Source organism: Melanotaenia boesemani, chromosome 20, assembly GCF_017639745.1.
Source record: "Melanotaenia boesemani isolate fMelBoe1 chromosome 20, fMelBoe1.pri, whole genome shotgun sequence".
Classification (NCBI taxonomy): domain Eukaryota; kingdom Metazoa; phylum Chordata; class Actinopteri; order Atheriniformes; family Melanotaeniidae; genus Melanotaenia; species Melanotaenia boesemani.
The window spans coordinates 12,052,298-12,193,597 of NC_055701.1; the positions used below are offsets into that span (position 1 = coordinate 12,052,298).

The 141,300-nt window shown below is 39.1% G+C and overlaps 11 protein-coding genes and 1 pseudogene across 21 annotated transcripts; 4 read left to right on the forward strand and 8 right to left on the reverse strand.

Annotated features, from left to right (window-relative positions):
* Positions 1-7,113: 7,113 nt before the first annotated feature.
* Positions 7,114-20,791, reverse strand: LOC121631730 (intraflagellar transport protein 43 homolog A). The gene is made up of 9 exons (XM_041972777.1): positions 20,654-20,791; positions 18,811-18,912; positions 16,199-16,269; positions 14,046-14,081; positions 13,356-13,402; positions 8,852-8,924; positions 8,030-8,105; positions 7,841-7,903; positions 7,114-7,585 (listed from the first exon to the last, which is right to left on the reverse strand). The coding sequence occupies exons 1-9, from the start codon at positions 20,741-20,743 to the stop codon at positions 7,478-7,480; spliced, it is 666 nt and encodes a 221-aa protein (XP_041828711.1). The 5' UTR covers positions 20,744-20,791; the 3' UTR covers positions 7,114-7,477.
* Positions 20,792-21,477: 686 nt separating this feature from the next.
* Positions 21,478-31,595, forward strand: tgfb3 (transforming growth factor, beta 3). The gene is made up of 7 exons (XM_041972586.1): positions 21,478-22,217; positions 26,393-26,556; positions 27,820-27,949; positions 28,110-28,217; positions 29,657-29,801; positions 30,385-30,538; positions 30,634-31,595. Exons 1-7 carry the CDS (start codon positions 21,872-21,874, stop codon positions 30,790-30,792), a joined length of 1,206 nt encoding a protein of 401 aa, XP_041828520.1. The 5' UTR covers positions 21,478-21,871; the 3' UTR covers positions 30,793-31,595.
* Positions 31,596-48,007: 16,412 nt separating this feature from the next.
* Positions 48,008-58,810, reverse strand: LOC121631588 (annotated as a pseudogene).
* A 17,131-nt stretch (positions 58,811-75,941) lies between these two features.
* On the forward strand, positions 75,942-77,900 carry erg28 (ergosterol biosynthesis 28 homolog). Of its 2 annotated transcripts, none has more exons than XM_041971878.1 (5): positions 75,942-76,091; positions 76,342-76,496; positions 76,764-76,854; positions 76,940-77,058; positions 77,170-77,900. In XM_041971878.1, the coding sequence occupies exons 2-5, from the start codon at positions 76,364-76,366 to the stop codon at positions 77,256-77,258; spliced, it is 432 nt and encodes a 143-aa protein (XP_041827812.1). In that variant the 5' UTR covers positions 75,942-76,091; positions 76,342-76,363; the 3' UTR covers positions 77,259-77,900. The 2 variants fall into 2 exon arrangements, with proteins under 2 accessions (XP_041827812.1, XP_041827813.1); XM_041971879.1 differs by having other exon boundaries at positions 75,945-76,091; positions 76,330-76,496.
* Positions 77,901-78,614: 714 nt separating this feature from the next.
* Positions 78,615-99,392, reverse strand: flvcr2a (FLVCR heme transporter 2a). Of its 2 annotated transcripts, XM_041971876.1 has the most exons (11): positions 98,524-99,392; positions 89,096-89,237; positions 86,374-86,514; positions 85,603-85,670; positions 85,195-85,298; positions 83,375-83,485; positions 82,213-82,318; positions 82,011-82,122; positions 81,446-81,510; positions 80,270-80,389; positions 78,615-79,761 (listed from the first exon to the last, which is right to left on the reverse strand). In XM_041971876.1, the coding sequence occupies exons 1-10, from the start codon at positions 99,085-99,087 to the stop codon at positions 80,315-80,317; spliced, it is 1,488 nt and encodes a 495-aa protein (XP_041827810.1). In that variant the 5' UTR covers positions 99,088-99,392; the 3' UTR covers positions 78,615-79,761; positions 80,270-80,314. The 2 variants fall into 2 exon arrangements, with proteins under 2 accessions (XP_041827810.1, XP_041827811.1); XM_041971877.1 differs by lacking the exon at positions 80,270-80,389 and having other exon boundaries at positions 98,524-99,391.
* A 748-nt stretch (positions 99,393-100,140) lies between these two features.
* Positions 100,141-104,014, reverse strand: jdp2a (Jun dimerization protein 2a). Of its 3 annotated transcripts, none has more exons than XM_041971071.1 (4): positions 103,299-103,753; positions 101,875-102,092; positions 101,301-101,405; positions 100,141-101,194 (listed from the first exon to the last, which is right to left on the reverse strand). In XM_041971071.1, exons 1-4 carry the CDS (start codon positions 103,321-103,323, stop codon positions 101,009-101,011), a joined length of 534 nt encoding a protein of 177 aa, XP_041827005.1. In that variant the 5' UTR covers positions 103,324-103,753; the 3' UTR covers positions 100,141-101,008. The 3 variants fall into 3 exon arrangements, with proteins under 3 accessions (XP_041827005.1, XP_041827006.1, XP_041827004.1); XM_041971072.1 differs by lacking the exon at positions 103,299-103,753 and adding an exon at positions 102,467-103,267 and having other exon boundaries at positions 100,143-101,194; XM_041971070.1 differs by lacking the exon at positions 103,299-103,753 and adding an exon at positions 103,829-104,014 and having other exon boundaries at positions 100,146-101,194.
* A 292-nt stretch (positions 104,015-104,306) lies between these two features.
* Positions 104,307-106,979, reverse strand: fosaa (v-fos FBJ murine osteosarcoma viral oncogene homolog Aa). The gene is made up of 3 exons (XM_041972052.1): positions 106,130-106,979; positions 105,713-105,820; positions 104,307-105,618 (listed from the first exon to the last, which is right to left on the reverse strand). Exons 1-3 carry the CDS (start codon positions 106,271-106,273, stop codon positions 104,950-104,952), a joined length of 921 nt encoding a protein of 306 aa, XP_041827986.1. The 5' UTR covers positions 106,274-106,979; the 3' UTR covers positions 104,307-104,949.
* On the reverse strand, positions 106,274-117,211 carry mlh3 (mutL homolog 3 (E. coli)). 5 transcript variants are annotated; one of them, XR_006008713.1, is made up of 14 exons: positions 114,432-117,211; positions 114,158-114,259; positions 113,972-114,051; positions 113,717-113,821; positions 113,541-113,625; positions 113,374-113,442; positions 113,188-113,296; positions 111,908-112,067; positions 111,787-111,810; positions 111,600-111,678; positions 111,355-111,506; positions 111,178-111,249; positions 107,944-108,217; positions 106,279-106,357 (listed from the first exon to the last, which is right to left on the reverse strand). XR_006008713.1 is itself a non-coding variant. In XM_041972049.1 (13 exons), exons 1-12 carry the CDS (start codon positions 116,866-116,868, stop codon positions 111,178-111,180), a joined length of 3,474 nt encoding a protein of 1,157 aa, XP_041827983.1. In that variant the 5' UTR covers positions 116,869-117,211; the 3' UTR covers positions 106,274-106,357. The 5 variants fall into 5 exon arrangements, 3 of the variants coding, with proteins under 3 accessions (XP_041827983.1, XP_041827984.1, XP_041827985.1); XR_006008714.1 differs by lacking the exon at positions 106,279-106,357 and adding an exon at positions 106,989-107,068; XM_041972049.1 differs by lacking the exon at positions 107,944-108,217 and having other exon boundaries at positions 106,274-106,357.
* Positions 117,212-118,530: 1,319 nt separating this feature from the next.
* Positions 118,531-119,886, reverse strand: acyp1 (acylphosphatase 1, erythrocyte (common) type). The gene is made up of 3 exons (XM_041972931.1): positions 119,743-119,886; positions 119,467-119,554; positions 118,531-118,925 (listed from the first exon to the last, which is right to left on the reverse strand). Exons 2-3 carry the CDS (start codon positions 119,545-119,547, stop codon positions 118,710-118,712), a joined length of 297 nt encoding a protein of 98 aa, XP_041828865.1. The 5' UTR covers positions 119,548-119,554; positions 119,743-119,886; the 3' UTR covers positions 118,531-118,709.
* On the reverse strand, positions 118,803-131,345 carry LOC121631833 (serine/threonine-protein kinase Nek9). Of its 3 annotated transcripts, XM_041972927.1 has the most exons (24): positions 130,587-131,345; positions 129,424-129,601; positions 129,278-129,333; positions 129,127-129,197; positions 128,937-129,042; positions 128,573-128,704; positions 128,354-128,464; positions 128,180-128,244; positions 128,045-128,095; positions 127,763-127,955; positions 127,530-127,674; positions 127,239-127,439; positions 126,883-126,929; positions 126,621-126,782; positions 126,414-126,522; positions 126,165-126,326; positions 125,862-126,029; positions 125,696-125,755; positions 125,414-125,604; positions 125,158-125,310; positions 124,908-125,012; positions 124,766-124,819; positions 124,474-124,660; positions 118,803-118,925 (listed from the first exon to the last, which is right to left on the reverse strand). In XM_041972927.1, exons 1-24 carry the CDS (start codon positions 130,770-130,772, stop codon positions 118,921-118,923), a joined length of 2,898 nt encoding a protein of 965 aa, XP_041828861.1. In that variant the 5' UTR covers positions 130,773-131,345; the 3' UTR covers positions 118,803-118,920. The 3 variants fall into 3 exon arrangements, with proteins under 3 accessions (XP_041828861.1, XP_041828862.1, XP_041828860.1); XM_041972928.1 differs by lacking the exon at positions 118,803-118,925 and having other exon boundaries at positions 124,296-124,660; positions 125,702-125,755; positions 130,587-131,344; XM_041972926.1 differs by lacking the exon at positions 118,803-118,925 and having other exon boundaries at positions 124,296-124,660; positions 130,587-131,344.
* Positions 131,346-132,240: 895 nt separating this feature from the next.
* On the forward strand, positions 132,241-136,505 carry LOC121631835 (CD209 antigen-like protein E). The gene is made up of 6 exons (XM_041972930.1): positions 132,241-132,343; positions 132,443-132,562; positions 132,755-133,018; positions 133,101-133,264; positions 135,320-135,459; positions 135,862-136,505. The coding sequence occupies exons 2-6, from the start codon at positions 132,454-132,456 to the stop codon at positions 136,016-136,018; spliced, it is 834 nt and encodes a 277-aa protein (XP_041828864.1). The 5' UTR covers positions 132,241-132,343; positions 132,443-132,453; the 3' UTR covers positions 136,019-136,505.
* A 1,682-nt stretch (positions 136,506-138,187) lies between these two features.
* LOC121631834 (asialoglycoprotein receptor 1-like) lies at positions 138,188-141,297 on the forward strand. The gene is made up of 6 exons (XM_041972929.1): positions 138,188-139,238; positions 139,760-139,855; positions 140,201-140,467; positions 140,559-140,725; positions 140,843-140,979; positions 141,065-141,297. The coding sequence occupies exons 1-6, from the start codon at positions 139,094-139,096 to the stop codon at positions 141,216-141,218; spliced, it is 966 nt and encodes a 321-aa protein (XP_041828863.1). The 5' UTR covers positions 138,188-139,093; the 3' UTR covers positions 141,219-141,297.
* The last annotated feature ends 3 nt before the right edge of the window (positions 141,298-141,300 follow it).

Below are 141,300 nucleotides of genomic sequence, written 5' to 3' on the forward strand. Positions count from 1 at the left end.
GGGATAAAACAAAGCTCAGAAAAACATAAGTACAGACGAAGACTTGTTAAACAGCTGCTTTTAATTTAAGCATATAAATACTCCATTGCATTTAATATTGCAGCATGGACATCAGGTACACAGATGTGTAAATGTATTAATTATTAGATAAATGAAAAATGTACATACCTTGTCAAATAAATGGCCTGTGAGAACCTGAAATAAAGACTTGATTTGAATACATCTAAAGCTTGTAATTTACATATAAACATGTTTAGTCATTATCAAACCATTTAACTCAGATTTATTCAATTAAACAATAGGCACGTTATTATTCCCAGTCCTACTGATAAATTCTCTTTGGATTGGTATTCTTTGGAAAGATGGAAAAACATGGTGAGGGGGAATTATGAATTACTTCTATAATTCGTTTCACAGGACTGATGCAAAATTACAATCCCGGGTTTAAAATATAATTTATAAATTCCTAAAAGAAATAAAACTGTAATGCTAACCTCGAATAAAATCAGGCCAGCTGTTGAGAATGTAAGAATTGCACCAACAAGGATAACCGATGAAGTTTTTAGAAATACTGTAGTAGGTTTTGCTGAATTAGTTTTAGAATTCATTTTTAAAAATGGTGCATAAAATGTATAAAAAAAATGTTGCTGAAATAGTTGGCCAATGTATGTTTTTGAAGAAGCGCCATATTCTTTTTAATCTTACCTGTAAGACAGACTCGTGTATTACACTCTTGTTTCTGCTTTCTATCTGTTTGTGTTACCGACACAACCAAAAGAAACACCTGACACCAATTAGCCGTCGGCGAGCTCTCGCGCTGCATTACAGATAAACACTGCCCCCTAGTGACGACACGAGATCACAACGACTCAAATTAAGCTGTACCTGCATGTGTGGTACACACGGGGTAATAATAATAATAATAATAATAATAATAATAATAATAATAATAATAATAATAATAATAATAATAATAATAATAATAATAATGATGATGATGATGATAACAAAGAATTCAAAGCACTTAATGACATGTAGTTTAAAGAACAAATATTAATATTTCTTTTATAAAGATTATTTTGTTTTTAAACTAATATTTAGTTTTCAATACAGTATTATAAAACTGGAAAGATGTTTACATTAAAAAAATTTTCATGTTTTTGTTTTATATAATTGTTCATACAACCGCATAACAAACTCTTCTTTAGGTTCTTATAACTTGTGCTTTCTTCATATATAGATTAAAATGCATATGTCACATATTCTGTATGCCTAGGTGTAGAAAGCTGGGCCCACACACATACACATACACCACAAGGGCAGGCCTGATTACAGCTCCTTCACTGTCCTCATCAGCACAGACCACAGTCAGACATTAAAGACCCCAAATACACACATACACATGCATGCCATAATCCCCCCCTATCCACTGCACACATACTTTCACACACACTGCACTTAAGAACACATGGACATGCAAACAAACACATGCACGCACAGTGTGTGACAGACTCCTGAACCAGCCTCAGAGCTCAGGCAGGTCCCTGCCATTATCCCGTCCTCTACCCTAAACACGCAGTTTTAATTTCAAAGCTCTGATTAGCTGATGATTGCATGACAGCCGCCGACCAGGTTCCCTTTTCACCCGGCTCCCAGACTGCAACTCAATCATGCCCAATTAGTGGGTCCCCAAACACTCTCTCTTATTAGAGGACTCATAATCGACTCATTGTGTCCTGATTTGGCAAATAAATCACTCTGGAGGCTGCTAACTCCCCCACCTCCACCACCCCTCTTTATTTCTCCCCCCACCTCTCTCACTCTTTCACTGCCCACTCCCCTTCTTTTCCTTGTCCAGGGGTTCAGTGACAACGTTTTCAGGCGTGCTTTTCATTGGAGCTGACAGTTTGAGCAACGCCGGACTCCATTTTTTTATTCCCCCTGAAGAATGAAGAATAATTTAGCAGCTAAGGCAAGGCAGGCAGCATGCGGGTGTCCTTGTCCTACAAGGTTAAGAATCCATTCCATCTGAGCAAGAAAGGAGTGAATTAAAATAAATGATGGCCAGATATTTATTGCGAGTTTGTAGATGAAGCCAAGTCACTCCAGTGGACCAGTGGGGCCTGGGCTGCCAGTGGCTCAGTGTAGCTGGGTGACCTCCCTACTTCTTTCTGCCTAACTAGGGAATAACACTCAATGTCACATTACTCCTGTCCTGTGTTTGAAATATTTATTTATATTCCCATTTATAATTATATCTATAAAAGCATGTGTTGGGGACATCTGGGCAAATAAGATTGCAGGATATATATGAAATTATCTGGTTGGGGGGCACGCTAAAAATAATTATTTGAGTGAATGAGGGGAATTCTTGAGAAAACTGAGCTTTGGAGACATGGTGAAGGAGATTCTGATGAGATGGGACAGCAAACATGGAGACACAAATGTCCTTCAGTCTGGAGCCAGTAAACTCAAGGCCGCTCTGATGAACACCACATCTATCATATGGATGAAGTAAAGGTAAACTAATGAGGTGTTTACTGTCATGTTGCATTTTGATCTCTTTGTGGAAAACTTTGCTATTAATGAAGTAAATTACTGTATGGTATACAAAGATGAAGATAATCTCTTAAAAAAGAAATAGGCTTGTATTAAAACGAGAGCAGGAAGTACACTAAGAATTCTTGTTGTATGCACTTCCTCAGGACACAACATGAGAGCTTTACAGGCTCAGCCGGATCCCAGAGACTTGAGGAGCAGTAGGAGGCCTGTGATGCTGCATGCAAGCAGGAAACCAGTGGACTCTGATTTAGTGGACTCAAGTCAGAATCTGAGAGTAGGTTTAGTAGTGTCCCACTGTGATGTGAACACCCTCCCCAAAGCTCAAATAACCCCAGATCCCATAAGGAACCTCAGCAGGCTGTTTTCATTTACCCAAAACAGCCAAGCTTTTTCACCTGCCCTGTCTCCCCCTCCTCTTATCTACCAAGGGATGTGTTTGGTGTGTATGTGAGTGTGTGTTGAGTGGTCATTAGTCTCTGTTTACAGGGGAAAAATCCTGGCCAGCTGGCAAGTGACGTGTGATGTGTAGCACTGTGGTCGACCACTGTGAGACCCCTGTGGCAGAGTCGTAGAGGCCCAGTAACCCCGTTCCCCAGGCGGGCCGCAGAGACCGTGGTGAGCCCTCGGCAGATGGAGCCTCCAGCGCCTCTCGTCTTTTTCCACAAGCTAAGAAGAGGTGGAGCAAACGCTGGAGGTGGGACTGGCCCTGGCTCCCATCACAGATGCCAGGAGAAGGCTGAAACCCTGACGAGGCCCTGCTGGGAGGGTGCTGGGCCGGAACAGGTGCAATCTCAGCCCCTCTATCCCCTCTGTCAGCACCTCAGTGGTGGAGCCCGCACTCTCTTCCTGTCCTCGCTACTTCTCATTCACACACTCAAGAGGTGTTGTGGGACTTCATCCAGCCCCTCCCTCCAGCCAGCAACAAATCCAGACACCAAAAATTACACCCAGACACAGTTCAACAATAAAAGGGACTAATAAATGTTACTCCTCCTGCCTTCTGTCCTCCTTTCCAAAGGAACAAAATTACAAAGTACCAAGTTCATGGCAGAGTTGACCCTCAAAGGGCAAACTACAGAGTAGTGTTGACTCAGGCATTTTCCTCTGCTGGCCATGATAAGCTCCTCAGCTGACCTCACCAGCCCTGGGGCCAACACAACCACTCTCTCATCAGCCCTTGTTTTATCGGCAGCAGCTACAAGACAAAGAAGTTCTGCAGTGTACCTGGCTGCATCTTGTGTGATGGAAAGAGTTTATGACTGGGGATGGGGTGGTGGTGGTAAGGACCAACAGGCCACCTTGACCTGTCCCTGCTCAGAGAACCTTGGTGAAGCTTTTCTGTTGCCCCCAGCCCCCAAAGCAACCTGGCCACTCCAACCGCCACTGAGTTATTATCATAATTTCACGGAGAGGCATTGCAGGGCCTCCAGACCAGAGAGGCATCCGTGTTTTACAGAATGTTTTGTGTTTTATTGCCTTTAAGTCACTCATAGGCCAGCGGAGAGGGACTACAATGATAAGAAAACCAGTCATGTGAAAAATGAAGGACCTTGCCTACAAGACGGAGAGGTGAAGAAGGGAAATAATAAAATACATGACAAATGTGGAGCTTGGCTGTATTTCATGTTCAAACCCTTCTCACTTCCCAACACACAGCTGCACTAAAAACATCCAAGGGAAAGCAGGAAGTAATACTAATGGATGCAGCTGATCTCACTGTTACTAAAAGAACTGAAGCTTTTTTTTTTTTTTTTTTTTTTTTTCCATATCTCGCAGTTTCTACTCTCAGTTCCCTTCCCAGGTCTTTGACAACATGACAGCCGTAAGATGCCCAGGGGCATTCCAAGCTGCCACCATCCCAGCCATTTCATGTCCAAGCCCACCTGGGGTAAACAAAAAAAAAAAGGACTTGGAGCGATAGAATATTAACTAAAGAAGAGATGGGGGAAAAATAACCTAAATTACTTTCAGCCCATCAAACTTTAGGTCTTAAAAAATACCACTTTACTGTCTCCTTTGTGGAGTTAATACCCCTCCTCTCCCACAAACCCCTGCGGGCTTTTAAAGGTGAAGTATAACTAATGAAAAATAAAACATCTGTTTAATCTAGCAATTTCAAAGGCAAATCCCCTTTTGATCAAAAAATGATATTGATCTGACTGGCTTAGTGGTGTGTCGAGAATTTCTCCTTTAAACTTGAAATATCATGGAGTCTTTGTTGCAAATCAATACTGTGGCTTCTTTTTGAGGTTTGTTTCAAAGAGTTCCATTTGAATATGGCTGCATTTGCATGTATTATTTCAAGCATTAGAATTCAAATTGACCTTGCAAATATTTATGGTATAACTTAATGAGTTAAAAAAAAAATGCATTTATCCTGGTTTAAAAAGGGGACATGTCTGTGGGCTTATGCCTTTTTAAACTGCTTGTCATTCTCTTGTGGCTGATTCAGGGCAACTCGCTGATATAGTGCTGGCCAGGTCACTGACAGGGAACCTGTGACAGGCACGTGGCCTCTGGTGAAATGAAAATGAACTAGGCCTAATATTCCTTGAGCTTTAGCATGTCTGTCCTCACCCGTCACTCTGTATCTGAGGGGCCCGGGCATCAGGCCTCAGCTATCTCTACATCTCCCCATTTTCTTTAATTACACCTCAGCATATTGCTTTTGGACCATATGGAAGGGAGATATTGAGAACAGATAAGATGTATAAACTTCTGTCAACACCACAGCATATTAGGTAGACCTGGTAGCATATTTTCTCTAGCCTATGCTTCCAATTAGCACCCGATATCAAAATACATTAAGACAAGCCTGCCACGGGGAGCAGGAAAAAGCATCGCATAAATGAGGCCTTTGTTAGATTTCTATGAAAATGGCATTACTTCTCTGTTTTTCTTTGCCACAAAATTATGAGGTCAAGTCTACCAAGAGGTCTATATATATATATAAAAGATAAATTACTTATTTACTGCTATGAAGATCACTGTCTCAGCTGATCCTTAATGGTATTAGTGTTTAACATAAAGTCTTTACATAGTACTACTTCATTAACAACCAGTAAAAGTTCACTTTCAAAAACTTGTTTCTGCAAGTAAAGTTTATGCATTAGCAATGGACCCATTATTTTAATCAACAAAAGCCAAAGTGAGGCTTGTATAATTGGATCTGATATCCAGAGTTGACATGGCCTTAAACTCAGCTCACCTCCCAGTGACACTATGCTCGTCTGAGAGCTACCACCACAACCTCAGAGCTGTCTCAGAACACAATCATCTCCCTCGCAAGAAACAATATTTATGTTGTGGCTGTTTTGATGTGATTGAATTCACTGCACCCAGACAGTGAGAGGTCATTGTTTGCCTCGCTGCAGCATCAGGATGTACTGTAGACGTTAAGAGACATGGATAGAATAAAGGAGGAAAGGAGAGCAGCAGGATGAGGTCACTTTGAGAATCTGGATGCAAGCACATGGCAAACAGCGTCTCTGGATCTCTACCTCACTCTAATCCCCTCTCTGATCTACCAACGAATGGGCCAATCATTTGAGGCCTGCTGCAACCCATGATCACTGGGCCCTAATCTGAGCCCTCAGCCCATCCACAGTCCACCTCAGACAGCACCGGCTGGCTGCCAGCAGAGGAGTGGCAGGCTTAGCTTTCTCTAGAGAGACAGCTAGAGGTTGTCTCTACATGGTTGGGCACTTCGCAGCTCGGCGGGGGCAGGAGGAAGGGGCAACATAGCAGCTGCTCAGGGCATATGGGCAGAATTCATTAAGTCTGGCTAAACAAGCCAATTGTGGAGGCGGCAAAAAGGGAAGAAAAAACTTGTGCATTTGTATGTCTGATAGAGGAAGTGAGTACACGCACTGAATTTGAGTGTCAGGCTCAAATATTGTGCCCCACACACAAATTCTGAACACAAATACCTTTGTGATGGCTTCATCCTGAGGTATTACACTTGATGAAGTTGATGCATGGTGTACTGAATGAAAAAATCTGGATCCATTTGTGATGGGCAGTAATTGAGCTGTTAGATGTGTACATTGTGTGTCCTTGAGGACTTTGCTGAGCATCTCCAAATGTCATGAGACTGATCTCTGCCTCAGAAATAAACCTAATCACAATCTGTAAATGTTACAGCTGTTTCTCTAATAAAGCTGGCCGGACTTTGGAGGCCTCCATTTATATTCACATACATGAACCAAAGACAAAACTGCATGCTGATACATGAGTTCAGGTTGTGGAACCTTGACATCATTTATATATTACACCAAATATGACTGCAGTCGATAAAAACAAATCACATTTTAGAAGAAAGAAATGTATGCTTTACTTTTTGCTCGGCCTTCAAATTTGTTCATCACTTTAAGGAGTGAAGTTGTCTTCTTCCCGACTTACATTCGTTCCTCTTAATTCAGTAAAAGGTATAATGTATGCTAATCCCCCAGGTGTCAATAAGAACTCTGTTCAATGCATTTGAGATAATAGTGAAGGGGTTGCTCCTATCGAAGAGCTGCAAGATAAAGTCAATGGCACAGTCAATAACAATAAGGTTGAAGGCTTTAATGAGGAATGTTAATTTGAACACAATCAACTGGATTTCAGCTTAGCTGATTATCAACCTTGGACTTGTATGTGGGTGTTGATAATGTTGCCAGTGCAAGGAGGAAATTTGTATCTGAAACTGACATTTTCAGAGGGGTTTTTCAGATAAATGCTTTCTGGCTCTTTTGGTTAAAAACTAACAAACCAAAACACAAAAAATTTACAAAAGTAAACAAAGACATGGTAAGACAAAACTGCACTGTTTCCTGCACAGAGAACTTTGTTTAAAAAGTTCAAGAAATGCTGTACATGCCATTATTAAAATAAATTTTAGTAACAAATTTTAATTACAGTTACGAAAAACAAGTCACTGTCCCTTCTGTCCTAGCTCCTCATTTTCTCCTTGATCCCATTCCATCAGCAGCTCTGAGGACACTTCCGTAAACAGATGATCCCAATCCCAGGTCACATCATCCTGCAGAGCAAAAAAAGGGATGATCAGAGGAAGAAAAGAAGAATTAGAAAAGCAAACGGAGACATATCAAGGAGAAGAGCTCCAGGAACAGGGGATGGGGGAAGGGAAGCAGAGGGTGTTAATGTACACATCATAAATCTTGATTACCTGAGAGGCAAGAGTGGCAACCTCCCCCTGGTGTTCTAAGAACAGCTGGACAGGTCTTTATTGGGAACTCACAAGCTATATTTACTAAAAAAAAAAAAACTCACTCACCTCTTTCACCTCCTGCTCTGGTGCTAAAACCTTGGTGAGGAGTTTTAAGTCAATCTCTCCGTCCTGAAGAAGGAATGCAGATAAATTCACTTAGCTTGCACAAACTGAGGTGATGTTGGTCACAAAACTAAATGGACCACCTTGAAGAAAAGTGATATATATGTATAAAAATAAATACCCTTGACTTACAAGAGTTTGGAATGCAGAATAATGCTTCAGATCATTGTCCAGATCTCCATAGGTCATTACTCGGTTCACCTGGATGCTAAGAGAGTGACAAGAAGTCAGAACAGTTAAGAAAAACAGGTTTTTGATCAATGAAAATAGTGCAGCATGTTAAAAATAACATGCTACAGAAAGGAATCGTGCTTTCATATTACATGCAAAGTAAATCTGAGAAGTGGCTTTGGATAAGTTTGAAGTTTGTGCACAATCAAGCTACAAGACTTCAAGCAAAGACCACAGAGAGCAGGAGATGGTTGCCAAGTGTTAAACGCTTCAAATTGAAACCCAGCTGCTTATCTGTGGGTTGGAATTAAGTGGGGGGGCTCTCAAAGTGGCCGGGGCCTAGCAGTGCATGCCAGTCCTACTTACTGCACATTACACGCTACATTGCCCCTGCAATGAGTTCAATGTGGATATTATCTCGCACAGAGAGCAAGCCCCAGCCTAATAACCTCCACCACTGTCATAGCTGTGCTACATAGTCGACACATGTCGCCATGTCTCTCACTGCCCTGTAAATCAAAGGGTCCGGTTAGTAGGAACCCTGGTAACATAGTTCCATAAATCATACCAAACTGTTATTTCTCCATTTTAGGCCACATAAAGAAGGACACTATGTAATGGCAGAAACAAGCACCATCACAATCAGCAGAGTAGACTGCTCATCCAGAGTCCTGTGCATGGTCAGAGGTTACCTGTCCCTCATCTGTCTGAGACACACACTTCATGTGTGTTTGAATCCAGGGTTTTAAGACCAAGCTATTACAGCTTTAAGCAGTTCACTACCTCGGTGGAACAGCCACTTGCATAGTGAGATCTTCCTCCTGCACTTCTTCCAGATCTGGAATCACTGGAATATCTAAAAACAAAAAATACAAAGAACTTCTGATAACATTGGAAGAGGTGTACAGTATTAGGAGAACAAAAATATAAATATGTTATTTCCCCCCAACACATAAAAGTATTGATTAAAACACAATTCATTCTCTGTGCATGGCTGCTGAAGATGCATTTGTGAGTGTGTGTGATCATATCTGTGTGGCACTTCCTTCCTTCCCTCTTGCTGCCTACATACTTGGAAGAGCTGCCCTGTCACAATAGCCATGCGGCCATGAATATTCAAGAGGCAAAGCGGCAGCTCATCCTGCTGTGAGGGGGGTGCTGGCCAGGGGCTCCCCAGAAAGCACCCCCTGCTACCTTAGCATTTGGGCCCTGTCAGCGCCACCCACCCCCAGGACCTGCAGTGGCCGGTAGGCCGACCTCCATGTCCACTCTGCCACTCCGACTGGGGCGGCATCCAGCCATGTGCAAGAGTATTTGCTTGCGGGCCCATCTGTGTGGGGTCGGAAGTCACAGTGCGGCCTGGCAGGGGCTGCGGTGCCAGGAGCCGCCAGCCCGCTGCTCAAACAGTGGGAACCCACTTTAATTGGCAAAACGCAACAGGACAGAGGATGGCTCCACTCCCAAGAAGGACAGGGCAGACTTTCACAGCATTTTTCAGATTGACATGTGAAGGCATTGAAATAAGAGAGGGATAATAAAGGACTGGTTGGTATAGTTGATCATAAATAAAGTAGAGTAGACAGACTGACAGACATAACAAGACCTGAATGAATTTTTCTAAAACTGCATAGTGACATTCATTGTCAAAAACATTATTGTAGAGATAAAAAAAAAAAAAAAAAAAAAAACATCATATGCAAGTTTTATTCAGTAAGTAACACTATGAATGGTACAGGCTTTTGAGGTGTCCTTGCTTCAGGTCTGAGTGTCTCTCCTGAGGAACATTTTCTGGTAGGGAAGCAGGTTACACATCCTTATTAGCTCTACAGTGGAGTGTTGACAGTAACAGAGAAGGAAGAGCAGATGCACGTGAGAGAAGAACCAACAGATAGAAGAGAGAAAAAGAGAGAACTGAACTGCATGGTTGTCAGTAATCTCTAACCACAGTACTGCACCCTGAGGGGAAAGTCAATAGAGGAGCTAAATAGAGGTGAGGAGATGGAAGTCTGAATCTGATGTGAGGAAATATCTTGGCATCTATGTCACCATTCCATCAAAATAACCCCTGAAAATAAACTCAGTTTGAAAAAGCATCGATCTTGGGCGGAACGAAGAGGATTTTTTTTTTTTTTTCCAGACATATCTCTGATAATAATAAGAATTTTTACAACAACCAGGTCAAAACAAAACCTGTCAAGTTTAGCTTAAAAATCAAAGCCCCACCTTCTGCTGATAACTTATTTCTTCCTCTTTTTTAATTAAACCAAATTAAAAATGCTACACTCGTTTTGCTGCTGACAAGATTCATCTGTGTTTCTGATATCCAAATAAATGCGGGCGCGGGTATTTCATATTCATGAGGCCCCGGTGACACTTTGTCCTCTCATTTACAAAGCACAGCGTTCAGCAGAATCCGTCCCCCCTGGACTCCCAATCAAATTTAATGGTCTTAGTGCAATGACATCAAAAAGCTTTGCCATCCAGCTCTGCAAACAGCTTCCTAGGTTGTCTAACTGTCCACACATTCCCTTTTTCACTTCAACCGTTAATGCACTATTAACGCACTGTATGAGAGTTCAGTGTGAAGCACAGAGGCATATGCTGTCTATATGCAAAGTCTATTATTAAGTGAAAAGAGGAACAACAGTTTTAAATGGGTTTCAAATTCAACCTATTACAGGAGGTCAAGCAGGCCATAAAAGCAGCCGCAAACAAGCTAGTGTTTTCTCCCAACGCAAAGGGCAACTCCATCAGGAGAAGCTGTCTCTCCTCAGGGAGGCACACATTACCCACACTGCGCTCAGATGGACATGTATCAAGGTGGCTTTTGTCTGGCAGCGAGTAGGCCACGCGTATCCTTATTACACAGCCGCGTCCAGCTTCCTCGCTGAAGCATGTAAATATCAAAAGAGGATAATTTGCTGTGAATGTAGACATACTCCCGGCGGGTGCATGCCAGTTAGTGACTTTGAAGAACATGACGTCTCCCTTACATCGCAGGGGTCCAGTCAAACGATTACCCAGGCACAAATCCCTTTGAAAAGCTCACAGGACAATATTCAACACATCACAGTCTAAGAGCAAGGCATGAAAAAGATGAGTGTGTTTGTGATACTGGTGCTATTTTAGGTGACCAGAAGGAAGCTGAGAGGGCAGCCGATAGGGAGCCAGGAGCAGGGGACTGGGCAAGCCTTCTCTCTGTGCTTGTAGCCAGTGGACATAAGGGATAAGGGTAGGGGACATAATCAAGATTGCAGAGGCTATCTCACTAACCCTCAGCACTGTAATTTCCAATGCCTCTGCCTCCAGCTCTGTATTAAGAGGTCTCCCTTCACAGAGTAATAATCTTCCCAGAGGCATTAACTGCAAGTGAAACAAACCTCTGTTCTCTTCATTCAACTGGCCATTTTCAGCCAGTGTGTTGACAATGTGTGTAAGTGGATATATAAAATAAAACAGCGACAGAGTTAGAAAACATTTACACCACCTTTAATCCTACAGTTTATGTCTGTAAGTCAGTCCTGTTTAATAATACATCCTTATGGCAAATTTTTGTTTTGGAATTTATTTAAACTTTTACATTAAAATCTTCAGTTTACACAAAAAAATGACCTGATACACTTTCAATATATAGGATTTAAGAAAGTTTGGGAACAACAGTTTAATTTGTTATTTTTGTTCAATAGTGCTATGGCACTAGTGCTTACTGAAGAATCCATAGCGACTGAACAGTGTCTTTATCTTGGTTATCTGGCCTGATGCCTCAGGCAGCTTTGGACCATAAAACAGAAGAATTACAGTATATTCAACAACACCTTCATTGACAACACCCCTTCATTGTCTTTTGTGTGCAGGCCAAAAGCTCATAGGTCACCCAGTCAAAGCCACAGTGTTACCACTACATCTGCATCAACAGAAACACTCTGACACTGTATGAATGTACTTGTAAATGTTTGTGACAAACTATGTCTCTCTTGGTGGTCTGTAGATTGCCTCAATCCAGCCACAATGCTCTCTGTCAGGTCCAGATTAGATGTTCAGTGCTTTAAGGTTATCCTTAATTTTAAGAGTGTGGGTTTTCTCAAATATAAATGATAATATACCAAATATGTAAAATCTAAGTATTTTAATCAAATATTTAGCTTTTACTGGAGAAAAGCAATTAAAACGATGGTTTCAGATTGTAGGGGAAAAAGTATCACAAAATATTTAGCTGCAGGTTTTTTAGAAAACATAACTTAAATGTTTTTTGTAGCCAAAGAGTGTTATTGAAATTGTCTGCTGGTAGCATCCATCATTCTTTTATTGCCATTTAACGTTATTTAAAGTTTAAAGGAATATTTTTTAAATGGAAGATGTCCGCTTTCTTTAATGGGATTTAGGTTAAATCAGTCTATTTTGTCTTTCCAAATAATATAACTCTATTTCTGTTAGATGTTCGTTTCAGGATGACGCCCCACTGAATTACTCAAGACTTTTAACTTAAATCCTAGTTTCTTTCTACTTAATTTTCTCTAAAATGCTTTGTTAAGATTCTGATTCCATCATTTCTTAGATAAAAATGAACACTTTCATGAAAACAGTTCCACTGCAAAACAAAATGTCTACCTGGTTTCATTGTAGGGTGGCCCTTCCTTATGGACCATGTTTCAAAGACAAATAAACAAGCTCAATCCCTGCCTTCCAAGAGGGCCATTCCTTTCTGCTCATAGAACATTGTCTAGAAACACAGCGGTTTATCTTTGAAAGTTTTTTTCTTTGTGAGCCTTTCTTTAAGTGATGGTGCCTTTGTTTTCGTTTATGGAGCCCCACTTTGTTCAGTGTACGGCATATGTTCCAGCTTTAAACCACCACTCAAGATTGCTCCAGCTTAGACTGGAGCTCTTTAGATGTCTTGTGTGCCATTTTTTTTCCCATAATCAGCACCATCACTTATACCAACCTTAACGTAATCAGTTTAACATCTGTTTATGGAAACATACAAAAACAATTTACTAATAATTTTGACCAGCACTGTATTAAATGCACATTTTCATTAGGTATATTTATCAAAAGGGCCAGGCTTATATGTGGTCACCCACTCACTGGTCAAAGATGGTCTTCTAAAGCATGAATCCATACAGAACCAAGACAGAAATATGGTTTGAGCATCAGTGAAAAGCAATGATCTGACTGCCTGCTTATCTGCTCTACTTTCAGAGGATAAATGTGCAGGGGGAGACACTGGAGGGCTTCTCTTTGCCCGTGAGGAGAAACAAAGAGTAGAAGACTGCAAGGGTGCTCTTACCTCCTTCATCATCTGATCCTTGGGGAGTTTGTGGTCGTAGGCGACGGCTGTAGAAACAGGAGGTGTGAGAGTATGAATTTCAAAACTCATCCCGACAGTGAGGTCATTGTTAGGAGTCAGAGAATTGACTCCTAGATTTTTCTTTTGATGATTTGCTTGTTTTGTGGGGATTATTTTTTAAATATTTTTTTCCAGGGTGAGTTAAACTTTCCAACAGCAGTCTCATAACCATTGCTAGGAGAAGCTGTTGAGCTGTAAGAGTAAGCTTCCTGTCGGCCTTAGACAAGATCACCTCTACAAATGCTTCAAAAACAAACCCAGCTGGAGCCATACTTCGAATAAGTATCGCTGAGACAACTGTGATACAAATATAACATAAGGGATTTTTCTGCTCTCTGTCTCACTACAGCCATTCAGGCACCAAGCTCCAGCTGTGATGATGAGCAAAACATGCACGCCTATCGACTCTACCTGCCTCTCCGAATGGTAATGTCTATTCAAGGAACAGAATGGTGTGTGGGAGGGTGAGAAACTAGCTTTGGTGGGACAATCTGAAAGCGCAGCACCTTTTCCAGAACATTGGGAACAAAAGAAATAAATGAAAAAAAATATTTTGCATTTGTTTTAATTCATACCCACAAAAATTCATCAGATACAATAAAACAGTGTGACATGTCTGAGTTAACTTACTCTTCCAGGTCCTCAGCTGCAGGTCTTCTTGATGATCTGTACATCAGTGGAAAGAACTTTTACAAAAATTATACAAACATATAAAGAATAGTTTACTGTTTTCTGCTTCATAAGAATTGTAATCTCAAAATTCCCTCACAGAAACACCATCAACTATATATAATTATAGGAATTCTGAAAAAATAGGGTTTATAGAGTTAATGATAGTTTTGTCTTCTCGTCTGTTTTCCATTTTTCAGCCTTGTGTCCAGCTGGTTTATGCAGCTATTTTCAGACTTCTCTTATACTCGCTGATACTCCACCTTGAGCAGAGAATGCCAGACCCAAATATATACTTTTTCAGACAAGTGACAAAAACAACTAAACTAAATAACTTCTTTTTATTTTTTTAAATGGTAGATTAGAAATTTGTGTTAGTTTAAAGTTGAAATCTTTTTAGAATGAGCAAAAGAATTCTGCTAGTTCTCCTGGTTGAGTAGTGCCCCCTCCTGGTGATTTATTCAGTGTTGCAAAGTCATTTTCAATGATGCGATATTAAGAATTTGACATTACTTGAACTAAAGAGCACAGGCAGAAGGTATAAACAGACTCACATGAAGCCTAATACAGAATATACATTTAACTCAAATAAAATATAAATAAGGTCTTAACACAATGTTCCAGTGTTGGAACGATGCTGACTACAAACATGGAAATAATAAATCTAGGCACTTGAACTACAATTCTAGTCCATACTTTTACACTATAAAAATATTCCTTCAGTCCAAAGGGGATTTTAAATTATATTTTCCCTTGATAAAAACTTTAAGTAAATATGATTTCCTCTTTGAACTGTTTAAATATAACTTTTAAATTTAGTCTGACAAACTAATCAGGGCAATCTCAAAAGAAAATGACAGATTGATATTTAATGTCATGAGCTATCCCGTTCTTATAAAAACACGCGTATGCCTGCTTGAGTGTCTTTTGCATTTGTTTGTTAAGTTGTTCAGAACCACATCCATGAATGAACCTGTGTCCAACCAGGCAGGCACAGATGAGCCGAAGGAGTCTACCTGCCTGTCCTTGAACTGTGTCCTGTCTTGGGGGCGGGGGTGGCGACACTTAAGACACATTACAGGCCCCTTGATTAAGACTCATGTAAGGCAAAGCCATAGACATGGTAAAACTGTCTGGAAAAAGTTGTTAGGGATAAAATATATTGTGACAACCTGGTTTCAAAGGTTCATCAATAAACTGACAGATCATTTAGTGTCAATTAGAAGTGATAGATCGACAAATCCCGGGATTTCTGCGCTGGGATTAGTGGGAGGAGGGCAGTGGTGATTGAGCATGAGGGGTGACATTGAAAGAAAAAGTCCTTGCCAGTTCCAGGGGGGACCATTACTTACTTTGTTTCAGAGAGGATCAATGCACGTGCAAACCCCTTTTACACCTCCTGTATTTCAATCACTTTAAGACTGGGAATCAAGCAGGGTTACGCAAAAGCAGAGATGCAACACGCTGACCTTCTGTGCTAGAAAGGAAAGATCTACTGAGTTTGCCATTTTCCCTGCTTGAACTAACAGTGTAGTAAACTACATAAATAAGCCCAACTTACTCTGTTCACTTCAATGCATTCTCTGTGCTCTCATCTCCTGTGAGACTATGGAAAAAGAGAACAGTGGCAGAAGGAAGAACAAACTGCTCTCCACTATATTAAAATGTCTCTTGTTCACTCTTGTACAGTGTTAAGATTTACATTTGTTAGTTGTAGATCAAAGCTTCTGGCAAACACCTTCCATCTGTTCCAAATATTTCATGAATTCTCCATGTTATGCTCCCTGTGTAAAGAGCAGCCTGCAGTAGTAAGGGGTGATTGAGTGGCTTGAACCCCTGTGATGAAGTGGCTAGCTGACTAACAGTGCCCTCCTGTGGCTGATGCATTAACCATGTCAATTACCGCCTTGCTCACAGATGAAGACGAATGGAGAGTTGCCTGCTCAGACAGGCTCCCTCTAACCTTGTTGATTCACAGCCCGAGTGCCAAATATGCACTGATAAATAAGCTCATTCAACAGCATGAGAGTTCATTAATAACACATAACACAAGCTTGCAGTCTCCGCTTTCAATGTTGCCACAGGCAGTGGGGAAAAAAGGTGACGATACGTACTTGGCAGAACCAGACCCCGAGCTTTCCTCAGCCCAGCCACCCTGCCGCCTAGCCGGTTTAGGAGGAGGGTCCTGGAGGAAGAAAGAATTTTAATAGAAAACGTATCTACTCACTAACACAGATGATAGATAAAAAACTATTTGGAAAGTATTTTACATAGATACTGGGCTTCAATCTTAGTTTAAAAAAAAGCATGATTAAGCTGTAAATGTCATCATCATTGTTGGGGTTTGTGTCATCAATTAATTTTGTGCTTTATACCAGCAAAGATGACACAAAACAGACACAAAGGAACAGTCTTAATAAGTTTCTAAAGTGCTGTTTTAGAAGAGGACCCTCTTGTCCACAGAAGAAAATCAAGACCCCAAAAGGAAAAAGGGAAGGCCGAAAAAAAAAAAAAAAAAAAACTTTAATTCACTTGCAAAAGGTATGTTGGTCATTTGAACCAAATGTATTTTCCATTTTTGGTCTCTGATTTAGGTTGCAAGCTTCTCAAAAGCTCCTGTATAATAAACAACATGCCAAGAATGTGCAGCAAAGAGTCACCTACAGACATCTATAGATTAAAGTATTATCTATCTGTGGCAGGAGAGCATATGGAGCCAAGTGTGGGAACGAAGTCTGACCCTAAAATAGATTCAGAGGGGGGAAAAGAAAACACCCACTGCTTCAGCTTCTTTGATTCTGAAAATAGTAGTGCATATTTTGATCCCGAGACTGGGACCCTGAGACCGGCACTTGAATGAATGAATTCCTCAGCATGCTTAAGGGTGGAGACAAGACAAATGAATTAGAAAAAGGAGTCACAACATTTCTCATTACTAAATTGGGTCTGCAGAGGACAGAGTGTTCATGACGAATTTCTTTCATTTATGATGAAAGAGGAAATAATCTTTCATGGCTTGTTCCTTTATAGAAGCCATTTATAAATTTGAATGTCACCATTAAGCAGGGCAAAGGGAGGGGGGAGCCCACTCTGCTCTATTGTATATTACCATTAATCGAGAGAGCTCAGGCTGAAGGAGTTCCTTCAACTTTGTGTAATTAACAACTGTGTCTTTAATAAGAGCAAAAATTACAATGAAAACTGAGGCTTTCTAAACGAGATTACAGATTTCTTCAAGTGGTGTTGAATATTTCTGTTTTTAGAATTTAGTGTTTCTGACAATGAATAATTTTCATTAGAGACAGAATAAGGTTGTGTCCTTGCAACTAAATAAATTTATCCTCTGGCATTTATATCATTCAACAAAAATGGAGAGGACCATAAGTGTCCTGAGAAACAAAACAAGTCTCTGCCTGCAATTCTTCATGACCAAATATGAACCTCACAGATGTAGTAAAATAGTTAGGGCTGTTAACGCAATTAGCTTAGCCTTCATAGTTTCTAAATTAGGATTCTCCGATGGTCTCTAGGGCAAGGCATTTGTGGTGGCCAAACCTTATGAGCCCATAAAAGCTTCCAAGTCAAAATGTCAAGAATTTGACCAATCAGTAGGGTATTTAAAGAAAAATGGGACAGGGTTCATAAACAAAGTCTGCCGATAAAAAAAAGAAAGAAAAGAAGAAAAAAGAAAAAAAAAAGCCCAATGACAAAAATGTATTGCATGTGCACAGCAGGTCAGAAAGGGCGCGAGAATACTGGTTCATACATTAGGGAAGTTGGCCTAATTTGGGAAGATTAGCCTAAAGCAAGAGCATTGCTGGAATATTTGACTTTGAGTACGTTGGCTGGTTCATAGTTTGACAAAAAAAAAGCAGATGTGACCCATTCCATAAATGCCAATGATAGCCAAGTATTTCAACATATTACACTTATATATATATATATGTATATATATATATATATATATATATATATATATATATATATATATATATATATATATATATATAATATGAGAAAGAGAGCGAGATGGGTGTGTGTGTGTGTGTGTGTGTGTGTGTGGCGTGTGTGTGTGTGTTTGTTTCAAGGGGTAGTCGTTACAAAGAAGATAAAAATGGGGATTCTGCTGCTGATCAAAACTTATTTATGTAAAATTAGGCAGTATTAAAGAGACTTTAATCAAATCAACAATGAAGTCATGGGGACAGTTTACAAGTATACAATTAAGGTGTTTTGCAATCTAAACTTTAAAAGAGTTGTAGGGTTTGTAAGTGATGTTTCAAATACCTAATGAAAGCACATAAAACCCAACACACACATGCATATAAGCCAATAATGAAAATAGCAGCTATTATGAATTTTAAGAACACTATGTATTTTATAATCCACTGAAGTAAAAAGATGGCAAGTCAATTCTCTCATCACCTGAACAATTAAGCACTCCATGTCTCAAGTGTATCAGCTGTGTGTGTTGGATGTCAAAAACTAACCAGCTAAAGTGAATAAAACTAGTTTGATAACTTATTATACTAAATATCTACAACAACAGTATAATATTAAAACTGTATTTGAAGCATTAGCAGCACAAGCCATGCAAAGTCATGCAACCCACCTCATCATCCTGTAATTGATGTTTGAGACAAAACCAAAATGCACATTTATGACACCTATTGTTAAGTGAAATTATAACAGGCAGTAGACTATCTGTTATCTCAAGATTACATACTTCACCCAATGAAGCAGAAGTGGAGGTCTTCCTTGTGTGTCGAGAATCTTCAAACGAAGACTGGTCTGCTGGAAGGCGAGCTCTTCGGCCAGATTTGGCAATCTGAGAAATGCAATTTTAAAGAATCTATTCATATATCTTTTTAGACGTAGTTACTAAAATATTTGTGGTTTTGTTTTAAATGCTTCTAATGACACAGTTGTTTACATGAGTTTGATGCCAACAGCACATTTCAGATAAGTTTAAACATGAGCAACAAGACTGGAAATGTTGTGTGCTGCTAAAAAAAAAAATCTAACAAAAACCTAGTAGAACATCTGACAACTCATTAAATCAAGGGTCAAGGAAGAAAAAGCTTGTGTCCATAAGAAGTAAAGCTTGGGGAAAATTAACCATTCTGAAAGATAGCACAGATACATATTTTAAACAGTTTAAAAATACTATTATTCCATAAGAAAATAAAGAAGAATTTGTGTATTTAACATAGGTGATAATATGATTAGACATTCAGTTTACAAATAAATCTCTGTGCACATGGAACAAGTCTGAAAACAGAATTCCCTGTAGTGAAATCAGTCTACCAGGAAACAAGTTTCCTAGTCTTGAATATACAACAACTTCCTTGTTGTATATTCTTGGTTTTAATCTCTGTCCAGCGTTATAAATAAAATGTATTTGATTGGTTGGTTGGTTGGTTAGTTGGTTGGTTGGTTAGTCGGTGCATCTATGTAAAAGTAACAATTCTGTCATGGAAATTTGTGTTGCATTCACAAATCCAATAGCTTATTTAAACCAGATACAAACATTAATGACTTCTTGAAACTCTTGAATGACTAAAAATGTATTCCAACTTTTTTGGGGGAAAATAGTTTGCAATAATGTTGCATTCCAGTACTTTCAGTCTTGTTTTTCAAATATTTTATCTGATTAAAAAGTCTTCAAACAATTAACACTGCAAACAATGAGAATTTCCATTTATCTCTTTTCTTAAACAAGGGCAAATGTAGACCTGAGGCATCCTATAAAGTAGAGATCCTTAAGTTATTTCCTTGATGACAACCATGGATAAAAATTGAATGGATGTACAAGGTGTTGTCTAAAAATTATGTTTTGGTTTTTTTATGCTTAGGATATATGTTTTTAGATTTTGTTGTATAGCTGATTTTATTTACTTTCTGATATGGTTTCAAAAGTTAGCAGTCCCATGCTCCCAAAATGCCAGCATGAGAATGAAATGTCCAATTAAAATACAATTAAAAAAAATGTAAGCATATAGACACAAACTTCTCTCTGGACACGGCCTCAATTTTAATAATTACACAGGCTCTGCTCGGTAAAAACCTCACTCCCTCAGCATAGATTAAATATTTATTTTCTGACTACATAAAGTTTTGGTTTCAGTCTGTTTTTATTTTTTATTTTTTTAAGAATAGCATTATATCCAGGGCAATTTCTGATTTAGTTACGTAATCAAAGTACCCTCTAGTCAAAGAGTGGGTTAGAAAACTCGGAAAACGTCAATAAACTACGTTAGGAAATTAGCGTAGCATAGCTAACCACTAAGCTAATGTCAACTGGACATTTAAACAACCTGATCTGCTGTCGTGACTGAAACATGACAAACGATAACGTACATTTGTTGGTCATTGGTGTGTTAAATACCTACGTCAAAAATTGAATGGCTAAATATGGGTTTTGCTGTCATTTGACAGCTAAATAACTACCACTAGCTTTGCTGGACCGTTAGAATGTAAGCTCAATTCCTCTCACAACACTGAAAACTAATACCGTTTCTACTTCTGTTTTCTTACTGCGGAATGTACAGTTTGTACAATTAACTTACATTTTTTGCCGCTCCACCTTCTTCAAGCTGAAAGTTTTCGTCCATTTCTTTCCTCATTGCTACACCTCTGTCTGCTTCTTCCGGAACCATAAGCGTTACACAGCAACGCTTTCCATGGTAACACCAATCAGCACGAGAGGGCCTGTCCCAATCGGAACAGATCTCCAACAGCTTAAACTAGACAGTTCCATTCTTTTACCGCTAGATGTCAGTGTCGTGTGTGTTTTCATACACAGTGAAGGCATTAAACGGTAGCAGTGTGCGGCGGATCAAAGCAACTGGCCGAGCTCCCCGATTCGCTGTCAAAACCCCGTTTGTTAAATTTAGACCTGTGTATGCATTTTCTTGTTTCCAGTCTTAAACTTATTTTGCTTTTGTATGTTGTGAATATTGTTAAAAAACTTTACCATAGCCATTTTGTACTCACTGAACACCCCCCCCCGTCTGATTCTTAATTAGACTAATAATAGAAATGTATGAGCAAATAATAAAGCGTTATGTAGTTCGATTATATTGATAAAATTCAAACGGCGTTTTCCCAATCTCTGCTGAGAGGACAAAAAACAAACAAATTCCCTTGACAAATCATATCGAGTTTTCTTCTTCTCGTTGTTGCGAAACTGCTTTGCCAATATTATGCGTATTTAATGAAAAAAAAAAGATTTGACATCAGCTCATTGTCTTTATCAGCACAATTCAAGACGGGACAGAGCTCACTATCCTAGCTCGGGATATAAATTGCCGCCCCTCCCTCACAAACGTCACAGCTTTTGAGTATAAAGCGATGGTGAAAGTGGAGAGCTCCTGAATGTGTTTGAGGCTGGACGCAAGGGGGAAACAGGCGCACTGAATCCACAAGAACAAGTGGATGAAAAGAGCCCAGTGATATGGAGAAAATGAATCGCGCTACAGAGATCGGCCCTATCTGAAAAGCAGAAAGAGAGAGAGATGCATGAATGAGACAAGGGGTAATGAAGAGTGTAATTAAGAATTTTGATGAAGAGTTGAGATTATTTTCCAAAATGGCACGGATTTGCGCCTATGCAAATGCGCATTTTGCAAAGATGACATAGCACTTGAGAAAATGGGATTCCTCCAGGAACAGAACTTACTCACGACCTGAATGAAAAGATAAAAGGGATTTTATTAAAATCGGAATTATATTTTCTTCTTCTTTTACTTGACAAGCATCGGTTGCGAGTGATCGCAGAGTGAAACATGAATCTGGGCAAAGCACTTCTGTTTTTCCTTCTCTCAAACTGCGTGACAGTGACTTTCTCTTTATCCACTTGCACCACCGTGGACATCGAACACATAAGGAAAAAAAGAGTGGAGGCAGTTCGTGGACAGATTCTCAGTAAACTCAGAATGACTAGTCCGCCTCAGACAACAGGTCCAAGCCATGTACCGTCTGATATATTGGCCTTTTATAACAGCACCAGGGAGCTCATTGAGGAGCTGGGAAGAGACCGGCACCAGAGTTGCGGACAAGATAACACAGAGACTGAGTACTACGCCAAAGAGATTCACAAATTCGACATGATCACTGGTCTATCGGAAAACAGTGAGTATTTGTTTCATAGTACTAATATGTATGTTCATTTTTACAACTTCCCTCTTGTTGATGCAGGTAATTAAAATCACAGTGTTGTCATAATGGGCTATTTATTTTCCTCGTCAATCAGCAAAGAGGCCAGGCATGACCCTAAATCTCTCTTCTTTTTTTCTTTTCTTCTTTTTCTTTTTAACCCTGTCTTTCAAATTAAGTAAAAAAAACTAAAAGACATTTGATTATTAGCTATTACAACATGTTTAAAAGTAGAAACCAAGTTCACTAGTGTCTGTAGCTTTTACGCACAGACGCGCCAGCGAGCACCAGAGCGTCGCGCAGAGGAGAGGGCAAAGTAAACATTCTAATTGGAATGAGCACCATTCCACATACATACCTCACACTAAAGCCATGGGAACTCCAGACTAAGTCTGACACATTCCTAAGCGAGGAAAATTCTCAGGCTGTTGAGTTTAGTATTTATTGCCAACTCTAATACCTCATTTCTATTTTCTGGCCGCGTGTCCCCCAGTATTTTTCATCCACTGTTGTCCACCTCTATTTCCCCCACTATTTCCTTCGAGTAGCTGCGTGTTATGATCTAAGTCCCTTGTTCATTCATATTGGTATTTCCTGTATAAACTATGGCCCATTGATTGTTCCATAAATCAGAAGCAGAAGCTCACTGCGGCAGATTCTCCAGAGAGGGTCCGTTTTAAAATCGGGCAGTTGGATTTTTGCCTGTTCACGGTAAGAAGTCGGAGGGTGTATGATCATACCATTTTCAAATCAACAGGTGTTTATGCTGTGCTGTGACAGAGCAGAGCTTCAGTATAAGCACTGAATCAAATCCATTTCACGGGTCCCATAAAGTGCTCCTGACATTCAAAAATACACAGCTCGGGGTTTATCCACTGGTCAGAGGTAGCAAGAGCTCCCAAAACAAATAAGGTCTAAGGAGTGGGATCAGTGATGGCCAGGTGCCCAGGACACATCATACTGTAGGCCATAGGTGATAATAGAAGGTATGAACCTGACTTACTACTGGCAACACTGGCTGCCCAGTGGTTTATAATCTGAGGAAAATATTCCTCAGATTAAAATAGTGCCAAAATACATTAATTAAAATCATTCTTTCCCTTTCCATTATGTAATTTCAAGGAGAGCTGCATGTCTCATTATGTAGGAACATAATGTCCGTCACCTTGATAATTTTGCAGTGTAGTTCATTTTCATTCCTGCTGGATATAATGAGTTTTACATGCACTGCTTTTGGAAGGTGGGAGTGTTTGGGAATGTGGTCAAGTTTGGCTTTTTTTTCAAGCACAAGTTAAGAAGTTAAACAGAAACTTTTCTCTCATACTTTAATGCACCACTTGCTCCAGACTACCTCGCTCAACACGACTACAAATGGAAATCAATGCATTTGCCATTTATGAGTCGGCGAAGCAGAATCTGGAGATGGCAGCAGTTTAATGCTGCTGTCAGAAGACCGGTGTGTGAAAGGAGACAGCCATCTTTCAGCTGAGGGATGACCTGTGGCAGGATACTGATTTGACCCTGCCTTGCAAATTGAATCATGCAGTTTCAGTGAAATTTCAAGCCAATCATTGACTCAGTGTTGGGTCAGTAAAAAATGAGGACCACGCTGAGGACAGCAGGGTATCTGATATATGGAATAGTGAAGATGATGTCATCTGAACAAACAGAGACAGCTATCTTTGGCCTCCTCCCAGAGAAATAGCATCTCTCCAGCTAGCTCCCACACATTTACCATTTTTGCTTCCTCATGTTTAATCAAGTGGGAAAAAGTTGTTTTTCCGCATAAAGCAGGTCTGCCACATTATCTCACATGTAGCACTCAGTTTCCACAGTCTGAATGAAGAAATTAAAGTATCCTTTTTCATTATAAAAAGCTGGATTTCTGTACATTAAAACCTGGATTTCTTTGTGAGTGGAAAGCAAACCTCACCACTGGAGCATTATACAAACAAATCTAAATACCAGATGCTGAAATTTAAGTGGATACAAGAGCTTAAGCTAGAACTAATACATTTCCAAAGAAACTGCTGCTATGCTTTATGAGATCTAGACACCACAACAGCTGGCTAGCACCTGCTGACTTGTGCTTCCTATTTCCTTTGTTTACCTCCCAAAAGCTCTGGAGAGACTGACATCACCAAGTATCTTCCGGGCAAAAGGTCAAAGAGAGGTGATTCCTGGGAGCCTTTATCAAGGAGCTTCTGTATCATGAGTAGATGCTGCTGAGCGTGTCAAGGTGTGAGGTGTGGTCCATAGCGTCTGGGCGAGGCCCTCAATGTGAAGCTTTGCAGCAGACCTATTCAAATATCTGATCACAATCAACTTGTCTGTGCAGATTTTTGGGGCTACAAGCCTATTTTAAAACTAAATGCATCACTCAAATTGGTTAAGTTATAATAAAAAATTAAATCAACTTATATTTATGACTTTAGACACACTTTACAAGTGTGTTAATTAGAATTTGATCTTTTAAAATCCTAAATAAACAAATTCGCTACTTAAAATGTGATCCAAGAGCAGTTACTCAAGAAAATAATGAGGGATAACAGTAGGTTTAACTTGTTTACTTACACAGTGTTTAAAATATAAAGAGTGCTCACACTGGCTTTCATTTCTGAGTGGATTTACCAGAAGAAATTAGACCCAGAAAAAGCTTATTGATATAAATCTGCACGGCCTCAAACAGTTTCCAGCCTCAGCTTGTGTCAGCATTCAAACGCCCAGTCTGAGGAGCAATAATCTAAAAATGGATGGGGTCAAAAAATTAGTGAATGTATCTCATTTTAATTATACAAGCAATCCCCTCGACTCACCAACATGGAACAAATTACCTATGAGACCCTTGGCAAAAATAAGTCGTAATGTAAAATCCACCTAAAACCAATGCAATGGGAAAAATGAGGTCATCCAAAAGGAAACCAAAGACTTGATTAGAATTTCAAATCTCCCCTCGAAGTGGGGCTTTCCACCTTCTGTGGGGGAGGCAGAAGAGGAGAAATGGGGGAGACAGCGCAGCAAATGAGAGGAGGAAAAGGCTACTGAAGTTTCCTTCTTATAGATTGTGTGAAAACACTGGACAGATATCTGGCTGGGGATGAACGCTGAAAAGGTCACTTATAAATAGGGAAAGTTGAAAAAACTGTGTGGAAACACCAGATAATGACTGGGAGGACATTGAAATAGAATTATGGGTCAAATAAAGTACAGATACTTGGAGATGTGTGAGTTCCTTTCGCATGACACGGAAACAACTTCTGAGTTTCCATTTGTCCCAAAATTGTTCGAGGTGCAAATCGACTAGAGGTGCAATGCGTCTTTCAACCACCAGCACCTGAGGCTTAGCAATAAAGCTTAAGCTTTAGGTAATAAATTAACCAAGGCTTGGCTGTAAATGACTGTTTCCACTTGGCCTATAAAAAGTTTGCTATGTGCTTGTTTTGCTCAACGCTGCATGTGCTTTGCCTGTTAAAATAATAAACTGCTTCATGTTATGATGATATAAAAGTGACAGGCTTCAATTTAGCAGGAAGCTATTCAGATAGAATCACAGTGGCCATTCATTTAGCTATCATATACACACGCATCATATTAAGGTGTACAGCAAGTTATTGCTTGTCAAGCAGACTTTCAGTGGCATTACTGTCATAATGGATTCCCCTTTCTTAGTGGTTGCTCAGGTATTGTATGCTCCATCACATGAGCCCACATGTTCCTGGCTTAACCACTGAGTTCCTGGGAACACTTGGCTTCTATCTGAGCCCTTAGAGCACCTGTTGAGCTCAAGTGCTGGTGGGAAAAAAAAGGAGCGTGCTGCTGTCCCGCTGTAGCCTGCTCTATTACCACATGGGCCATTTGGTTTTCATTTCATGACTTCAACTTGTCGCTAACTCGTACCACTCAAAACATAAGCAGATGGTTTGTTATAATGACTCCCAAGAATGGACTAGAAATAGTTCAAAATATAGCCCTTTCATTTTTCTGCAAAGACTGTTTAAGCTTGGGGAGAATAGACTATGATAACATGTTAATACTGACATAACAGCTCAAGTATAGATACAACACTAAGAGCTCCAGTCTGATCTTCTTTAAAGGAGGTAAGGCATTTTTTTGAAGGACCTGATGAGTCATTGTTTCCACTTTACCTGCAGATGACCTCTACTACTGCCCTAAGAGTATCACCTCCAAGGTATTCCGCTTCAATGTGTCGTCAGTGGAGAAGAACGCCACCAACTTGTTCCGGGCTGAGTTTCGAGCTCTTCGGATCCCCAACCCCAACGCCAAGAAAAACGAGCAGAGGATTGAGCTCTACCAGGTGTGTGAACTGACCGTTCATTTCCACTGTTAGTTGAGCGCGGGGGGTTTATGTGCTCTGTTTCTCTCCAAAGACCTGCGTAGGTCAGTAAGAAAGATGAAAACATTTATATTAGGGTGTCCAACTCTCTCTCCTCTTTTCATATGCTGATCATTATTCCATGTGCTTATGGTCCAATGGATTCTACATCAGGATGAATTTAAGAGCTTGTGCAGCCATTTTTAAGAAACCTCACTTTACCATTCGGCAGTTTCTTCTTTCTCAGCTGTCAATCTCAAAGGAGTTGTCCATACATGTTAGCTCAAAAGACTTTTTATATCTTCCTCTGTGTTTGTGTGTTAATGATCATTTCTGAAGTGTGTTAAGGCTTACATCTGGTTGATGTCTGTTGGTAGGGTGGCAAGAATGTTTTCTGTTTTTTTTTTTTTTTTTTTTTTTGCTTCTTCATTAACCTCCTGTGAGAGACTAGGAGTAATGATCAGGTTCCAACATTTCCTGCCAGGGAGACAAGCGTCTCCGGACTACTGCTTCTGAGGCAAGGCTCTGGCCAGAGCTGAATACAGACTGTCAGGCCCTAAAGATTGTTTCCAGGGGCCTGGGAGGAGATAGAGGCAGGGTCACCCACCGGTGGGAGTAAATGGAGCCGTTCACTCGCCCCCACACTTTTCAGGCTGGAGCTGATTGGCAGACGGCTGATGCTGGCAGCCCTGTGGCCCCTCGTTCCCACAGGAAGACAGATTAGAGGCTGACAATGTTCAGGAACCTGGTTATCCATAGCACTGTTGAGGGGCTCATACCAACCACCCAAACACACATTTTCTCACTCCAAATAAACACCTTTGTCCAGGGAGGTGCTGGTGCAGATATAAATGTCTGAAATCAACTCTGGTATTTTCCTCCTTTGTCAGTTATGTGCATTTGGGAGCTTAATATGAATGCCCTGAGAGGATTTTTCCTTTTTCTTTTTTTCTAAAAACGGTGTGACACTGAATCTGAGAGGCAAAGTTGGAATGGATGATCTGAAAGACGGCCAGTTTCTCATTGGCAAGAGGGTAACACGCAGGCATTAACTTGCAAAATGGGGATATCAACACAGGGAGTCACTTTTTCCATGAAGAGTAGACATTTGGCCCAAGGCATCCTGGAGAGTCTGGCTCAGACAGACAGCCTTGGTTCTGTGTGTAAAAGTGTGCATGCATGTGTGTGTGTGCATGTAAAAATAAAGTTTATGCAGCTGGGTCACATTTTCATCTTTCCTCACAGATCCTCCAGAAAGACGACCCCAAAGCCAAACAGCGCTACATCGGTGGGAAGAACGTCCTGACCAAGGGGACGTCTGAGTGGGTTTCCTTTGATGTGACAGAGACAGTGAGGGAGTGGCTGATGTACAGAAGTGAGTGGGACACCTCAGAGTTTTCTCACTTCACACCTTATTACATATTGTGCCAAACGAAAAAGGAAAAAATGGACTGGCTCATTTAAAGATGAAGGATAATGGCCTTAGGAAAAAAATGTCATCTCCTTACATCTTTATGTGCTTGATCTTCCTTCAGAGACCAATCTTGGCCTGGAGATCAGCGTGCACTGTCCGTGCCACACTTTTAAGCCGAATGGTGAGATCATAGAGCATGCCAACGAGGTGCTTGATGTCAAGTTCAAAGGTGAGACTACATTCATTACTTAAGAGATGCAAAGGTTCTTTCATGTGGAGTTAAATCTGTAAACTTGGTTGGTTTTCCAAGAAGTTTTTATGACATTGCTCTTCAGTTGAATTTAATAATAATAATTAAAAAAACTAAAAAAAAAAAAAAAAACCCAGAAAGAACAACAGTAATTGTTAAACATATTTAGCTACAACACAACAAATTGGACAAAATGGCTAGACTACAAACTAACAGGTGGATGTAGTTCAGGAGATCCTTCTTCTCAGAGCAATCATGACTCCCTTTGGTGTGGCCTTAGTGCTTCTTAACTTTATCAATGTTTTAAATGGAGTAGAAAAAATTTGAGTCATTGAAGAAAAGCCAAACACCACAAAAAGCTAAATATCCTTCAACAAAAGCATCTGAGTCTCCATCTAGTTTGGGCCTCTGTGTCCCCTTGTCTTCATGGTCAGACTGTAGTCGCTAAGTCTGTACTTGGTCAGGATTTGTTTCTGCTTTTGATCTCTTAGTCGTTCAGCAAAGAGACACCCTGCCAGTTCTTTTTCACAATCAAGAGTCAAATGATTCAGTTTGTTTGACTTGTGTTTGATATGTCTAACAAAGAAGATAAGCATCTCAGCTATGTTGAAAAATCTGGTTTATTCCAAGTAGTTCTATTGCGGCTTTTCAGATTTTTTGGATGATTTGTGTTAGCCAGTCTCAAGAATGGTAAATTTAAGAGGCCATTTTAAGTTTCTACCACATGTTTAAGAAATTCCAAAATGTCATTATGAATTTTTCTCATTAGTTATCATCTAAATATACAAATATATACCATATACATTTTTTAATGTATAATTTTCTTAATCAGGATATTTTGAGGTCCTGATTATAAGACATTGTTCATGGTGTGTTTTATGACAGTGTTTCTCAGAGTGAGTGAGAGCTCTCTAATGATATCATGCATTCACTTGGTTGAGAAAAGTTACCTTCAGTTAGTCATCAGCAAGTTGTTTAAGCATCGGTATTCATTGAGATGTTTTTGTGAAGATGATGGGTTTTTCTTTTCTTAGAGGAAGAGAGAGACAGAGCATGGGAATACAATTGATCTGGTATCTCACTTAGCACTGGGGCCCCCAGGCCCCCGGTCCTGGGAACCGTCCGCACTGGCCTGGCCACAAGGAATGTGCTGCGACGGCGCTCAGACATTTGGCCCCAAATTAAAGAGGGCCGTACACATCCACCAGCATCTCTCCTGAGATATCAACTGCTTTAGCTATCAGGGATAGATTGGATGAGCAGACACAGGCCCAAGGGGGAGAGTTGAGGGAAAGGGGGAGTTAAAGGGAGTGAAGATGAAGAGTGAGCCAGAAATAAGTGAAACTGTGCCTGCAGATTATTCTTATGTAAAAGTCATGATAGTCGGGTTTTAAAAATCTTTTAACCTTGTCCTGCAGGTATGGAAGCAGACTATGATGTGAAAAAACTAAAGGAGCAGCAGTGTCCTCACCTGATCCTCATGATGCTCCCTTCCCACAGGCTGGATGCCCACTCCTTCTCCCGTAGGCGCAAGCGGGCACTTGACACCAATTATTGCTTTAAGTAAGGCCCGTTTCCTCACTATGGCATACATAATGCACTGCTTTGACTGTTGCTCATTGTCCTAAACTTATTGAAATCTATCTGACTGTAGTGACAATTTTAGAACCATGAGGATTGAACCAGCACCAAGTTTGGACACAGAGAACATTGCAGATAAGAGACTGTTATGTCAGATAGTTGACTGGGGAAAAAAACAGCAAAAAGACATGGAAATATTAGCTGCCACATCTAGAAAATATGACAGGGAAGTACACATGGACATAGAATACATAGAATAAGCTTGTTAATCACACAGTCAAGCATGACAGAAGTATTAGCTGATACAAGTCAGGATCTGCCCCACTACCAGCAAGCACTACCTCTTTCACACTGGCTTCTTAGCTCTCAGTTTCCTTCATCAGTCTGACAGGCAGTACCAAAGACACCTGGGCAGACTCCAAGAGGGAAAATAAGGGCACACCTAAGAGTGGAATTTCTTAGCTTCTCTCTCATCTCTGAGGCCATAGGAAGGACATGTATATAACTCTTAAAAAATTGTGTTTCTGTAAATCATGTATGACCCTGCCTCTCCTCTTTTTGGCAGCAATTATGAGGAGAACTGCTGTGTGAGACCACTATATATTAATTTCCGGAAGGATTTGGGCTGGAGATGGATCCATCAGCCTGAAGGGTACTACGCTAACTTCTGCTCTGGTCCTTGCCCTTACCTTCGCAGCGCAGACACCACCCACAGCTCGGTGAGACAAAGTGCCACAAAACTTTTAATCCAGAATGTGCCTAGAAATTGTTGTTGCTGATCCTCATTATGTTTTATTTCTTCTTTCCTCCATAGATGCTGAGCCTTTACAACACATTGAATCCTGAAGCATCTGCCTCACCCTGCTGTGTTCCTCAGGACTTGGAGCCCCTCACCATCCTATACTACGTGGGTCGTTCTCCAAAGGTCGAGCAGCTTTCGAACATGGTCGTCAAGTCTTGCAAGTGCAGCTAAACTTTTGTGCTTCAGACCCCAATGAGAGACATGGGATGAGGCGGCTTGCAGCACTACTTGGAGGCTGGTGGAATTAAAGTGGGCAGGGTACATTTTCTCCTCTATGAGAAATCATTGGCAGCATTCACCAAGAATTATCAGACACCATTTCACCAGCAGCGCTCTCAAACCCATCAGACCTCTCATTGACCCTAAGCATTGCCTTTTTCACATCAGTATTTCTTGTTTGCTTCTTTCTTCTAAATATTCAAACATTTTGATTACCAACATGACTATTGGTAATCAAAGCCTGTTTTCACTGAAAGAGGAAAAGAACAATAATTGCCTGTCTATGACCAATGCTTTTTCAAGGACATAAAATCATTGCAACCAAGATGAAACTGAGAATGCAGACAAAACTCAGCATGTATCAAAGAGAGTAGGATCAAAATTAAGCAAATACATATTCTGCCCCAACACACAGGACACATCTGATTGTCCGAGCTGGAAGCTGATGCTGTGCACGCCACAGATCCCTACACTGTTTGTTTAGGATTTAATGCTGTTGAATAAAAAAATTACCTTAGGAAGAAGAAAACATGCTGGAAAACAACTGTTATTTCCTCTTAGTATTTCCATGGTTATGTTTACCTCTGTGATGCAGCAGGATGGTGATTCCAGGGATTGTTTTAATTTTAAAGTGAAGCCTTTCTGTTGTATGAGATGATGTATGTCACTAAGTGAACTCAACTAGATCACAAACTGTAAATGTTTTTATTACTCTTGGAAACACTTTTTTTAATTAAAAAATGGACATTTGGAAAGTTTTGTTGAATTTCCATTATTATTGGGCATTTATAGACACATGTCTGTGAATCTTGTTTGCCCTCAACTGCTTATGCTCCAAAAAGGTATTGCATTTGCTCAATCATGAGCAACACGGCATGCACTAAACTGAACAGTAAAAAACCCACAACATGGCATGTATTGTATGTTAGAAAACTTTTTTAAAGTATTCCAGAAAGTTATAACTCGACTGATAGAATAGTAGATTGGTCCCTTGTGTCACACCCACAAGCATATCAAAGTCACAATCCCTCACTTTCACATACTGTAGTCGGTTTCTTAGCTAGTCCACAATCCAAGAGGACAGATGGTGGTCCACCCATTTTCTGACTTGCTTCTCAGATGCACAGACTGTTTGGTGTTAATCAAATCACTGGAGACAAAAAAAAAAAAAGATCCTTGCAGTGCTCCCAGGCATCTCCAGGTGAGATAGAGCTCTCTGTAGGATGATGATGATGGTGTAGTCCACTCAGAATACCATGCTTGTAGGCATGTTGAAGTGGTTACATTGATGAGTTCACCAGGTGGTAGAGATGGGAGAGGACCAGCTTCTCCAGAGTCTACCTGCCTGTAGCTGCTGAGGTGCTTCAGGTGTGTAGTGACTGTCTCTACATTTGTTGTACCCTCCACAGCTTCAAGCTCATGTTGAAGATGTTCTCAACAAGGAGGCTATAGATGATGCCATATAGGCCTTTCACACCTTGATCTACCTGAGCTCGTTCCTCACTGGGAGAGTTGAGAGAGACAGGTTAGTATGTGTGTTATAGGGTGTGGGTGGAAAAATGGGGCAAGCAGTGGATGGGAGTGACTGAGTCAAGGTAAGTTTGTCACTTGTGGTTAGAGAAGTACTGTATAGAACTGGTGGGCACAGAGTTCTCCAAACAGAAGTTAAAGAAGTCTGTTATGCAAGTTTTATTCAATAAACAAGTCTTTAGTGAACTCACTATGTGGTCCCAAGTCACAAAATATCCATAAAGTTACTGTCCTGTGGTGTAGAATGAAACTTTAATACACCCCTACATAACTATAATTCCTTTTTACAGTATGCTTTGAGCTACAGAAAAAGGTCAGAAAGACCTTTTGTTGGACACTATACTTTAAATAAATGAAGCACATTGCAATAATTACTTCCTTTTTACAACAAGAATATTGAATTTCTTCCAAGAGAAAAAACAACAATATGTCAAAAGTTTGAAGTGAAAATATCCTGGAAATATTGTTGAGATAAAACATGAGCATCCTCCTTATAAAAAAGAGACTAATCTTTACCTCTCAGAATCTCCAAGTCAAAATGAACTCTTAGGCCACTGGTAGAGATTTGGTAAAAATGTGGCTTCCAACATGGAACCTTTTAGATAACATGGGAGGAACTCCTTTGCATGATCACAATTTGTCATTGTAAGATAAGAAGCTGCAAACAATATTTGTCAAAAACTTAACAGAAGTGCACAACCCTAGCCATGTAGGAACACCTAAATGGTCAGGTTTGTGCATGTCAGTGCCTAAGCAAAGAGTTAAACACTGCATCCTACAGTTAAATACCAACAGGGGCATGAAAAAGCATCTGCTGAAGGCTATCTGTCAGTAAAATCTTCCTGTGGCATCAGCGGTATGGAGGGAATGAGGGCAGGCAGCTGGTGGGATGTGGACTGATTGAAGAGAGGTGGGTTTGGTGGGGGGTTGGAGCCATGCAACTAAATCCCAACCTGCGTCAAAGCTGGGCAAGTTTGACCTGGCAGACTATCATCTCACACGTCTGTGGCTACACCGTAAAGAAATTAATAGTACCCTGCTCAATGCTTGATCAATGTTTAATCTGTTGTCTTTTGCAGAGTACAACACTGTCAGATGTAGTTACATGCAGACACCTGCCAGGCCTGCAGAATGCCAGGATGTGGCTGTTACGGGTCATAACAGTGCCCCAGATACCCTTCATGTCATATGTGAGAGGCTTTTGGGTCTTAGGTCTGCCTGTTGTACACAATATGACCCGGTGGAAACAGCGGAAGAAAGAAAGTCTTGAAATAAAGTTGAAAAAAAAACACTGAAGGGCCCTTCCCTGTATGAACAAAATGAAAAATCCTTCAAATCTGGAAGTGTTTTGTTTAGATGTGTTCACTGAACCCCTGGCAGCAAATTCTCTGTTTATCTATTCTGTTATTCATGGTTGAGGTAGCTACCAGCTGATCTACTCAGTATACTCACTCCTTAGTCTTTTGTCTGACTGCCTCTTTGCTTGTAGCCCTAGATCCTCTCATCTTATCACCTGGCATGCAGCCAGGTATCCGGCAGAAAAGGCATTCCAAGTACAATTAGAGCTGCCATGTTTGTGCTCCCCAACAGTATTCCCTTTCATTCCTTCCCTGCAAACTGTTTGTTCTGCTGCTCTCTTGCACTCTGGGGCCTGACTGAGCTGGAAAACAAAAACATGTCCCAACTTCCACTCCGATGACATGACAGAAGTGGCTTCCTCCGGATCAGCAAAGATACGGATACTCCAAATGACACCACAATAAAGCTAATAAAATATATGACACTGACAGAACACTAAAAGTCATAGACATTTATCAATTACTGATCAACAGGGTCCAACGCACCAATACAAACCTATTGAAGTTAATTGTTTCAGGAGGGTTTTTTGGGGATAAATCAAACATCCAGTAAGTTGCATAATACATCTGAAAAGGGGAGGTAAGCCAGGAACTACTCTCCTTTTCCAACAATGCTCCGAACATTCTTATTTTGATAGAGAGGGGCCTTAGCGATTTGCCCTGACATGATCATACTCCCATTAAAGTGGCACAAGTGCTGCATTCATTTCCCTCTTAGACACGAGCAATAAATCTCCACACATTCACCAACTGTGCAGCTGTGAGAACTTCAAGGAAAACCTCAAGTGAAACACTGTAAAACACATATGGATGATATAATGTACTTTTGTAAGCTTTGGTAGGTCCTAATCAGAACCCTGCCCTCATGTCATGTCAGAAATCAACACAGAAGAAGAAGGTAAAGACAACGGAGGGGTTTGAGTGCGAGGGGAAGGAGAAGTTTTCAGAGGACAGAGGGTGAGCTATATGAATAATGAGAGGAAGAGATTAAGAGAGCCCACAGAAGGGAGATAAAGGGAACGTGTGATTAATGATGGTTGACAGCTGATCATAGAGAATGTTCTCCATTTTGACTCGCTCTAACTGCCTGTCAGAGTCAATCAGGGGAGCTCAGTCATCTCGCTACAAAGGTACACTGAGCAGGCAGAAAGACCTGATGCACTTCTGTGCTCCACAAAAGCTGTGCCCCTTCTAATAACACCCTTCCCCTTCAAATCACCCACTGAAACTCATTTTCACTCAATGCATGGTTGACCCTAAATATATATATATATATATATATATATATATATATATATATATATATATACACACACACATATATATATTCTTTTTTTAGGTATTTCTTCGTTTTAGTTAGGAGAGAGGTATGTCCCCACACCCTGTCCACCCTTAGTGATGGAAAAAATGCATTCATGAAATTCAGAAGCAGCTCCCAAAAGATCTGGTTACAGTGATTGATGAGTTTATAAGATGTTTGTTAACCAAAGCCAGGTTTCATACTTTGTGGGCAGAGGGAGAACAAAAACATTCTCACCACAGATTTTTATTTTTGTTTTGTTTTGTTTGTTTTTTGTTTTTTGTTTTTTTTGTTGTTGTTGTATTTTTTTAATGCAAAACTACTGTATTTTTCCAAATTGTTGTTCTCTTTATAAGCTTGATTGAGACAGTAACATGGCATGAGGAGTCTGTTAATGCTTATGTATAGCAGGTCACTGGAAGCAATCTGCATCAGACAAGCAGATGTGTGCATAAAGGCAAACTGCTAAATATTAGTTACAGCAAAAAGATCAACCCTTTTCTCGGGTTGGAAAAAGTTGTGTTAATAGGATGACAGGGCATGTGTGAGTGTTTGAACCCACAAAGTTGCATCTCTCTTGTGAGAGGTATGATTTCTTCAGCACTGCATTTGGCGGCTGGACAGTAATTGCAGATGCACAGGAATGGTCAACAGATGGGAATGCCCAAACTGTTCCCATTACTGGATCTCATTATGAACAAATGCAGGATGTCCTCACTTTCATGCCTTTTTATCCCTTAGCTGTAATCAGACATTGAGTCATTGATACATACAGAATATACAATCAAACAGGAAGTTACTGCAGTGGTAGTTTTGTTTATGTACATCCTCGTATTGGAGAAGTTTGGACAATGAAAACTGTAAATACAAGCAGAGCGAAATGATTTGCTAATCGGTTCAACACTATATGTGATTAAAAAATTGTTCAAAATTTGAAAGTAAGAGGTTTCATTAAACAGATATTTTTATTACATCAGCCCTATAGTCATACATCCATCCTCTGCCAATATTGTGACACTAGTTTGTAGGGACAATATTGCAGTTTTCCTCTGGCATAAATAAAGTATTTTTTATTTCATTTCACCAGGCTAAGGGATCTTCAGACCTCACTCTTCCAAGCCACATCCTTCAGTTGTTCTGAGGAACGCTTTGGTATTCCCAAGCTATAGCTAAGAGACACAGTCTCTCTAACAAGTTCTGGGTCTACTACAGGGGTAGCCAACGTTGGTCCTCGAGGGCACCAATCCGGCAGGTTTTCCAGATTTCCGTGCCCCAACACACCTGACTTAAACTAACGAGTCATTGTGGAGATCCTTATAGGCTGTTGGATCCATTTAATTTGAGTCAGGTGTGCTGGAGCAGGGAAATCTGGAAAACCTGCCGGATTGGTGCCCTCGAGGACCAACGTTGGCTACCCCTGGTCTACTACAAAGCCTTTTCCCAGTGGGAAATGACTAAAACACCCCTCCTGAGATGCATTTGGTAGTCATATTGATCAGATGCCTGAAAACACCTAAACTGGCTCATTTTGTTTGTATGCCTACCCTGATCCCAGATAACTGACCCCCTCACTACATTCCTAAGGGTAGGCTTCAGCTTTCAGGTTCTCCCTTACTTTGTATGATAACCACATCATTGTAGATGCTGCATCAATCCACCTGTCAATCTCCAGTTCACTCCCACTCAAGAGCAAGAACCTGAGACACTTAAACTCCTCCACTGAGGCCGCAACTTATTTTCAACCCCGAGTGGGCTACCTACTCTATTCTGAGTGAGAATCATGGCCTTAAACTTGAAAGAGCTAATTGTCATTCTGGCTGCTTCAGGTACCTGCTGGAGGCCACCAATTGCTTGGATTCATCAAGATTTTGGGAACTATGAAGATCAGCCATAGGAGGAAAACAAAAGTGACATTTTTGTTCAAATTTAGTTTCATAACACACCAAATGTTTTCAGTAGGTGAAAGATCTGAAGGGTGGGTTGGCTCTTTAACTACAGAAACATACAGCCTAGCTGTTATATGTACAGAAAATGGAAATTTACTCCAGAATCATCAACTGTTTTGACTGAATTGCTGCCAAAACAATTCTGGCCATTTAACAGCAGAGTTCACTTTGTTCCTTTGCATACCACCATTTCTCCAAATTCTCTTCCACTGATATTGCATCCTGTAGATCAAAAATCTTTAAATTCTTTGTAGTTTTATGTACATCTATTTTAAACTGCTGAACTTTTTTCAGAGTGGTTAACTTTTCCCCAACTCTCTCAGATGCTATTCTCAGGAATTACAGTGAACCAACTACCATGGCTGTAAAACAGTGACCAATAAAACTTTACTATTATAACTAAGCTGTTATTAATTATTGATTACTATGACAATTGTGTTATTTTTAACAGTGTGCAGCTGAGCAAGTAGGAGAAGGGTAAAAATATCCAGTGCTGTTTATTAGTCCTCCATGGGGAATGTCCACTATGCCTGGCTGTAATCACTGACACTGGCGTAGAGAGGGCATAACTTCCCCCCTGCCTGGGGACTGTAGCCTAGTGTGAAGCATAAGTAGAACTGCAACATCAAGCCCACCTGTTTTATCGCAGATGGCCTCATTGACCTCTCCACTGACACGGATCCACTGGCTGAACTCTCAGAGGACATCTGCTTGTTAATCAGACACAGGGTAAGTGTTAGCAAGGACTGAAAACAATCATTCTTTAATGGGTTATGCAGACCTTAAAGATTATGCTTATCCCTATAGTCCTTTCTATTTTTATGCTGATCTAAACATGAAAATAGACTAAATAGAATATGTTTCTGACAGCATGTGACTGTCAGAGCTGGTGTGTATGCAGAGAGTGTCTGATGTGCCGTCCGACAGGAGAAGAGTGGAGTTAAATTCAAATAGTTGCTCTTTGTGTGCAGTCAGTGGAGGCTAGTGAGGCTAAGTGTTTACTGAGTGCCTCTCGAGAGCTATTGTGACAAGAAGGAGAGAAATTCCTGCTCCTTGTCCTGGGTGATGTGATTATCACAATGGCAAAACTGCTGTGTTGATTACTGACTATGCTGAGCTGTGTGCAGAGGTTACAGACAGAAAAGGAACACACTGTACAAGTAAAGTCTTTATACAAATTGAATAGTGGATATAGTCATATTTATGGCACAGGGGTCCACACACAAGTCTAAAGATTATTAAAAAAAAGAATTAACTAACTCTTTTCACATAATCAGACCTCATATAGGGTGTTTTCACACAGAAAACCATTATAAGAGCAGGAGCAGACATGTCTGTAACATTATACATTAAAGCTGTTAAGCATTTTTTTAGAGGGAACAATAAATTAAGCTTAGCTGGCATTGACCTTTCGCCCCAGAACAGCAGCTTGCCAAAGGAGCATTAATAAGGTAATGAGGGTACACACTGCCTCCTTGTAAGGGGCTGCACAGTTGTTCTTTCATACCATTACACAACCACAAATAGAACTGGCCCACTTTAAGCGTGGCATACCTCGACAGGAAGCAGCCCCTTTCATATTGAGAGGAGGAGGGGGGGACTTGACCTCTGGGTTCTTCACATCACTTTCTTTGTCAACAGTCTCTCACTCTGTCACTTCAAGAGTCTAACAGCAGCCAGAAACACTGCAGGTGAGAACTGATTCTCAATGTGCAGTATGTGCAGATGACACATAAGCCCAAAGCTGAACATTTCACACTGTTCACACAGAGCTGAAGTTCTTGTGTAAACATAGCTTATGTGCAGCTTCACTTTTTTTGTGTGATCAGGTAGTTAGTTGGTCTTAATGCTACTCAGACTGACCAAAGGGGATAAAGTTAAACCATAAACACACGTTTGGCAGCTTCTGTGTGTATACAGTATCCTGTGAAAATAAGTACTGCTGTAGCTGATTAATAAGGAGTGAAAGCAGCAGCGAGGCTGACATTAATGGCGCTGCTGTAATTGTCACCATATTAGTAATGCCACACGACAGTCCGGGTTTCCGTAGATACAGCTGCGACTAACCAAATCTTACAAACACATTACCAAACAGGATCATTTATTTGTGTTACAAATTGCTCCTTTTAAAGCCCTCACTGAAGTCATTTTAGTTCTTGCAGCCCCTCAAGTTGGCAGTCATGGTATGTTGATGGAGCAGAGAGAGCCCTGCCCTCCTGAGTATGATACCAACAAGCTGCACGTTTGTTTCAAGCAACTGTACTGGGTGGTAGCAGAACTTAAAACCAGCAGCAATGAGAGAGGAGAGTTCGACAATGTCTATTCAGCTGCACTCAACAGTCAATACTCATAAGACACTTGGGCCAATCACTGGAGAAGAGTTTACATTTTCATACAAAACTTAAGATTTTGCTGTCCAGATTTAAAAACTCTAAGGAATCTAAGTTATACTAAGGAACAGATTCAACTGTCAATGATTATCAGCAGGGGAAGTCCTGGCAAAGTCAATGCTGGTAGATTTATAACAAACAATAGCTTTACAGTTGGCGAGAGGAAGGTGTTTGGAGGGCTGCATAACCTTGAACTGTTTGAACACACCCAGCACAGAGATTCTATTATAAGTTGGAGGGGCTTAGGCTGAGACAAGGATAGATTTCAGATGTGCCTCAATAACAGAGGTATTGAGTTGCCCCTAAAATGAGCACTGGAAAAATGGGGAAACAACTTATTACCTCTTCCATTTTCTGCCAACAATCATCTTCTTTCTCCTGGACATAGTTTACTTTTACTCTGTCATTCTTTCTTTTCCCATCTCTCTATTCTTTCTTTTTATTGTTTCCATCAGCGCATTTTTGGTCCTGCAGCTTCCGTTTTTCCCACACTCTCCCTTGTCACACTGGTCGACCACAAAAATGCAGGACAGAGGAGAGTGTGAGGGGGCTCTGGAATTCCACATGCAGAGGGTAAACACAGCAACTGCCAGGAAGACACACACACACACACACGGGAGCAAACACAGCACCTAACCGGCTCACTATTCTATACAACCCATATGCCATACCCCTGCCCTCTTAACTCTTTGCTTGCCAGCTAGAGGCAGACAAGATGACTAAATGTAACACGTCAGCAGTGTATCATGTCAGCAGACCTGCAAAGTTGCAGTGAATGAGTTAAGTCACATGGAAAAATTAACTTGGATAATCTACTAACTAAACCTGCCTGTGCTTAAGTTCAGTTATGTCTTTTCTTCTTCCACTTTAAACAAATGTGGAGAGTCTTTCAATGACTGCAATAGCGTGCTTTACACTAACAATCAGGCCCGATCACAAAGGTTTGCTGTTCTTGTGTAATTTGTACAGATGTTGCAGTAATAAAGTCATAAAATAAGTGAGGGAAATAGCTGGCAGTTAAGCCCAGTTGCACCCCTTTCATTTTATTTTTCCTTCTGTACTCTTCAGCTTATCTCCAAACCAAACAGGATTTAAATGTAGCTCGGAGTCCAGGCCCTTCCACTGAACCACGCTCTGTTTACCGTTCAGGCAGAAATCAGGCCTGTGATGAGGTTGTTTACTGAACAGGCAGATACACCCCACGGCCAAAAGACTGAGAGCAGTCCACTACACACATATTCTAACTTTCATTAGCATTAGCCATGTCCTCTTGAACTCACCGCTCCCGTGAACCCTCCCTCTTTCTACAAGGTGGAGCCAACTAGTGTATTTAATGTGTTACAAATTGCATGGAGCCTTTGTTTACTTGAGTTATACACATTTCAGATAACATGAGGGGTAAATATACTACTTTACCTGAAGACTGGACTTACTTGATGAAGAAATTTGTTACTTTTTTTCCTGATCCATTCCTTAAGGATAGCACAGGTCTGGATGATGATGTGATTGGGATGAAAACGAAAGCTGGATGAAGAGCAGCTAAATAAGTTGTGTTAGCCTTGCTATGGATCACTTGTTTTCTCTGGAAACTGCACCTAAAAAGCAAAGACTACCATTATTTCAGAGCAATATAAACTTAAAGCAACAATCAAAGTACTCTTTATAAGAAAGGCTGCAGTTTAGTGCAGTTTAGCAACTACTAATGATGACGATCTACATATCAATTTTTAATACTCCCACAGAGAGCATAATTACTGATGCCAAGTCTTGTTGGTCACAAAAAAATGCAAAACAAAACTACCTCTGTGCATGGAACTTAGTGAAGAAGTGGTGCATAGGCAAAGGTGCAGAAGCTGATCACTATTTGAATAATTCAAAATATGACATTGACCTTGTTAGAAAAGGAGCTCGCAGCGTTGCTTTCTAGTTATCATATTTGTGCACAGCAGTACTCAGTCATGGTTATTTTTAACTTTATGTAGTGTTTCAACACAAAACTAAAATAGACAGAGAACTGCGTGGTCTATATCAGGGATGCCCAAGTCCGGTCCTCGAGATCTACCATCCTGCAACTTTTAGATGCAACCCTTCTCCAACACACCTGAATCAAATGACTGGCTCGTTACCAGGCCTCTGCAGAGCTGAATGACATGCAGATGACATCTGATTACCTTACTCAAATGAAATAGAGCAAACAGCCTATTAGGTTTTGCACAATGACTCATCAATTTGAGTCAGGTGGTTTTGGAGCAGTGACACATCAAAAACCTGCAGGATTGTGGTCCTTGAAGACTGGAGCTGGGCACCCCTGGTCTATACCATTACATACATACATGCATCCCCTTTTCTGTACCCAATTAATCTAATTCAGGGCCACTGAGCTGAGTATAAAAGTCTTTCTACCCATCATCCTTCTGGCTATTTCAGGAAGCCTAGAATAGACAATTCAGATTGTTTCTACTTCAGTAATACAAATGTACTGTCATAACACTTACTGCATTAAAGACTCAGCAACTAAATCATTGCTAAGTCACTTCAGCTAAACTTTTAACTACCAGTGAACCCCCCGTCTAAAGATATAGATGTGTTCCTCTCTCCATCAACAACTTCTGTCTCTGTGAAATGTACACACGGCACATGGCACAGCTAGTCTCTGTTTAACACTAAATCCAGCTTAGCCCTCCCCCTCCTTAACAGAATCAGTTATCATGACTCCTCAGGCCAAATGTGTTTGCAACCACATCAGCACTTCTGCTGCAAACGCACCTCTATGCTGCTCGGTACTCTCCTGAGAATTCTATGCAGGGAAATCAAGTGGGAAAATTAATCATACTGCTGTGGTACTTTATTTACTTTATTTCCTCCTGTGTGCTAAATGTTCTATGGGAAAATTGTAGAGCTGCCAAGTTGTAAGCTGTAAGTTTTTTTTACAGCCACAGCTTTAGTTTACTTGTTAAGGTAGAGTGGTCATATTCTCACAAAGTGCTTAATCTAAACTAGGGTAAATAAAACAAATGTGGATATGAATAATGCATGTATATAATAAAAATTTTCTGATGCACAGCAACTACCCTCCACCATCAAGCTCATTGTCATGTTCCCATGTGTTCAATGTAAGTGTGTTACAAGGCTGTTTTACAATCCTATTCAGAAACATACATGCTGTAGGGATTCACCATCATATCAGTGCATCACTACACAAGACTATGATGGTTATGGTGACCATGTCTGCTTTAACTCAGTGTGTCTCCTCTTTTGTTTATATGGCCAAGCATGAGAGTGAGTAATTACTTAAACCCTGAGGTCAACCATGCACCCGGGTGTTGTTCTTGTTTACAAAGTTCTCCATTTAGCCTTGCAAGTGATTTAATAACTTAAAATCAGAGCCATAAAAAACGAAATGTTCTCTGAGCCTTTAAGTGCCAAACACTGGACTATATGACTAAACTGCTGCCATGCCCTGGATTAACTACCCTGAGGAAATACAGCTAACACTTTTCAGATAGACAGAATAATGTACAGTCAGAAGGAAGCCATAAAAACTGCAGTCTGTGTGGTCTGGTGCCATCACAAAAACTCTGACAGAAAAAAAGAAGGAAAAAAGAAATCCAGTGAAGCAGAGAAGAGGGAGGAAAGGTTTAGGGGCTCCCAAAGCTGAAGGCCAAACTATTGGGGAATATAGGACAAGGTGGTGATGGAGCCAGCCAACCTGCCACTCCCCTGCTCGGTACCAATTTGCCACATTCCTCTATTTATAAGCATCAATTACCACAAAAAAAGTGGCTGCCTGTTAAATATCAACACAAATCACCCCCCCATGGTGCATCTGATAATGAGACCTCACACGGAGCTGAGGCTTGATGCGGCTCACCACTGTTTGGGCCAGCCAACTTCAAACTGCAGTTCCAGACCCACCCCCACAGCAGCCCCAGCCCACAGACTGTAGGCGAGCACAGGGCTGAAGGTGCGCAGTACGAGGCAGCAGACCCTCCGGCTCCAGCAGGTCTGTTCAAAGAAAGAACAGCTAGATGCCGCTCATCAGCATGGGGTCTGAGCCAGATTTATGCATCAGCAAGGAGAAAAATCAAAGACCTCACAGTGAGAGGCTGCTGTAGCGAGGCCAGATTCTTCTTCTGTACATGAAACATCACACAGATCAGTTTACAGTCCCTTAATAAGTCAGCATAATTTCTAACTCAAAGTACTTGAAGCTGTAGAGTTCTAAATCATAATGAACTTATAGGGTGTGTCAGCAGGTTGATGTGACCGGAGCCGAGATAGCAGTGAGTAACCTGCTTATCAGCCCATTTATAGAAAGCTAAGGTGACAGCCTGCTGGTTAAATTGGGCATAGGCAGACAGAGAGTGTAACCCCACTGAGTTTGACATGAGCTTACAGGAAATGCTCCCCCTGATCACTGAAAAAACAAAAGAAAAAGGTGATGACATTAATGGGAATTTGGTTTTAATGTGGCTTGAGATCAGTAAGATTACTATATCCTGCAGATGTGGGTCAAAAGAACTTCTGACTTTAAATGTGCATGGCACTTGGGATCAAGGAGGTTGCTCCATAGCCGGATGTGGGGATGGGAGCAGGAGAAGCTCCTGGAGAAGGAATGCAGTGCTGCAGTTGAATGTGTGTACAGTCTAAAGTCAGGGGAAAACTGGAGAAGTGCCTGGATGACCGGAACTTCAGGTGTTATCTGTTGTAACCTCTGCCTGCTGGTCTGCAGCCAGCACAGACAACTGACTCTTAGTGAGCTCAATGTCTCGGTCACTGCTGACATTCCCTGTGGAGAGTAAAGACTCTGAAGCATTGGAATCCTCTTTGGCCACAGGCAGAGCTGTTCAAAGGGGGAAAGAAGCCAGAGCTCTGTTATCATCAGTTAGCCATTCCTCAGTTCTGACACACATTTGTTTTCCCACAATGAGCTCTAATCATTTGAAGCTGACCTACTCCTCACCTCATATGACTCAGATTTCTTTCCCTTCTCTCTTTTGGGTTTTAAAATATAAACAATTCTTGTTTACTGTGCTTGAATGATCAAAAATTAAACACAAACCAGACATGTCAATAGAAAAAGTGGACAAAGCTCACATTCGGAATTCTCACTGTTCCTGAATCTGCTGGGAAATTTTTGTCATAAATGTCTTTCTTAGCACCTCTAACTTTAGTTCCTGTGGAGATTATTTATTTTTCTGTATATTGAGTGTCTGTCAGTACTTCCTCCAGATCTTTTTCTTTGTAAATTAAAAGGAAAAAGACAGGAGATGAATGTGTATACCAGACTGAGATCATTCTCCAGTCAGTAGCATCAGTTACATAACTGAGCAGTGAATGACCAGAAGTATTAAAATTCACTAACCTTGCTGCAGCAATGTACTCTTTAAATACACTGTGGTTAAGACAGTCCTTCTTTTCTCTGTTCTTCTGTTTTTCCATCATATGTTCAGTTTTTTTCTTTTTAAGAAGACAGGAAAAAGACAGCAGTTGTTCTTGGCTGTAAGAGAAAATCTCTTATGCTTCACTACATATTCCCAGCTGTAATACAGTCAGAAAATTTAATTCTACTTTTTGTAACAGTGGATAAACCTTTTTTAATTGGTAGGACAGGATGCGTCTGCGGTCTTGGAGTTGGGAATGACTATCTTCATGTCCTGCTGAGGATTACTGGCAGCCTTTTTCAGGAAATGAATCACCAGATTCTGTACAGATAGTTTTAGAAATCTGGTTTTATCTATTATTGCCCTGAATTAATCACTCATGTTGTTTCTGTCATAGATCCCTAAGCTTTGGTGTGTGTTCCTCCTCCCCTTTGCCTTGTGTGGATTGTGCTGTCTTCCCATGGTGTGTACAAGTGTGTCCTGTGGTTAACCTGCACAGCTGAGTGGAATCGCACCTCACCTGCTTATAAACTCCAGGCTGATCTTCATTCAATGCTGGATTGCCGCTACATTATGTGATTCCCTGCCTAAGATCCAAAGCTGCCTCCACCGGAACCTGCTTCGTCACCTTCGTTCAAGCCACCCAAATGTATCTGTTAACCCGGATAACTCTCTTCCTTGGGTCCAACTTTCTTTGTGACAGTTTCTTCAAGCAACTTTTATTTTTTTTGATCAGGTGTGATTTCATTAAACAATTTGATAGAACTTTTAAATCTAAAATGGTTGAGATTGGTTAGTCTGATTTTCCTGAAACATTTGAGGTTAGTGATATCTGCTCTAACAAGCAGACTTTCCAATCAGACTCACTTTTAAAGTCCATGTTTTCCTTCGATGTGGCCACAAATGTCTCAAACACACTTCAGCTACAGTCATAGTTCACAGGAGTAGCAGTTTAATTATAAGGGAAATGCAGTGCATACTATGGAAACAGTGCCCTGGGGTATTCAACCACTTCTGATTATCAGGAAAAGATTTAATAATGCTTAAAATTTTACCACTTGGTTGTCTTTTTCTAACCAAATTGGCAGCCTTTGACTTGCTGGAGAAAAAAAAAAGCATTCTGGGCCTGTATGTCAGTGAATGGGAGAGAAAAAAAAGCAAAGCAGACAGAGAAAATCCATCAAAAACTCCAATGGTCAAGAAAAAAACGCAACAGCCGTTGATAATAAAATGACATCTGCTAAATCCTCAGTTGCATCGTGTCAAGATGGCACAATAAAAAATTATAGACAGACATAAGACATCAATAGCACTCCACAGGATGAAACTTAATGATAGACAAAATTATGTTGGAAGAGTAAAACAGAGCACTCTGTAGGGAAAAGTACTTCAGTAAAATCAGTCTGGGTTATACAAAATCCAAATCCCCAAAAGCTGGGATGCTGTGTGAAATAAAAGCAGAATGATTTGAAAATCTCATAAACCCATCATTTTATTTCCAGTAACACAAAACTTATCAGATGTTGAAACATAGACAGTTTACCATTTCATAGAAAATATTAGTTCATTTTAGGTTTGATGCCAATAAGACATCTAATGTGTAGGATCCACTCTTCTGACAACTTTCTGTAAACGACTGGGAGGTGAGGACATCATTTGGTGGAGTTTTAGGAGAGGAATGTTGTCCCATTCTTGTCTAATGCAGGATACTAGCTGCTCAAGAGTGCTGAACCTTACTTACTGGATAGTTCTTTTTATGATGTGGCAAGTAGCTTTTATTGGCAAAAGGTCTGGATTACAGGCAGGCCAGTTCAGCACTTGAACTCTTCACCTGAGAAGCCATGTTGTGATAGATTCAGTATGTGGTTTAGCATTGTCTTGCTGAAATTTGCAAAGCCTTCCCTGAAAGAGACATTGTCTGAATGGGAGCACAAGTTGCCTCTAAAACCTCTGTGTACTTTGATGACGCCTTTACAGATGTTCAAGTGGCCCGTGCTATAGGCCTGAATGCAACCCCATACCATGAGAGATGCAGGCTTTTAAACTGTCTGCTTACAACAAGCTGGCGGGATCATCTCTTTAGTCTGCAGGACACAACATCTATGATTTAAAAAAAAAAAAAAAAGAATTTCAAATTTTGATAAATATGACCACATTTTGCCAGAAACCAATTTAAATGAGCTTTGACCCAGAGAAGCAGTGTTTCTGGATGGTATTCACATGGCTTCCTGTTTGTATGATAGACTTGGATTTTGTGGATTGCAGTGAACTGTCTTCACTTCTTGAAGTATTCTCAAGTCCATGCAGTGATTTCCCATAGAGCCCATCTTTACATCTGAGAGGCTCTGCAGACCCAAAGATCATGAGCATCAAGTTAAAGGGTTAACAGAGCTTGGTTACTCTGATCCAGACAGGGATCTTCAGAAGGTTTGGTGTTTCCTTCAATCCATTCCATAAGAAAATAATAAGCTTGGTCCAGAATCCAAATCCAGTCCGTAAAAACAATCCAAAGTTCAAAACCCATGAGGGCCACAAAATGAGAGCTAGAGTTACCAGACTGAAGCACGCAGGTACAAAACTCCAGGAAGGGAGAAAACAGGTCAGTAGGCCGAAAGGGCTGGAAATGTTCAGGAGAATTCTCTGAAGATCTGGCAGCAGTGAGACTGCTGCTTAACTAGGGAGCAACACAGGTGGAGAGCATTAGAAATTAGTTCAAAACAATCAGAGCCAGAGGAAAGATGCCTTCAGAGGTGGCTGGGAAATCCCAACCCCAGCCCGAAACCGTGACACTGCCCACCTTTACATATGAGAGGCTTTGCCTCTCTGAAATGCTCCTTCCATATCCAGTCATTTTACTGACTTGTTGCCAATATACCTTATTAAATGCTCTTCTATTTCTTTTTAATTTGTTACTTTCCAAGTCTTTAGTCGCTCGATTTACGATGTACTGCTGCCATCAAATTCAAAATAAGCTGATATTTTCCATGAAATGGTCAAATGTCTCAGTTTTGGCATCTCATATACTGTATTGTTTGTTAATAAAGCATGGATTTGTGAGATTTCCAAATCAATGCATTCTGTTTATATTTACATTTTGCACAATGTCCCAACTTTTTGGGAATTGGGATTATAGTTGTGGAGCTTGTGATGTGCTGGTGTGGCTCAATAACTGCTTTGACTCCTGTTTGTCTGTAAGGAAACAGATTCCAAATACCAAATGCATTAAAGATTTTTTTTTCTGTTCTTGTGGTTGGGATGCTCATAGGCAGCAGGACTGCTGTTAGACAGAGGAAAGGGGAAAAACTGAAGGGGTAAATGAAGAGTTAGACAGCATCTTATGAGTCAGTCCCTGGCTGACTGAGAGGCAACATAGAATAAGAGTGGGCTACCCCTTCTGGTGTGTCTGGGCTCGCACACTGATGATGACTGAGTTATGTATTTACATGGAGTAGGTAGACTTGTATTTTTATTTATTTCCTGTTAGTTTGTTAGACATGTCTCAGCTGAGATCCTTGAGGAGTCAGAGCTTCATCTGTTTATGAGCTGTCGCCACAATGTTTTGTTTGCTTTCTTACTGTTTCAGTTGTTGCTTCTGTTTGGGGTTTTTGTGCAATACAGTTCAAAATTAAATGAAAACTGCAACAATAAGTAAATAAACAGACATGTGAAGGTTATTTTGATTTAGAATCTGCCACAACAGAGAACAAGCAGTTGGACTTGATCCATGTGCTGTCATACGATCAGAAAAAACAAACAAAAACAGATGTATCATCTCAGGAAAGAAGCTGTTGACACATTATATCTTGCTGTCCATCAGTATCAAACTGATGATTTGTTATCATGGCCCAAGATAACTTGCAGTGAGTGCAGTCGGAGAATTGTAGTTGGAACAAAAAGGCTTAAAAAAAACTTGTCAAACAAAAGCAACAATATACTGAACTATAATTTCCTGACTTTGTGAACAGTCCCAGCGTGAGCTGAGGAATTTCTACATATATAGTTACCACATATATATATATATATATATGTATATATATATACATATATATATATATATAGCTAACTGCTGCACAGAAAGGCCGTTTAGACCTAGCCAAAACACTTAACTCGGATGCGCTAATGTTGAGCTGCTGCTAACTTTTTAAGTCTGCTATGTAAACACGCTCAGAAAGTCTGAGTTGTTGGTTTCTTTAAAAGCTCTCGCTCCAAAAGTTAAATTACGTTGACAAGATTCTTAAAAAAAAAGCCTTAAACTTACCAAAATCAATGTTAAAGCCAACCTTCCGTTAGACCAATGGAGCTGCGTACACAACCGTTAGCATGACTTTGAATCGTGTTGCGTCATCTTCTTCTTGTTCGTCTTCCACTGGGACGTGCGCTTTTACCAGACAGGACTCGCACAGGGTATACAGGTGTCGTACACACCCAAAAAACTAAGTACATTGTACTTGATTATACAAGGATGAGGGTAAAAAGTAGAGAAAACTCAATGTAAACAAGTACATTTGGAAAACTAACATGAATTAAGTTTAATGTATTATTTAATCTTTAGTCAGGCAAAAGTTTGCATTTACAGTGTATGTGGTAACTGACTTCAAACATTACATTTATATTAAGCCAATTTAACTGGCAATCTGTGTTTAAAAAAAGGGTCATGTGATATTTTGTCTCAAAGACATTAATAAAATCAATAGAGCAATGACATTTGCTGAAACCGGAAGCAGCAGTAAAGTGTCAGAACTTGCAGCTCAATCTGAATTGCTTATTTTATCCCTGGTTTTAAAGTAGTGCCACAGGCAGAAAATATAAAACACTGACATAATCATCACTTGAAGTTCTTCACATCCTCTCTAGCAACTTATTATTATAATTATTCTTATTAAATAGTGAGGACACAAATGTGAGGTAGATGGAGATACAGTAGGGGAGGAAGATGCAAGCAGCCAATATGAGTAGCAGCCCAGAACACAGACTGACCTGAGGTCCCACCCCTGCTGAAGGATGTTGAGCAGGTTCACTTTGGGCCTGGCATTGAGCATGGATTTCCTCTGAGTTGGACAGAGCCTCATTGTGGCGTGCTTCAGTGGTGTAGCCACTTGTTTTCTTTGCTCTGTTAGCAAAGCCTTGTGTGAGACTAGCCCCAGAAGTTTTTCACCTCCTCTCTTGCCTCCTGAGTACTCCCCTATGCCTCCTGACTGCCGTTTTCATTCAGGGAGCTCTTGGATTGCTTCCCTGAGGTATGCAGCAGTGCAAGGAAAGACAAATGTGAGTTGCATCACTGTTATTTAGCATAAAAACACACTCAAAAAAGGCTTTTTATTGTTTCTGCAAAGAAATGAACTCATTCAGTCATATTTGGCCAACCTTATAATGACACCAGGGAGTTATTTACTGGAACCAAAAGTGCATTAACATCTGCTGTAGTCCTAACAGATGCAGCCACAGTTTTCTGAGCTGAGGCTGAAAATATTAGGTTTACCTGATTTTTTTAGTCCTTGCAACAGAGAAATGAGTCAGGTGGCGTTGGCTTGTCTGTTTTGCCTCTAGAGAAAGCAGCTTCCTCTCGTACTGAACAGCGTGACAGCTATGGACTGTGTCCACCTGCAGCTGCACATTCCCATTCACATTCCTAAGAGACAGAGCCAGATGAGTCAACACAGTGGTAATAACAGCGGCAATCATGATTTATATGCATATCACCAACAATTACAAAGCAGGGAAATGCTTGTAATTTGCAAGCCAGTTCTGAAATAAATTATCGAGGTGGAGTGGCTTGTCCAGAAGCTCAATGGTCCAAAGCCAAGAAAAGAAATAAATAAATAACAGCAATAAAGCAAAAGCAATACCCTAATCTTGTTACCTAAAAAATATGGAAAAATGTTGAAAAGGCTTAGTTGGGGCACAAAAGTTCTGGTCAATATGGTGCAACAGTCAAAACTGTGGTTAAAAACTGAAAGCCTGTAGACCTGTAGACCAAATAATCCAAATGTATATGTATTATAATAACAGAAATGTGGTTAAAAGAAAGGTCTACTTCATTTTTAACCATCTTTCCCCTCTTGCTACCAAATCAACACCACAATGCCACACAGGCATTGGGTGCATGCTGGAAAAGTTGATTGTGCTTCATCTGTTCCCCTTACCTATCCATTCGAAAGCTCAAACAAACACAGCGTTAGAATCCAGGCATTTCCACAAACTGCTGGAGAGATTTAGCCCCACTCCCAACCACAATGGAAATGCTTACCTTCCATGGAAAAGTCTGTTTCCCAGCATAAGGTTCATCGAAGTCTTGTACTTCAGAAAGAAGTACAAGACTTCGATGAAAGACTACTGAAAGAAGAAAGAGATATTAGGAAAAATATAAGAATCATAAAAGGCAGGGGCCCCAACAAGCCATGGCCTCCTTATTTGTGGATAATGTGTTAAGGCCTCTGGGATAAATCTACTATGGAAGCAGTTGCTATTAAATGAGGCAATATTTTCCCAAACCACTCAATAGTATTCTGTTAAAAACACAACAAAATTCCTGACATCCCTGCTAATCAAGAAACAAATCACTGTATAGGAATATAAACAGTTGGAACAAAAGCGGACTTCCTCTCCACAGAGGAGTATTTCAAAATAAAATTGATGTGGAATCATATTTGGAACATAACACATTAAATTTTACAAATTTCTTCCAACAACAAATTCCCAGTTACTTTGTTATGCTAGAAGTTTTTCTAGTTTTAACCAAGAGGAGCTATATGGTCAGGCTCTAAGATGACTCCATGAATTCATGTCAATCTTAACTGGGGCCAGTTGTGGTAATGAGTAATATTACAGACAAATACATATGGCTACAAGATCTGTTTGTTCTTTTTAGATCACCCATAAAGCACCCATGTACTGTATCTTAAGTGGAAAGATCATTTCTCATCCTCACCCTATCTTATCATTACTGGTTTATAAGGATTTCTGTAGCTAAAGGATAAAAAAAGAAAGAAAAAAAAAACAACATTAATACCAGGTCTGGCTGTTCAAACACACTGGGTCCATCATGATCAGAATGAACTAAGTTATGTTTTGAGGGCTTCAAATTCTTGTGACAGAAGTTAACTTTTACAGACACATATTAACTTTTAGTTAATAATTCAATTGCATTTAATAATTTCATCCTCATTTATAAATGAAAAATATGCAAACTACATCAGTGGTAACCAGAACCGCCCTCTTCTTTCTTTTCCCTGTGACAGAAATAGAGCATTTTTGCAATGCCTTGGCATTTCTGGTTGCCTCTCTGACTGACAACTTTGGCATGCAGTTTGGAACTTGGGCCAGAAAGCGGGGCACAACCCCACAGGATCACATGCAAAATTTGTCATTTAAATAGCAGGGGGATTATATTTAATTTGCCTGACGCAGCTGGGGGTGCACATAGGCAGCCAAAGAGTGACAAGCCCTAATCCCACAACAAAAGTCTTAACTGTTGTCCCTCATCAGGGTAAAAGGAAAAGACAGGTTCTCTTTAGGCTCTGTGTTCTTTCACAGCCTCTGTTACATCCCTAGTATAGGGCAGCAAAGTTTCTGACTTGTAGGGTGAAGTGGTGCAGTGCAGTATCCGAGGCACTTGCTTATAGTGGCCAATTTACTTATGTAATGACGTTTCTATTAGAATTAAGCATTAGAAATCAATAAAGGCCATCTGTCTGTCAGACTGAAAAATTGCAAAGCTACACAATCAAATCAACAAAAAGCAGTAAGTAGTTTCTCTCAAGTAATGTAAAAGCCATCAGGGAATTGCACTGGGGCAAGGCAAAAGAAGATAAATATATATGAGTCAGAACAAATCTAAGCAAGCTGCTGTGTGCAGTAAAAACATTTCTGGATGAAGACGTTGCATTAGTATTGTTGTTTAGCCTTTACAAAGGAAGCAACATAAACCACTTCAACACCCTACAATGAAACACTTACTGTTGATATAAACAAGCTCCTTAACACATTTTAAGGTGGAGCAGAAATCTGTCTGGTTTAGTAATCTTCCTCGAGCACCACTGTGTCAAAACTTGGTGCAGTAGTCAAGTGGGGGAGCCAAGTGCATTAGCTGTTGTGGCATCATAAAGCCAACAAGGCTCAGAGAGAACATTAGTCATTTGATTAGAACTGATAAAACAATAAAGTACAGAGTGTAACTCTTACAAACTGATGTCACTCAAACACAGTAATTACATTAGCAGTTGTTTTGCATTACAGTGAATTTTCCATGAGGCCACGAGAGGGCTCAACAGCAGTGGCAGGAATGTACTGTAAGCAACAAGGGAATGAAGAAACGTGTTTGACAATGAAGGGGGTGAATGAGTGCAGTGGTTTGTGTGGATGTTTGGGAGCACATTCATGTCCTTTTCCTGCGTTTTTGGCCTGTCGGGTGCTTGTCCAGGATGACTCTGTTGGAGCAAAGATTTCTTGACAGGGGATCTTAATACATCTTGGATATATTATACTGTTTTGCATGACATTCACATATTGCATCAACTCTTTAACATGATATGGGGGCACAGAGATACAACAGCTAAGCCAAGCTAACCAGTTTAAGAGAGGTGAATTTTTACATGACTTCATGAAATTGTACAGAATCTCAATAATTCTCTGTTTATCAATTCCTGCACTCTGCCAAGGCTAAGTATTGGTCACAGAATACTATTGACAGCTTTGAGCTTGAGGCTGTTTGCTCACCCTCATCCAAGCCATCAGGTAAAAATCAGGCCCTTGCCACACTCTTGCCTGAACACAGCAATTATTACAAACATGGGTGACACGGAGCTGACAGCTACATGCACGTGGAAAGTAAATGCTAATGGAATGCTGTCATTATTTACAGGTCTGGGATGCAGCCCAAGTGTTATCAGCCAACAGCGACTTAGTTTGTTTGGTACATAATAGATGTGCTGTGTTTTACATGCCACTGCTCATTTTCCCCAGACCCGTAGGAACATTTCAGTCCAAAGATAACTGGCAATTTATGATTCTACTCTTTCATTTAATGAGCCGGAGGGGAGGGTTTCAAGCCACAACGTGGCCCATGCTAAGATGCACAAAAATATGCACACACACTCATGCACGCATGCATGAAATAGGCATTCCACTAATATCATTAGGGTGAGACCACAGATAGGCATAATGGCTCAGTGCCACTTGGTTCATCATTGGGCTATAATCATCACTGGGTGTATAATGACAATAGTAATAAAGACAGTGCAAAGGATTACTCTACATCAAACAAACAAGATTTTTAGTCTCTTTTTTCCAATGTTTTCATATTACATATATATATACTGTATATATTTTTTTTTTACTTGGATCTTCCTCTGAACTTATTTATGTAACAGGTTTGAGACACTTGGTTTACCATATCAGCTCTTTTTCTGACTAAATCAGTAATTAAGAAGGGAGAAGACATAACAGAGATACATTCATCTCTTCCAAACACTGCTATATATACAGTACAGGGCTAATCTCTACCTTGGGCTTGGGCTGAATAACTACAAAAGAAAAAGAAACAAAAAAAAAACTAAAGCCTGTTTTGACAATTTTATCCGCAAGTAATCTAATTTTAATTAATGAAGGCTGTGGTTTTTTCTCTCAACAAAGATACCAAGTTTGAAGGCATACAGCTATGTTCAGCAGTTTGTGTAAATTCAATTTGTGGAATGCAGGAAAACAATATATGACTCAGCTCAGAACCAGCAGCAATGTTTGAAGGGGAAAAAAACATAATAATAACACTTTTGCATGTTATTTTCATCCAATTCAACATACTTTTCACACTGCAATGAAGGATCTCAGATCTGTGCCTCAAGTTAAATATTATTTTAAGGTCAAAGTGTAAAGCTCCTAATGGTCGGGATGTATTTATTTTAAAGCTCTGAATGTTCAAACAATTATGAAAAATTGAGGAATAAAACAAAAGTTGTATTCAGTCATTGTTTCAACATGCACTTTCTCACAAGTAAAAACATATCTGCTTTCATGTTGGCCTTTATCGTTACATTCAGTTGAGGATCACTTTAAACAAGTAGTTTTTCTGTCTTCAATAAATTATCTTCATCATCATAAATACACATAAATACACTTGTTTCATCTGGGACAAGAAGATATTTAAATGACTAAACACTCCTGCAGAAGTTAAGATTTTCCACAGTTAAGTTTTTATAAACCAAAGGATATTTACTTTTTGTGAATTTTCATGTTTTTAATTGAGATGACAAGGTAACTGGAAAGTCTTCAGTAAGATTCTCCTGAAACAACAAATAAAATAATCAAATGATTGCATCACTCACCAAGACAGGGAGGGAGAAAGGTTCCCCTCTAACAACCAGGGTTTGAGGTTGGAGTCAGTGAGCGAATAGAAACCATACAGCTCTACAGAGGGAGAAACACAACAAATTAAAAAGGTTTTCACTGCAGACGGGGCAGACAGAAGAGACAGACAGGATCAATTTAAAAAATCCTCCAAAAAAGAAGGGTCTCAAAGTCAGAAGCCTTTTAGAAATTTTATCAGAGCCCCGTTATACAGCATTTGGCAACATAGCTCTGTCTTCTTGTCCCTGATTACAAGCCTGTAAGCTACAAAATTATTCAAGGAAAAAATGTGTTAACTAACCTTGCTACTGACAGATTGTTTCAATTACATTAACTACATATATACTCATCTAATCTGTCATGAAGCAGCTCATGTAAGGCAGTAAATCAAAAACAAAGTGTGACTGTGATTATTCTTACACACTTAAAAATGTTCTTCTGCATGGGGAGGTTAAAAAGTTTACATATTGCTACCACTTATTAATTATAAGGGCAGGATCCTAATAGCTATAAAAATAAAAAAATAAAAAAGAAGCTTCCATCATGAGCTCGAATCACATCCAACCAGAGAAATATATCCAGAAGTGTAAAGCTGGAAATGTGAATGTGTATCCCAAGTGGCGAAACCTGAGGAATTAGAAAGCCTTAGGCCATGGATTGTATATACAGTATTTCACTCCAGCACAAGCTCAGCACTGAGTGACACAATATACAGTAAGCCTTTCACAAAGTGGTCAGAAGGTTCCCAGTGTAAAAAAAAAACAAAAACAAAACATCCATTCCATCCCAATTTTCTCTCTCATTTCACTGATTGATATATGGCTGACTGCAGCAGAGTCGGCCTATGTGCCATATGAAAGGCCTCACACTGCTCTGGGGAGTGTCACCCAATAAGCCAACGACCCGTCGGCCCCAGCAGCAGCGTGCAGGGAAACCACAGTCTTTTACAGGGATAGAGTAAAGCCCAGCCAAAGAGCCAGAGGAAAAATCCTTCTAATGGCACTTCAAAAGAACAGACTGTGTTGAGAATATGCTGGGGGGGTGGAGGTTTCAAAGCTGCAATAACCAGCTCTGTTTGTTCTAGCATCTCAGGTCAATGCCAGTGTTAAGCATACAAAAGCCAGCATGACAGGCAACAGTGGCCTGATATTGTACTTAACATCACACTGATAAAAGTGAATTCAGAATGTAGTTTAAAACTCATTATCATCAGATCAGGACTAGCCAGAATGAGAATGACAGTGTGCATATCCACATATGCAGATGCTGCTTTGAAAAGATATTTTAAATATAGGTAACAAGTTAAAAATACTTCATCAGGCATCAGCAAGTCATTTTATTTATTTTGGAGGAAAGGGAAGGACAGTATGCTCTATTTACTGCTTTCAGCTAACTTTTGAATTACATGTAATTGACGAAAGATGCTATCTATCCTTTAATTGAGTGGTAAAGTAAATTCTGTGGCTACATAAAATTGCCCGCTTTATTCATATTTACAATAAAATAGAACAATAAAATCAGAAAGCCATCCCTGTGTAAAACTAATAGGTTGTGCAAATCTTTGTTAAAACTGCTTGGATTTCAGTGCATAATCATCCATGTATTCTCACAGAACTGTAACAGTACCAATGACAAGTTCAATGGAAGAAATCACATAGAGAACACATGGGACAAAGATTGATGAATGGGATGTGGAACCAAAGCTCTCAAGTACAAGTTTCTCCCAAAATTTTTTGGCAGAACTCACAGCTGTGCAACAGAAATCACTACATTGCCTGAGTTCAAACTACAGCTGCCACTGAAGTGAATGTTTTTCTACAAAATTAGCCATGAATCCCCGTCTGTGAATAGACCTCAGAGCTACAGAGAGCTCTTTAGAAGTACACTGATAGTTTAAAGTTCACATGTACTGCTGCTCTGCATCCATTATATAATTTTCTACTTATTTTATTGTTGGAAATATGCAACCATTTGAGTGCCTTAACAGTGACAAAACAAAACTGACATGATACACAATTTTTGTTGAATATTTAAACTTCTTAAAATAACTAAATAATTATAATTAGTATATTGCATTTATTTTGTTTTTATTTACTGTACCAAAACTGTTCAGCAAAAGTGAGGTAAGTGTATCAGCAGCAGCTTTTGCCTTTCTCAGTCTCACTGTGCACAAATTGGTAAACAATGAGACACAGCAGCACCTTGAAAAACATCTCACTAAAGGGACATTGTGTAACATTTTCTGTTGTTTACTGTCCAAAATCAATGTCTGCATGTCTATATGTGTTAAATGTTATTCTTTATTATTATTCTAAAATAACCGCTGGACCAAACCGAGGGGCACCTGTGAGACGAAAAACTGCCAGGGAGCACGGCCCCAGGGGACCCGGGGCAGCTGATTATTAACCCCGCCAGGCACCAGCCCCTCGTCCATGAGCCAGGGACAGATCCAGTGTCCTGCGACCCCGAGGGCCACCCACCACCCCGGGGAAGGCAAGACCCAACACCTGGGAGGGCAGGGCCAGTCCAGACAGTCACCCACAAGGTGCCAGCGCCTGCCCCAGTGCTCCCAGCCTGGATCACAATGCTGCCGAACTGATGTTGCAAGAAACTATGGTATGTGTTTCTTGTGGGTTTGGTACTGATTATGTACCATTTTAGTAATTCTGTGCATGTGTGTGTTCATAGTGTGTTTTTATAATGTTTTATTGGTTACCAGGTAAGATCTGGCCAGAGACTAGGTGTGAAAATTAGCCTTTTTGGCCTTTTTACACTGATTTTTATCTTTGTTTCTTAATATGCGCTGTCCCTATCAAATAAATAAAAGGAAAATGAAAATGAAAAATAACTCCCCCTCACCTATCCCTCTGAAATTCACACCCCAGTCCAACCCATCCTCTATCCCCCAACCCGTGCCACATCTCCAAACCCGTATCCCCAACACCAACCCCCAATGTTCACACCCCCCAGCCAACCCTTGCTTCCCATCTTCCCATCCACATCCGTGCCACTATTCCTCTACATTCAATTCACTCAGTCCCAATCCATACACCTAATCCCATCAAGCCACCATGCTCCAACCCCCACCAACCTCTGAGGGAGCCCAAGCGGTCCTGATGGCATGAAGCCCCAGACAGCCACAACCATACACACCTCCACTTCATTCAATTTGTCCATCACTACCAACATCTAGATACATTCACCTCTCACCAGTGTTCGAAACAGACGCCCATTCAGACATACAAATTTACAGGGTCCCTCTGTGATCACATCACCATTTAAGTGAGGGCACAGTTTGCCCCCCAAAGTGAGCAGCAGATTTCTGAATCAAAATGCCTTGTTGACGTCAGAGGTCTGAGGAGATATGCAAACTGGTTGGAGAGGATAGAAAGGCAACAGTAACTCTGATAACCTACAACCAAGGTATGCAGAATTAAATCAAAACACACAACGCTGCCATCCCTTGAAGCTGATGGGCTACAGCAGCAAAAGACCATGCTGAGTGCCACTGCTCTCATCTTGTTTAGATTTTCTGGACTGATAAGTCTTGATTTTAACTGCCACATTTAGATGGTAGGGTCAACATTTTGTGTAAATATGACAGTATGGATCCATCCTACCTTGTATCAAGGGTTTAGGCTGTTGATGGTTTTGTTATGGTGTGAGGAGTATTCTCTTGGGTTTAAACACCACGGCCTACCTGAGTACTGTTGCTGACCATGTCTATCTCTTTATGACCAGTGTACTATCTTCTGATGATAATTTCTAGCAGGATAATGAACCATCCCACAATGTTAAAATAGTCTCAAACTGGCTCCTTGATGATGAGATGAAAAGCAGTAAGTATTTGATAAGATGAAAAATAATTTTACCTACAATCAAAACTGCAGTAACCCATATTATCAACTCCTTTCTTAAATCCGGTGTCTTTCCCACTGCCTTCAAGCAAGCTCGGGTTACCCCGCTGCTGAAGAAACCCACACTCAACCCAGCCCAGGTTGAAAACTACCGACCGGTCTCACTGCTTCCATTCATGTTTAAACTACTAGAGTGTGCCGTCTTCAGTCAGGTCTCACAGTTCCTCCAAGATAACAACCTGATTGATCCATATCAATCTGGCTATAGGCAAGGCCACTCTAATGAAACTGCTCCCGTCAGTTACTGATTCCCTACGGCTTGCCAGATCCACTGGTCAATCCTCAGTCCTTATTCTGCTGGACCTGTCTGCTGCCTTTGACACGGTCAACCATCATATACTGTTCTCCACACTCTTGGAGCTTGGCATCTCAGGATCTGTCCTCTCGTGGTTTATGTCCTACCTCACAGGAAGATCATTCAAAGTATCTTGGGGAGGGGGCGTGTCCAGACCACATGGGCTGACAACAGGTGTGCCTCGGGGCTCGGTGCTTGACCCTCTTCTCTTTTCACTATACACTTCCTCACTCGGTGCAGTCATTAGCTTTCCTTTCTTTCCCACCTGACGACACAACCGTCTCAATGCGAATATCAGCATGCCTTGCTGATATCTCCGCATGGATGAAGGATCGCCACCTTCAGCTAAATCTGTCCAAGACTGAGCTTATTGTCTTTCCAGTCAATACTTCCTTACCGCTACCGATAAGCGTGCAGCTCTATCACGCTTGTGCCTACGTCTTCTACCAGGAATCTTGGTGTCATGGTAGACAACCAGCTGACCTTTAAGGACAATGTTGCCTCGGTTACTCGATCTTGCCGATTTGCTCTCTACAACATCAGGAGGATCAGACCCTACCTGACTGAACACACGGCCCAGCTCCTGGTTCAGGCTCTAGTCATTTCACGCATTGACTCCTGCAACTCCTTACTGGCTGACCTGCCTGCATGCTCAGTTAAACCTCTGCAGATGATCCAGAACGCAGCAGCACGTCTGGTCTTCAACCAGCCCAAAAGAGCTCATGTCACTCCGCTGCTAATTGCTCTTCACTGGCTTCCAGTTGCAGCATGCATCAGATTCAAAGCTCTGCTTCTGGCTTACAAAACAATAACCCAAATGGCTCCTGTCTACCTTCACTCCTTAATCCAGAGCTACACTCCCTCTCGACAGTTACGCTCTGCCAGCGAAAAACACCTAGTGCTCCCACCACAACGTGGCGCAAAATCAGTAGCTAGACTCTTCTCCTCTGTTGTCCCCCGGTGGTGGAACAATCTACCAAACTCCGTCCAATCCGCGGAGTCCTTATCCACTTTTCAAAGCAAGCTAAAGACTCAGTTGTTTAAGGAGCATTTCCACACTTAGCTTAACTCTTCTACTCAACAGAATGAGTTAGAAAGATTTGTCCAGCTCTTTGGCTCAACCAAGTACTGAATAAGCTGTGTGCACTTATACCCAAGACGATATTGTGTGATGAAATTGTGCAATTATACCATAGGTTGATATTGATTTATGAAATCGTAATGTTTGTATTTAAACAAAATGACTTACAAAAACTACAAAAAAAATAAATAAATAAAAGTTATGCACTGCCTCTTGCACTACATAACAGCACCTGGGTTCAACTGAACTCACAGCAGTCTGACTGCAACTTAATGATGACATCCCATCGTTTGAATTCTTGCTTGTGTTGTTCTTACTCTCAAATGTACGTCACTTTGGATAAAAGCATCTGCTAAATGACTGTAGAATAGAATAGTAGGATAGAATAATGTATGATGTCAATTTAAATAAGGAATATTTTTTAACTAACACCGAAACAAAGCTATATATGTGTGGGTTACACTCAATTTATCACGGCATGGAACGCTGCTCAGCCAATCACAATTAAGGATGAGAAACACCCGTTTTATAAATATATATATAGATAGATAGACAGACAGACAGACAGACAGACAGACAGATAGAGAGATCGAGAGATATACACACACACTTTGATTTCAACACTTCCTTGCAAAGAAATAAAAGTAAAAGACCCACATTGATTGTGATTATTCATTATCAGGTTATTATATACCACATGCATTTAAAGTTTAACATGTCATGGTCCAAACCGGTACAACTGCAGACTGAATTGTCATGATGGAACAGGACAAAGTTTGCCATATATCCATGAGCCAAGAGCTGCAACATAAGCTGCTACTGCCATCTTTCAAATTCTCAGGATGGACTGGACCCCCACTACTAATCTGTGTTCATTTTAGCAGATTTTTCTTTTTTTTCTGCTTGCTAACTTATCCAATTCCATCCAGTTTTGTAAAAAACACACACAGACAGAGATTACAGGGAAGGTGGAGAGTTTGTACTTGGTTTTCCTACATGATGGGGACAAAAATGTTACTTATGGAGACTTCCTGTAAGCATGAGGATAATGATTCTGCTTAGTCTGGGTAAGAGTAAGGGTCAGGCATTCATATGTGATGGTTAACGTTAGGGCAGTGGTTCTCAAACTTTTTCTGCCGTGTCCCCCTCTTTGGAGGATTAAACATCTCCCTTCCCCCATGCCCGCCATGTTGCTGTGCCCCCCCAGGGGGGCCTGCCCCCTAGTTTGAGAACCAGTGTGTTAGGGAAAGGGGGGTTAGGGAATGCAATGTGCCAATACAAACCAGACATGTATGTGTGTGTCATAAAACATTATCCATCAGTGTTGTGGAACAGAGAGAGTTGGAATACATGTCTTTGAGCCTGCAGTGCCTCATCATTGGTACCACAACAATAAGGGAAAATGGGGAGGTGTTACACCACCACATCAGCCTCCGACATGCAGACTCCATGTGCCACAAATTTTCCCCCAATTAGAAGCAGATGCTGCTGATGCCCCGCAAGCCTGCCGAGCAGCTCAGTGTCAGACACGTTTGTTCTGTGGCTCGACCGCTGCCGGGGAAGCACTTTTAAATGGGCCCACTGACAGCCCACAACAAGCATCACAGACAAGGAGACGAGAGGCAGTGAACATCCACAGCACACCCATTAAAGAGGGATGGAGAAAAAAAAGTTAAAAACATGACAGAGAAAAGGGATGATGAGGAGCATTTTGCTTTCTTCATTATAGGAGGGGTGCTTCTGGAAAATTTACCACAGGGGACAAACGCCCAAAAATAATGATATCCCCACCCTGGCCATGCAGCCTGGTGGCCCACAATAACAACAGCATCCTTCAAGTGTGTTTTTTCTTCATGGGCGAGGACAATTGAATTACATTCACGTCATTCTAAGATAAATCATAACTGCTAAGCTGTTTCACTGCTGTTTCAAGGAGTACAATAGATCAGCTTGGAGCCACAGTTGTGAAAACACTCTGAGAACAACAAATTGAAGTTCAAGTTAACACTTCACATTTATTTTATGATAATGGGACCTAAACCATTCATCTTTCTTAAAAAAAAGACTCAGTTATAAAGTAGCTAAACAGCAACACAAACACCACACCACAGTGAAGTGTGGGAGTATCTGATAAATGTAAAACAGGGAGAGTGGTGCACAGACAGCACATCCAGCCACACTCAGCACTTAATGAGGGACACTCAGTGGAACACAGGACCAGTAAGTGGAATGTTTTGTGTGTAATAAAATAGGCCTTTGGCTTGGCTAATCAGATCTTTGTCAAAACATCTCATAATCAGAATCTCTCAGCAAAAAAGCCTATCCATTAATCACACGGCAGCGGAAAGGAGCTGCATGGGTGGCATTTTCTCCCCACACACACACACACACACACACACCTACACACACACACAAACACTCAAATACACGTCTTACAATGAAAAATGAAAAAATCTGTTGTTTTCATTTCTTCCCACATGAGACATTAGAGAGCTATAAAAAGATTTTGTTATGGTGTGCCCATTTAAATACACGTGCAATTTGAGCAAAGGGAAGAAATCACATTTGAAAACAATAAACATTGCATTAAAGCCATTAATAGACATTAAATTGGTAGGGAACGATTTGCAGTAAATTAAGATTATAATGTGCTTTATGGTCTTGGACTTCATTCCAGACAAGCTGGAGATTGTATAAAAACTCCAAACAATAGCTGCTTGTATTAGCACGTTTGTTGAGCTAACATGCATATTTTAGCTGCTGTGCATTCTGATGCTTTACCTGTTTACTATTAGGCAGCTGCTGAAGCCCTGGAACAAAGCTGTGTGTATTGTAAATTGTGTGGTAGAATGGTGCATAAAGGATAAGTGCAAGAAGAACAGGAGGAATGGGGGAAACTGAATTTAACAGAGTATGACATGCAGGTGGTTTTTGGATGGGGTTTATTTAAGGGACAGAAAGAACCACAAAAACATACGAACCTGAACTCAGTAGCTTAGCCTGACCTGTATGTTTGTGAAATGAATGCTTTGCACAGGTTCCAGCATGTCCCTGTATTGATACTGTACATATATTCACACTCAGAGTGGGAGTCTGCATGCAATATGACCACACTGGGAAAGACAGATCAACAGAGAGAGAGGATGAGGGTGGTCCTCTGGAACCGTCAGTGTCTCTTTTTGGAAACTTAATCCAGTAGACAGACTATGAATGCCATAATTAACTTGCTTGAGGCCATCTGAAGACAACAAAATTACACTAAATTCAACAGTAAATGGATATGGCTGAAGTAGGATAATGGGCATATTCACTGCAGACCACAATGTATTATGTGTCTCAATCAAAAGTGCAGGGCCTAATTGCTTTTGTTCTGCACGTTTATAGACTTCAGCTTCTACTACAATATTGAACTGGTATGCATGTAAACACCTATTTACAAAACTTGAAAAGATAAAGAATGCTTTAATTATTTGATTTAATGGTAATAGACCAGGAATAAATATCCTTTTTAAAAAGCAAGTGCAGAGAAATGCAGTTATTAGCAATGAGCAAGTGTTTATGTTCCACTCCAGATTTTCTCACCTTCTATGCACACCTAAAGACTTATACTGTATATTTACTATTCAACACTATTCAAGTGGTTTTGTTTGTCAAAAAATCCTGTTTAAAGTTTCAAAGGAAAGGGCGCTATGCTTGTTATGTTAAAATGTAGTGTGCAAGTTTCTTTTCTATCAGTCGTATCTAATGATTCTTTCGATTACTTTGAATTTGAGTACATAGTAATATAAATACAGGCATACTTGAGAGAAAAATGCTGAATGAGAGCAAATTGTTTTATTATTTATCTAACACCAGATGCATCAGTGATTTAAACTTTACAAACACTAGAATTTTCTATATAGTCCTAAACAAAAAAAATCCCAAATGTACCGAAGACAAACGTATCATTTATGAGAGGAAATGATCCAACATCTCAATGACAAGAGTATCTGAACTGCTTTCTGAAGTATCTAATGGAATCCTCTCCAGCTGAAATAACTGCAAATCAAACATTTAGGGTCACTGTTGATTGGTCCTCCACATTGGCATGAAAGAAATCAATTTAGCCAATTCCTCCTCAGTTACTTGCTCACTCATTGTCTTACCACAACATTTTTTAGTGGATTACATTCAGGCTTTGACTTGGTCCTTCCAAAACATTAAACTCATTCATCTTAGGTAGAATAACTTATGACATCTTATAACAACTCACTGAGGATTATTGTCTAGCTGGATTAAAAGATTTGGTTCACTGGCAGAGAGCCTGGTGTTTTTCTTTAATTCGCTGGTATAATTGAGAATTCATCATTGCATCTACAGCAGACATATTTTCATGTACTAAAGAAGAAAATCTGAAGTAATCTCTTAAATGTCACAAAAATATAAAGTGAATCAGACTCTTTTCTATGGACTAGTTTGAAGATAATTGTCACCTGAGGGTCATCGCTGGTTGTAATTCTGTTGAAGAAATTGTTTTCCTAATTGAAAACAAATCCCAAAGATTAATTAAAAAATAATTAAAAAATAAATAAAATAAAAAAAGAGAGAGAGAGGGAGAAAAAAGGAAAAAATGCACTGGACATCCATGAGAGGAGGAGAGAGCTCTTACTTTCATCTCTTTGATATTTTGTTATACCCAGAAAGAAGCCAGTCGGTCATGTGTGTTTATTCTTTGCTGGATTAGACTGGAAACGACTGGTGAATCACATCATTTTAACCTTTGCCAGGTCAGACGGGATTTGCTAAACTGTTTCCATTTCCCATAATTTGCATTGAGTCATCAGCCAAAAAAAAAAGTGTTTTACTGTTACCTTTCACCTTTTCTTATTAAAATCTTCTAAATGTGAAACAGCGGTGGAGAAATGACTAATGGCAGCCAGCCCTGGCCCAAATTCAGAAAAACAAACCTAGCCATGATACTACCACCACCATCCACAGATGGAATGAATCTCTTTTTTGGAACTGCCATATTTTCCTTTTTCTTCCCAGTGGCTTTGTCCCAATGGCATAGACATACAAATCAATGTTCTCCTGATGTTAGAAAACATTCAAATTCCCCCAATGTGTGCCATATATTTAATTGCATAAACAGTGCCCCTGTCTTGTAGTGTTTTGTTGTTAAACCACTTCAGTGGAGGGTAACAATGGTCTTAAACTTGCTCTGTTTGTACACAGTCTGACTGCGGACTGGCAGAGGCCAAACTTAGTTAAGACTGTTCCAATCTGATGAGCATCAACAATTCCTTTTGTTATTTGCACCATGGTGCACTTTTACAAATGTGCTGTAAAGCGTCCCCGTGTAATAATATTATCTCATCGGTTAAAAATGGATTATCTTCAAATTATTGTGTACATTATTTGTGCAGAAATATAGTATATTTCAAAAGGTTTTTACAAACTTCACCTGGTTGTCTGTTTATGTTTCTCAGAGCCAAGTTGAGGCTTGGTGAGCCACACTGTAAATACCTGCATGGTCAACATTCACACCCTGGGTTAATGTGGTGTTTCAGCTCAGCAGAGATGCTCAGGGTGGAGATTGCATCTTTATGCAGGCGAATTTCTGACTGAGTCCATGCCGCTACGCGCCCAACACAGCCCAAACAACCTCCAATCAGGAGGTTATTGTGTCCCGGGAAATCTGTCACAACTGCAAGCCCTTTATTTTTCTAACACGTGAGAGGTGAAAAAGAGTGTGAGCAGGAGAGGGAGAACTATAAACAAACAGAAACAGTAAGAAAAAGGGAAAAAGAGTGAAAAAGAGACAGTGGTGCTGAGAGAGGCAAGGCCAACGTACTCACTTTCAAACCCCAAATCTCAGAAAGGCTGCCAGACTCAGAGAAAGAGCGCGGACAATTAGTGCCAACACCAACACGGGTAATGGTTCCAAAATGGAGTTCACACGAGCCTGCTGCTAAGCAAGACTAGCCAAGAAAACAGTCAGGCTAAATCAGACAGAGCTGAATGGCAACAGAGAAGAGGAAGCAAATTCTTTCTTCAGTCAACAGGCCCTTCACGACCGGGCAGCCAGTCAGAAGAGCAACAACAGGCAGGAAGGCTCCACACCGAGGAATGACTGTCTGCTACCTCAGCATGGCTCAGTGGACAAGTAGTATGGAAGAATCGTTGGACAGTGAATATGAAACTGAAAGGAAATGTGAGGGGTGTGGTCATTTGTATGAGTATGTATATGTGAGTGTATCTGCAGAGGGAGCAGAAAAAGAGAATTTTTTTCCCAGAGCTCAAATTTCATTAGAAAACACATTTGCAAATTGGCCTCACTTATAACTCTAAAAATACAATTTTAGTAAAAGGACTAGACTGTTTTAATTAAATAAGAAATGTCTTAGTATGAATTTGAGATAATTACCAAAACAATCAGTGTTATGCTGAAGAAACATCTTCCAGGCTTTGGCTATCTGTTGTTTAGTGCTCAGCACAGTTTTGATGACAAGGTCCTTAACTTGTCTTCTCAAACATTTACTCACTGAAATTATTAAGCTGCGATAGACTGGTGACATGTCCAGGGTGTATCCTGCCTCTTGCCTGCTAATTGCTGGGATCGACTCCAGCTTCCCTGTGAGCCTGAATTGGGCTAAGCGGTAAAGAAAATGAATAAATCAAAGAATTATTAAGATCTGATTAAATTCAGGCAGTCTTGGATACCGAGATCAAGAACAAAAGGTAAATGTTTGACATACATGTAGTGTCCTTTTAGCTTCAAATATCTCCACATTGCACTCATACTCCATTTGTTCCCATAATCCTAAACTTCAGGGTCAGTGCAGCTGAAAAAGAAAAAATAAACTTCAAACACCCAGGCTGTAGTAAGGGGATGAGTCAGTGGGATTCCCGTAACAACACACACTCAAGCTACATTTACAGAGCTTTGATGATGCTTACCTGATGTAATCAGGGTTTGTTTTTTGTATATCCTGTAGATAGAGAGATGCAAAAATGTGTTCTTGATGTTTGTTGAAATCTGATCATATTTAGTTGTAACAAATCTGTGGGTAAGCAGTGTTTATTTATTTATGCAAGAGAGAAAAAAAGTTATATTTCCACTTCCACATTCATAAGGCTGACACTTTACTGCATAACAAGGGTGCCTTGGGAAGAGATTAATCTTTGGAAATGTTTGAGAGGAGTGGATGCCACATGTGCAATAATAAGAATTCCTTGGCACGCACCATCTACCTGAATACCAACACCACCAAAGGAATGTCAGGAGATAAAAGCAGGATTCAGGATTTGGCTGTGATTTATAGTTCACAGTTGATAACGAAGCCAGCAAATAAGAGGGCAGTGGCACACTGTTTCCAGCATGAGCACATACTTCTATCAGAGCAAGGCAAGCAGCCAGTCACTCCATAAATCATCTACCCTCTTCTGGCCTACCTGCATCTCATCGTAGACTGTTTTCGGTTTAGTAAATTATTGTTCTAAACACAGGCACCAAAAAAATGTGGCACAATTACATAAAAGCCGCCCACAGAAATGATCTTTGAACAATGACACAATCAGTAACATTTGATTAGCACATCCTAGAGCTGAAACAATGGAGCGCTTTGTTTCAAAATCACCAGTACCTCATGCTCCACAGCAGACAGACTGGTAAGTTTAGGATGCCCTCTTCTGGAAACAGAAAGGACTCAACCATCACGAATCTGACAGTAATGAATAACTAACACTAAAAAAAATTACTTCTCATAAGAAAATAAATAGGATACATAAAAATGGTAAAATATATTCTGTTTGATTCTCTATATAAGTCACTCATCCATAGATATAATCTACAATACAATAATACATATACGTATAATATCATCTATAATAGCAATTTAGTCAGAGAATAAAGTAGCTTTTGATCTTTCTCTGAATTTATTATATACAATTAAACTAAGATGTAACTTTTTAAAACAGTTTTACTATTTTCACACTATTAAAAGCAGTTACAAACAGCAATTTAAAGCCTTAGAAAACGCTTTAAAGAAGCACAATTTCAGTCCACAATGAACTGAAATGAAACTGAATCTCCTTGTCTGGTCTGAACAACAGAAAATTTGCCTCTGGTTATATTTTTCTCTTTATTTAGAAGACTTTTTTGCAAGGAATATGGTTTATTTGAAGGGAAAACCTGGAAGTTTGCAAAACAATAGAGACACTGACTGACTAACCGAGTAAGACTGACTTTAGTTAGGTTGCTATTATCCTACTGTCTCTGTATATAGTGTAAAGTTGTTAACATGTGTGACTAATCTGTCCTCCTGTGTAATGTTACCAAAACTATTGCCTCAATCAATCAGTTTATCCTGCTTTTAGGTAGTACAGGATCACAGCAGGGGACATGTGTCTTATCCACCTAATTTTTGGTTTTGGCTGTACTTGTGCACAGTTATGTAGACTCAGCTTTTAGATGCACCAAAGCACAGAGAGAAAATGCAAACCCTACACAGAAAACCACCCCCAGGTTCAGACCCAAAATCCTCCCTGCACCTCATCACACTTCAATAAAAATATCTTTTTACCTTTATCATCACAGTTTTTGTACCACTTCATCTAGATTTTCTTCGTTAGTATAGTCTGAGGTCACTTCTTTTGGATGGCTTTTTGTTAAAAAATAATAAGAATACCCAACTTTCATGTAACAGCATGTGGATTTGTTCTTTAATTTACTTCCCCTGTGATAGATTTCTGTTCTCATAAGACCACTGACCAGTAATCATGACATAAATTATTAAAAAATCACACTCACTCATCTTTTGTTGACAGATCCTCTTTGTACACATAGATAAAGATAAGATTGTATGACATTACCAACACGTACAAACCGATATCAAATTTGTTCTCAGTCAGTGGGTTATTAATACAGCAAGACCGCTTCACTCATTGGTATTTCATTTGGCTGCTGATGAGAGACACAACACATGGAAGACAGTGTGATGAACACACAAAGAGGAACATACAGGCCGTATTTTATCACAGACTTAAAGCTACAGGACTACAAGCTAATTCATACAGAGCAGCATTAAATACTCTGTTCCAAACAGCTGACGTGACACTGCTGTTAATCATAAAGATCAAAGAATAATCAGATGAGGAGACGTTTCAGCGATGCTCGCCATAGCAGGTCAACCTTCAATAACAGCCTATAAAAACACAATCTGGTGGTGGGAGATGGGTCATTTATGAGGTTGAAATGTGGTCCAGGTGGCGAAGTTGAGAAGAGTTTGAAAGGAGGGGGTGTGTAGAGTAACCTCAGTGCTGGCTCAAGTTCAGAGAAAAAGCAAACCAAAAAGATGAACGTTTTTCTTTCTTCTCTCCAAATATCAAGCTGACATTCTTTCCACTGTTTTATAAAAATGCCTGAGAAGAAGAGGAATTGTGCATATGTTGTCCAAGAGTAAGAGCCTTGTTGAGCTCCTCCATGAGCCAAGGCCTTGGAAGTGTGTGATTTACTCCGCGGAGCTTATTAATGTCTGCTAGATACTTATTTCAAAAGACAGCTGTATCACAGCACCCCCACACACAGATAACATCCAGCCAAGGGACTGCCTGAGTTCACACAGCATTTTTATGTCAGTATGCACACAGTTAACTCCCACTATGTTTTCCATTAATATGAATCTGCACTTAGATATGAATTAGCAGGAATTTTTCACACACAAGAAAAAGCTGATTGACTCTGGCAGTGAGACCACTGAGTTGAGCTTAGCAGAGAGATCAGATATTTCCTCTCTGTTTCCGGTCTGTGCTGGTTTGCGCTCACTTCAAGTGGTGGATTTGTGTGTCAGTTTGAATTTTGTATCCTGCTATTGAATTAGTCATTTTTGATTGTACTACAATGCTCAACAACAAACCAAAACTGCATTATGATTCAATAAAACAGAGAAAGAAAATACTGTTTTTCTTAAGTTCTTTTTTGACAGCTATAAAACAACCCAACTTCAGATCTACAACAAACATAAGACTGTTTTTAAGTAAATTTATCTCCCTGTGTATGCAAACACAGATCAGTCCATCCAAACCAGCTAACTAAGGTTTATTTTGCTCTGACAGGGGTATTTAGAGCAGCCTAACCTGGGGGTTGAGACCACCCAAGCTGTCCTAAGACAACCAATGATTTAAAGGTTAACACAGAAAAATATATTACTGTTACTCAAAATAATGTCAAGGCTTTAAAGTTTAGTCTTGACCTCTGACAGAGAAGTGTTAAAGGTCAACACAACTCATAACACAGAGTCCATTAACTTAGCTGTTTTTAAACATTCACACACACTTCATCAGCTCACAAAGGCCTGAGGATGACAACTAAAAAATGAAGCTCCAAGTTCAATTTTATTTATGTTTTCAAACATTTAAGGTTATATTGACTGGTCACATTAAGTGTCACCATTTGAGAACAAAGGAAATTGGAACTGGGTGGTTTTAAAAGGATAAAATCACATACATTGCTGACCAACTGGATGCCCCATTTTCTGGAAGATGCTGCTGGTTTATCCATCTATTAGCAAAACAACCAGTCCAGAAATGAAGACACAAGAAAGATGGTAAATAGCATCTAAATGTGGCTCTGCTTAGACCAACTGCATTAGATCAGCATCTCTTCCTGCAAAATTTCACTCAGAGGGAAGCATGGATGTCCGAGGAATGATATGGAATTTTCTGAAGCCATGAGTCTTCTGCATTCTCTGGATGTTTTTATACAGATTGTCTTTGTGTGCTAATTCACACAACCTGGAAATGAGCAGATCCTCCAGTTTGATACTGACAGAGCAGATGAATGCATGACAGTTATAGAGCGATCTCTGCCTGACAGTGTTATTCATCTCATGCTTCTGTACAAACTAAATGTGTTGCAATGGAAGCCAAGAAACACACTGCCTGAAAAGATGGTCTTGGAACAGCTCTGCAGTGATATTTATAATACAGAATACAGTGGCAATTCATTCCTCCATTTGAGCTTTCTGTTATACCTGGGGAAGTGGTTGGGCTTCTGGAAATTTTGGAGCATGAGCAGTTTGTTAATGGCTTAGCTGATGTCCTGAGCACATTAGGTTAAAATCATCACTGTTTGGCTGAATCTGAAAATCAAACCCACTGACTGAATTCAGCTGGCATTCTGGGTTAAAGTAATTAGATTTAGAACACTCAAGCAAGTGTAGTTCAAGCAAGTGTAAACACTTCTGTGCGCAGTGAATGAGCACCAGCAGCGGCCTTCAGTTCTGCTCATCTGAGGGTCAGATCACTTGACCACAAACCTGCAGAAATACAGCTTGTACTTCTGAAAAAATCTCAGAGGGAAGGCCAACTCACATTTTCATTGCTGTCATGTCATTTCATCTGTTTTATTTTGTTCCAGTTAATTGTTATGACTCAGAATTCACATGACCTGATGTCTGTGTCTGGGGTTAACACCACATGTTTGCAATAAAGATTGTTTGAATCTGACTCTATTAAGGCAGCAGCAGGCACTCATGTGCCTTTCATCAGGGTTTAACAGGAGTCAAAAAGCCTTGAAATTAAAAGGAATTAATAATAAATAACTGCTTGGAAATAGCAAAGAAACAGGACTAATAAAGTTTATTTAGGGGGGGCATCCATGCACTGTTATCCTATAAGGCATAAAATGTCTTCTAAAAACTTTTATATATATTATTATTATTATTTTGTTGTTGTTTTTACAAATTTGTATGATTCAAGGGTGAACACGTCTTCACACAGCTATTGACTAGAGAGTATTCCTCATACTCCCTGTGTGTCTTGAAGACCATTTTAAACCTCTGGACAAATAAAACACATTCAGGAAGGAAAAAAAAGGTTTTATCTACTAAACTGCAGAGACTTCACATTATAATTATAATATTTATACTCTCAGTGTAATGCTTGATTCAATACACATTTTCATTTCCTTACTAACACGATTAGCTAATCAGCCAATCACATGGCAACAACTCGATGCATATAGGCATGTAGACATGGTTAAGACAACTTGCTGAAGTTCAAAATGAGCATCAGAACAGGGAAGAAGGGGGATTAAAGTGACTTTTAACATGGCATGGTTGTCGGTGCAAGATGGGCTGGTTTGAGTATTTCAGAAACCGCTGATCTACTGGGATTCTCACTCACAGCCTGGTCTTATAAGTCTTGATTTCAGCTGCCACATTTAGGTGGTAGAGTCAGAATTTGGTGTAAACAACATGACAGTATAGATCCGTCAGTCTTGTGTAAATGGTTCAGGGTGCTGGTGGTGCTGTAATGATGTGGGGGATATATTTTAATGGCACACTTTGGGTCCCTTAGTACAATATAAGCACCCACTTATACAAGCACCACAGAGTATTTCATTTCCATGTCTTTAAAACCATAGCATACCATCTTCTAATGACCACTTCCAACAGGATAATGCACCATGTCACAAAGTTAAAATAATCTCATACTGGTTCCTTAAACATGACATTGAGTTCCCTGTACTGGCCTCCACAGTCACATTTGGGATGTGGTGGAACAGAAGATTTGCATTATTATTGTGCAGCTGATAAATCTGCAACAACTGATTAACAACATGTCAATATGGACCAGTATTTCTGAGGAATGTTTCTAACACCTTGTTGAATCTATGCCATGAAGAATTAAGGTGTTCTGATGGCAAAAGCAGATCCATCCCAGTACTTGCAAAGTGTACCTAATGAAGTGGCCAATGAGTGTATGTAACTTCACATTGTATTGTACCTCCAAACTCTTTTTTTTTTTTTTTTTCCTTTTTTTTTCCTCCAAACTCTTTTTAAAGATGAAAAAAAGAAGGATGTCTTCATACAGCTGCCCCAGGTGATGCAAGGATGGTCTCCGTAAGAAATAGAGAAAAATATATGAGACAAAAATACATTAAGTAAACACACAGAGAGAGAAAGAAACCAGTGTTATAGAGATCAACTTCTGTAAATTTCACTGTCTGAAATCTCATTCCAGGCTGACATTAAAAGGCCAATATGGGAGGCTTATCTAATGCTGAGGGAATGCATCTCTACATTGTGTGTATTTCAGTCGGGCAGATAAAGACAAGAGACTCACACAGTTTCATGAGGTGGTGGGCAATAACAAGCCCATGCACTGTACTAACAAACACCCTTGTAAGTCCAGACTATCTGGCAGTACCAGACACAGTCTACTTATCAAGGGGAAAATATAAGATAAGGCAACATGATGATGGAGTGGGAGTCAATCAGGTATGACTGGTATAGATAAAAGGGGGTGAAATGTAAGCAACTGCTGCCCCTATCTTTCAAGGGGTCCAGGTATGTCTGACAGTGTAGCACATATCTGTTTCACTGAGATATCCAGGTGGCACTTTAAGACAAGATATTCTGATAATCTTATTTATTGAAGACATTAGACACCAGCAAGATCAAGACGCTGTTGTCATGTTGAGATAATTAATATCACTGTGATAACCTTTATTAAATTACTGACATCACCTGCTGAAAATGGCACAATAAGATTTCAGTCTGAGCGAAGGGTTACTATTGAAGTGACCTATGCTTAAGAGAAAAGTATTTTTGGATAACCATTTGGTGTCATTTTTCTTATGGTTCATACACATTCAATGTGTCAAATTACAAGGAGTTGACCATAGAGGCAAGTTAATCTACAGAACTTATCAATTACCTAATAGGTTAGGTGCTAACCACTTCTTTTCGAGATCAACTTATGATCTTCATAAAACAAAGCTTGTTATCCTGTGTAATAACGGCAGGGATGGTTGGTCTTCTATCGACTTGATATGGAACCACTTAATCGTCAGCTGGCTGTGATGCGATACGACCACCACTAGATGGCGCTAATTCGCCGAGTAGTTTTGCCAACTGCCATGAAAACAACAAACAAGTGCTTGACCTCTTCTGTACTGTGAGCTAAGATATTGGTGCTCCCAAAAGAGTAGTTTTGACTTTGACATTGGTAGGGACATAAAATTGGTCCACAGAGCAACTGGACAAGTGTTTAATTGCACTGATGGCAGACGTTAATTAGCAGAATCATAAGATTGAGTGAATAGAAAATCTGAACAAGCAGAAGTTTATAATGCAAAAATATCTATTCAGTGACAATATTAAGATCTGGTCTTTTTGCTAAACTGAATACAGGTCTGTTTTACTTAATGATTTCTGGGATTTTATGAGATGAAGAGATCTGTTGGATTTACTTCACATCAATATTGTCCACACTATGCAATCTACTTAGAAATGTTCTTCAATCACATTATACAAGACATCAACTACTATGTTAATCAACATAATGAAACCATGAAAGAAAATGTGAACAATAACATAGATTTATAAAGTAATAACCATTGTTACACAACACGTCATCCTTATAGCTCTAATAATTTTAAATAAGAAATCTTATGTGATAACTTTCACTAATTGCAACTGTATAAAATTTGTGACCTTAGAGGAAATGTTCAGCATTATTTTTTAATTTATTCTCATTTTAATTGCAACTCTTGTTAAAATTACTATGGTCTTTTTGTTGCAGGGATCCACATCAAACAAAAACTTTTAAATTTTAGTCTGGACATAATGACTTTGGTTAGATTTTAATCAGTTATTTAAAAATAAAATAGAATGTTAACCAATTTTTAAAAAAATTACAAATTTAAAAATTTAAAATAAAACAAAAAATAAATTAATTAATTTTAAAAATGAAAAAATAAAACAAAAAAATATATTAATTATGTAGATCTCTTAAAACCAAAGCTCACATCCCGCATCATTTTCTCCTCTCTGAACTATTAGATTCTGTTACCTGAGAAAATAACACATTGATTCATGATAAGGAAACAAGTCTTTGGCTGATATTATCACCATTCGCTCCTAAAGTTCTTACTGAAGAAAATTGTGTCCTGTGCCACGGAAAATTATAGGGACAACCAAGAAGTGGCTGGATATTGATAGAGAAATTTCCCTATCATCCCTAACCAATTTACGCCAGTGGGTGCTCCAACAAGATAAACATGCTAAGTCAACGACTGCAGCCGTCAAGCCCCTCTTTCTGAATCCTCTGCCATTGTCCGAAAACCTTGGTCGTTGAGGGCCGCAGTCCTGCAAGTTTCAGATGTTTCCGTGATCCAACACACCTGATTCAAATCAAGTTTTGCTATAATTTGTTAATTTGAATCAGTTCTCTTGTAAGTGTCAACAGAAATAGTTCATGTTTATATGTATATTACTAGCATTAAAAAATTAAGCAAGTTGCAATTTAAATATTTTAAGTTCTGCATTTATTTTAACGATAATAACAGTATAATAACGCCTGCCTTTCCGTCTCCAAAGACACAAGCCACTTACGGATGGCTATCTTGTTTCCAATATACTCTTCGTCTCCACACAACCAAACTTACCACCCGCGATAACCCAAATGCCCAATTTTTATTGGTTAAAAATGAAAATGGGTTGCGCCTTAAATATTAGAAGGGCCAATTACAAAAATGGTACGATTAAATGAAGCCATCATTTAGAGTTATCTCATTGGCTAACACTGGAGCCAAGATTGTAAGGCACAATTCCAAGTACATCTCTATACCCGTTTGGCTTTAGTCCCACTTTGGTTTTGACTGCGGTACTTAAGTGGTTTTGTTAGGAACATGGTAACACTATAATTTGGTTAACACTGCCAGGTAAATATGTGCACAGGTCGTATATTTTTTTGTAATTGTCTCACAAATTGTAGTTGGCTACAGCGTTAGCATGCTTCAACATTTGTGTTGAAGCATGACGTATTGCTAGCTAACAGATGATCAGGTGTTCAGCGGTTTAAATATTTTCACAAAAGATCAACATATCTGTATCTATCAGATTGAGCGTATATGTATTAACCTGTAGTTTGAGGTCGTTTGTCCTACTGTGAACCAACAGTCTTTCCGACAGGTGAGTCTCACAGACAGAAGAGATGAGTCGCTTTCTGAACGTCCTGCGGAGCTGGTTGGTGATGGTGTCTGTCATCGCGATGGGAAACACCGTTCAAAGTTTTAGAGATCACAGCTTCCTCTCTGAAAAGCTTTACACGGGCACCCCAGAGTTTGGTGAGCAGCAGGCTGTCTTAAACTGACAGCTGGTGTTGGGAGTTGGTGGTGAATACGCAAATATAAATGTTTACTCTTAAAAAAAAGTACTGCTCTACTTTGATGTTGCAGCTTTTATTTTCAGCAATCAGTCAATGCCAATAGCCTATACAGTATTGAAATTTAACAAACTCGGGTAAAGGTTTATATTTGAAACACTCAAACTGGATATACCGATCATTGTCATTATATTTTTTAAATTCACCTCATCTCCTCTTCCACATCCAGTGAATGGCCTCCAAGCAAGAACATTTGGTATCTGGACGTTGTTGTCATCGATCATCCGCTGTGCCTGTGCCATAGATATCCAAAACAGAGCGTAAGGCTTGTTAAAGTCGTAGATCTTCTTTCTTTTGGTAGTGTTCATAATAAGTCCTTAGGGCGTGTCATACCGGTCTCTGCAGGCTGTATCACATCACCTTATGGACATTTGTGCTGGCGTTGGGACACTTTCTGTCTGAAGCTTTCATCTACAAAACCGCACCACTGACTATTGGAGTCATGGCACCGCTCATTGTTGCAAGTAAGTATTGTCTAATAGTGGTTTCTACACCATTAAATAATCCAAATGTATGATTTTTCAGGAAAGTGGAAAGTATTATGACCCTAATAGAACCTTCTTATGATTTTCCAGGTTTCTCTGTCATAGGAATGCTTATTGGGTTCCAGTGTTTTCCAGAGACTGAGGAGGAAGTAGGAGCTCGACAGAAGAAGCGGAACTAGTCTTCTCTTCCTTACTGAATCCACCACCAGCATACACTCATGGACTGGTCCCTTGTGTAATTTATTTTATACTGTGACATTTCGAACTACAACATTTGCATCCACATCTTGAAACAGATTTATTTTAACAGTTGACAGTGCAATTAAAAGAGTTACACTACTGTGGTTAATATAAGCTGGTTTTCATTTACTTCACCTTCGAATGAGCACTTTGCCAGAGGATTAAGCCAAACTTTTAATCTTAGTTTGTGTTCAGTTTCAGTTTAGTGTTGTTGAATGTAATGAAGATCTAGACGTTAGATTACAACATGTCTTTAACAATGACTCAGATTCACCAAAGCACCATGGCAAGTTCACACTATAAAACTATAAAACTGTGTATCAAACTTATAGCAGCTGTTTGTTCTGTGCTGTGAAATGTTTTTACGCCCTCAGATCCTCAGAATTTATGCTTAGTTGCATATTTTAAAGTTAATATTTTGAATTTGTGATGTTTTCTATCAGCAATAAGAGAATGATGTGTACTTTTTAAACTAACTGTGCAGACATCTGGTCATCAAGTTTGTGATTTTGGCTTTATTTCTGGTGAACAATTTGTATTGTATTCTGTTCCCTTTTGGATTAAAGCTGATATTTTTAAATTACATGTTTTGGCATTTTAGTTGTGTGATTTTGTAGTATTAATGGATAATAATTCAAACATGGGTACACTTTAGATGTTCTTTAAATGTTCTTAAGACATGTACAAAATCCCTTTATGTCCAATGCTAGACATGCATTTTAGAAAGATAAAGAATCACCTCTCTTTTGGTAATTATGCTTCTGTTTCATGTCTTTATCCCTGTTATTTTTGTGTGTAATGTGTTTTATCTCATGATCATATTTTTGCATTTATTGTGGCCAGTTTGTGTCATCTTCTGGTTATTTTACATCTTCATTGTTTTTTCTATATTTAGTAATTTAATGTCCATTCATTTATTCTTGTTCAGTTTTGGTAATTTATTGGTTTTTCTATTCCAGTGTGTTTGGCTCATTTTAAATTATGGTGGTTTGGGGTCTTATTTACATCTCTTTGTAGCCATTCTTTGTCTTTGTGTTAAATTCGTAACTTTGTGATTCTTGTTAATTTTGTGTATTTTCCCAGTCTGATCTATTGGTCATAATTTGTTTTTCTTATGTGTCTTATATAGCGTTAATATTTTTAGTCTCTTTTTGAGATACATGCTATATATTTAGCTGTTAAAGACATTTCACTGATCTGTCCATGACTTTAGTACAACAGAAATCCCACATGTCTAACAATATTTATCACCTTAATCAGTTTACAACATACAAAATGACAGGAAATCATTTAGTAAATAGTTTTTAATACAGTACAATATGTAAAGATGCCACTGAAAGAATTACCTTGCACCTTTCACAATCACTGAACTGAAATATTAAAATTACAATAACACATGAGGTAAAAGATGTTAACAAAACTAGTTACCTTGAGAAATGTTTCTCTGTAACAAATTTGCAGTCTAAGATAATACATAAAAATCATTTTGTGTGCAAAATGACAAAAGGTTTGATTTGTCTCATCCACCCAACAAGCTTTGTGCTGTGCTGACATTCTTTGTGTTCCAGATGTTCTTGCATTTTGAAGTATTTCCAAGTACTTAACACTAGATGTCATCTTATAGAGGTCACTTATGTAAAACGAGGACAAAACTGAACCTTCCAAAGTGTACTTAGATGCACAGCATCAATCATAAGTGTAATTAACAGGATTTAGAAGTAATACTTCCAGGTGATCCCAGATGGCATACAGGTGATCGATGACCTAACTCGCCAACAAAGGGAATCACAAACATCACAGTCCTTAGTCTGCATAAAGCATGCATATTCTAAAAATCAGAACACGCAAATGAACACCTTCAGCAATGTAAAGACTTCAGTTACACACAATAGTGGTACAATATTCAGAAACAGTTTAAATGTTGCTCATTAAATGCATAGGACACATCAACACTAAGAAGAGGGAGTTGTAAAAGTCAAGGAAACAATTCAGTTACATTGAATTCAGCTAAAATCTGTAGTATGTTGGAGTCAATAAAATGGCAGTTGCATTGCACTTAAAAGACACTGAAAATGCCTTAACTGGATAAAATGAGTATTTACTCAGAATGTCTCAAAGAGCATTTTTCCATGTGCAGGTTCGTTTAATAGTTGCACTTTGGATACTAGTGTGAATTTCTGCAGCTTCTGTACAGCAGATCTGTTGGTTTTCATCGGTACGGTAATTGAGTCTCTGTGTTCTCATTACTCACAGAAGCTTCACTGTGTGGTCACTTGTGCATGTTTATGCGTGTAGATGTGTCAGGAGGTTTTTCTTGTTTGATCTGATTTTTTTTGTTTGTGTGTTTGTTGTTTACATAGAAGACATCTGGCCTCCTTATAGCGTCCTGTCCTTCAGAATTTCAGGTGAAGGGATGTCTTCTTCCTGGTCAGAGGTTATTTTCTGGAATACATGAAGAGAGACAATTAGACTGCAAGTAGTTTTTGATATCAGAGGACACAAATTATCACCACATTCAGAGAGACAACTGAGTGAGTTACTTTAGGCAAACGGGGGGGGGGGAGCTATAAATCACTTTTCTTAAATGCCAGTTTAATTTTCTGAGTTTTGGATAAGCTTGAGATCACAGAGAAAGTGTTTGATTCCACAGGACTGACACAGGAAGTCAGTTTATGTGTGCAAGCAGCTTCGGTTCAACCTGAAGTAGAATCCAAGCCAATATTTCACAATTATACATATTATTTTCTGAAAAAGTCATTAAAAACTATTTTACTGTAAGGTCAAACACAGTGAAGTTTATGGTTTGTTTATAGTTTAATTTGCTCTGAAAATATTTATATATATACATATATATATATATATATATAAATTAGTTTAAAAATGGTGATGACATGGTTTTACTTTTGTGCATTATGTATTTTTCTGTTGTCTTTCTGCTTTGTACCCCTACCTTTTCAGGTGTGTGTTTTGGTTTTAGTGAAGATGTGGGTTTATGTCATGTCTGCCATTGCCAGGGCCTGCTGCTCGCTGTGGCCCCATAATCCTGCACCGATGAGATGGAGTCTGAAGGCTGGAATCACAGCTCAGGTATCAAAGCTCTGAGGGGCCTCAACCGTCACCTTATGCTCCACCTTCTCCTTTACACCACATCACCACCAGTGGCACCAGAAAGAACTGCACATCCAGCTATACTGCCTGCAGCCCGTCCACTAATGATACTTTACCGGGTCTTTGCAGAAAACTATTTTGCACTAATTATAACATTTTCTAAAAGGATTGCTTTTAATTTAATGTTTGTTTTTATCTTATATTTAATAGAACTGGAACAAGGAAAGTAGCTGTGGCCTTTTGAAGATCTGAATTTCTACAAGTGTGCAGGAGTGCTGGTGTTTTCACTTAGAGCTGCATTATAACTGGTGCAATAGGAGCAGAAAAAGGAGGAGAAAGACAGCAAAAGCACCCAAGCTTTGCTTAAAAAGAAAATAGGTGAGCAGCAGAGCACACAGTGTGAGGTTAAGCTTTCATTTGAAATGGTTTTCAATTTAAAAGATCAAAGGGAGATTTTGAGCAGCTGGATGTTATTAAGTTTTGTTTTGGGGTTAAATTAATTTTCTGGTTACATTTATTAACCTTTTAGCATCAATTATGTCATTTATTTGTTTTTTTTTATAAATATAATGACAATTTGTGACATTAAAAGTGATTTGTTTTACTTTTTTCTTACAAATTACAACAGAATAAATATCTAGCTGCTGCCAGGTAAACCCATATGAATAGAAAAGCAGTGTTAACCCAAAATTAGAGTGGTTATTCTATGTAATGATATTTTTTTTTAGCAAAACGTATGTAAAAACATCCATATTTGTTGGATTTAGCTGGAAAGCTGTCACACAAAGCAGAGCTGAGAGCAAGCTGGACTTTTGGTCAGTTTAGAATGAATGTTTTTACTCGTGAAACAGAAACCCCAGCAGGCATTTAGCAGCTGATCAACAGCTGCAAAGCAGCCAGCAGAAAACCACAGGAGAGTGCACTCAGACCAGAGCCAGAGAGGGATCTAACACGCTCCCTATCCACTGGGATGTGAAGATCCAACGTCTGACTCCATATTACACACAGATGTACTTACGCTCACTGTCTGCACCTCAGACTGCTGGTTGGCCTTTTGCCGTCGTAGGTCAGATTTGATTAGTCCTGTAATAAACATAAAGCAGTTTCAATTTAGCTGTCAAGGAAGTTAAATCGCTGCTGTATAACCCTGGGTTTTATGTCATAAGCTGAAGTCGATGCAACTTGTAATATGGTGATATGCAGGTTGGATGTAGAGAATAAATAGAGAAAAACACTGATGGCATGTATTTCAGCAAATAAGAAAGGCATATCTTGAAAAATAAACAAGTATGAGATAACACAAAATATTTTAACATCCCCTGAAAGTAAGCTATCTTTTCAATGGAACTGCAATTGTAATGCTTAAATAAGCCAGAAGGGAGCAGCATTTGCTCATGAAAAAGAAAATGTTTTGAGGTTTCAGTCGTCAGGCCCTGCTACTAAAACACACAGCTCCATTTAATATTATAATTAAATGTGGAAATACAAAGCTGCACAAATCCAAAATTAAACATGTTTTAATACTGTTTCATCTCACAGACACCAGACCAACAGACTCAGAATGTAGAAAGTTTATATCTTACCTGTCATTACTGTTCCTATTAGCAGGAAGATGCACAGGAAGATGTTTCCAGCTAAGGTTCCCCATTTATCAATAATCTTTCCTTGACCAATGGTGAAAATTATCCCAAAGATCTGAAACAATTTTTACAAAACTTTTCACAATCCCAAACCAAAACCTTTTGTTATCTATTTTGTATGAGAATCAAGCTAACAGTAACAAACCTGAGCCGAACAGTTCAGCAGACCAGATGAGGTTCCCTCTGATTCTGGGAAGGTGAGCTCCACAGCAAACTCAAAGCCCAGAGGCAGATACCCTGTCATGAAAAAGCTACAAACAGACAAAATGAAGCTCAAATTAAAGGCCAAAATAAATGTGTCTGCTCAGCCACTGTTCATGCCTTAATTATGTTAATAACTGAGAAACAGCTTCAAAGAAATAAAAATGGGACAAGTATCTGTATAATGTGTCAGTCTGGGTTTTAAAAATTAATACCAGGCAGTGGGATTGCTATGGAAACTAGTTATGCAGTTATGTTTATAATCAGCTTAACATAAAACGCAATAAATATAAGAACCAAGAATGTGGAGTGGGGAGTTAAAGGAGCATTAACTATGTAAGAGAAATTCAGAAAACATGAACTATAAGGAGTTTCACTTCATTTCATGAAGCTGTAGGATCTGAACATCAGCTGTGGTGTTGTTCATCACAACTTTAAAGTTCAAATTAGTCTGAAGAGGTTGTCATCAAACTATTTAAGGCAGGCAAAGGGAACTTACACAATACCACTGACTGTAAGCACCACAAACCATTATTTCCCAGTTAATCAGATAGATTGGAATCAATGCTTAGTTAACAAATGGTTAATGAATTCACACTTAATAGCACAGTTGTGCAATGAGTTATTTATAAAATAATCATCCTGTCAATTCCAAGTCCCCTGCATAAATTGAATAACTTTCCTAATGCGTTATCTTCTATCACCCATCCCAAGATAGACAGTTGCTCAGCATTCAGTAATAAATGACAGCACTTCTGACTTAACATCCCTTAAATGTAGTTAAGCAGTAATTAGGTCTTCAGAAGAGTTTCTGAATCGCAAAAGAAAATATCAGAAATATCTTAAAAGGTACCAGACACTAAATATCTACTTTAAAAAGCAGTTTTATTAAAGATGTAATAAGTCAAATCATTAAAAAGCTGTAGCCACTTAAGCATACAAACTGCTTAAATGAATTGATAATACATACAGTTCACATGCTGGCTGGTTATTTGACAATGCTTTCTGCCAAAGCAAACTTTTATTTAGATTTTGTAGATTGTTTAAAGACCTATGTCTCTAATGTTTATCACAATAGGGGCCACTATTCATTAATGGTTACCTACCCTAAAATTCCAGCCGTGACAAACACCACCCACAGGTGACCCAGGCTGAGAGTGAAGGCATATACAATCATCCCAACCAGAGAAAGGATATATACAACCAGCGTGGTCTGCCTGTGGAGAAAGAGCTATCAGTTTAAAATATACTGACAGGACAATTATAACCTCACACGACATGCTTTAACGTGGGGACAGGCTACATAAACGGAATAATAGCTGCAGTTATAATCAGTTCATTCATTTTGAAATCTACATTCAAGTTAAAGCCTTAAAGAGTCTTGTGAGGCATATTGTGGCTTAATTTGCTGCATGTCTGTAAAAGGTGATTAGAACAACAAAATATTCTTTGATATTTCTTAACATAAGGTTTTCTGTAAATGCACATTTCACACAAATATTTCCAAAGATCGCCATCTGATAATTTTACTTTTATAAAATCAAATGCTGGCAAAAGCTAAACAATTTTTGATACTTGCAAAAAGCTATAAATTTCAACAGATTTGACACCACTTGTTTTATCTTCATATGTTGTAGTTCCCAAAGTCATTTGTGAAGAAATTCATCAACTGCTGGTGCAGCAAAGAAATGCCCCAGAAAATTCCAGCTAAACTGCAAGCACTGGAAATGTCGAACTAAATAGTTTAGTGACACATAACTTGTGAATTTCCAGTACAACAGCATTCATAATTTTTTGAGTGCATCATAGTGCATGTAATGACTAGCTATAATAAAATGGAAATGCCCACATATATTCTCACACAAAAAATCCAAAACAATGTTTCTGAGTGCAGAGCACTCAAAACTCACAACTCAGACCTTCAGCAAAAACAAGTTTAGCCTGATGCAGCTGTCTCTTGTGAAGTCACGCGTAAAATACCCTGCAAAACATTTTTGTTATTGTATAGCAAAGTCCTTTGATTGTCTAATGTAGGACAATGAGAGTGTGAGGATCTACAACATAAATCTGAGTCAAACTGGCATGTAAGGAATCTGAGGGCTGAATTTAACTTGTCAAAATGGTTTGCACACCATATCACAGCAAGCAGTGTAACACCAGCTCTTGTACATCTAAGCAGTGGTAATGGTGGAAGGTATGTACTTTGTGGAAAGCAGTGAATGAAAGTCTGCATCAAACTGATCAAAATAAGCACAGTATGTATTATTAGATACAGTCATTGTATTGCTATGTTACTAGTGTTTCTATGTTTAATACAGTGGAGAAATGCAGGAGAGAATAGTCTGCCAGTTCAGATAAGCAGAAAGGGACATCACATACAAATCTTGGTTCCACTGGATTCTTATTCATGCGAGAAAAAGCTTTAATGCACTTGGACATTTTTCTGTAAGCTGCATTCAAGGATCCACTGTTTTAAAGCAGAGCTACTGTTGTGGGGAACAAGAGTGACTGATGACCTTCAAATTCAAAGATAATGTTGGAACACGTTCATTCAAGGAAGTACATGAAGCCACTGTAGCAGCACTGCTCTAAGGACTGCAGTGACATCCCCAAAACAACTATCAATCCTTAAGTAAGCATTCAGTGTACTGATCTGTTAGACACTCTGATTCTGCACCTATCCAACTGGACAAAGGGATCTGTTTATCTTTTTGGCAATGGCAATGCCAGTCTAGAATCGTTCATTTAGCCCAGACTGGCATACAAAATCTCAGGGAAGTCTATATACATTTCAGCAGATGAATCCCACTAAATTTGGTTATCCTCAGTGTTTCTTGGTTTTGATTCCTTCTTAATGTCAGAAAACTAGCTTAGTGTTGCTTTTGTACACATCAATGGTAAACAAATTTTTAAAATAAGATCTTACTTGTAGGTTTTGGTTTTGTCCAGCCAAATACCACATATGAGGGACCCCGCCATGCCAGCAATGACAATGGTCAGCCCAATTCTCCCAGCATTTACCTCTTCACCCTGTGAGGAAAATCATTAACATCTCTGTCTTGAAACCCATTTAAGATACCTGCAATCCATCAGTTATTTTGTCCTGGGGCATTTACAACCAGAATCCCCAGACTCCTGTTATATGTGTCAGAGTTGACTCCCCTAAGCTTTAAAGGTACGTGTTAAAAAACACAAATGTTTACAGGCTTGGCTTATTCATATGCTGTATATGGAAGAAAAAGGGCCAGAGAAGTCAACTAAGAACAAAATTCATCTGACAGAAAAGGAAAAAGCATAATAGCATGGAAATAAAATTGAGTACATTAGAACTTACCGGATAGTGTTCGATAATCATCCTATTCAACAGTGTGGAAATGGCGTAGAAGCAGCCAACGTTCAGCCCTGCAGAAAACAAATAGATAACAGGTTTTGTGTATTCTGGGGCAATCAGGATGTAGGAGGGTGAGACTTGGCAATAAGTATTAGTAATGCTTAAATGTAGCATGTGTCAATCAGTTATATTTGGTATAGTATAGTATTCTCAAAAGCAGATTGTTTTTGCTCAAGGTGTATTTTTGTATCAAATCTGAATAACTGTCGTCATTACATGAGCCATTATCAAATAATAATAATTTAAACAAAAATGAGACATCTTCAAAGACCTTTAGATCAATGCAATGCATAGTGTGCTATACGTCTATGACACATTCTTACATGCACAGCAGCTGATAAAGACTGTGAAATTCCAATAATAGGGATAAGGTAGTGTCACAAGCAGAAATCAATTTCAACCTTTCACCTTAATATTGCAACATCATCCAATCCTGAGTGGGTGATTAAAGTACAAAGTTAGTGCATGGAATGACGAGCATGTCACCGTGACACCACTATGAAAGAGAAGCATATAAAAATATAAACACTTTTTTGTTCTGTTTGTTGGACAAAACAAGCAGCTTAAACATTACATTGTGCCTAATAATCAAGCCATCTTCAGCACCTTCTTCAATTTTTTTACATTTTATATATAATTTTTTTAAATGACTAAAATAGTGTTCTGTTAGTCTATATATGGATGTACAAACAGATTAAAGCAACAGGAACCAACCATAGCTGATCACAAGGAGCATGAAAGGCTTGTTCTGCAGCAGCCTCATGATGGAGGCCATGTAGGAGTACTCATCAGGGCGAGTGTTCCTGGCTTGAGCCTGGGATTGGGTTGGAGGGATCTCCGGTCTATCCTTAAACACTGCATGACAAACACAGTATTTCCAGAAGTTACATTTAGATGTTTAGCATGTAAGGTATTATAAGACAGAGAGAAAATAGGGCATTTCATTGAAGCTTGTCGTGGTAGCACAGTTTTCCTTTCCAGGCAGTTTCCCCATTAGCTAGTATAGTCACAGATCAATCTAATGTGCCACCAAAGTAAAAGTAGACCATAACCTGTAATTTTGCATGTAAGTGTGCGTGCATGCATGTGTATAACAGCAAGATAAGATAAATCAGTGCCACATCAGAAGTGGCACAATCATAAGATATGATGTCACTTTACATAGCCACAGTTTTCAAGCTAGCCGATTAGTTATTAGTTATGTATTCAATAAACTTTTACAATCTTCTTATAAAATGTTTCACAGGATTTTTTCCCCCCATTTTCCCCAAAAATCAACAGCTGAAAATAATAATTTTATGTGATAAATTATGTTATAATAATATTAAAAAGTAATAAGATCTTTGTTGCCACCAATATGGAACTATTTATAAAATAAATTAAACATTATTGTTTTGTTTGAAACATGACATATTTGGAGAAATATTTCATACAATTCATAACTGTGAATACTCAGTTGTGTAAAATACAGAAAATCATAAACACTGTGTTCTTGTTAACCTATAATAAACTATTAAAATTGGTGTGTTTTCTACAGGTCTGTCATGTTTCACAGCCAAGTTTCTCCCACAGTCCAAAACATTTGGCCAAGCCTTTCACATTTTTAGTAGTTATTATAGTTTCTCTTAAACAAATGGAGGGGGGGAGTAAGGAGTATTTAGTTGGCTGAAATTTACACGTTCAACAGCAGATTTTACTGTAGTCTAAACATTGGTCCTTGTGGTAGACTGTAAGGGAATTTTTGAATCAAAAGTGACTCACTAAGTGACTTTAATTGTGCAAGATCATTATGAGATTGACTAAGAGATATGGTTGTGACAGCTCTTGAAAGGAAATGGCGTGTCAGCATTTTGTTATCTGCTTTAAATACTGCTGCTCCACTATGTTTAGAAAGTAGGGATGTTCACGACTAATCAACTAGTCTGCTAGTCAAAAAGGTTCATAAAGTCTACTGTATTTTTAACAGTCAATAGTTTTTGTTTAGAGGATTGTTATGTGTTATTGTGTATTGACTGTTAAAAGGACTGTGTTATAAAAACAGAATGGCCCTCTTGAGAGCGAGCTTCAGAGAGAGATGCACAGCACATCAGCTGGTCTGACACAAAGCACATGTCTGAGTTAGAAAAAGTTAGCTGCGACAAGCTTTGGCAATAAATACCGCAGCTCTTCAGGTTACAGCATAGTCCTGCATCAGCTTTACCACTGCTGTGTAAAAGGGAGTTAACCCTAAAGCCAGCTGCAGCTTCAGCCCAGGAGAAATCGCATTGCCTCCACCTCCAGGATGTGGAAGCAATAAAGTTAATCAGCTGTTTCTGCTGGAGTTTTTTTCCTATAGTGGAAGCAACAAACCAGAGCAGCATGGTTACTAAAATGTGTGCTTTAGAAGCAAAAAGACCAGACAGAAACAACAAAAAATAACTGGTCACAATGGCCACGGTGTTTAGTCTATATGGCACAGAAGTCACCCTTTAGAGAGAGGTTACAGCATCCTAATGCAGCCAACCCAGGTTGATGACATCACAAGTCAACTAATTGATTTAAGTGGCCCGACCAGTCGACTTAAAAAATCACTTAAAATGCCCATCCTTATTAAAAAGGGTTAGAGTTGTCTGGCAAAATCTCCACATGATTGGAAAGTAACCGTCTTAAAGCAGATTATCAGTGAAGCAGCTAAAAGAAAGTGGAGAAGAACTAGACTCACAATTAACTGTAATGGATGACAAGAGCCAAAACACAGTATGTTTGGCAAGAATGAACCACTTTTCCTAGATTGTTACAGACAATGCTGTATACGCCAGAATATCATTCTAGATTTTCATCAGAAATTTACATAGCTTTTCAGAAAAAATCTAACTATCAAAGGACTTCTTTCTCACTGTGTCTCTGTCTGTCACTATGTTTTAGTTGTTGGTGGAGGTGAAAGAAGAATTAAATAGAGCGGTTGTATTGAGCCTCTATAGCTTCCTGAGTTCTTGCTTGTATTTCGTAATGCGTCAATTCAAATCTTATCAGACAAAGACAATTATAGCAATTATTGCAGCTGCTCATCTGGTGAACTGCCATGCTGTTGAGTTTTCAGTAGAAAGCACATCTCAGCAATACTCAGCTTCCCATGAGTGCTGCTTACAAGTGTGACAGCCATAAAAAAAAAGCTCTGCTATGTAGCAGGTAAACTATATATGTCCAAAACTACTTTTTATGTTACAAAAATCTTTCAGATTGCCAGTTCGCATCTTATGTAATGAGAAAGTGCAAATCCTTTTAGGGAAAAAAGTCTGTAACACTAAAGACCAAAAACTGTCAAGATCGCTATTTGCTTTATATGTTGTCATGACAATAGTTATTTACAGTTGACTACTGCTGCATGAGAACCTTGGCAGCTCTTACCTACTCGGAGTCTGTGTGTATTAAGCTTCATCTTCACTTGAAGACTCACCAATAATCACGAGGATGAAGATGAGGGTGGCCACGCCTGCGCTGATGTAGAACATGAGTTTGATGTGATATGCCAGCTCGTCCATATCATCCACATTAGGCACAAGAATTGGTGGGACCAGGAACCCAATGGCAATACCCATCTGCACATGAAAGGCACAAAATAAGAAAAAGGCTTTGCACTTGTAACTGACAGCTACACACACAAGCACACAAGCAAAAAAGTTCGAAATGACTCGGTCATAAAAAAAAACAAAAAAGTGGTGAGAGTTTCAGTTAAAGAATCCAAAAAGTAAAAAATGAAAAAAGGATTTATATTAAAAAATTGAAAAGAAAAAAAAAGAAGCTGCCCTGCAAAATAGGATGATGCAGCAAAGTTTAACCCTGGCTGGCATTTCATTCCTGGGTATCAATGGGAGTGATGGTATACCCGTTGTTGGAAAAAGATTTGAAGTGCATGCTCATTTACCACATCCATAACTATAATTATGTCAAAGGGGGTTTTAAATGAATAATTTAACATCATATTGATCTGTTAAGGCCTGACCCATGAAAAAATGGTAAGAAAATTCCATTTTTTTTTCATATGAGGTCTTTATTTGGCCCTTTATCAAAATGTTACACAATGGTTTTTGTTTTTTTTTTGAGGGGGGGGGGGGGGGTATCTACCATTTATCACCATGTGATATATTAAAAATATTATAATATGGTTTTCTGCTTCTGGAAATCTGTTAGGGGACAGAAGACAAGTATCAGATTGTGTTCAACAGGATTTTGAGCAAAGTTTATACCATAAAATGAAGCAAAATGTCTCAGAAACTGTATGGGACAAAAACGTGACGTCGGGCTCTTATGGGTTAAAAAGAACTTTCCAGATGGGACATCAGCTAAGGTCCCTCCCCTCTTATTGGAAAGTTGAGAGAAGAGTGTGAAGTGTCTGAGAACTTCAAACACAGAAACATCTCAGACCCCTCAGTCATCCCAACAATGTCACATCCACTATGATAAAAAAAAAAGTGCTCCTGTTATCCTCTACAGCATACATACTGGAAGCTTTACTGTTTTTAAACAAGTATTTATGTACCTTGTCGTTATTGTTGAAGAGAAAGCGTTATGTAATATTGACAAGAGCCTATAAAATTCACCAGTCATCTTTCTGCAACTACTGTTAAACATTCAAAGCAAATAGAAGATATTCAGTTCATCCTCATTTTAGTGGGAGCAAGTGTTACCAACTTGGCAAAAATATGAAAAATGAGTGAGCGTTACTGGTGAGTAATGGTTTGATCTTTAGAATCACAGGCCTCTATCAACATCCTGCCAAAGCTTTTGTTGGTGTGAAGTTTTTCTGAATGTCCATGGGGACATATAAACTACTTAGGCATCAGTACTTTGTATAATCCTGTTTAGTTGCCGAAGCCAAAACAATTAAGACGTGGTGAGCAAGTAAACATCAACAACAATGCGTCCTTTTATCTTCTTTGGTAGGGAGTAACACTAAAGCACAAAACATAACCAAGCATGACAATAACCGGTATGTCGTTCTTTGTCTAACACAGGTGAAAAAGGACATGCTTCAAATGAAGTATAAACAGCTGAGCCTCAGGGGTTAAAACGCATAAAAAGGGTTAGATGGCTTTTGATGATCTTTATAAGCACAAGGTGAGATCACAAAGCATCAACACAGCCCAGCAAACAGTAACGTGTGCAGGAACAAAATTCTTTTTTTATCACCTATCCTGTAAGTTTGACTGCCTGACTTTCCGGATAAGTGTTACAGGAAGTTAAATCAAAGGGCATGTCATCAGTGTAGTAAAACTTTGGTGCCTTCTGTGATAGACTAAAAGCAAATATTGATACACTTCCTCCCCATCAACCCAACTATCATGCCATGGACACGGGATTCTGACTGTCCTTGTACATTTAATTTACCCAAGTTGTGGGCGCTTGTTGAAAAGCAGACAGTTCAAGCGATGGAAGTCACCCGCCATCCCCAGCAATTTCCCCTAGCTAGAAAGAACAAACCACACACAGAGATATTAAGAAAATCACTTTGAACAGTTAGACAATACCTCTAAGCTACCTACTTCTTTTCCTTCAGCTTTCTCCCAGTTTGAAGGCATCTTTATCACACATCTAGTGTTTTGTACCCTAACACCATGAGAGAAAGAATTCAGACTGGAGTAGAAGTGGCTGCTTGTGTCATTACTCCATGTAAGTCTTTCCATTTGTCTCAAATCTTGTTTGATATGATTACTAGGATAAAACATCCCAATTACAACATTTTGCATTTCAAAAATGAAAAATGCATATTCTAATTAAATGATATTTTGATACTTTTTAAAACAAAATTCACTTCATTCCTTGACTTCTCGTGTATGCCACAAAGCAACTGATAAAAAAAAGCTTGCAGTTATTTAACAGAAGTAAAACTAAAGATGTAAGCATGCTTGGTTCTGCTTAGCTTTTTTATTCAAAGATCTTTAGTGCTGTTGGAATCCACAGGTGGATACCAACCATAAGTTTCCTCTAACAGGAGAAGAGATGACTAACTTTGTTAAACCTGCTAACTCAGGAAGAAGGTTGAAATCAGAAGAGCAAAGAGGCTCAGTCACATGCCAAGATGGCAAACGCTGACATGACATAACATGTATGTTCTTGTTTCCAGCTCAACTCACTGATATACAGCAAAGATTGTTAAAGTTACTGAAGATTTCTGTCACTTTCACAAAGGTTCCATAAAAATTGCATAACTCCCACACAAACACAATGAAAAAGACATTTGTTAACCTAACACATAAACAGAGACACACCTGATTTCCTAGTACACCAGTGGAGCAGGCAGTGGATACTTCTTGCTGCCCAAACCACAGAGACGCAAGTCTGGATGGGATGCCAACTGTGCCCACTGAACAGACAAACTGCCCTTAGAAGGTCACAGCAGACATGTTAGGGTCAGCCATGCCAGCCTTGCTCCAGGCCCCAGTGCAGTTGAAGGCTGACCCCACCACCACAACATCTCTGATGCCTCGGCTGTCGAGTGCCCACATGACAGGCATAATAACAGGGATATAGGTAAGGAAAAAAATCATTGAGAGCCAATCAATGTCCAGGGTGTCGATGTTGTAGAAGCGTATGAAGATGTTGCTGATGATGCCATACTGCAGCCACATAAAGCATTGCTCATGGAATATATGCTGAACAGGAACAGCATCACCCATCGCCGCTTGTACAACTTGGTCTCCATCAATGAAAAGGTTGGTCACACCCATGACCGAATTGTCCAAGGTGTCTCCCAAAGGAAGATGGTGTCTGTATTCTCCAAAACTAGCTCTCTCTTCCCTCAATACAGAGCAACCATTGTCCCTGGTATTGTCATGACTGTCCATTCACTCGTGAAAGCATTCGTCCTGAGAACCCTTTTTGCTCCCACTGAAACCCTTCGGATTCCAATCGGACTTCTGTAGCATTCGACAGCCGGGAGGAAGAGGAAAAAGTTCTCCTTGTATGTCAATTCTCTATAAATCACGACACTTTACCTGACTAGCCCCTCCCACCCAGCAGGCCTTTCCTACATGATGATGATAAACAAGCTCACCTGCTGAGCCTAAAAAGGAGATTATCACCAATTACTCCAGCGCTTTGGAGAGCAGTTTAAATATAACAAGTAATGTTGATAGATCTGATCTCAGCCAACAGTCATACACCTGACTGACTCTCCCAGTGGCAGTGCTTGTCTGCCTGCTCTGTTATTCAATACAGCTTTAGTCATGTGGTTGATTTCTCTTATTAGTTTTACTTCTCATTTCAAACTCCTCCTTCCAGCTCAGGTTTAGAGTAAAGAAAAACATAATATCAGATAGCAGGCACTGAACAGAAAGACTAACTACAGGAAAAACTTGGCTTTATTGCTAGTTAAGCACATGACATGCTTACATAGATTTGCACATAAGAGATAAACTCCTCTAAAATTTAAGTGTACCAAGTAGTGCAGGTTCATCAAAAAACCGAACAACTATTTTTGATTAAAACAGATGCCAAATATGAAAGTAGTTAATTAACAAGATCATGTTCAGGGTGTGGAAGTGTGCCTTTGTACTCAAATAATTCTCTGCTTGAAGACCAGTTATTGGAGTAGAGTGTTTCTGGTTCCTTAATTGGATTTACTAGTGGCAAATCACTTTATATCCCATCAACTGTCTGTGACCTGAGACTAGTTGATCTAAGAAGCTGATTATATAAATAAAGCTGTCAGAAATTGTCAGCACGATGACGCGTTTTTGTGTCATTGCACATCATTGTGCATGAGCAAGCAGCACAACTAAAGACTGAGTTGCACTTCAATTTTAAAGGTATTTACACTGACATTTTTATGATCAGCAGCAGCAGTTGTGATATTCACAGACACCAGCTTCCAATTTTGAAGTATAAAAATGAGTGATTCAAGCATTGGATAACTACTGGAACATTTTCTTTTCCTTTTTTTGGTCTAATGACGATTCTTTGGTCTGACTTGTACATAGTTTTGATAAATAAAAGGGCAAAGAACTGACCGGATGTAAGTTTTTATATACATAAAAGCATGTAAAAGGTTTGTTATTGCAGATAGTTTAGATTCCAGTGTGCAACATTTGGGGCTATTTTGACTGAAAGACAATATGATATTAATAACTATATTGTTGCAGTTCCACCTCTACTCTACAGAGGCCCAAACATAATAAACTAGACTTATTGCATATTTTGTGGCTGGTTTAGGGGGGACGTGGGATGTACTGAGCTACTTACTTGCTGCTAGATATCACTGCATCATGCAGATCAAACTTTTAGGCAAGCACAATGAACCAATCTCCAAAAGACATTATATAAACGAAATATATAACATTCTTCAAAACTTGTTTAGCAGTTTAGTTTTTTACAAGCTCAGAGGAAAGATATAAAGCACCAAAGAATAATTTGAGCTTTAACACAAACAATAATAATCTTTCACACCAATGGTTTAGTCACAATCTGTGTTCAGAATGTTCAGTGATGCAAATGTATATCTCAAAGGTACACAAAAACTCTGACTCCACAAACTACCCAAACAATCAGCAGCCACGGACTCCTGTAAGCAGCGCCGAAGCACTAAGAGCATGAAAATTTTTAATTCCCACAAAGCACAACAAATCTATAAAACCTAGCTATTTTCAAAGTTCAATAAGTAATAAGGAAATTATATTTATTTATAATAGAGTTTGATAATAAGCCTCTGCACATGGTACTGCATTTTGTTACAAAACTTACTATTACTAAACTTCTGTTTGTAGTTATTTGGCTACTAACAGTACCATAAGTTCTGACAAGCAGCGCTCAAACCTTTACAAGCCCCTGAAAAGTTTAGATGAGGTCAGCGAGTGCACAAAGGTCAAGGAGGACACTGAATACTCAAGTAATAGAATACTCTGGTAATATGGCCCCCTGAGATGTTTCTAGTATTAATTAAGTCAGTTTTTGTCTGACCTTAAACTTCAGATACAAATATATCAATCTATGTTGCCATGAATTACTTCATTCTTAATCATAGTTAGCTAAATCTGTACCATTGGCAAAGCACATTTATTTTTCTATAAGTAATTCTGCTAAAAATAAAAATAATTAGTAATATTATGGCTTCACTGATTAATCACAAATAACTAAATTAATGAGAATGACTCTGGTCAAGATAGGATCCTTAAAAATAAATATGATAAACAATTTGGGGGTTGTTATAGCTTAATTAGAGAATAATAAACTGGTAAAATGTTTTTGTTTGTTTTATGTTTTTTTTGCCTTTTTTTAATGGGCAATAACAGCCCCTCAATCAAAATAGAGGAAGATGCAGTGGATTAATGAGTAACCTCAAGCTCTACATATTCATTGTTGTTGTGGCTGTGTCTTTAAAAGCTTAAAGCACACTGGAAATTGTTGCAGGCTGTAGAAGCTACTGTAGTGCCCCTATTGTCTCCAGTCTCTGCCACTTTAGTGTGCATGCGAGCTGCTAAATTGTGAATGGAGTAAGTGCAGAGAAACAGAAAGGCCACAAAATTTATAAGAACGCTATGTTCTCTACTCATTGCCATCTTTGAGGGAAGATTCTGCCAAATTAATATGAAGTCAAGCCATGATTCACTGGCAGTGCTCAGACATCATTATGCATAGTTGCTTGAACGAGGTTGCCTCACTGGCAGCATATTCGAGTCACTTCCAGAAATACAAAGCAGTGCAATAACATGTTTAACCACAACTGATAGACCGATTATAAAATAATCTTAAGATTAAACTATCATAAACTCATTTCAGGCTTTTAATGAGAAAAGATGTATCAACACGGTATCATCTATAAATTTATTATTTTTATTCATTTGCAAAGAGATGCTAATGAAAACGAGAACTGTCAAAGGACAGTCACAAAATTATACCTAGAGTCGAAGAACATGGATACACAGCAAAAGTACACTAAATAAATGCACAATACTAGCAGAAGATAGTGACAGTGAACTCGTCATTTCCCATTGGGATACCTCCCTAAAAATAAACGTCCAAAATCCAGGAATATTTTGCCCACATGAGTAGTAAATCCAATTTACTGAGGTTGTATGTATAGTTAAATGATAAACGCGTTAGCCTTAATGGTAAATTATGTGACAAATACGGCTTACTGTTGTCTAGAATGGCATATGAATATGGTGGGGTTTGTTCTGTATTTATACTTTTCATCTTTATTTAAATTAAAGTAGGACAATCGTAGATTATCTGAATTTTGTGAAATATACCAAAACTCTAACTCCCTGGCAGAACTTGATATATTCAACAGTAACACCCTCATAAAAACAAGTTTAAATAAAGATGAACTGAAATTAGGAATTAAGAAAAAAATGATAGATTTATATATTTTACTCACCGTTGTGAGTAAATGATTTCCAAACTTCAAAGGCTCAAATGATGGCCGTGATGTCACGTGACCTCCCGTTATGCCTCGTCCTTTCCTTCACTTCAGTATTTACAGTGATTTTTATTTTGTGTTTTGTTTGAAAATATATGTATTGCAGACCTCAGTTGTATGATTAACTGCAACATTTTATTATTGTTGTTTACTAAAGTTAAATTACTAGAGATATAGTTACATAGAAAGCTCAAACTCTCTGGGACTCCATATAAGATTTCAGAGTTACATCTATTTTATAATGGTGCTTATTGCACAAATTACCATTAACAGGGACAGAAGTTCATCTTGAATATCAGGTTGATAATCTTTTTCAAACAATGAAACATTGAATTTTGTGGCTGCTATTAAAGCAGTGATTCCCAAACCTTTTCTGCAGGGGCCCCTTTTCATTGACATAAAACAAATTTTTTGGGTTGGTGAAATGTCTGTTTCATCATTGTTTGCCCATTTCAGTAATTTCTCCAAATGCAAAAACCATTTATTTTATTTAGCAGAACTGCTGTCCCTGGTGAGCTGCCTGGTAATTGCAGTGTATGACCTTGTTTTTCTGCCTCACAGATTTCTGCCTCAGCCTTGCCCCTTGGATTTGTCTTGGACTTCTACCTTCCCATTCACGACCCCTTGCCTGCCTTGACCTTGCTTCTTTGCCTAGCCCACAACCAGTCTTTGTAAGTCACAAATGTTTTGCTCTCAGATATACTGACCATTACTGGCACAATCATGACTCCTTTGGGTTATTGTCTGGATCTCTTGTTAACCTTCTATGCAATTCTCTGGACTATGTCACACTCCCTGTCATCAGTTTTGACACCATCATTAACTACCTCTTGTTTCCCTTCAGTGAACCATCAACCACTTGCCTCCCTTCTCAGGTGCACCTCACCCTCTGTTGGGCTGCACCTCTAGTAAACCAGTTTACTCATTACTCACAACTGTAAAAACTTTTCACTCTTAGTTTTGGTCATTTTAAGTCCAAGGTTCTCTGGTCATTACATCTGGTTGTGATTATGTTACTAACTCAGTAACAGCAGAATGTTACAGTTCTTTATTTAAAAGAACTTGTTTTTACGTTATGCTTTTGGTCATTGTTCATTTGAAGAGTAAAATGTTGTCCCTTTAACATAACCTAATTTGGCTGAATTTGACCAGACACAATATTTCTGTACTCCTAAGACTTTATCCAGCATAGTCCACTTCATCAATACAAGGGATCCAGTTACCAGTGCTTTTGCACTAAGGCTTATGAATGGTTTCCACCTTCTGGCGCACCCTCTGTATATGGTTCCTTATACATATTTCAGATTTCGTTAAGTTTTTGCAGCCTCATGACCAGTATCGCTAGCACATGCACCTCCTTTTTGCCAAATTTCCAGTTAACGCAAGACATTTTAAATGGTCCGCTGTTGAGGAAACAAAATGTTTGTCAGGGTCTAAATCAGGATTTCTTTTATACCTGTACATTACATGTCAGTTTAATTGCATTTAGTATTTCTTTCCAAGCACAGCATTAATCATTTGTATCGTGTGGCTTTTTGGAAGGGACTTGACATTTTAACCATGCTAAATAATTAGAGTAAACTCTAACCACAAGTGTAACAACAACAAAATACTAATTCATTTGAATACTCTGAATTTTGTGTTATATTGCTTTGGTATTTGTTATTTGAGCACTTCCTCCTCCACTGAACAGAGAAGATGGTAGTAAGTCAATTTGAAATGTACAAACAAGCAAGAAAATCCATAAACTCTGATAAGCTTTTTCAAGGTAAGCACTGTGAATTATGCAGATAAGCCTTAGCACATGTGCACATGGACATAAACTCGCTCACACATTCGCATGCTCCAATGCAATAGGTACACTCAAGTCTGTGAGCTTTCGTTGTGATATGAAGTTAAAGTGTTTGTTGTAGCTATCAAGAATTCCAGGGAAATAAACTTCCTGTGTGCTTGGTTTCATTTTACATGTTTGCATATACATGTTTTCAGTAACTGTGAAGGGAAACATCAACCAAGCCACTCAGAAGTATTTGTCAGAGACCGGGTGTGTTGTGAATTGTCAATATCAGAGGTCCGTAAGGACAGTGAACAGAGATAATCCTAAATCAAATGTTTCAGGCATCCACTCACACTTTACTCCAGTTTAATCACCAAAAATGGTATCGTTTCTGGTGGAGTTCTGGGTGTCTGGCAAGGTTTTTATAGTGCTGGGGCCAATGAGAATATTTCCATGGAGTTACTTCCAGCCATTGATTTAAACCAAACTCAGGTTATTGGTGTTACTGAACACGTCGTTTTTTCTTTTTCTTTTTTTTTTTTTTTTTTTTTTTTTTTTGTTTTGTTAGTTTGTTTGTTTGTTTGTTTTTTTTGTTTTGTTTGTTTGTTTGGTTTTTTTTTTCAATCAAAACAGGAACAAAAAATCTAAATTATGGGTACTTTTGCTTTCTTTCACTTTTGCTTCAACTCACCTGATTGCCAAAAACGCCAATAGAGCAAGCGGTGGAAACCTCATCTGCGCCGAACCAGGTGGAAGCAAGGCTGGAGGGCATCCCGAGGATGAAGACCTGAGAAAGGGAACTTGCAAACTGTCCGACCATGGTCACCCAGAAGAGGTTAGACCTGGCGCTGGCCACCTTTATCCATGTCCCTGCGCAGTTGAGCGCGTTTGCAGCCAGTGCTGTTAACCGCAGCCCTTTCTTATCCAGGATCCAGGTCGCTGGAAATATGAAAGGTATGTAGGTGAGCATGTAGATCATGGACAGCCAGTCTACAGAGAAGCCATCCACATTGTAGAACTTCATAATTATGTTGCTGATTATTCCGTATTGGATCCATTGGTAAGCGTTGCTCAGAGAGTATGAGCTGAACAGGAACACAATCATCCAGCGCTTTTTGTACAGACGCGTGTTTACCGCAGAGCTGCTGTCACCGTTTGGGATACCGCTGCTTTCAATTTGTAGTGTGGGATCTGGACCCTTGTCTCCCAGATGTGGACCATTCTCTGTGGTGTCCTGTGCGCTCCTGTCCCCCATTCTTTTCTGCCTCAGCTCAAATGAAGGCTCCAGGAAGGATATTCTCAAAAAGCTCCAGAAAATACCCGGGGAAACAAGAATTTACAGAGGAAGTAAATGAAGAAAACCAAGTATCACTTTCGTCTCACGAGATGCTTTAAAAAAATCAACCGCAAAACAACCGCATCAACAGCAAAAGTGCTTTCATTCGCCCCTTACAGTAAGCTACAACAGGACCTGGATTACTTCAGACTGATCAAAATCCGGTTTCTTGCCACTAGACTCTAGGAGCTCAATTACTTGAGCTCTGAGAATATTCTTGTATCACAAAGAAGGTGAGAGTCGCGCTAAGTTTTACTCCACCCAGCTGCTGAGATAAGAAATGACAGGAACTGCTTGCTTAGGTCCACAAATAAAAAAATTAGTCACACAGAACTACAGATAACTGAATTTAAATAAAAAATAACTCTGATAATAAGTACTTAATATCTGCTGGTATGTTTTTCTTATTGTATAATTAAAAAAAAAACTGAATAAATAAAACTATACTTGTATCATAACAAATTATCATTGCACTGCATTTCTAATCAAAAGAGTTTCTTCTTTACCAGAAGCAATGTTTAGTCATTTAGCCCCAGTTGTTAATCTCTCCACAAAGTAGAACAATGAGGCTTTGTCACTGTGCTGCCTATTAATCCACCTAAATCTACTGCTTAGAAGTTTTGATATTAGCTGGAAAAAAATCCTGAAAAAATAGTTACAGTACTGTTACCCACTGTTGAGCCTCTTTAAACATCCCCCCTCGAAAGGTACATAAGCTGTAATACATCTATTAATATGCTGTGGTGTTTTTAAGTTTAGACACTTCAAGTCGCAAAATGTATAGTCTGTAGAACTAGTTATATAATACTTTTTAGGGGGTTACTGCTGTTGTCTTGCTCATCACCACAAGATAGCAGTGTTCACCACAAATTTAGCTTCAAAATAAATCAAATTGAACACTTCTCATAAAAAAAAGGAACTAAACTTTTATTTCTTCAGAAAATATATAAAGGAAACGAGGAGTTTATATGCTTATATAACATCATATACAAAAGTATTTGAAAAAAGTAAACATACAATGTTGTGACAATATAGTAACAGAAAAAAGTACAAAGTAAACACACTCCATATATATATATATATATATATATATATATATATATATATATATATATATATATAATGTCTGCATAAATGACGCCTGCGCCAATACAATGATACACAGAAAAAAAGGGGTGCAGCTGTTCTGCCACCCAATACATGAAATGACCAAATTGACAAGAAAATCATTTGTGAGAAAATCATTCTGTCTGTAGATGCATGTTACATGCTTTTAAAACTGCTAAATCTTTGTCTTTATAACTCATACAGTTTCTTATATCATCAGTTAGTTTGTATATATATATATAGTTTTACAGTTATTGAAATGTTGAAAAAACAAACATCTCAAACATTTTAAAGACTGTAAAAAAGCAAAATCACTGAAAAGACTGAGTTCACATGAACCAGTTATGCTTTTGGCATTTGAAATTCTTTCTGGAAATACATTGAGTTAATCCTTCACTGGCTAATTCTTTGTTTTAAGAACAGTAGAAATCCACCATAAAACAATAGCTTAACAGTAAGGAATTCAATTTTCCCAAAAGCTTTGAGTTTATCATCATACAGATTGTAGACAGATCCCCGAAGACCCAACAACAAAAAAAGGGGAAAGTAGAAAGACAAGGTTGATGAAGTGCCAGAACAGTGTCACTGGATCCACTACTTGTGGTGTAGCGTTCTGTGTTTCAGGTCAGGAGGGACTGACTGGTTCTCCTCCATGACCAAGATCCGAACCTACTGTAAGTGCTGTTAGTTGTTGCTACGTCTTCTCAAGAGCAAACTGTAGGATGTTGTTCTTTCACTTGGCCTCCAGCTGCTGCAGGAGAGGGTTCACCTCGCTGTCCGGGGTTTTGATACTGTCTGTCCTGACAATACATGTGGGTCGGTGACGGTTAAGCAAGAGGATCAACTGCTGTCTCTCAAGCTTCAGCTCCTCAATCTGTGTTTTAAGGTCAGAGTTTAACATCTCTAGTCTTTCTGACTCCTAAAAAAGAAAAAAGAGGAAGGATGATTTCACTGTTACAACAGTAAATATGTGGAAACATGAAATACTGTAAAAAAAAAAAAATGACTGCAAAAGTTTGTTTCACCTTTTGTAGATAGTCTGTCCTCTCTTTCTTTTTGTTCCGACATCGAGCTGCAGCCACTTTGTTTTTCTCTCGCCTTCGTTTCCTCCTCTCTTCCTCTTCATCTTTCTACAGAACAGCACAGAGAAAAAAACCCTGATCATATCACCTGGTAGATATTAGGTGCTCCACACTGCAATCACTACTCCATTATAAATCATGAAAAAACAATGCCACATCTGAATTATTTGCATTTCTAGCATTAAGTTTGACATTTGCACTCACTGTTGGACTGATCCCTCCCACAAACTTAAAGCTGATTTATAGTTTCTGTGTCCACTTGTGGGTAAGGCTATGTGCAAAGTAAATGTCACCTTGATCCCTCTGCAATGTGTTATTACAGACTGAGTGCACCTAAATCAATGTTGCGTTAAAAAAAATACTAAGAAAAAAAGACAAAAAGCGTGAATAAATGTCACTATTATCCACACATTTGCAATGTAGTGTATACTTGTACATCTGAATAAAACTCAGAATGTACCAATGTATGTGACTGGTTGAAAGGGCATTGGGTTAACATTTGTTTAGTATGTCCTACCTCTGTTTTGATAACTAGAGGCCTCTTCCCCAGACTGTCCAGGAAATGCAGGGGTGACAGCATTGTCCCAAACTCCTGGAGGTCGCCAAATTTGAGCTTGTCAGTCAGTGTGGTGGCTGAGATCCCAGCCAGTGGGCCTAGACTGGGCAGGGAGCCTGCTGTCACAGAGGGATCTGGGATTTGTCCTGGCATCGTGTCAGACTTGGTCTTGACCACAGCTATGGAAGGCAGAGGGGTAAAATGAGAGACACACTTAGATGGCAACCAATGCAGATCAATGGAAAACGTGTAAAACCCTGCTTGCTTTGGGACACACTTTAGTGCAGAAAACAGCTATTTCACATTAACATATGTAAAGCTTGTTAAACTTCCCGCTCTGCGATGAATTGCTGCTCTGTTACAGGAGCAGGATGCTGAGGCTGCTGCTCTTTAACTTACTACTGTTTTTCTTTAGAATAAAATCCTAAGATGTTGGCAAGAATTGTCCTTATTCAAGAGGTGAAAAGAAGAATAAACAACAAAACACAAAGCTGACTAAAGAGTTAAAAAAAATATTCCAAGGGAACTGAAGCCAGCTACTGCCAAAAAATACCTGTTAACTGTGGTTTCCTCCTTAGCAGACCTCATGTAAGTGGAGTGGAATGTGGCTGCTAACATCATGGTGTTATAAAGGTGAACCAAACTAAACGGGTCTTGTTGAGCTGAACAAAAATGAAAGATGACACTGTTTTTGGAATATGAGTGCGTATTGTAAATTGTTTTTCCTGTTTTGTGCTAGCAGATGTGGACATGACCAGAGAAATGCACGCTTAAATGTCTGGGACAAACACAACAAGCTCTGTGAGTTGTGTGAGTAGCCAGCCAAATACACAGGAAATTACTACAACAGTTCATTGGATTTCCAAGCCACACGACAGCCAAAAACTACTCGAAGGTCAACTAGCGACCTTTATCCTGCAGTACAAGAAAAACTGCCAATATCACAGAAATGTTAGAACATAAAACATCCACCTGGCTTGTTATCATCTGTAAAGTTACATTATTAACTTAAGGAATTTGTGAGTCATTAAGCTAGTTTTAAAGAGAACATGGAGTTGCAGGCTACATAAATTTCATATGAATATAACTTTCAGTTTGGAACTTCCCTAAATTAAAGAAGACAAAGTGGAACTCTGCTGAAAACATTTGTCTTAAAAACGGCTCAAAACACAGTAGACAGTTTTTGGCAATAACACCTTTCTTAAGTTTAAAGAGGCCATTAAAAATTATTCTCAGTTTATGTCAAAGCCTCTGATAACTTGGTCCAGAAAATAAGAAGCACTGACTTTTTTGTATATTTGTAGATATTGTGGTTTATATCAAAATAATTAAAACAGTACTTTAACGTTAAAAGTTGAAGAAATCTTATTTTGAGCCCACGTTACCTGAGAAAGCCCATGGTAATTTCATGAGAGAATCTTATGAGTTACTTAAAAATGTGTAGTCATCTCCTGGAGGGTCACACACTGAATTAGTTCACTTGAAAGCGGAAGTTTTTTTTTTTCGGTGCGGCATTTATCTTACGTAACTTTCTCTTTCCATCAGAGACCTGCTGCAGTTATCAAAGCTTTTTTTCTTGCTCCAAACAGCTTCAAATCAACCATCTTTTAAGAATCACTGCGCAGCACTAATGTGAATGTTACAGTGGACTAAATGAGAACATTTTGTTCTGAATTGTACGCGCTGATTCATGTAAGAGACGCGTGCAAAAGCAAGAGACGATGATCTCAATGCAGCATGCTCAGCAAAAAGTCAGATTTACTTTTAACGCTTAAATCCAGAGAAAGCGACGAAGCGGCCGTTTAAGCGGCAACATCAGACCTGCTGATTGCGACGGATGCGTGTCGCGTCAATGAACTGCTCACTATGTTGAAGATTACTGAGCTCCAGGGTTGACCAAGTTTTGTTTACCGACCTGACTTCGATCCCAGGTGCAACAAATGTCCTTTCTTCTGGTCAGCCGAGGGTCGAGAGTAGATTTTAAAAAGTGGAAATCGTTGCATCAGCCCGATTTTTTAAACGTGATCCCAATCTGGGAGGATTTGGGAATGCGGAAATTAGGCTATGCCAGCCAAACGTAAGCAGGGATGTAAAAAAGTACATAGTGGGGGTAGAAGTGGGGAAGTCGCACTGCTCCTCCCATAGAGAAACCGAGGCTGCATAATGTGGCTCAGATATTCTCATCTACTTTGAATTTCTCAAAAGTTTAAGCCAGTAATACAAAATAAGAACCCCCGCATCAGTTTTTCACAATTTTTATCTGTTTGAATGCAATACTAATACTTGGTCTCTTTTTTTAGTATTATAACCCCATAACTAATCATTGGAATACACAGAAAAGACCTTAAATGTTCATCTGTGAATGAGAAATCATTTCTTGAAGGCATAAGCAGTGTGAACGTAGATTTATTGTTATTCTTCAGCAGCATAGATAAGCAATCAATGCTCATTTTTTACTTCTTTTTTTAAATTTTAACAAATAAGTCAAAATCTGAAAGGTAAAAAAATAAATAATAAGTTACATCTTGATAAGATATATACTATTTAGCACTGATGTTTTCATGGAAAACTTTCAACATTTTAACAATGAGGTCAAACCACAGTCGATGACATTGAGGTATGCGAGTACTTAACATAGATGAATTTGTAAATACATTTACAGCAATCAATACACTACTGACACCCAAAACACAAAACCATATTGATACATCAAATTCCACATTACACTTTAGATCTAGTAACAGATCAGATATATATGTGAGCGTTGAAAATGACTTGGATTTTCTCTGCATGCTTTTTTAAATCAAAACTTCAGTCCCTCCTGTTGAATTAAAAGCCATGCTTTTCATCACTCTTTTGGTTATGTATCTGGACAAAGCTTATATGCTTGTTTAGTCACACACAAGACATGAATGTATACCTTGAAGTGTTACAGCATATTGGGGCATACGATGTTTATTTCATGTCAAAGTCAGGAACCTGCAAACAGAAAAACCAGAGACAGAGAGATCAGACAGATCACTTCCCCTCTGCACATTATAAGGCTAGAAGAGTTGGAGAGTTAAGGATGTCAACAGATTCAGCCTTGCTTCCTCCACCTTTAAGGGTGTCTAGTCCCTCTGTGAGAGAGTCCAGCTCAGGGCACCCAAATGTGAACACAGACAGGTAGCTGCTGCATGTGGGGGTGGAGGTCACCACAGGAGTGCTGAGAGGCTCCAGGTCGCTGGAAACAGACTTGTACAGGGTCTCCCAGTCCGAGACCCCAAGAGAGCTGCTCAAATCTATGTCTGGTACAGATCGAGCTGTCTCCATGGGAGTTTTCTCCTCCAAGCTGGGCAACATATTGTCCAGTAGACCCTCCTTAATGTCCAGAGAGGGCTCGAGATCGCAGATGTTGATTTCAGCACTGGCACACAGTAAGATGTTGGAGTTCCCAGAGATGGCTGTGGTAGGATCACTGGGGATGTCCATGTCCTGGAGCGAAGGAGCTTCCTGGATGCCATCCTCTGGAAGTCTGTCCTCATCTGGACTGGGCAGTAGTTCTGGGGACTCTGTGGACTCCTGGAAAATAGACTCGAGCTCTTCTGACATCTGGCAAACTGGCTTATGTGTGGCAAGGATAAATTCAAGCCGTTCTTTCTCTTTGATGAGGTTGGCTATTTCCGTCTCCAGGGCTGCTTTTTCCTCCTCCAGCTTGTCTGTCTCCTTCGGACACATCGACATCCAAAATCATCAACATGGAAAACACGCAGCAGTAGGTGAAAATGACAGCTGAGTAAATGCATCACTGTTTACTTACAGCTTGCAGTGTATCTGTGAGTTCCCTCCGTCTGTTGCGACACTTTGCTGCGGCCATTTTATTCCTCTCTCTTCTTATCCTCTTTTTCTCCTCCTCCTCTGGAGACAGCTGAGATGTATAAGAAAAAATCCAGTTATTACCTTGAAGAATACAGCCATTTAATCTCCTAATCCGTTACATCCATTCTGAAGAACGGCCAATGCATGTTTCGCTGCAATGCATCTAAAAATAGACCATTGTTGCAGACTCGCTGTGACCTGAATATAAATTGACTGCCTTAGGAAGTCACACAGCTCGCACACTGCATTAAAGGAGCCTGCATAATAGCACTGTTGCACACAAGGAATTCTGACTGGTATATGTAAATATAAAATATTTTGTCCAATCCCCGAGAAGAATTCATCTCAGCTAACCTACCTGCTCTGTTTTCCCCTTTCTGTTAGCATTTTTTCCTTTATTCCCGCCTGCTTTGGGTGTTGCCTGGTGAGAGCTTTGTGGTTCATTGGCTTGTTTGCTACCCAGAGACGGGGAGACAGATGTAATAATCGTAGGCTGGACCATCCACTGAAAATCTGGGGTAGAGGATATTGCTGTAACTGTTGGAACAAATGGTATGTCTTGAGCGCTCACGTCTTGGAAGACGTCCTAAAGAAATGGAAATAGCAGATAATGGAAATGACATTAGAGATGTTTCTAATTCTATTTAGAGGTTTTCCAATAGATCTGACTGTGATGGCAATCATGTTAAAAAAAACAAAAACAGATCATATCGTTTTTGTAGTTTTAAACGGAGGATATCCTGCATAATATAATTTCTTAAAATATACCATACCAGAAATAGCCTTCTTCAGATCAATATTTGACTTTATCACTGTTTCTGACGTCAACACTGACGCAGGGATGCTGAGGAGTCTCCTGAATGGATTTATTTTTCTCAATGAACCACTGCATCGACACGCTGACAATTGGTCCCAGGACGTCGGAATCATAACAACCCAACCTACAGCTCTGTTTCCTCCCATTTCCACCTATTCTAAATTTGCATTTGGTGAAATATAAAATACATGAAAACTGATGATTACAATTGAGCGCATTCAGTTAATTAAAATCTTATCAATCACTTGCCCCCCTGCCCCCAACACGACGATTAAAAAGGATCAGGGCGCTGCTTTGTGGATCCTAGGAGGGGGAAAGGGTGGTTTAATTTGCTTGTAAACAGGGTGCCCCTCGGGCTGCACGCTGAATACATGATGAACAAAGCCAAAGCCATTCATACCTTCGCATTGCTTTCTGAGGAGGAAGCTGGAGAGCTCGCCTCTTCTGGCGTCTTCAGGCAGAGTGAACCGACAGGAGACTCTGTCCGCAAGGTGGGAGAGATTGAATCCATATCAGGTGTCAGGTTGTTATGATACATCACGCAGAAAAAAAAGACAAATCCTGATCTATGACAAATATGACTGTGGCCTTCCGTGGGCAGAGCGAATGGGGTCTTTTCTCCAGGTATATACCTGGTAACTGGACGACTAGAATGCAAGCCCCTCCTTTTATGCTCTGCTAGAATTTTATGAATGAACCAAGACCGTACCATCCGCGGAGGGGAGGGGGCGTCAGGCTAGCAGTCACATAGGCCTACATTTTCATAAAAAATATAATTATTTTGACATTTATCTAACAACAAAGCTAAACGTCCTTAATGAGACATATTTCGACCATTCTCTTAATATATATTGTCACAATTTCGTCAACGCTCGCGACATCTTTCAATCCCATTCATAAATCGGCTTCTTATTAAAGTGATGTGGGAAGAGAAACGTGAGCCTATTCATAAAATTCACGTATGCAGCCATTTACTTGTGACGATGATCGCAAACTGCTCGCATGCATTCGTTTATTAAAATGTGTGAAGAGATTAGTAATAAAGTATACCAGGGGTTTTGTTTATTTTGTACAAAGGTTAAGTAGACCATTTTTACAGGACTATTTTAAAAAAATATATACTGGCGATTTTCGAGTCACCGTCTCTTAATTGATGCTTTATTGCTATAAACACAAGCTTCGACGTGTTTTAACATCCTCACGCATCTTTCCCCCAAAAAATAAGAATCGAGGACTGCTGGCAAACAAAATCCAGTGCTGCTGAATTGTTTACATGAACGATGGCGAGGAAGATTTGATATTGGATCAGTTGAGAGGACAGACCCCACCCTACCATCACCCATCCTTCCAATTACCTAAAAATACCCTAGCCGTAACCACCAATCACAGCAAAGCACCCCCTCCCACTCCGTCCCACTCTCCGATCCAACCTAGGAGAGACATTGGACATGTGGGGGCGGAAAATTCACGTGGGATGACCCGGAACAGTGGGAGGAGGAGGAGAGGGTCAACTGCCAGGAGCAGAAGAACAGCAGCATAATTTGCTCCCATCACAGCAGTGGGATGTCCACACACTGCATTTTCCTTCTGATGTCTGTGCTACTGGAGGCAGTCATCTCAAGGACATTTCCGTAAAAAAAAACCATCTGCAGGAATGTGCAGACAGAGGAGAATATAAAGACAACAAAAAGTTGGAACAGATTTCACAACATAAGGAAATGTCCCACTACATCTATAAGACACTCTGGGTGGCTACTTAACCAAAATAGACAATCTTTGAACCTTAATAGAAAATTTGCAAAATATAGATTATCAATAGAGGAAGGCAAACACTAATCCTAACTATAGACTTATAGAGCAGTGGTTCCCAACCTGGGAGCACAGGGGGTCCCCAAGGCTTTGAACATTCAGAGCCATTGTAATTAATGTCCACACACTGTCACTATTTAAAAAAACAACAACAACAACAACAAAACATCAATAAAACACTAATAATGCTAAAAAAAAAAAAAAAGAGTAAGGCTATACATTTTTAATTTAAAGAGGCCCTATTTAGGCTTTTCTGAGCTTTCTACGGTCTTATTGTCTGTAATAATCATCAGACAAGTGAGCTGTGCTGTTTTTTTTTGTTTTTTTTTATTTTTCTTTATTGCATAAACGCATGTTTGAGTTTTCCAGTGTGTCTCTACATTCAATTTCCATGGCCCTGAAAACAATATGTTTTAGAGAGTTTTTTCTACTTTGATATTTCAGTGATGTCCCGGTGGGCGGGGGTACTCAGTGGTTGGTCATCTTCTCCAGGTTGTGCACGTTCACGAGAAGAAAGGCACATCCACCTTCACTGCTCCTGTGTGAGGAGGAACACCCCGTGGTGGACACTGCAACGTTTTTAGTGTCAACATGTCACACAAGAAATGCTTCTTCAGCTGTGAGGGAAAGCAACATTTGTTCAAATTCCCAAAGGAAACAACGGCTAGACAGCAGTTTTTTTTTTTGGGAACCAGTCACAGAGTTGCGCCAACATTTGTATTTGTGACCAGCACTTCACCGAAGACTGCTGGATGAATAAGGGCCGGTACAAAAAGGGATTTGAGACCAGGCTTTAGCTGAAAGGAGGGTCTGTTCCTACAATCAAGGACCGCATTTCCGATCCTGAGCCACAAGCTGTGAGTAAAACCATGTAAGTTGTCTGTTTTGTTTTGATGGTTAATGTGTGAGCAACGGTCAAACTAAATGAATTAACCCACACGTACTTTACCTGATCGCTACCAGCAGGTAACATACATTTAAAGATGACCAGAAAGTTAGCGATCAACACTGTAGATGGAAATGCTACAAAAGTAATAACCAGTCTAAAAACACACAGCTGATTAGCCACGTGAAACAACAGATGTACATAGAGTGGCTAGAAATACAACTAACTATAGTGCAACAGTGCTTGAAATGTATATAGCATCATTACCTTATCTATTTCTTGGCAGCAGTTTTCCACCTCTGTTGGCACTGTGGTACATTTGCAACATGTACACCTATTAACAGGGGCATGCACAAATATATAGGGCGAGTGAAGGATGGCAAACAACATTATTTTGGACTATTTACCAAACAGATGCATCCTGCTGCATTCCTTGCTGGTTGCTGAGTTATTCACTCTCGTTTTCAAGGTCTGAATCAGTTATTTTTTTAAATGTACAAAGCAAATAGATTATTTATATGTAAGTTCCAAGGGATTGCATTTAAAAACCTTGTTTTAACAAGTGAAAATAAACATCAGTGTAACCCTTGGAGGTCACTGTTTCTTTTATTTTCCATGCCATTTAATAATGGCATCTGTCAGTGTTTGCTACCATACATGTCACCAAGAGCGTCATTCACAATCTGTGTTCACATCTGGCATTTGTAACTGCTTTTATTGTTGTGATATCACCAGCTGACATTTATAAACTATAGTTAAAATTTTGTTTGTAAGCCATCACCCCCAACCCTGGTTATGTTTACAAAATTCAGTCAGCGTTGCAAAGGGCGTTCACCAACACAGGCTGTTGACATGGTACATAAATACCCACTACCAATATGAAGAATTCATTTTCTGTCTCCTTGAATTGTAGAGGACCTTGAATTGTGGTCCACTACAGATATTCAAGTGTTGAAACACATTTACAGTAACGTAGTGATGTATTACTCTAGACCGAGGAAAAGCAGACAGGTAAGTTTTCAGGTTGAAACAGCTCCAAAATTGGCATTTCCCTATAGACACAGCGAGATGAGAAAAGTTTCTTGACCTGTCAAGTTATCCAAAGTGTTTTGTTTTTTAGTTTTAACACATTTCATTCTTTCTAATCTTAAATTCTAGTAGTCTCTGATAAACCCCCCCTCTGCAGGAGAAAGCACTGTCATATTGGATGGTAACAACTTTTGGTGGAGAAAATGTGGTGGTGTGGGGCAGCATTTCCCTCACTGGTAAAACAACGCTTGTCATAATTGGAGGCAATCTCAATTCATAGAGATGTTGAGATAAGATTCTGAAACCAGTGGTAATCCTATATGTCCAAGGTCTGGGACCAAACACTATCCTTCAAGATGGCAAGGCTTGCCTCCATTTAAAAAGGAAATAATCTGGGTTTCCAACAGTATACGATTTATTGCCAGGAAGCAGTTACAACAAAGCAACAATCCACCAAACACAAATTTCCTTACTTTTTGCTATAAGTTTATTTATTCACAACAATATTCTTCAAAGCTAAGAAGCCAGTGAGTTTTACAGAAGAGACACAGTCACTAAGTGCACCTGCAACTTTGTGAACGCCGTCATAGTCGCTAAAATGTGACATTAATATTTTTCTAATAAAGCATCCCACGTCAAATTTGATCATTTGATATTTTCTATTTTCAGGTACAAAACTATTATTTCTAACAATAAATTATGTATATAAATACCTTTCTGTGTTTTTACAGTTGTTTTAGTACAAAAAGCTTGAGTTTTAAGACTTTGATAGATCTAGTATAACTGATCTATCTGAGATGTATTTCTATGAGTTGCAAGTCATTATCGGTAACAAACTACTCGGCCAAATTAAATGCACACCCACTTATCTATTTCCAAACAGCTCCCATGCTTTGTGCATTCTCTTTAGCTTTTGCAGGTTGGGCTTCTGGAAATCCTGCAGGGAACAAGAATGCTTAGTCACTATCACACTGCAATGCTGCACATAAACTTAAAACGTATATTTAATCTAATGTTCAGTCGTGTTGCTGCTGTCTGCTACCTTCTGGTCATCGTCCAAATGAAGAATGTCTACGAGAGGAACAATGGAGGGACGGCCGTGGGCACACTGGAAGGGCAGCTGGCACGAAGACAAGGATGCAACTAAGCTGCAACACTCATCTCTACTTAGAGTGTCGTTGAATTTGATGGCACCTGTTCAGCATAGACATGTATGAAGACGGCAAGATTTCAGGCTAGTCATTACAAAGAGAAACTTACGGCAGAAGATAAGTAATTTATCTTTACCGTGACATGCTAGGGAGGCGAGCACTTTCAGGACAGTGAGAGGCAAAGTTCCTCTCACTCTGCCTGTAGAACGAAGTAACTGAAGAAGAGAACAAGAGGAAATATACAACTTAGACTTCTTTTTAAACCAGAGGATGCTTTCAGTACCACAGAAGTTGAAAACGTAGCAAGACACGTCCCATCCTACCTCAATCTGCTCTTGAAGATACTCCTGATGTAAGATAAGGGGGAAACGTTAAGAGACTGTAAAGGAAAAGAACTGGAAAGTCCATACCTGTTGAAACTTGTTCTACTATAAATGGTCTTACTTCAACAATAGGCTTGATAACAGATGGTCTCCCCCGCCTCAGTTCGTTGCTCTCTTTTTCCATAAAGCACAATGGCACCTTCGCTACAAACACCTGTGGAGCTGCTGTGTGTGAGAACGTAACTTCAAGGCCCAAACTCCTCAGATGTGTCTGACAAGACCTGCAGGAAGGAGAGTACACAATGGCTGTATTATAATAATATCTTCTGTAAAACAATAAAAAAATAGCCCCAAACAAAAGAAGCTGAAATTAACCATGTGTATGCACTAGTCTTAAAGAGTTAAAAAAAAACATGTGAAGTAGACTGAGAAGAACTGAATTGCTGTGCTTACAGTAATCAAAAACACATAAAAAAATGTAAATGGTTTGGTATGATTTTGATGATGAAAGCTGTGGGACGACAAGGGCTTTTTGAGGTAACTGTGTCTTCATCTGTGAGGTCATCCAGGAAGGCAGATCAGAAATTACAAACAGAGAATTCCCTCAGAGCCCAGCTGTATAACCTTGTTAAAAAAAGATGATGCAATGAGATTGTAACTTTTATAGAAGCATTACCTCATTTCTGAAAGTCTCAGAACAGAAATAAGAAAAATAAAAGAGAACCCTGAAATTAGATTTCTATAAATAAAATCCTAGCTTGGCAGGAAATCGGGCAAACACTTGGAATAGAAATTGACATGACAAGAATGCTGGAGTCACATCACTGCAGTTTTTTTTCTAATATCTTCTGAACCTCACAACCAAATTCACTTGTTTCAAGAACCAGTTGAGCAACGTATGTTCAGTTTTGTGCTAATGGGGAACAACACTCCAAGTAAGGAAACAAAATATTCAGAAAAAAAGTTTCGAAATAAAATCATTGTCATTAATTAAATGTGTGCGATGCATGGGAGCTGATAAAAACAGAAGAAATGGTCCATGTTGGGGTAATGGCATTTAATGTGCTGACTGATTTAAATCATACATTCATTCTTGGAGTAATACCATGTTTTTGCATTATTTAAAGAAGTTTGGTTAACATTTGATTGTGTGGTTACTGTCAGTGCTGATATAAACTTTCCAGGGTAGGAATAGTAGTTGCATACACTTTAAAAAAGCCACAACTTCACAGTGGGCCTGCTACTGCTTCTTAAGTGCACTCTGACACTAAAAGCAATATCATCAATCAAGAGAAGGTATTATGTTCTTAAACCACAGTTTAAAGCCAACTGTACACAATGGTTTGCATGTATTTCTGAATTTAGATACCATGCTGCAATGTGCATAGTAGATAACCACACCTAAGCAGCCGTAGCTCTTCTTCTGTTAGACTGATCTCCAGAGGTGGCAAAATGGTGGAAGAGCAGAGGCGTCTCTCCCCAGGAGCATCTGGGTCATCTTCATATGAATCTACAGAAGAACATAAATATTAATGTAATATCACAACTAGGACAATATCAGTTCTATGCACCATGTTTTTCTTTTACCTGCAACTAAATTTTCAAGTCGAACTCTCTCGTGTGCAGCATGTTGATCCACAAGCACCAACAGATTTCCTGAGATTTCAAAAGATAAATAAACAGATGCACAAATATTAAAGTCCAAAATGTAAGGAAAACATATGATGACAAAGCTTTAATGTATCTACCCGTACCTTCAGTTTCACTGTGTACTGTAGGCTCTTCATCTCTTGTATCGATGAGGCATGCAAGGAACTTTTTGTCTACTTGATCAATAACCTATAAGATAAATGCACACCAATTCCACAATTTACCTTCTTTCAAACTTGTCAAAGCTAAAAGTGTGATTATAACCAATGGATAAATTTACCTTCATTGAGTGAATCATGGCCTTAGAAAAGCGATACGGAAAAAGGATGTTGTGGATCTTTACAGCCAGTCCGTCCGCTTGTCCACTGGAGATATCCACACCGACCTGACAGCGGAGGGGTGATTATAACTCAGCGTTAAAGGTGAAACAACTTAAAAAAAATCTGAATATGTTTATAACAGTATCCTTGAAAGCAGATGAAAACAGGAGAACATAATTGCACAAGTTTCTAATGTTAAATGAAGTTTTATTTACCATAGGTGGACGGACAAATACTGGATTATTCCATTCAGAGTATAATGAAGAAAGAGAGTTAGAGCTCTCACCACCATAATCTGTAAGGACAGACTGGATGATATGACAATACAAGCAATATAAACTACATACAGTTTTGACACTATAAGTGATAGACCCCAGCAATCTGATATGCCTCTGCGGTACCTCTATAATCAGTCCCTGAGCTAATCACTCTTTCTGGCCTGGATTTAGGCAGGAAAGGCAACACTAGATCCATCTGAAATGGATAACATCTGTATTCCATCCCTACAGTTCAAGAAATGGGGACATGAAAGTAAACAAACACCAGGGATAACGCTTTCTTCATATAAAACTGATCCACTTTCTAAGTTAAATTAATGATATAGAAGGTACTTTTGCTGTATCCTTACATCTTGTTTAGTCTTTATGATATATGATGTTGAGTGTGTTACCTTACCCAACTTGGAGATGACATTAACTGCCATATTCGTGACATCAGACGTGCACTGTACTTGTGTTTCCTCTTTGCCCAGGTCCTCGTATCTGCTGAGTCCAGTCATTCTGTTGACATAAACAATCTTTCCAACAGACGTATCATAGTGATGGAGCCAGTCACCTGATGTTGAACCCTCTTCATTCCCAGCCAGTTCAGGATTAGTACTGCAAGCCAAGACTGATTCATTATCCACTGCAGAGTCATGGGAATTTTCCCTGTCATTGCCATCTTTGGAACCCTTTTTACCACTACTGAGACTGATTTTGTCCACTGAAGTATTCCTGGACATTGCATTTTCTGTCTTGTTCTGTTTTAAATGGCAAAGTTTAGCTGCCAAAGATATTTTACTTCTATTCTCAGCTTTGTCAGCTGAGAGGTCAGGTGGGATTTGGAAGCTGCTCTGTTTTTCCTCTTCCACTGGCATCTCTTGGACACCACTCATCTGACGGTCATCCTGGGAAATAGATATGCTCTTAGGATTCAAAGTAAAGCTGTTTGTCTGAGGAAGTGTAGCATTCTGTAAATGAACAGGTGGTAATTTCACTTCATTAGATTTAACATATGCGCTTCTAAACTTGTCCAGAGATCCAAGATCCATAACTGTTGACAATCCCTGACAAGAACTGACTCTGGGAATCTTTGAGGGGATGACAGGATCAAAGCCTCTGCACAGTTTCCAAGAGGATCTGTCTCGGCATGCTTCCAGTGAGATTTTGTGTTTTGGTGCAACAGATTTTTCCTCACATTTTGCTGTTAAATTGCACTCCTGAAAAACTGACCTACTGGATTGGAATGGCTCTTGAATCTGCAAACATTCATGAATGTATGGATCAGACAAACTGATCTTTCTGTTGCCTACTAAAGTCTGTTCATGCCTGCCTGTACATGGCATTATTTGTTCAGTACTGTCTAAATCAGGCTGAACTGGTTGAATGAGGCTGTGTCGTGGATCAGCATCACAGATTGCGGTATCACTACTTGGCTGTGTCTCTTGTTCTTTTATTTGTATAAGCTGTTGTCCATTTGGCATGTGTAGAACTTCTGAACCTTCACCAGTTTCACCAGATGTTGACTCATCTTCATCACTTATATTGAAAGATGCAGGCTTCTTCTGTGCAAGTTGTTCAGGCTGATCAGATTTGCACACTATCAGACCAGACTCCTGGTAAACACCTTCATCTGTGCTCTTGCGATGAACAAATTCAGATGCAAGTTTCGTTCCAAAACTGCAGTCCAACATAGAAGTAGCTTTGTCAATACCCTCTTCTCGATCTGTTTTGTCAGTATCAAGTACTTTTGGAGATACACAGTCTAAATCATCTTGAGAAAACACAGACACCAAGTTCTCCCTCTTCAGGAAAGTGTTTACTGCTTCTTCTACACATAACACAATCCCATCCCAATCTTTAAACTCTATTAGAGTTTTAGCAGGCTCGAGACAAATGTCATACTCTGAGTAAGAGCATTTTATATTGATAGTGTATACACCATAAAGCTCATGGTTTCGCTTGTGCTTAGGACTCTTGATGATGGACTGCACATCTGGACTGTCATTTTTTTGGTTTGAACTACTCAATCTGCGTAAGAGGACATTTAGCAGCTTGTGGATCCGTGTTTTCAGCAGCAATCTTTCATTTACATATAGAAACTGTAAGCTGTTATTGTAGTGACCCTCTTTGCCAAGGTAACCATTTATTTCAAACTGCTGGTGTGTGTAGCTGATTTCTCCCAGTTTCTCTGCTCGTGCTAGGCCGTGTATTTGAATAAACCTGTGATAGGTGTTTCTAGCTTTGGGAAGCTGCACCATCATGGTACCTGTGCAGTCATTCTTCAGAGTGAAGGACACAGAGGGATGCATCAGGGAAATAGCCTCCAGCCTGTGTCTGATCCTCTCACCCTCCAAGACTACGTCCAGCCTCTTCCTCCGGACTGGCATGTTGTGGAAGAAATTACAAATGATGACAGTTGTCCCTGCAGAGGGTCTGGCAGTCTCTGCTTCAAAGACAGCCAAGCCCTTTCCATCCTTGAATAGTTTAACGTGTGTTTTGACTGACGATCTTGTCCGGGAAGAGATTTCAACAAGCGTGGCTAAAGAAATAATGCTTGCCAAGGCTTCACCTCTGAAACCATACCATCTAAGGTTGTCCAAGTCTTCAAAACAGCTGCATTTGCTTGTGTGGTATCTATTTCCCACACACTCCATGTCGTCAATGCTCATCCCAACACCGTTGTCGATCACTTGAACTTTAAATGCCTCCATGTCCATCCTGACTCCTACACAAGTGGCCCCGGCATCGATGCTGTTTAGGATGAGCTCCTCTACGCACTGTTGTAACGACGGGATGGCAACACCGGTGCGAAGCTTCCCCCGAACCTCTTCGGGCAAACACTTAATCATGTTGCTCTTTTTTTGTTTGTTTGTTTGTTTGTTTGTTTCTTTCTTTCTTTACAACGCTCGGTGTATCTTCACCCGTCTTGGCTTAAATATAAGTTAAAACTGAACCAACGCCTGGAGAATTGGCTGTTATAAACTAACAAACGTATGTAGCATAACGCTAGCTAGTTTTGTTAAACTCATCGAAAATGTTCTGCTCACAACATACTTCAGGGTTGCTGAAAGGTTTGTTGACTAGGGCTAATGCAATTAGCATTCCCAAAAAAAGCCGAAAACAACTCTGCTGTTTACAGTCAACGTGGTTCAAAAAGAGACGACCTTGCCCGTTAACTACAGACAAGTTAGTACTGCCATCTTTTGGTTGTTGCTAGATTAGATCGGTATTAGGGTCAGTGGCGCCTGTCAATAATCCTTACAACCAATCCTGTAATGGTCCTAGTTGAAACCACCAATCAGGCTAACGTCCCGCCTACTGCAGCCGCCGACAGATCCAATCTAGTGAAGGCGGATGCTAAATCAGTGACGTAACAAATGAGATGTTCAAATCGACTTGGAAACTCGAACTTCACTGACAAAACAAAAATCCTGTTACACACACCGTGCCACCATACATTTGTGTATCTATGTTTTTAATAATACGTTCTTTTTTATTCCTGACAAATAAACTGTTGTTCCCTTGTTAATTACCAGAAGTATTTCTATGTGTAATGGAAATGCCGAAGAAACCCTCAGCTTTGACCAAACGTAAGAAATTGCTTTTTTTTTCTTTTTTTTTTTTTAACACATTTTTTAAAATATATTTTACCTTTTACTGTTCATTATAAAATTCTATTACCCTTATGTGTTAATATGTTTCTGTTTTATCTTCCTATTTAATCTTTGTTTGCATCTTAATTCCTACTCTTCATATGTGCTCTTTTAGTTTTTCCCTCTCTCTCTTACATTTATTGTAAAGTACTTTGGTCAGCTATTATATTTTTAAAAGTGCTTTAAAAAATAAAATGGTATGGTATGATGTGGGAATGTACACACCGCCACCTACTGTACAGTGTATGGCATCTGTACAGCAGGTAACAGTATTGAAAAAGAAATATATATTTTTCAGTTAATTTTCCTCATTTAATGTCATGGAAAAAGAAAAGCACATGTATAATAACTGAACGGCTCAACTCTACATGTGTCAGTAAGACATGGCACAGCATGACGGTGAACTATGCATTGCATCGATACAATTTAAGGGAACTTAGCATGATACAGTTGTGTTACAAACACAAGACTTTCCTATTACAAATCCATCCCCACTATTAATGTAAAACTATTGTCTATGCCAAGCATGTTTTTTTGTGTCTTTTCCCAATAGAGCAGGGAAAAACCTTAAATTCTTCTCAAATATTTTATCTTGAACCACATACAGTACAGAATTGTTGCCAAATGAAAGTAATGCTAATCTGATGATTAATCATTCATCCAGCTCCTTACAGACTATTATTATTGCACAAGCACGAGGACAGCAACAATTAGGTATTCTGCCAACTTTTGATAATCTGTCATGTTCTTATGAGCATTCATGTAAATAACTGAGAACTAGGCTTTCTGTTTTGAAACTGATCTGTTAATAGTCAAGTGTTTTCTTGTTGCAGTTCCTACAATAAAACTGAAACAACATAAAGTCTATGGAAGGAATTTAATTTATTAATGCAATTGCAAGGTCTGTGGAAGTTAAATATACAGTACACTTCATTTTATTTTAAACTATTTTTTAAATACAACCAATAAAAGAAAAAAACAAATAAATTAAACATCTGATATCATGTTAATATTTTGGCACAATCAATCAGGTTATTTCATTTTACTATTTTAAATGATGAGTGTTCCAGACTGTCAATTGTTTTCTCATTATCGAACTCCGCCTTGGTTATGTGTGACTTGGGGCTCCCAGTGGATTTCAGCCATTCTTGCATTTCCTTCACCTTGCTGCATGGGCCTTGTAGCTGCCCCTGAACGGTTCCTGCTCCAGTGTTTTGGACCCAACCAACTAGGCCAAGTTTCTTCCCCTCAGCCTGGATAAAGAAAGGGATTTTTATTAAAGAAATAAAGGCACGGGTGACAAAGATATAAGAATAAAAAGACATAAAAACCAGCACAACTGCTAAGACTAAGATTTATAGGGAAACGCCCCCCATTTTTGACCACTAAGGAAAAAGTTGTTCAGTTCTAGCGACTAAATGTTGTCACGAGATTAAACACTAGCTTCAGCCACACCTGTGAAATCATTTATCTAATAGCTCTGCCATAAATTTCGGATTAGCTAAACGTCTGCCATTTCAGTTTTTGGAGGCATTGCCTACTATTCTGTATATTACTGCGCTTTATTCGAGTTTTATAATTGTGGGGTGTAAATACCACCCACTATGGCATAAATGATTTTTTAAAATGTGATGATAAAAGTAGTTTACTTTTACTTAATTATATTTTCACATACACCTAGTGGTCATTACAAGGTAAATCCTTGTGAAATTAGAGCAAATCTTAGGGTAGTTTAGTTTGTTTTTGTTTAACTTTCAAAGGATGCGTAGTCTTGACCATTAATGCCAAACTCACTTGAGTGTATTTGCGAAAAAATACACCTTGCACTCTGCCAAAAATTTCATAATCCACAGAAATTAGGTCTTCACTGGACATCGTGGACCTAAAAAGAAAGATAAGAGTCCTCTGATGTCCATCATAGCCATTTTAAATGCAGGGGCTACGTTTTAGCTATATGCCATGCTAACATGCTTATTTCAAGTTTAAGGGTTTTATAACCCTGAAAATTAATATTTTAGCTCCGTATTCATGCTTTGTGAACAAACGAATGCTTTATGTAAAACAATTCACCTTAATGTTGTTGGAAAGCCGTAACAAATCCAGCTGCAGCCGAAAGATCTAGATTTTAAAACATACGGGGACCAAACTTCCGGAAGTGACGTCTAACGGACCAATCAGAAAACACACACGAGAAGCTCGGTTTCTAGGCAACAAATGTAAACGATAGAAACGGGTCGCATCAACTATGTTTTCACCTAAAGGAGATAAAGCCCAAATCAGATATATCTGCAAGTGAGAACTGGATTTTAAACTTGATTTATATGTGACAGATGGAGTAAATGTAGTAGTAAGTAAACAGTGGTTTATATTTTTGATAAATACTTTAGGCTGTGATGTATTCAGTAGAAATTGCTCTAGATATGGTTTCTAGTCCGAAATTCTTTTTATTATCACTTCAACTCCTGTCATTCAGTTCCAAGTTGTTTTTTTTCCATGTAGGTTTATAATGGATATTGCCCTCCATCCCAGATTTGCTTTGTTACTTGCTGCAGTTTATCATAGTCATTGTTAGGATGTTTCAGCTGCTGATTATTCGTATGAGAAGTCCCCAACAGTGCCTAAAATGGTGCAAAGTGTAAATATCTGAGGATGCCTGACAACTAAGCTGAATGTGCTAGAAAGACTGAATTGTTAGAAAGCTCCACAGGAAGTGGGTAAATGGATCTAATGGAGATGAAGGTGTCAGTTTTTCCCCCCTTTTTTTGTATCTTACCTTTTTTCCCCCTTTGTTTTCCCTTTAGACATGATTTAGGATGTTCAGCAGCAAAACATGAGCACATACACAAAAAGAGGCAATCCTGAAAGGCAGTACGGCATGGCATTGTGGTTTTGTGTCTGATAGGAAAGTAGATGAAATGGACCATCCATTTCTGAACAAACCTGTAATTCACAGAAGAACTCCACAGACACAAGGCCCACTCACATTGCATGATTTTGAGAAAACCACTCTGTCAACACAACAAAGAGTCCATTTCTCGCCCAAAGACTATAATTCAAATGGTATTAAAAAGACCACCGGATTCTTGTTTTCACAAGAAAACTCGCACAAACTGCCTGACAGAGAGCTGCAGATGGCCAGAGTAATTCATGCTAAAGAGCTCATGCTACAGGGGAAGCTCTTGAAGGTTGGAGAGAAGATAAGTCAAACAATCCAGAGCCAAAGTGCTGACGCTGCTGCAAATGATCAACACAAGGATGGAGAGGAGAGACAATATACGGCACAAGCTAAAAAGGGAAAAGTTCAGAGAAAAGCAATGTTATCTGAACATGAGAGGAGACAGCCTGGGAGAAGCAGAGACATGTTGGTAGAGGAAAGCAGGCATGGCAATTTCAAGCAAAAGATTAATAAACAAGCTCAAAGGACTGAAGACAGAATAAGAAATAATCTTGAAGTACAGCAGGCCAGATGTGAAGGTGAAGAAACTCAAAAGTCAAAAGAAGGACCAAAAGGTGTTCATGTGACCAATGAGCAAAAAGTAAATGGAGTGCCAAACAAAACAAGAATGCAAGAAATGGACAAGTGTTCCAGAAGAAAATTGGGGGATGAAAAAGCCCATGGAATTTCGGAAAAGAGTGACATAAATAACAGCAAACGAGATGAAGCCTATCTGAACAACAGAGACTGGACAAAAGAAAAGAATATAAGGAAGGAACATACACAAAGACCTACAATGATCAACAAAAGATGCATAAGAAGACATGGACGGTCATCTGAAAACCATTCCTAAAACCACACACCAGAAGCAAGACTCCAGAGGTAGGGCCAGTTATACTTTATACTAATACTTTTCTATTAAAAGTATTAGTCACTAGTTTAACTGTAAAGTTATACTTTTATGATCTCACATGCTTTCACTTTAAAAATGGGATTAAAAAGTAGAGGATCACTTGCATTAATCTGTTAATATATAAGATTATGTTACATGTAAGGAAAGTAGTACTGTTTGAAATTTTTAAAATAATTGTGTGTCTTATTTCAGCTTCCAAAGAGGAAGAAAAACTACCAGGAACATAAGCAATCTGTCTCAAGGTCAACTCCAGGCTGGCGACATAAAACCAAAAAAGTCCAAATGAGCTGACCCAGACTACATGCAGCAAATCCTAAGGTGTAAACACATCACTTGGCACCCATCATCTTCATATTGTCAGTGTGGTCTCATTAAGTTACTTATCACAGCGTTATTGCAGATATGCTGTTTGAACATTTCCCTCTTAACAGAAATCTCTCTTCCATTTTTTTCAATAGTAGGTTTCAGTAGGTTTTCCATGTTCACACCATTAAATAAAATTATCAGCCGTACTAGTTTAACCTTGTAGAACTGTGGATTAAACAATTATAATCCTTTTATTTATGGCTTAAACACAAAAAGCAGACTATGACAAAAGGTGTACAACTGTTATAAAAAAAAATAGTTGAACTGTTAAAAATAATTTATTCAAATGCTCAACTTTGAAAAATTTCTCCTTAAGGCACAGTTTTGGATTGCTTAATCTGGATTCAATGGTTTTCTGCAGTTTACTTAATAACAATACTGCCAGTGTTGGTGTAGACAGCCCATCTGACCATGAGATGTGTTTGAATACTGTATAGACATAAAATAAGTTTTCTCATGCATCAGGAACTCTAACATATTCCCTGCAGCTACGGAAGTAACTTTAAAAGTTGATGCAACCATTTCTTAATGCAACTCCTTGCAAAGGCAGTGTTGGTACAGATTACACAGACTGATGTATTATAAGAGCAATATACTGTAGGAAATTGTGAGGAAAAGGTAAACTAAGAATAAAAGGCTAGTTGATGAAGGGTTTATCCTCCAGTAAGATAATAACCCAAAACACTAGAGGAAAGAAATAGATGGCATATTTGAAATGATCAAACATTCAATGGCTTCAGATGGTTTTAAATTATCTCGACACAAGGGGGAAAGCAAAAGAACTTTTCACTTGAAATAACTCCGACCGTTGTGCTGTGACCTCAAAGGTCTCTTAACTACTAAAGTCAGCTCATGGCTTCCTTTGTACCATTTGAAGTTATTTGCTTGACCAAAACAGCTTAAATTCCTATAAAAACTAGAATTAGTATGATAGTCTGAGAGCAGATTCTCCACCAAGACCAGTGCTCTAGTTTTCAATTTTGTTATTCAAGGATTCAGATCTGAACCAAATCTAATGAGTTGTTTCAATATCTACCTCTTCAATAGATTTCAAGGCATTCAGATTTTAACTTTTTTGTTATGTCGTAAACAAATAGAATCTTTCACCTCACCTCCAAAGGAAAAACAGGTACTGCATATACCACAAACATGCAGTTAAGAAATCAAACATCTCACACATATTAAAAAAAAAAGCAGAAGACCTTTTGCTTTCTTAAATGGTGCATATAAAAATCAAAACAATTAATATTTCAGGAAGTACCAAATACAGACAAAAACACTTATAAAGGCATAAAATATTAAAATCGTACAGCTGTGGGGTCAGCTATATTATAAATGCTGTAAAAACTGTCCATGTGTCTACATGTCACAAGAGAAACTGACATGTGCTGCACATTACTAGACTCCAAGAGGCAAAGCATGAAAGCACAAAAAGTAACTAAAAGTAATCAGTAGTTTCGCATTTCACACAAATTCACTTAAAAAAAAATTATATATATATATATATATATATATATATATATATATATATCTTGACCGCTTATTCCATTTCGGGTCGCGGGTGAGCTGGAGCCTATCCCAGCATTTTAACAGGTGAGAGGCAGGGTACACCCTGGACAGGTCACCAGTCTGTCGCAGGGCCAACACAGATAGAGACAAACAACCATTCACACACACACTCACTCACTCCTACGGAGAATTTAGTGTCCAATTAACCTAACATGCATGTCTTTGGACGGTGGGAGGAAGCCGGAGAACCCGGAGAGAACCCACACATACACGGGGAGAACATGCAAACTCCACACAGAAAGGCCACCACCCTCAAGGTTCGAACCTCCCCCCAGCCGAGATTCGAACCGGCGACCTTCTTGCTGTGAGGCTGCGGTGCTAACCACCACACCACCGTGCAGCCCATATATATATATATGTTTGATATAATTTTAATTGTCATAGCTAATGTTTTAAAAGTTTTATATGCCATTTCAGTATTTTATATCCTATGAAAATAAGTGATTTATAAGAAATCTGTATTTTCACATTGTTAAGATGGTGCAACCATACTGGCTGCCCACCTTCTCTTATATTTTAGGATACATTAGGAAAAAGTTTCCTATTTGCATAAAAGATGTTCTTAACTACTATATGATAGATACAATTATCTGAGGCACTTCGGACTGAAGCCTTGATGCTGAAATTGCAAACATTTAATGATAAAGCCTTGACTTTACATTTACAGTGTAACACTGTGATCAGATTGTCTCTTGCAGATGTTAATATCTGATGCTTCATGCTGAATCCAGCTAGCATTTCAGTTTACTGAAAGTAGCTAGATCGATGCACCCAGCAAAAAAAAAGTGTTCTGTGTATTACAAGTTACATTGCACATTATTGCTAATCATACAACTTAGCAATCAAATAAAAATCTTTACTGTAATGTAACCTCTGAATGGGCATGAGGATGCGCTCTCTGCTGCACCTCTAAAGGAACCTCTCCCTCCCACATGACCAGCTTGTTTAATGCAAACTGTGCAAAGATTCTTGACACTTTTTTCATGGCAAAGACGTTTGCAGCTAAGATCTCACACACTGGCTCCAGCAGATCGGCCTCCGTGATTTGTGAATCCGTCTCTTCTTCCTCCTCCTCCTCTTCCTCCTCCTCCCCCGGGCATATTATCAGAGTGATGGTTTCCGTTCTGGTCAGGTCCTGCTTCCTGCAGCATTGAGCGATTGATTGCTGCCCAGAGCTTCTCATTCTCCTGCTGCTGCTCACTGACCTGAAGACAGCAGACATTCATGCTTCCTGCTGATGATGCACACTGATCGATAACAGCTCTGAGGTGGATGGATTATGCAAAAGCAGGGGGGAAAAAAAACATTACCTGCTTTTCAAGCATCTGGATCCTCATTTCTTGACAGGCAAGTGTTTCTCGGAGCTGCGAGATAAATAAACTTCGCTGTCACCATGACTCTGGAGCGTACTCATTAGACTGATTTACACTAATGAGTGAGTAGATGTTATACCTGAGCTACTTCACAACTTGCTTGGCAGCATGCACCAGATTCTCCTTTTCTGCAGACGTCACCCACCTCCAGTCCATTTACTTTATCACTGCTCATTCGTCTGGTCTGCAGAACCAAAAGAGTAAAAGTTGAGGCTGAATATATGTTGAGCACTACTGAAGAGTATGCAGAACAGTACTGAGAATAGATTTATTTCAAGAGCATAATTCTGTGTTTGCATTAGTGCAAACAACAGTTATATTAGCATTACTGATAGGCCTTTGCTGAATGCTGTTGCTGCTGCCTTGAGTTCCTTCAGCTCCTCATACGGCAGAGTCCCACTCTCTGAGAAAGAAAAGACCTGTTTATGACTGGACAGGTCAGACTCCTCTGGCATCGGAATGAACTCTGCATCTTCAAGTTCCTATTGGACAAGAGTTTTCTAGAATTAGATGTGTGACTACATCCAGATATGAAATTTTCCTGATGCTCCCTAATGAATTCAAAGTCCTGTCATGGTAATGAACCTTTCTAAGCCAGAGAGGACAGGAGCTGTCTCCAGTCTGATTTGTCATTGACATCTCCAATGGGCGCTCCATGAAGCAATCCTCTGTGTTAACCTCCCGTGTGCCCCCAAGACTCCTGTCACGACACCTTGTCTCTGTCCCAGGATCTGCGTCCAGATCTATTGTGGATGTAGATGCTTCCTGGCCCAGTCCTAAATATATAGACACATAATCATATAGACTAATCATTAAGCAATGCAAGTTCATTAATACATTAGTTTGTGGTTGATCAAAAGCCTTTACCACTACCAATTGACAGTCCACTGCTGTTTGAACGGATGGTCTTTGAGTTGAGCACTTTTTCTATAAACATAAAAAAGAACATTACTTTTTCTTTCCCTTTATTTTATTATTATTATTTTAAGTATTCTATGGTACCAGTTTTTATAAAATTTTTATGATGACCGACCCATTATGATAATGGTGTGCCAACCACGGCAAGACAGGTCAGGCACATGGTGGAGGGAACCAAAGATGGGCCTTGGAATGGCAGGGCAAACCTCTGAGCCAAACCCCTTATCAGCAGGCATCCCGAGTCTCCCATTTCCTGCATTTCCCCATGCAAAGATCTGATTGTCTGCAAAGAGTAAGACATACCTGCTGAGCAAAAAGTGTGTGACAGATAAGAAGACCAAGGCGGCCTAACATTTTTACACAATACCTGGGTTACATCCATGTTATTGTTGTTATAAATACACAACGCTGTTCTCACCCTCAGTGGCTGCAATAGTGAATCCATCTCCACAAGACACTTTGGTCACTGTCTTCCCTCCAAACGGTCCAACAAGGACCTGGACTCCTTGGTGCCTCTTAAAGTCCTTCACACCTAGCTGCCCATATTTGTTGCAACCAAAGGTGATCAGACGACCCCGCTCTGCAAAGCCAGAAATCATACATATGTTAGAAACTACAATTAATTATACTTAGAATAGAAACAATAAAAGCAATTTTTTTGCTGTACCATCAATGGCAGCTGTGTGATTTTTTCCTGGAGCTATGACTTGGATCTTGAAGCGTGACAGTTGTTTTACCAAGGTCAGTGTGGTGATGTACGGTATCCCCTGGTATCCCTGTTGGATGAGCATGAAAGAAAAGAAATAAAGGCTCATGAATCCAGCTGGATCACTTTAAATCTGTTATGAAATTAATGCCAAATAAAGCTAAATACCTCTCCTGGGTGGTTTTTGAGCCCAGAGATTCCCTGGTTCAAACCCAACTTGTTGAATTCATTGTTTCCACATGCTAAAACTTTACCAGTCCCTGTCAGAAAGAAGGTCCCATCACTGCCACATGACACAGACAAGATGCTGGCGCCTTTAGGAATCTCCACCTGAAAAAAAACAACAGATATACAAACAGGAATGTTTTTTCATTGGGATGTGTAAAAAAACGTTCCATGTGGCCCCTGTTTGACAGAGAGTTGAGCTTACTTGCATTGGAGAAGAAAAATCATCTTCACATTCTAGACCAAGACGTCCTGTGGCAGAAAAACAGGAAACAAATAATTGGATCACAGTAATTCCACTACTGCTGCTGTTAATAATAATAATAACAATAATAATAATAATAATAAAGGGAATAACAATAATAAGCAAATTTATGACAACATTAAACTTAATTTCATAGCCTTTCTCTGCTTTAAATGCTTTAAAAGAAACAGATTAAAGAAATTAAACTGTGTATACCCACTTACTCCACCTGGTGGCTACAATTAGAAAAGCAAAAACAATCTAGCAGAAGCCAACGAACATCAGATGCAAACAACAAAAAGTAGAAATGCATGTACCATACTCTCCGCAGCCCCAGGAGTAGATATCGCCATTCTGAGCCAGCACCACCACGTGGTTGTCTCCACATGAAACCTGGCGGACAGGCCGCTCGGTAAAAAACTCCAAAAGCACTGGATCCAAAATCTCCACCCCCAGCTCATTCTCTACTCCAATGCAGCCATAGTAATCTGAGCCAAACATATACATCTGGTCCTCGTCTGCAAAAGAAGCGGGAGAATTTTCACTGGAAAAAGTGCATCTTTACAGAATCTCGGTCCTGTCTGAGCAGGGAAGCTTTCCTCACACACCAGTAATACAAGCAGTAAAGTCAGCCCCGCATGCCACCTGCCGGATGGCCTTCCCCTGGAGCTTTTCCACTCTCTTTGGCTGCCTGTATGAGGCCTGGTCCCCATGTCCTAGCTGGCCCACCATCTTAGTCCCGCCTTGGACATTCTGAGGGGTGACAGAGTTTCTTGTAATGCAGCAAAGTAACAGCTGGATCTAGTTTACCTGCCCCACAGGTGATGCTGTTTATACTTACAGCCCAGGTATACAGCTCCTTTTCCACTGTTACTACTGCAAAGTGACTCTCTCCTGCACAAACATGTTGGGCACCGCTGCCTCCTTTGAATGAATCAATTTTCTGAGGGGTGAATTTACCTCCCCCCCAAAAATACACTTCTCTTGAGCGTGTAGTCACCACAGCAACTGGGGTCTCAGTCACTGTACTCAGCCTATAGTACAGACACAACATTAGATAAGAAATGCATGACATAATCTTACTAAATAAAAATACTGAGGAAAATGTAGTGTGTTAACTTACTTTGGTTTCTTCATTGCTGAATTCAGAAGCACAACTCGGTCCTCAAGCTCCCTAAAAGATAATAAAGCAATCAAGGAGGTGTTTCTCATTTACAGTAAGGACAATATCTTACTCAAGAATTCAAGAAATCTTTACTGTCGGCAGCAGGAGATGAAAGGCCTGTCCAGAATCTGCTCAGACGTGGGCCTCTTTGCAGGATCCTGCCACACAAAAATCACAAGTACTAAAGAGTCTGACTTGTTACTCCACAGTTATGCAGTGTTATCTGCTGCAATTCAAAACAAGTCTCTAATAATTCCTCTTACTCACTTGATCAAGACACTCATACACCAGCTTAATTAATGCAGGTAAATAATCATCTGAGTTGACCTCCATGGTCCAGTTGCCTTGGACTATTTTCACACAGAGGTTCAGAGGGTTCTAGACAGAAAGAAAGAGCACATAAAATTTATTCAAGTGGAGAGAAGAAAAGAACCCAAGTCTGACTGAGGCAAATATGTGTAATCACAAGACACCTGGCAAACCTACCGTTGCATCAAATGTTCTTCTGAGTGTTAAAACCTCAAAAAGTACGCAACCCATGGCCCAAATGTCTGATTTGAAGTTGTATTTTGCTCCCTGGCACAACTCTGGTGACATGTAATATGGAGTTCCCACACACTGGATAAGAGAAAGCAAAGAGAAAAAGAAAAAAGTCTCCTATGAGAGGAATTGTAAAGAAATAATACAGGTTTTTCCCTGAATTTACATTTATATTTGTTTTAAAATAACATCTAAAAACAGAACATACAAATCCTAAAGCGGCTCTACCAGTATGGATGCATGAATGAACAGATAATTAATCAGTTTAGTAACCGAGTGCAGTTTTTAAGAAAGGTTCTGGGGTACTTACAGTCTCTGCCATTGAAAACTCTGAGTCTAGCTTCTTCGCGAGACCATAGTCACCCAGCTTAATGAGGTCAGTTTTGGTCAGGAAAATGTTCAGGGTTTTGATATCTCTACAGAAAAAAAAGACAAAAATCTGATTAAAAACCTGACACACAAGTTTGTTTTAAAGGGAAAAAAAAGGACAAACCTCTTACCTGTGTAAAATTCCCGCCTTGTGAATATGAGCCACTGCTGAAGCAATCTGGTATAGGTACCAAATAACTACCTATAGCAACATATTGAGTATTAGTATATAACAGCGAATATTTATATGTAAAAAAATAGCCTACATTAATGCAATCATACCTCCTCAGTAAAAAGTTTCCCCTTCTGCTGGACGATTTTATCATATAGATTTCCTCCTGTGATGATGAAGCTATTTAGCATTCTGTCACAGAAGGGCAGCACCCAAACTAGTCCTCAGAGGAGACATTAAAATTTTATGTGCTTACCATTGCAATACTCCAACTCAATAAGCAGTGTGTTTTTATCCATGAAGTGATTGAAGTAGGCAATGATGTTGTTGTGCTCCAGCATGGAGAGGATGCTTATTTCATTTGTGACATCTCGACGCTCTTTTTCTGAGAGTGAGTTCAGGTCCACTTCCTTCCACACCACAAGTAAGTTATCCTAGGGGAAAAAAATAGAAATAAGAGTCCAGATTTGTTATTTTTCTCAGAATATAGAAAGATGAACTAACAGGCCATCAAAGCACAGGACCACTGTGCATATCAAATAATATAGCGACTGGATAGCTCAGTTGGCAGGGCATCCAGCTCCCATGCAGGAGACCGGAGTTCAAAATGCACAGGGGACAAATATTAACACTTTCAGTTCTTTAGGAAAGAACCTTAACGCTTAATCTTCAAATGTAGAATGCTTTGGGGAAAAGCATCTGCCAAATTACTCTAGAATAGAATAAATAAGATGTACATGACAAAACAAGCTGAAAAAAATCACTAATGTGATACAAAACAATCTAGGAAAGATAAAAACAAATAAAACAAATGCAAACTATGTGTACGAAACAGCTGGAGACACAATCAGCTGTTTATGTTTTGTTGTGGTTGTGTGTGTTTTGGTCCTTCTTAGGAAGCATGGGGGACCTTGCACACATCAGCTGCCAGGGGTAAGTTGTCTCAGCATCCCTTCACACACCATGATCTCCATGAATTCAGGGATGGGGTCAGCAGGCCCATTTTGATGCACCATGTTCAACCAATTACAATCCTGGATTAAGAGGCAACGCTAGAGAAGCTCATTTATCTTGTTCTCACTCAAGAATTTCACACACTTACTGTGTGAGAAACGTCAGGGAGGTGAAGACAGAGGAAGATTAAGCAATGTAGCCTACCAGAAACATACTAGATAACTGACCTACCTACAGGACAGCATGAAGCACTTCAAGCAAGGTTTTTTTATGACTGAAAAACCCACGTTTGGTTAGGAAAAGTTGGAACGTTGTAAAGTTTAATCTGACACAGTTTATTTGCCTTTTGCTGCACCTATTGTAAATGTCTTCACTTTGAGGAATACTAATTGTAGGAAATGACATCTTTGCATGTCCTGAGTTTTTCTTTTCTTTATATGAAGCTGATAAGTATAACCAACCTACCTCTGTCCTTCTGTAGAGGGTTGCTTCACCAAACGCCCCCCTCCCGAGGATCCGGATAGGAATATAATGTAACTTCTCCTCTTCGCCATTAAATATTCCCGACGCTGATCTGTCATTGACCAGAGACCCGCTACCCAAATCCGAATTCAGCGAGTCGTAATGTCTCTCATAGTCCTCCAGTGCCATTTCTGTATGAAGATTTGTTAGCCAGAGGAAGGGATGGAAATAACCCGAAAAGGCCTAACGACAACACTTTATGAAAGACTCCTATAAAACCGCGAACACGTGTAACATGTTATCTCTCCCGGACGATGATAAACACCTGTTAAAGCACGAGTCCAACCAGATTCATCAAAGCCAATGGTAATATACAATGTCAAAAATAGATAACGTAGAAAAATGCGTGCAACTACAGTAGTTACATGAACGTCAAGATAGACACAATGAAATGACGACGCCCTAGCCAACTTTTCTTTCTATTTACAAAACAAAAGCTTTTCCAATACACGCCGCGGAGTGTATTTTACTCTGAAAGGAAGTAGAGCAAATTTCCGGGAACGTTCTGACTGTTAGCTTGACTTTGCTAATTAGTTAGCAACATGAATCACCTAAAATAGTCTAATTCTGAAGGGTTTGATCATTGCCACACCACTTTAAGTTTTAGTTGGTGCATATAAAACCCACGCGTCTTTTATTAAGCGAAAGTTAGATACAGGTGCAAGTTGCAACAAAACTCCAGCCAGCACTCCATCACTTCCCGACGCTTAAACCCGGAAACTGTCAAACTCTGTCTCATTAGCATAAAACAGCATCTACAGACACAAACAAACGTTGAAAGCATAAACATAACTTCTATCTGAAAAGTTTAAATTGATATAGTCAGAAAAATATGTAACTTCCGTAGTCATAGAAAGAAGAAGAAGAAGAAAAAAAAAACTACACAGCGAAAGACTAAAGGAAACACAATGCTACCTTTCTTTTTCCAGCTAAATAATAACCTTGCTCAATCGTAGATTTTGTCATTTAAAAATGGGCTAACTGCTGGTTGCCAGTGAAAATAAATAAATAAAAATTTTAAAAGTTGCTTGTCTTGTTTTCTAACTTAGTGGGAAAGGGATTTCACATTGATTTTGGTACCTGTGATTGATCTTTTAAGAATTTATCCAAGAAATTTCTCATTTTTAATTTTTTTACAAGTCTTTATTGGGCCCTTTAAAAATGTAATAAATAAATATTGCATATGTACCATTAATACAGTGTAATATGTCAGAACTGTAGTGCAGAAGTATTCACCTAGGGGTAGAAGACAGGTATTAACCTGTAAAACGATATAAAAATATAAAACCATGTAGTTACCATAACAAAAATACCATATTTATTTATTTAGTTTTCTTTGCCCTCATGCAGCACTCTGACAAAATTCTATTGTCACATCTGACTACGTACAGTGCACCCTATATCAATAAGATATACCTTTATGTTCTCAATAGTTAATATTGAAAATTTATGTCACAGAGGCATAAAATACATATTGAGCTGTTCCAAAAGTATAGCTTTGCAACTACAACCTTTTGCATAAACAACTTTTCAAACAAAACCTTTTAGAGCCGATTTCAAGGTCCCACAAGGTTAGAAACTCTGTTTTGCAATATTGACAGTGCACCCACCTCACACAGATAAACCAGACACACTGAAAGGATTTCTGAGAACAAAACTCTTCAAATCACCACAGTCATCATAGAAAAGCAGAAGCAAAGGTAGGTTTGTCTTTTAATAACCATCTGAATCTTTTTTAACTTAAGCCAGTACACGCTTTTGTTCATGTTGTGCTAATACTGAAGTATTTTTTTGCGCAGGATATGTAAACATGGTCAGAATTGGGTCCAAAAGTCTTCCAACGTATACCCTGGTTATTATGTGTTTAGGACTGCTAAACACTGTTCTGCTACTAACAGCTGTTGTTCTTGGGATTTACTGTGAGTAAAACTGATCCAACTAGTTTAGAGTCTGTTTTAAGCAAACTGTAATAAACAATAGTTTAATTAACATTTTATCACTCTCTGGAGTCTTGTCAGGATTAATTTTATGTTCAACTAAACTAAAGTTGAACATTTTTGTCAATTTATTGGTACATATGTTCAGCCAAATACTTTATCTCTTTATCACAGGTGCCAAAACCAGTGAGGAGCCAGGTAATTTCCATGTAACACAACAAATGATTATCTCAGAGGTAAAACGACTTCAGATAAAGAAGAATGAAGCTGTCATAGCTCAGGAAGAGGCCCAACAAGCATTAGAGGAAGAGCGAAGGAGCTATCAGCAAGTGTTGGTGAACTTAGCGTCAAACAAGACTCTCAGTGACACTCTGCAGAAGCAGATTGAGACTCAAATTGCAGAGAGAACAAACCTGCGGACAGAAAAAGCAAATCTTGGTGGGGTTGCTGCATTCACAATTTAGTCAATTTGAAATGAAATCTTTTCATCTTGTTTTGATTAATTGTTTATTTTTTACAGAGGAAAGTTGTGGAAGATGCCAGCCAGCATGGTTTTTAGGAAACACGTCATGCTACTTTTATGCTAAACATACATCCTATCCCAGAAAGAACTGGACAGAAAGCAGCGAGGACTGTGTCAGGCGTGGGGGCTATCTGGCTATTATTGATACCTGGGAGGAACAGGTGAGATACGCTAATTTTACCCATGGTAAATTGTATGGTGTCACCACACTTTGAGAATGTGATGCTTTGCTCACAAACACAAACTTTTGTTTTGGCCTTTTTATTTATTTCTCGTTTCCTTCGTTTTCCTGTTTCGTTTTGTTTTGTTGTTGTTGTGGTTTTTTTTAGCTACGCTCATTTATATTTTGAGATTTGTACAAATATTTGTTTTAGAAATATAAATGACAAGGTAATTCCTTAATGTTTTCCTATGAATCATTCAAGCATAAAAAAGACCAGAAAACATAGCAATGAACCAACTTTAAACTGTGTCTCTGGGTAGTTTTTTACAAGCAACTTTGCACATATACACATATTTGTTTAAAATTTTTTAGTTAAATCTTAAAGAAATGCCAAAGATAAAATAGTTTGACAGGCATAAACAAGTATTTTTTCACCATTTAAGTAAATTACTATTAACAATAAAAAGAAACTTGGTATGCCTCTGGTGTGCGGTGTGTCCTTAAAACTGAATCTACTGAAGCTTCATCAGAAATTATCTCAGTGAATGGATGGCTGTCAAAAAGCTATTCTAAAGAAAGGGAAAAAACGTTAAAAAAAAAAAAAAGGGTGGGTAAATGCTAAATTACACAAGAACTCTATACTGAAATTAAGTGGCAACAGGTCTCATGAAGTGATTATTTCTCAGCTGGACCTCAACATAACTAAAAAGTAGGATCATGTTGACAGGAAACTGAACTAAACAGAGTCAAAATTAAAAAAGGACCTTTGAAATGTCCTTCAAGAAACCAAAAAAAGAATTAATATGAGGTCTATGAAGGTTCAAACACTGATCTATCAAATGATGAGTTACCATTTTTTCGGACAAAAGGCTATATGAAGAAATAAAAGATGGTTCAAGACTTTTGATCGGCAAAGTACACAATAATAATAATAATAATAATAATAATAATACATCTTATTTAAAATCACCTTTAAAAAACTCAAGGACACTGTACAACAAGAATATAAAACAACACTTAATAAAACCAGCATAAAATAAGAAATGGAGGACAGTGTAGATGGACTTAAGTGAGAAGGCAAACTCAAACAGATGAGTCTTGAGTCTGCATTTGAAGATATTTTGGATGTTTGGAGCGAAGCGGCCTAAAGCTCTGCTCCCAATAGTGCTGAGGCCGGGCAAAGGACACAGTGAGGTGGCTGGAGGAGGAGGATCTGAGGGAACAGGCTGGAGTGGCGATCTGGACGAGGTCAGAGAGATATGGAGGGGCGGGGTTGTGGATGGCGTTAAAGGAGAACAGGAGGAGCTTGTAGTTAATTCTTTGGGTAACTGGGAGCCAGCGGAGCTGTTGTAGGATAGGGGAAATGTGATAGCATGATAGGGTTATTGTAATGACCCAGGCAGCAGAGTTATGGACCAGTTGGAGCTTGTGAAGGGACTTCTGGGGGAAGGAGTTGCATGAGGTGACAAGACAATGGACAAGGATAGAGCCAGAGTGGACAGTGATGGAGGAACGTAGGCTGTTGATGTTGCAATGGTGGAAAGAGGCAGACTGGGTGATGCTGATGTGGGAATGGAATATCATTACTCATTAAAAGATAGCGATTCTAAAATTTATTGAAAAATACAATTATTTTTAGACGTTTTTTGACAGCTGCCTTTTGTGTTACGGCAGCATGTCACTTGTTAGCAACTGGATATCAAGAGAGGAAAGAAAAACGAGAAAGTGACAGAGGAAGAGATAGGATGATTCCGCATTGGACTGACTTTTACTGGCTGGAGAGATCTCAGAGACGAGACAGGATGAAAAATGGATGCTAAGCTTGTTAGGGGACGTCAAATGTGAAAATCTGCCAAAGTTCATATTGCTTTAAAATAAGATATAAATAGGTGGATCCATAACAGCCTAATTCAAACAGACAAAGTTTTTCTTTACATTTCCCTCTCAGATTACCATCGTTTATTCATTAGACCTTCAGTACTAATAAACACACTAAAGATGCATGGAAGTAAAAAAAAGAAAAGGTGATTTTCTCCAACTTTTACTTTCTTAGGCAAATGTTTTCGAGCACATACCGAGAGTACCCTGGTCATCGAGATTTTGGGAATATGGAGGCGTTTGGATTGGCCTTAATGACATTCAAACCGAAGGCACCTGGGTGTGGGTTGATAATACGACTCTGCGGGGTGAAGGGTAAGAGCTTTAAAAATTGTGCCATGTGTTAAAAGACTTACTCTTAGCAGGAATGAGCTAGTCTGGCCCTGCACCACACTCAGCATGACAAACACTTAAAGCAGGAAGCTCACCAGAAGAAGAACACAAGCGCTTGGCTGTTGTTTTCTATCCATTAAATAGTTTGGTAGAGATTTTCTAATCGAATGTTCAAATGTTTGAAATTTTAATGTTTGGCAAATTACGTCTGCTGAAATGATTAATAATTGATTTACCTCAACATACCTCTGAATCCAAACTTCAACTTTGATGTAGTCTTCAATCTACTACAAAGAAGCTAACTCATACTATTTCAGAATTAGAGCTCAAAAGAGCTAAATGAATTCACTCTGAATTAAATGTATAAGTTGAACTTTTCTTTAGGTTTTGGCATCCAGGGGATCCCAACAACTATGGAGTGTCGGGGGAGAACTGCGTAATAATCAGCTCCGCGAACATCCATAACAACGGCAGGTTCTCGTGGTTTGATGCAAACTGCAAAGTGGAGAGGGAATGGTTATGTGAAAAGAAGATCAGTTAGCTTTGGTGCATGAGCATAAAGAGAGCAAAGCAAAACCAAACAATTTTGGTTCAATCAAAATACATTTTCTGTGTATTTTTTTTTTCAATAAATTTATAAAATGTGATTAGTTGCAGCTGTATTTTTTTAGAGGTATTAAATCAATATGGGAGCTGACAGCTGATTTAATTTCAAGTTCAATGTATCTTGTAGTCTGCAATGCCTTTTATTATTATTATTTGACTGCACTGAGTTACCAACAGAAAGGGGAAAAATTTGATTCATTCTAGAAGGGAAATTATAAATATAGTCATAATATTATAAATGTATGATTACATGTAATAATAAATTAATTTTAAATATAATTAAATCTATCAATAAAAATCCAAAATGTATAAATATAAATAAAACATATAAATAAATATAAATATATTAATTTCTTATGCAAATAACTGCACATGTAAAACCTGATTAATAAAAATCATTCCCTATTGGTTGATAGTTACAACCAGTTGTTTTTTGTTGTTGTTGTTGTTTTGTTTGTTTTGCTTTTTCACCCCCAACCAGAGAGGTTGATATATGGGCCTGGCCCATGAGTAGTTCACGAGTGGGACAAACCAGAAGGTCTCTGCCTGAGTGTAAATGGTCTGTGTTTGTTAGAAATGGTGCTCTGATTCAGAAAAAACACGATTTCAGCGCCCTGTAGCTGTGATACTAGCTTAGATGTAAACAGGGGGAAAGCTTAGCACCAATTTCAGCCTGCCATATTGGTTGTGAGGGAAAGAAAAACTGTAGGGGAGCACTAAAAGCATCATTTAAAAGACGGCCCTTTTGTTTGAGCTAGCTTCAGCCAAGCATGTAGGTGAGATCCATGCACTCAGTATAGCCAGCATGTTCTAGGTTCTCTTCAGGGACAAAAGAGTAAGCTTGCTTCCAAAACATACTTAAAGTACTGGGGACATGTTCCCTCATTGATTTGGTATTTTTTAATCCTCTGCCCTTCTTGTCTAATGCTCAGCAGCAGTTATATGTGCCTTGCAAGGGTTTTGTGTGTTTATATAGACCAAAGTAAAACCTTTAGAAATAGTGAACAGCTTTTTGTATCTTGGGTTAAGAATAATTTGGTGAAGCCTGTGTCAAAACCTCATGAGTGAATATCTCACCTGGCTACTTGCTCATATATAACAAGGAAGAATTGATTGGCTGCACAGTGTACAATTGAAGCTTCTGATGGGGGCCACTCCAAGAGTGTTCCCAATGTGATAAACATTCACTTTTGCTACTCAGAGAAGTAACCTCAAGATAGAGTTTAATACAGTCGACCACTAACAAGGAAATTTATGTACTAAGAATAATGATTTTAAAATATATATTTATATAAAGAAGAATCCTTTGTTAGTGTTTTTTTGTTGTTGTTGTTGTTGTTTTTTTATTGGGCCGGGAGAAATAGAAAAGAGAAAAATAATGGGAAAAGTCAGTGTTTTGGCATGGTTTGATACCTAAAAAGTTGACAAAGATGTTCTTGTGAAGACAGTAATGTGATATGGAAAGCCAAGGGTACCATATTTGCTAAATATTTCACGCAATTTTACACAGGTCATTCACAAGTTGTTTGCACAAAAAATATGCATACTTTAAACTTAAAAATGGTTAAACGATGTGTATGTTACATAAAAACAACATGTCTAAGTTGCATGAAATAATTGTGTCATTAAGGCACCAATGGCTTTCCATATTATGGATACTTCCTGTATTAAGCCTGGACTTGAATTGTCTTTGAGCCAACATGCACTTGCATCATTCACATGTGCATCATGTTAAACGGTGTAATCTGTGTTAACAAAAATAAATAATACAGTGTAAATAATAATTATTTGTATTAATTATTTTAATAAAATTTACAGTGTTATTTGAGTTTAACAGATTCTTTGTTCCAGTTCATTCTGGTGTTTTTCTGGGTTAAATAGCACTTGGTCATATTGGGAACAAGAATTTTTCTCAAACTTAAACATTTCTGGAGTCCTGTGTTCTGGAGTGACATGAAATTGGTTTTCTACGCTTAAAGTTTAATAAGTGAGTTTAACAAAGCTTTATTATCCTAATGACACACACTTTTTTTTTTCAAATTCACAGATCCATACTACCAGCTCATGGGAAATCCATATTTAGCAGGAATTTCACCTTTTGTGATTGGGATTTAGTTCTGTTTGAGTGTTAAAGTTGGCACCATGAGCTCTGTTGATGGTACAGGAAGTGACACCCGTCACTACTCCTAGCTCATGTTTCATCATTGAATAGTAGACAACAGCAATGTGTGCTAGTTGTGCCTAGGATGCCACAACTGAAGCATAAATAACTGTGAAAGTGTAGGATTTTCCATTTTCCAATTAGCAGACATGTCCATGAATGCAACAACTGTAGAAGTACAGACTTGTTTGTTTTTGGAATAATGGAAGTGTCTGTACAATTAAAATATTACAAGTAAAATGTCCTGGTAATTTTCTGCAAGGTTATTCTCTGTTTTTTTTAACGGAAATTTTTCTAAGAGTGCAGAAATGTGCTGAGCCTGTATGGGATTATAAAATACAGTAGAATAAACCCACAGTAAGACAGAAGGCGCAATAAAAAAACATCACTCATGTGCCTTTGTAGGCAAAGCATAGCAAATGGTTTAGTGCATAGCAAACATGCATATTCAATCTTTCAGTACCACTATATATTGGCGATATTGTAATACCACATAGTCCTTAGTTTCAGACACCTCAGCAGCAGATCCATCATCATGTCCAGATGATCACTGAAGATGTGCGGCAAGGTGAGCTCATGTAGACAGTTAAGTTATTCAGCTAATCATGTGTAGCTGATTAAACTAAAAGGGTTTCAGCAACACTCGGCAACAAGATCATATTGATTATCACTATGGGGAAAATATGTGAGAAATATTAATCCAGTAACACCTGGTGGTAGTAATTGTGTGTATTTGTACTTGTAAAAATATTGGAAATCTAAAAATATTTTTTTTAGTCCCAGTTTGTCCCTGTATTTTTTGTTCATGTTCTAAAGTGGAGAATAAATGTTGCTCCTAAAGTCAGAAGAATGCATGTATGGCTGATACACACATGCAGTATCCTCAGTCTGCCGCTTCAGGGTATAAAAGAAGAATCAAACAAAGAAAAGAGCATTACCAGCAACGCAGTCATGCAGGAAAACGGAGATCTCCAATATAAAAAATTTGGACTGGGTATGATTTCCTTTTCATGTTGCTTTGTCATGATCCTGTAGTTTTTAATAATTTTGTCTTTAGATGAATACAAATCACATTTCTGATAGTACTGTTGTGTAAATGGTTGAAAAGCACTAATTTTTGGGGGATATGCTAAATGTACAGCTAAGTCTTACTGAAAGTAACTGTCTTTCAATAACACTTTTAAGATGTATATTTTCAATATATTTATGACAATCTGAAAATTTGGAAAATAACTGTTTTGACATGCGTACCAGTGATGAGCAAATCCAGTCCTCGAGGTCCGCTGTGCTGCAGATTTCAGATGTTTCCCTGCTAACTTCATTCAAATAAATTAATCTCCAATAGCTTGTTGTTATGTTCTGCAAAAGCCTGTTAAAGCCATTTAAAACCTGAAGGACAGCAGACTTCAAGGATCAGATTTACTGATTTCTATTGTATGATATAGCATAGCAAGAGTTGTTTAACAGGAAAATATTTCATGTACATTAATACCAGTTTATGTACCATAATCGCAGGTGAATGCAGTTTTCCAAACTACAAAGTGGTAATTCTGTGTCTGGGAGTGTTGAACGCTGTTTTATTCATAGCTGCTGTTGTTCTTGCTGTGAACTGTAAGTATGACAGTTTATGAAAGTTTCATTTCCCTATTAAGAGGATTTTGACTAATATTACATTGCTGATTAGACACTTTTTCACTCAAAAGCCACTGCAGTTTATGGTTATGTCAACATTTTTACAATTATTGCCCAACAAAAATACAAGCTGTTGTGCAAGTCTACATTGAAGATTCATTTTGTATTTTTCTCAGAAAAACTTTTTAATTTGTGATCTCTGCTTTTTAACTGATGAAGGAATGTCACATCTCTGGACCAATTGGTTGCATTACTGGCCAGAGATTGACACAGACTTTGACATGCTCATGCAAGCTTTGTGGTGACATGATTTTATCTGTTCAGGTGCCAAAGTCAAACACGGTTTGCCTCAGGATTCCCACTCAGCAGCATTACAGCTCATCAGTGAGCTCGATGACCTACGCAGCAACCACAGCGATGTGATCACAGCTGAAGCGGAGGCCAAGAGTGCTTTGGACGGAGCAATAAAAAACTACACCAGACTGAAGGAAAACATTGAGAAGCAGAAGATCATCAATGATGGTTATCAGAGACAGATTGCAGGCCTGAGAGCAGAGAAGCAAAGTCTGCAGTCCAACGTATCAGCTTTAGGTTAGGCAGAGCTCTATTGTTGCAGTATTTATTCATTTATTTGTCAGTTATTTAATTTAAAGTGTCTAAAATTGAATATTTTGTTTCTCAGAAGGAAGTTGTGGAAGATGCCAATCTGGATGGGTTCCTTTTAGTTCATCCTGCTATTTGTTTTCTTACACCGAGTCCACAACTCTCAATAAGAACTGGCTGGAAAGCAGAGTCGACTGCAAGAGACGAGGATCTGACCTGATTGTGATTGATAACAAGGAGGAGCAGGTGTGTTAAAAACAAGCTAAAATAAGTATAAGTATTATATGTACAAAAGGGTACATATAATTTTATAATAGATATTTATAGACAGTAATTGTGAAACTTGCCTGTGTTCTTGTCCAGAGATTTGTGAGCAGTACCATTGACAATATGAGAGCTGGCCGTGATATCTGGCAACAGGGATTCTGGATTGGTCTCAGTGACACAGATTCAGAGGGCACATGGGTGTGGATTAATAATGTCACAGAGGTGGAGCAAAGGTGAGAGCTGCACAATTATTCTCTAGATTATGTATCAATTGTACAACACTGTGTACGGCTATTTTAAATGCATTCGTTTTTTCAGGTATTGGATGGATGGAGAACCAAATGAATGGGGGCGCCATGGAGAGGACTGTGGGGTTGCAGTTTATAGTGATCATAATCCTTGGAAGACTCGCTTTGATGATAATTGCCTCCGAAGTGAAAAAAAGTGGATATGTGAAATGAGAGCCAACTGAATCAAGAAGGACTTCAAGTGCAGAAAAACATCAATATACTGTAAACTCTAAAAATAAAGCATGATGTTGTTGCACTATAGTC

Bases quoted from the DNA above. Each gene is read 5' to 3' on its own strand.
- LOC121631730 (XM_041972777.1), bottom strand. From the start codon at position 20,743: ATGGTTCCGGAAGAAGCAGACAGAGGTGTAGCAATGAGGAAAGAAATG. The intron at 13,403-14,045 runs GTAAGTTAACTC...CTGTTTCTACAG, and splicing joins GCAGCTGAGGACCTGGAAGA to CCGTCGCCTACGACCACAAA. The intron at 7,586-7,840 runs GTGAGTGAGTTT...TTTGCTCTGCAG, and splicing joins CAGAGCAGGAGGTGAAAGAG to GATGATGTGACCTGGGATTG.
- tgfb3 (XM_041972586.1), top strand. From the start codon at position 21,872: ATGAATCTGGGCAAAGCACTTCTGTTTTTCCTTCTCTCAAACTGCGTG. The intron at 28,218-29,656 runs GTGAGACTACAT...CTTGTCCTGCAG, and splicing joins GCTTGATGTCAAGTTCAAAG to GTATGGAAGCAGACTATGAT. The intron at 30,539-30,633 runs GTGAGACAAAGT...TTTCCTCCATAG, and splicing joins CAGACACCACCCACAGCTCG to ATGCTGAGCCTTTACAACAC.
- erg28 (XM_041971878.1), top strand. From the start codon at position 76,364: ATGAGTCGCTTTCTGAACGTCCTGCGGAGCTGGTTGGTGATGGTGTCT. The intron at 76,855-76,939 runs GTAAGGCTTGTT...CGGTCTCTGCAG, and splicing joins ATAGATATCCAAAACAGAGC to GCTGTATCACATCACCTTAT. The intron at 77,059-77,169 runs GTAAGTATTGTC...ATGATTTTCCAG, and splicing joins GGCACCGCTCATTGTTGCAA to GTTTCTCTGTCATAGGAATG.
- flvcr2a (XM_041971876.1), bottom strand. From the start codon at position 99,087: ATGGGGGACAGGAGCGCACAGGACACCACAGAGAATGGTCCACATCTG. The intron at 82,319-83,374 runs GTAGGTAACCAT...GTCTGTTTGTAG, and splicing joins GTCACGGCTGGAATTTTAGG to CTTTTTCATGACAGGGTATC. The intron at 82,123-82,212 runs GTTTGTTACTGT...AAATTGTTTCAG, and splicing joins TGCTGAACTGTTCGGCTCAG to ATCTTTGGGATAATTTTCAC.
- jdp2a (XM_041971070.1), bottom strand. From the start codon at position 103,916: ATGCAACGATTTCCACTTTTTAAAATCTACTCTCGACCCTCGGCTGAC. The intron at 102,093-103,828 runs GTCGGTAAACAA...TGCCTTCCATAG, and splicing joins GCACCTGGGATCGAAGTCAG to CTGTGGTCAAGACCAAGTCT. The intron at 101,406-101,874 runs GTAGGACATACT...GCTGTTCTGTAG, and splicing joins CTCTAGTTATCAAAACAGAG to AAAGATGAAGAGGAAGAGAG.
- fosaa (XM_041972052.1), bottom strand. From the start codon at position 106,273: ATGGTCCAGCCTACGATTATTACATCTGTCTCCCCGTCTCTGGGTAGC. The intron at 105,821-106,129 runs GTAGGTTAGCTG...TATACATCTCAG, and splicing joins GAAAGGGGAAAACAGAGCAG to CTGTCTCCAGAGGAGGAGGA. The intron at 105,619-105,712 runs GTAAGTAAACAG...ATGTGTCCGAAG, and splicing joins TCACAGATACACTGCAAGCT to GAGACAGACAAGCTGGAGGA.
- mlh3 (XM_041972049.1), bottom strand. From the start codon at position 116,868: ATGATTAAGTGTTTGCCCGAAGAGGTTCGGGGGAAGCTTCGCACCGGT. The intron at 113,626-113,716 runs GTAAATTTATCC...TTTATCTTATAG, and splicing joins CCATGATTCACTCAATGAAG to GTTATTGATCAAGTAGACAA. The intron at 112,068-113,187 runs GTGTGGTTATCT...TCCTTCCTGCAG, and splicing joins GAAGAGCTACGGCTGCTTAG to GTCTTGTCAGACACATCTGA.
- acyp1 (XM_041972931.1), bottom strand. From the start codon at position 119,547: ATGTCCAGTGAAGACCTAATTTCTGTGGATTATGAAATTTTTGGCAGA. The intron at 118,926-119,466 runs GTGAGTTTGGCA...TTCTTTATCCAG, and splicing joins TTTTTCGCAAATACACTCAA to GCTGAGGGGAAGAAACTTGG.
- LOC121631833 (XM_041972926.1), bottom strand. From the start codon at position 130,772: ATGGCACTGGAGGACTATGAGAGACATTACGACTCGCTGAATTCGGAT. The intron at 125,605-125,695 runs GTAAAGGCTTTT...CTATATATTTAG, and splicing joins TGGACTGTCAATTGGTAGTG to GACTGGGCCAGGAAGCATCT. The intron at 125,013-125,157 runs GTAATGCTAATA...TTGGTTCTGCAG, and splicing joins CATTCAGCAAAGGCCTATCA to ACCAGACGAATGAGCAGTGA.
- LOC121631835 (XM_041972930.1), top strand. From the start codon at position 132,454: ATGGTCAGAATTGGGTCCAAAAGTCTTCCAACGTATACCCTGGTTATT. The intron at 132,563-132,754 runs GTGAGTAAAACT...TCTTTATCACAG, and splicing joins TGTTGTTCTTGGGATTTACT to GTGCCAAAACCAGTGAGGAG. The intron at 133,265-135,319 runs GTGAGATACGCT...TTACTTTCTTAG, and splicing joins TTGATACCTGGGAGGAACAG to GCAAATGTTTTCGAGCACAT.
- LOC121631834 (XM_041972929.1), top strand. From the start codon at position 139,094: ATGCATGTATGGCTGATACACACATGCAGTATCCTCAGTCTGCCGCTT. The intron at 139,856-140,200 runs GTAAGTATGACA...TTATCTGTTCAG, and splicing joins TGTTGTTCTTGCTGTGAACT to GTGCCAAAGTCAAACACGGT. The intron at 140,468-140,558 runs GTTAGGCAGAGC...TTTGTTTCTCAG, and splicing joins GTCCAACGTATCAGCTTTAG to AAGGAAGTTGTGGAAGATGC.